The following is a 144,179-nucleotide window of genomic DNA, read 5'->3' as shown; positions in this document are numbered from 1 at the left end:
ATTAGTGTTTCAGCCGCATTGGGGGAAAATATTGATGTCCAGTAAAGATGCACAATAATAAAGCATTATTACCGCTTGAGTTCTCGTCATGTGAGATTTAAATGGGCCACCAGAGCAATTTTTTACCCTGAAATATGCATTGCATGTTTAAAGGTAAGTGTACCACAGCATAGAACGACAGAAAGCTGATCTAGTTGGTAAGGATTCATAACGCAAAAAGATAAGGCGTGCAGGCATGGACACAAGCGGTGGCAAGTGAACAGCGGCGTTTGTGTTGCCCACTTCTCTCCTGTTGTGTCTGTGTCTGCACGGCTTACCTTTTTGCATTATGTACCACAGCAAGCTGCCAATAGTGGAACGCATTGTGTACGGTACAAAATTTGTGTCTCAGTTTCTTTTTATCGTAGTTAAAGCATACAGCAGTCTGGCAATGGTAACGAGCAGTTTCCAGATCAAAGGCCCACCAACGGCTCCCTCGTACTAGCGAAAGGCGATATCAAAGCACCTAAAGCGAGTGCAGAAGCATGAAACATGTCCAGGGGTACATGTCACACACCATCACGTGTGTGGTTTCATTTTTGTATCTACGCCTCGACGTCATCTGGTTCGTGCTGTGTTTATCGCACAGAGTGAAAAAACAATGCATCTTTGAAAAAATCTGCTAGCTGTTGCTTGCTTCCTCGGTAACATATCGCCTACAATGGTTCCTGGTACAGAGCACAGGGTTTTGGTAGTCACTGGAAATTTTTCAGAGTACCGCAAAGGTACGCGGCATGCCAGCAACATTGTGTGGTGGCGGCCATATTCCTTCCAGACTGCCGACGCGCTGTAGCGGTGCTAACGTGCATTGAGTAGCGTTAACTGACGGATTTCCCCCCTAGATTTCGCGTTCCGCTTCGCGAAACTGGATTATTTTTGTGTTTTTCTTCAAGTGGATGTCACAAGTGACACCGAGATATCGACGGTAATGAACGTACCGCGCGGTAAGCGACGGAACATATAAAATGTGCGGCGATGGTTCCAATGCTCGCGAACCGATGCTCTACGTGTCGCTTTATGGACTTCGTCTTGCATCAAGTGCTATGTGCAGAGCTGCTGCAAACATACTTATATGCGCACAGTGAATTCGCTTGAAACGTCTTTTACGTGAAAACAGGGCCTTGAGGCTGTGTTTGCACTAAAAATGCAGCTTGACAGCCGATGGAATGTGCAGCGGGTGTTCAGGTTGCCTTCATAGTGCTCGTTCGCGTCCTTTCGAAGTATAAAAGCAAGCAAATGTAAACAGCTTACTGCTGCGCTGGTTTATCTGTATAATCGGAGCGAAGTGTGAGCAGTAATTTTTATGTAGATTTATAAAGTTGCCTGTCGTGTACCAGTGATAAAACGCCAGTAGCCGCTGCAAGCAAACTTCGCGTCTTGCGAATGCTTGCGTGCTTGTAATGTTCTCATCGATTTGTCAATTAAGCTCTTCGAAGGTAACGTTGTAAACGACTGGTTAACAGCTTTTAATCACGCGAAACTCTAGCAGGTATCCGCATATGGCTATAAAGAATGTGTACGAATGTTTTTTGTACCTTAGATAACGTGAACCTTTTAGTGCACTTATTTCCAATCTGTTACTGTGTTCTGGAGTATCGTGTTGACATTGCCAGTACTAAACAGTGGTGCGGTTTTCCTATATTTTCGACCGTGCTGCTTTTATTGTATACCCTTTATGTGAATCAGATCATTAACACAAAAAGATATTTTCCAAAGAAAAGTTGCGAAGACACGGTAAAAACTAGGTTTCTGAAACGAAATTGTAACATTGAGCACTTCTATTTTTTAATGATGCTCTTATCACTGCACTCACGGCATAAAAGGATATATGAGGCTGTTTATAGAGGTGGTGTACCTGTTGACAAGCATTCATAATCGTGCTGTAGCAGGTTTGCAATAAATTACTATTTTATAGCCTCCCTGTATAAGGGACACCATACCATTTGTCCCTGAATTGCTTCATGCTGTCAGCAAGATCTGCATTTTCAGAACAGCATGCAGTCGCAAAGTAAGATGTGGAGGCAAGCAACATATTTATTTCACAACAGTAATATACGCCACTGAAGAAACAGTCTTTATTGCAACACCAAGTTTTCACACAATAGCAGGCATTCGACAGTGAAACATCTAGCCCGACGGCTGCGTTTAACATAACACTACAGAGTTAATTGTGGACAAAGAAAGGAAGCCTCATCCTAGAGCCAATGTTTCTACAAGGGGACTTGGCCTTCGTCAGGGTCCCGACAAAAACACATGCTCTTGTCGAAATGTTTGCTCTGGGTTGAGGCTTCCATTATTCATCCATTGCTATGCAAGTCTCCATCTTTTGTTACCCTTTTCATCTTGCCTGAACTGCAGAATTATCCTTTTGAGAAGCACTGGCACAATAGGAATCTAGAGGCTCTATTAACACACTTATACACTAATTAAAGAACATGCTATTAAGATTTTGTACCATGAATATCACCCATGTTTCAGTGATCATGCACACTAACAAACATTGGACATGTGAAAAAATACTTTTTACATTTTGCACTCTGCCATGTAACAAGTAGGCACTAAATAACCTGGAGTTACACCCTCCAGGTTATTACTTACTTTACAGTATTGAAATAAAATTGCTAGGAAAGCTACTGCAACTAGGTAAAATACACATGTTTGAAAATGAGATTTTAAAATATCACAAACAGCAAGATATAAAGCTACTGTAACTAGGTAAAATACACGTTTGAAAATGAGATTTTGAAATATCACAAAGAGCAAGATATAGTGATCATGGACACACACAATAACAAACATTTGACATGTTAAAAACCTTATACATTTTGCACTCTGCCACGTCACAAGCAGGCACTTAATAACTTGGAGGTACACCCTCCAGGTTATTACTTGTACAATACTCGTAACCTCTTGATCCGCAGGCGAGTCGCACTTTTAATGACTCCTGTATTGTTTTGTCAGTCCACGTAGATCCCCTCATGGTCCGTTTTTGCAGATAATTAACGCAGTTGATCTGCAAAAATCTTGTTGAAGGACTGCCGCAGGTTTCTGCATTCTTCTTCAGCCTTGGCTCGTTTTTTCTGTTCCAAGTTGAGTTGCCGTTTTAACACTAGAAGCTCATCAGTTGGGTCATCTTCTGCTGCAAAATAATTTAATGCGTTGTTTAGCAAATAATCCCAACAATAAAATCTTCCGAGAATCTGAAATAAGGATTTAAAATGAATGTGTGGAACTATGATAATATCTGGTGTTTGAAGTAGCATTTAAGATAAGGTTGAAGCTATAGGCTATTTGGTCAATGCTTAAAATACACAATTTGGCTCTATAACACTGAAGGAAAAAGAGCATCAAGAAACATGTTGAGTTGGGCTTGTTGGTATGTTCTGGAACGTGACAGAAACACTGAAAATGGGACGATGTCAGGATAGATTGGCACAAGAAGCAAAGATTGTGTAAAGACAGGTTACAAGCGATTGTGCAAAATCTTGAAGTTGACAAGGTGAAGTGGGTAAATTAACGGCATAATTAAGAGCTCTGCTGAACGCAGTGATCCAGATAAAAAACATGACACACCTGCTAGAAGACATAAGTGAACACATGAATGTAAAGCACGTGTGAATTTTTTCATCTGGAAAGCCCAAAACTGATTTGTGGCTGATGGAAGTGGGGCCTTTCTGCATAAATGTGCAGTTTGCTGCTTTTGCTGTTACTAGTTGGGTGAGTCTATGCAACTACATTTACCATTGTGTTTTACTCATGCAGAATATTTATTGCGAGTAAATCACATAAAAATAGAAAACACTCAGATACGCACAAACCAATAACACTGAAAATGCCACCCAAAAAACCGCTATACACGATAGAATAACACTATAAACAAGAACGTTTTTCGATCTGGTATGCCTCCTCTATGATGTGGGCTTTTTCGTTTTTGTTCCTCTAAAGCAAATGTAACAAAAAACAGGTGTACATGAGCAATGTAAAACCACATTGGTTCTTCAACCTAGAAAAAATGTTCCCGCAATTTCTTTTTGATACATAAACCAGTCTAGCCGAAGTGCACAATTCGCATGACAGCGAAATTTCGCAAACATGGTCACCGCATGGCACTAATCTCTACCTGTGTCTGTTCTTGCAAGCACTGAGCACTACTGAACTTTGGTAAACATGTGACAGATTCACTAAGACCAATAATATTCCAGGCAATACCTGATAATTCTTCAAATTGCCCTGTTAAGCTATAGCCTCACTTGATAGGGTGCGCGTGTTGAACGTTGCCAGGTTCAGTTTCCATTGGCAGCCTGTCCGGACCCAGAGATTCTTAGCACCCTCTGCCGCGTCGCAGGTCAGACCGCCGCCTTGGTCAGGTGCTACGCAGCCGCTGGGGACTGAGGGCCGTGGGTAAGTTGCAGGAGTCATTTGGGAGGTAGCGGCCGAATACTGCACCAGGGAGACCAATTCCTGTTCTGGTGAGGGAGTGACTTAGTTGAAGCTTAGTGGGCCTTCCTAATTTGGTTGCACCTTGATTAGTATAGCCCCACTAGCTCTCAGCGATATTTTTTTTTTGCCGGTGTCAGGCACCACTCCATGCCTGGAAATGTAGTGGACTGCAGGAGGTTTCGGAGTTTCAGATTACTATGCTATATATAAAAAAGATCGAATATAACATAGCGATGTAATTTTTCAAACTATTAACTAAACAAGTTTCTCACAACTTGGTTAGTTCTGATCTACTTCTTAATCCTATTAACACAAGGTTTGCAGGAGAAGGAAATTCCCTGTTATCTTTATGTCATACTAATTACGGAAAGATGGCTTCCTCTTTTTGCGGACTTGAACTTTGGAACAGACTACCATACGCCATTAAGTTGTCATCTAACTTGTACTCACTAAATACCAACTTAAGAATTATTTGCAGTCTGATTAACTTTGTATAATGGTATTTTGCTAACTTGTAGCTGTGTAATCAGCTATGATTGTTCGTGTTTTTTTCTTTCTTTGCTTAAATATGTGTCCTCACTCAGTTTATTGCCTAATTTTTGCTTATTCCATTTTGTTGTTTCCCTGCTCTGTATCCCGCTTTATTCGTTGTATAACAATTAATCAAGGGTCCCGGTGCAGTCTTTGAATATGGGACCCCTGTCTGCATATCGTTTCTTGTAACTAATTGTATGAACGAATAATAAAACTGAAGCTGGTCTCGTATCATGAAATTTTTTTTTCAAATAATGTAATTGTCTTAACCCAAAAACTAACCTTACCTCAGAAGTAAGTACCATTTACATCGTCGCCTTGAAGTGTGTTAGCGTTTTCTATTGAGATCGTGCATTGATGTTTACTCGTCCATTATTGATCTGTGCGGTTAGGCGTGTTTTGCAAAGCACCTAAAGGTAATTATTTCACTGAAAATGTATGCAGTCAATTTTCTCCTTGCACATGAATAAAATAGATTTTTTGTATTCATATGTTGGAGGAAACAAAAGTGGTGCGTTATGTGCGTTACTGTAAGGGACAATCGTTACCGTTATGTGCGCATTGCTTACGAGCAACTGACACTCATGCTGTGGTTGCCGGTTGGATCTTTTATAATTAAAGACGTCATTAGTGCACCAAGATGAAGCGACATTTTAATACCGAGTTCTTTTCAAGCTCTCACTCTCGAACAGAATAACTCCAAAAAATGTGTCATGCTGTTAGGTCCGCATGTATAAAAAGTGCACACTTATTTAGTCCAATATTCTCATTGTAGACTTCGTTCCTAAGCCTCGCAAGAATGGCTGTTTTATGACTAAATATTGCGGCCACCCGAGGGAATCATACACGTTACAATGGCGAACAGTTGCGCAGGTCTGCCTCTTAAATGAAGGCTTCACTCAATGCACTATTAGAGAGCTAGGATAGTAACCCTGTGCTTCATTGTTTTGAGAACCGCACGCCTGTATTTACTTATATAAAACATTTTCTGCAGGAAACGGAACATCCATAATTCGACACTATTATGTAGCGGATGCACTTTAGATAAAACTTAATTTTTGTACTCACCTCAAGATAATCACTAGATGTTTCCTACAATATTGTAACGTGGTTGGAAGTTACAGGTGGAGCAGCACGAGATGACAAATGAAAACGCATAATCGATAGTTAAGGTTTCGTAATATGACCAAAAATGCAGACAACGCCCAATGGCTCAACACCCAACACGACCTCGGGAGTGATCACTCTATCATCGAAATTACTCTCCCACACCTAAAAGCTGTTACGATAAAAACAAGGGACTTCACTTGGACGGACTGCGATGCCTTCCGTAAATGCCGTGAACACATCGAGGCCAAAACATCCATCCTCTCAAGATGGAAGGGACAACGGCTCAATAGAAGACTCAGACGAAAGGTCGCACTTCTCAAAAAGGAAATTGAAGTACACTGCCGCGTTCTTAGTCGACAGAAATGGTCAGAGCTCTGTAACTCTCTAGAGAAGCAACTCCACCACTCCCGCTCATCAACAATCCTCAAACCACCCACTCATATCAACAAGATCTCCTCACCGAACTCTTATTCCAGAAAGCAAGACGTATGGCCAGGACCATGTTACGAAGACCTTGTGTCAAAAGTACATCCCATCTGGGCCCACTCAACCTCACGGGCCATACGCGGGGATCTCCAACCATACCCTTGATGAGGATTTCAGCGTGGCAGAGATTCATGCTGCCCTGCGCAAGCTGAACAGCCGTTCGTCCCCAGGCCAAGATTTCGCGAACCGTAGCGCGAAGATTCCGCTCTGCACCAGACATTTGTGCAATAATTATTTGTCATTTCTTCTGTAAACTTGCTTTTTCTAGAGCGCACCCAGGCGAGGCAGCTGCGGGGTACTTCATCTCTGCGTGGATGACTGAATAGTAGTTTATGCCGTCGGCGTGAGCAACTGCTGTGAGGTATCAGTACCTCCGAGACTCCCACTTCTTCGCCAGCCGCCGGACAGATGGCAGCACCTGTCTGGCGTTGTCTCCAGTTTTTCCTGCTTTTAGCGTGTGGAGAAGCAGAGGAGGAGAAGGAGTAGATTTTAATGAAGAGAAGGGAGGAGAGGTCGGCCTGGAGAGCGTGTCTCTAGCCTGCTACTCCTCACTGGGCTAAGGGGAAGTGGGAGATACAGGGAGAGGTAGGTGGCAGGTGATTATGATATCGTACAATGAGCTACTATTTACACACGTTGTCCAATACGCGGTTGTGCACTTTTCACACACTACACGCAGGAGTAGTGTTGTCCACACAAAACATCATCGCACAAACACATTTCGCACAATGCACACTGCACAGGTCCTAGAGACTACCGTCTAAGCCCGTCTCACGCATAAAGTTCAAAAGTGATCTTATGGTGCGCTGCACTGCACATGATCAATGCTTCTTCACGCGCCTAAAACCTTTGCTTCCGAAAAGGGCGGGAGTCCAAACAGTCAACACTACGCTTTAGTGTCCTTCGCTCGGCCGCATATTGAGGGCACACGCAAAGTATGTGGTCTATTGCCTCGGGAGTGTGACAGACGCCGCAATCAGGGTCCCGTTCTCGTCCAATCTTGTAAAGGTATTTGCGAGTGTACGCCACAGCAAGCCGTAATCGATGGATCAGTGTTTCCTGGCCTCTCCGCATCCGAAGTGGAAATCGGAATCGCAAACCGGCGTCAAATCTATGGAGGCGCTCTTGCCGATATTCGGGGTTGTCCCATTGTCGCGCCATAGACGTTTTGATGGAGTTGTGTAGCAAGGCGTTCATGTCATAACGGCAAAAGGGAAGTTTTATAATCTCCCCGTCAGTGTGCGCCATTTTTGCCTCCGCGTCAACCTGCTCATTTCCGGCTATTCCACAGTGGCTGGGAATCCACTGCAGCGCACTGGTGTGTCCGGATTGAGACGCCTCAGTAAGCAGAGCCATGATGTTGTAGATTAGAGGACCATATGCGCTTCTGTGATTCATATATTCGCTTATGAGTTGCAGTGCCGGTTTTGAGTCGCAGGACACTGTCCAGTTAGAGAGGTTTTGTTGCAGTATGCAGCGGACTGCTTCTCGAACGCTGGTCAACTCAGCTGCTGTAGACGATGTTTTGTGTCCTATCTTGAACCGCTGCGTAATCCCCATTGCAGGTACCGTGTAAGCTGCCGCGGAAGAGGTCTGTGTAACAGAACCATCTGCAAAAACATATTCGGTATACCCGTACTTGTAAGCAATGTAGGATAATGTGAAGTGTTTGAGACCCGCAAGCGGCATTTTCGACTTTTTCGCTATTCCGGGGATTGATATTTTCATCCTGGGCTTTGCCACGGTGAAAATTTCCAGAGTGGAGCTTGTGGTATGCCATGCGGTGCGAAGCCCGACGGCAGTAGATCCCGTTGCGACAAAACGGCTTCTGAGTAGGCGGCGTCAGGCCGTATACTTGTCACATTTGTCAGTGGATGATTACTATGCCTCAGGGGCGTAGCCAGAGGGGGGGTTCAACCCCCCCCCCCCCTCCCGAAATTTTTTCCGCAACCCCCCCCACTTACCCACCGTTTGTTCTCGTCGCTTCGCGCTGACACAATTCATGAAACCGGTGCTACTATCACAATTTCATTCCTGGGCGCTTCCGTTTGGGTTGGTAATTTACAGCGAATCATGTCTGCATATGGAAAAAACTGTCACGGTGTTCGTCAAGGCTTTGACACTCTGTGAAGTTTTGGGCGAGAATGTGGCGGCCGCATTCTGAAGCAACAAATGCGCAACAAATGAAGCAACAAATGCGGCAGCCGCATTTTAGATGATGGCGAAAGCGCTCGAGGCCCGTTTACTTAGATTTAGGTGCACGTTAAAGACCCCAGGTGGTCGAAATCTCCGGTATACATTTCAGCCGCTTCCCTTCAGGTGCCGGTTAGGCCGCGCTCGCGCAGGATCTTAGGCTACGTTCACACTTGGTCTCGAAGCTGTCGGAAGCGGCAAAATCTTGCAAAAATCCGCCCGCATAGGCGGCAAAACAGGCGGCAAAACAGGCAAAAAAACAGGCTGCGAGCCAAATCGGTCTCGGGCCGATTTTTTCGCCATGCCGAAGCGGAAACGCTGCGGAAAGTCGTTCTGCTTCACTGGAAGCTACACTAGCATGTAAACAACCGGTCGTATAATTGAATAAGGCACCAAAAGTGTAGGCAGTAATGCTGATCGACGCGATCAAGAACCCGCCCTTGCTCTACGACAAGAGTGGCACTAAAACGTGCTGTCAGCAATACTCGCGATAGTATTCAACGTCGCACGACCGGAGGTGAGGCAATGAAGCCTTGGCGTGACCCAACTTCTCGCGCTTTTGCAAAGCCAGGCGAACCCACCACCGCCGTTTCCGAGGTGTCCGCATCTTCCGTTTATTCATTGTCCATTTCTAGAAAACAATTAGGTAGAAGTATAAAAGCCATTTCTTCTTACACTTCCACGGCAGACATTAGTTAGGCAGATTCCTCGTTGGGGCTCCATAATTCTCCTCGCACGTGTACGGTATGTTGCAGAAGTCGCGGGGTGCTTTTCTCGTCGCGACGATAGATTGGGAGCGTATATATAGGTCTCACGTAGGACGCGCAGGCTTTGGCGAGCCCCAACATAAGGGCCAGCCCGGGTTTTAGCTGTGGTGTTCCCGTTGCCCCTTTGGTGTCCTGGGGGCGCCGACAATACAAAACGATGAAATGTTATTACAACTTGTAAATAAAAGCTATAAAGAAATATTATCACGCCTAGGCACCAACCTGTGATTCAGCGCTACCGCGCCCGTGTCAGGAGAATTACGGAACGCCAACGAGGAATTTACCGAAGGTCGCAGATGACACGCGAAGTTGCGTAAAATGATCACTTTTGATGACGGTACATGGGTCAAAGAATGAACATACCGCTCGAAATAATGCGATAATGAGCGCCACCACGCCGACAAACGTACGCAGACGAGATGGATCTGGACGAAAACGGCAGCGGCGGCTGCGGCGGTAGCAAAACAAATGTGAACAACTTGGACAGGCGCGGAAAAAATTTTCCGGCCGCTTTGGCCTTTCCGCCCGCTTGCCGCTTCCCAAGTGTGAACGTAGGAAGCGGCAAGTCTAGTCTGCGCGAGAAACGTCTTTTGTTTGCGATTGCGCCCCTACGGAAGGCTGGTAATTACTGTTGTGTTGTTGAATCCCAAACCAGCAACTACGGAAGGCTGGTAGTTGCTGTTTTGTTGTGGAATCCCAAACCAGCAATGTGCACACGAAGGGGTTGATGACAGCAGTGAAATTCCACCGAATCGCAACAGAATGCACGGAACAGACAGCCGACAAGCATGAATTACTGCTGTGCGCAGTACAGCGTATACATATAAGTAAACTCTTGTTGCAGGCGCTGACAGTTCTCGTCGGAGTTCACGCGTCCTCAGAAACTGATTATGTGCACTACGCACTGAACAAGACGGGAGTTCATTCCTGCATCATTAGTACACCAATCAGTCGAGATTCTTTGAGGTACAAGGCCGCTTCCTATTTGCACCGGCGTAAGTGAAGCAGAAATGAGTTGCCCGCACTACTTAAAATGCGTACACATGCCATATCTATATGCTGTGCGGTGAAATATTCTGTACAATTCTGAATCTGTTGACGTAAAGGGAAATGACGGCTGCACGCTCGCACACAGCGGCCCATGCACTTGCTGCAGGAAATGCAACCCTCTCGTATGAGGGAGCAGGGCGACGAAACCTTCGAAAAAAAAAAAGCCTTACGCGTTTTTGTGCATATTTAAGTTTTCTAGCGCAAAGACGCAGCGAACAAGCTATTGCTATGGAGTAGGTATAGCCTGGTCACACGTGCATTTTCACGCGTATAGCCGTCCTTGAGTTGTGAAACGCACTTCGCCCCGACGAGGACGACGCCATCTACGCTTAACGGAATTAACAATTAATGATGTCTTCTCCGATCGCACGGGTCGTCTCAATGATGCGTTTTCGAAGACTGGTCCATTCAGTGGCGCGATGAGAGACCGTTGGTCCAAACGCCCACTGTACCTGTCGTACTTACTGTATTTACTGAGCTTACTTTACTTTTTACTTAATTTTTCACAATTACAAACACATGAGAGGGGGGCGGGGGGCGGTCCCATGTCTTTGATATACATGTTTAGAGTCTGCTTAAACTACCGATATTTATTATCGATCACGTGACGTAGAGAAAAGCAGAAGCTTGCCCCCCCCCCCCCCCCCCAGTCGGGCCGGTGACCCCCCCCCCCCCCCCCGAAACAAATTTCTGGCTACGCCCCTGCTATGCCTAGTTAGTAGCCTTAAATGTACTCGCATTGGCTCATGTGGCAGATGAACTCGAGCTGGGCATGCGCGTGCCTCTGCAATAGTGCCCCATGTGGAAGTACATCGTGGTAATCCTAGGCAAATTCTTAGTGCGCGAGCCTTAGCTCCTTTAAGTGTGCGGACGGCAGATGAACTAATCCGAGAAAGTACAGGCGCGCTGTAGCGGAGTTATCCAACAAAAAGTGCCTGGTAGAGCTGCAGAAGAGATGATTGGGATGGCCCCCACGATTTTTCAGACATACGTTGAATGAAATACAAGGGCTAGCACGCGCCAGCGCGACTCAACACAACAGTCCTACATGGCAGCGGGGCAGAGACTCTCCGGTCTCCACTCCAAACTAAAGGCGGGAAAGCAGGGGAGAACGCCAGACTGGTGTTGCCATCTGTCGGGCGGCTGGCGAAGTGGACGTGGGAGTCTCGGAGGCACCTCACATCCGGCCCCACTTTTATGATCAAAGTCCTCTTTGATTACAATTGTGAAGTAAGGCTGGGCAAAGGGGAGAAAAGGCTAGACATGGTCAACAGGCAATGTATGGCAATACTAGGCATGAATAGGCGAGGCAGGAAAACAGAGGCATATGACAGGCAAAAAGCAACAGACGAGGCAAGGCAATAAATGTTCTACATGGATTAAAGTCAAAATTGTGATGACAAACTCTAAAGGCAAAGACAAACTCTGTAAAGAAATTGCAAGGGGCACAAGCACAGCACTTTCAAAAGTCCACTTCATAGTCTTGAAGACGGGTGGGCAGTCTGCGCTGTCTGACTGGGCGCTGAGCGTTCAGCGGCAAAGCAGATGCAGTTTCTGATCTAAGTAACGCCAGGCGAGAACTCTTCAAAGGTGGACGCAAACACAAGGATGTCATCCGAGCAGACTCTGATGCCCGACCTTATAGGAGGTTGAAGGTCTTGCAGGATGAGCTGAATGGCACGTTGAAATGTTGAAGGAGCATTCTTGAGTTCAAAGGGCATACGTGTCCACATGTATGAGATGAAGGCTGTCTTGACATAACCTGTAGGACGCAGGCTGACTTGCCAGTAGGCAGATTTCAGGTCCCGACATGCAAAATATGATGCTCCGGCGGCGTCTTGCATGATATCCTCAGCATGGGGCAAAGGATGTACAATATTGACGGTGACTTTGTTAAGTGGGACGTAGTTGACACACAGACGCTTTTTCTGTCCTCTGGACACAACAATCACTGGAAAGGCCCATGGCCCAATGGCAGGCAGGATGATGCCTTGATGCAAGAGCTTTGCTGTTTGTTTATCCAAGAACTGGCGGTCATCTGCACAGTATCGATATGGACTTCTGCTGTACGGCACGGCATCGGGCACTAAGTCTATGCAATGTTCCACACCTTTGAAATGGCCGATGTCATCCTCATCACGAGCAACTGTGAGATCATGATCTGAAAGGGCCGTAGCCAGAGCTACTTGCTGTCTCTCTGATAGGTCCTTTGCCACAAAAGCGGGTGGAAGGTCAGGATGAATGGTTATGGCTACTGTACCTTCTGGTGCAACAGTGGCTTGTTCTGGCTGGCTTTGCACAAAGGCTTCCAAAGGGGCTCCATTCCTGGGAGAGGTCCTTCTTGGAGACCGCCTGAACATGGCACTTCAGTACATTGAGCTAGGAAAGACTGCCGAAGGATTACTGCGCATGAGGCACGTGGATACAGCTTCTGGTGTGCATGAATGACTGTACCAGAGGCCAGATGGTGGATTTCAGCTGGATTTGGAGGCTCGAACACAAGTCTTGTATTGCTGGCACGAAACCAATCTTCACCCAGTATAACTGGCAAGACATTATTGCTGATCACAGCGGCTTCCACTAGAGCTGTTATGGGGCTCACTGTAATCTTCAGGCAGACTGTGCCTTCGGGATGCACACTTGATCCACCAACAACCGCTAAGGGCTCACGTGTCCAAGGCATCAATGGAATATTCTTGATTGCAGACTTGGTCACTATAGTTATCTTGGTCCCTGTGTCTGGGAAGGCATCGTAGGAGCCCAAGAGTGCAATGTCACCTGTAAAGAAGGAACACTCCAGATGGGAGCCATGGACGTCGTCCAAAGGGCTTGTGTGCAATGCAGGGGCTGCTGCATAAAGTGATGTTGAAGCTGTGGCTGGCTGCTGTGTGACAGTCTCTTGCTTTGTTGGGCACTTTGATGCTAGGTGGCCCTTTTCGTGACACTTGAAGCAAACAGCTTCGCTCACTGACTGTCCTGGGCGAAACGCAGGGACACCATAACGCTGTGACAGAGCCGAGTACCGAGCTTCCTGTTCAGCTGGCGGTAGATCTGCTATGCGACGGCTATGTGGAGGACTGGCAGGGCGAGACGGGGGCACACGGCTTTTCTTGAAACTACTGACTGTTGGAGGTGCCGTGGAAGGCATTAACCACGCAGAAGAGACTTGTCTGGAAGGCGTAGTCCTGTTATTTTGACTGCGAAGAGTCTGCTCAGGACGGTCAGCCCGGTTGCTTGCGATCTGCATATGTTGCATAGCCCTGTCAAGCTGGGTGCATATATCAATGAAGCTAGTTATTGACGATGGGTGTTGCGCTGCTATGCTTGTTGCGGTTCCCGCGCACTGAATGCCGTGCAGGAGATATTCCACCTTCTGAGGCTCCGTCAGTGGAGCTGGACATTTCTAGATTACTCGAAGCTTTGCATAGGCATAGTCTCGAAGTGGCTGAGAGCTGAACTGTACTTGGGACATAATTTGCTGCTGCCATTGCAGTAGAGTCAGCTCGTCGGCGAATGCGCCCAGGAAAGCTTTAGGCCACGTATCCCAAGTCGGGAACTGCGCGCCAAGAGTCAGGTGCCAGTTTTTCGCAGTGCCTCTCAACTTGCTTGCGGCGATGAGGCGTGTTGTTTCTGGCGACCACGAAGTGGGCTGCTGCGTTCGTTGAATCTCCTCAATCCATAAACGCGCACTTCGCTAGTGGCAGATCTCGAACAATGGCAGGGTAGACGATACGTCGGGCATGGTTGTCACTTGCAGCTGTGGCAAGGACGCGGCCTGGTTCTGCGGTGACATTGGCGAAAATGGCACTCGAAATGGCGGCTGGGGGTACCGTGGAGCCGTTACAAAGCTGGGTGTTGTTACAAAAGGCTGCGGTTCCTGTGGCGGCGAAAAAACTTGCGTTGGCACGGCTGCGGCGTCGCAAACGAGCGGCGGCGTGGGGTAAGACCACGGTGGCGGTAGGACGTACGAGGCGGGCGCATACACTTGCGAGGTTGCATCTGGAATTGCTTGATAAACCGTCGGAGTAAGGTGCGAGGCAGGGAACTGCACGCTGGTCGAGGAAACTGACGCTGAGGCCGGTCTCGGTGCTTTCGGAATCGCTGCACGAGCTTCCTCCAGGCACGCTGTCAAACGTTGAATCAGGTCGTGTCTTGAACCGGTAGCGTCGATTCCGCGGCGAATGAGCTCAGTTTGCAGAAACTCAGTGCTGAAGCATGCGACGGTGGCAGCGTCGACTTCGGCCCAATTCAATCCCGACATGGCGCTTACTTGGCGTGAGCAGGGAGGTAGACAATGGCGGCTACTAAGCGGGCTTGGCGGGAGCGGCGGCACGGCGTGAGCGAACGGCGAGGCGAGATTCTTAGTCGACTGCGCCAAATGTGAGGGCGAGGCTGGGGCGAGATGCTTGAGGCTTGACACGAAGGCAGTAACGTCGACACAGGTGGACGTCTTTATTAATGTTGGCTAGGCATACTCAACAATACAAGGGCTAGCACGCGCCAGCGCGACTCAACACAACAGTCCTACATGGCAGCGGGGCAGAGACTCTCCGGTCTCCACTCCAAACTAAAGGCGGGAAAGCAGGGGAAAACGCCAGACTGGTGTTGCCATCTGTCGGGCGGCTGGCGAAGTGGACGTGGGAGTCTCGGAGGCACCTCACAGTATAATCTTGCCATCAATCATGACGGGGTAGCAGGCCATGGACTTCCGCGTAAATGCCATGGCTACACTCTTTGTCGGTGAGAGCTGAAGTCCACGACTATTTAGGTATTGCGATGTTATTGACACTGCACGCTGTAGCTTCGTTTGTACTTGTAAGCGCATTTAGCTCGTGGTCCATATACAGATGTCATCTGCGTACACAGAGACCGAGACTGCGCCTATGAGTTCTTTGGCGAGTCCAACGAGAACAACATTAAATAAGGTTGGGCTCAGTACACCTCCTTGAGGCACCCCACTCTTGCTTGTCTATGGTTGTCATAAATATCATTCTCTCTCGAAGATAGCTGGCTATCCACTGATGCATACGGCGACCAATGCCATATTCTACAAGGGCATTTAAAATTGCATCATGTAGAACAATGTCAAATGCACCCTTGATATCCAGAAAGACAGCAGCCGTCAATCGTCGGCGACGTTTCTGATGTTCAACAGTTGTTACTAGGCCAATAACGCTGTCGATTGATGACCTACCCTTTCGGAAACCTGCCATCGCGTCTGGATATATATTACGCTTTTCCAAAAACCATTCTAGGCGCATCAAAACCATCCGTTCCATGGTTTTTCCTATACAACTGGCAAGCGCCACTGGTCTGTAGGAAAGCATATCGTGGGGTGACTTGCCTGGCTTCAATATAGCTACGGTCTTGCTTGTCTTCCAATGTGCAGGCACAGTTCCCGAGGCCCTAGAGAGATTATACAAAGCCAGAAGCTCTTCAGTCGCTCGAGGGCTCAGATGGCGTAGGGTAGAATGGGTAATACCATCAGGCCCCGGCGCACTTGAGTGTATTGAAGGGATCGCCGCACGTAGCTCTTGCAGTGTGAATGGAAAGTCGAGACGATCGTCCACTGTTGGTGGAGCGCACCTGAACAGTGTAGATACCACTGTTGTAGAGCCGGAGAGATGCAAACAGAAATCTTCCGCGATCTCCTTCTCACTGCGCATCTGATTTATAGCCAGAGCTCGGAAGGGACGTCGTTGTTGTGGCGTAGATGGCAAGGTTCGTACAACATGCCATATCGTGGATAATGATTTTCTTGGGTCCAGGCTGGTGCCAAAGGACCTCCAACGTTGTCTGTCGAGCTTTTCTAAGTGTCTTTGAATTTTGTTTTGCACACAGCGTGACGTCCTCAAGTCTGATATCAATTTAGTTCGCCTGTATTTCCTCTCGGCGCGACGACGGACTGCCCGCAGCTGTTCATATACAACGTCAAAGGATGTTCTGGCATTTGATGTTGCGACGATGCTTGTTGTTGCGTGCATTGCTGCTGTGATTCGCTCTTCGATCTCTTGCGGAGAAGTTATACAGCCGCAGGACTCTTCCAGTTTGTTTTGAAAAGCATCCCAGTAAGTGCGTTGCGCACGAGGATTAGGGAGTCTCGTAAACCATCTCAATTGTACATAAGTAGGTAGGTGATTACTGCCGTACGTTTCAGCATCTGTGCACCAGGCAGCCGAAAACGAAAGACATCGTGAAGCGATTGCTAAATCTAGACAACTGCTGTACGTTGTGCCACGCATATATGTCGGTGAGCCGTCGTTTAGCATGTCAAGACCATTGCTGTTTGTGAAGTCAAGAAGTTGTCTTCCTCGAATGTTTGTGACCCTGCTACCCCAAAGATGGTGGTGTGCGCTGAAGCCACCTACGATGACATGAGGTCCTTGGCTGGAGTCAAGAACAAGTTTCAGGTGTCCAGCGTCAAATCTTCCCCTGGGAGAAATATAGACACCGATGACCGAGATTGTGAGGCGCTTTAGCTTCAGTGTTATAGAAACGTACTGTTGTGCACCGGAATTTGGTTCAGCGAGTACGTGAGGTCACATCGCACGCATAGTAAGACTCTGCTAGGATTACCACTTGTCTCAGACGCGAATTGTTCGTAACCATACAGTCTAAATTTCGAAGTCATATTCGGCTCACATATCACAATAACTGGAAATCAATACTTGAGCAGTCTCTGTTTAAAATCTCCGAGGCGACCTCGTAGACCTAGTGCGTTCCATTGAAATATTACGGAACGGCTGATCCTTTCCGGCAGTGACAGCATTGCGGCTGATGATGCCATGGTTCTTGCTAGCTTTTATATAGCAGCAAGCACTGGTTCGAGTGCGTCGAGAATTTGGACCACCGCATTGGAAACGGGCGTCTTAACTCCCATAAGCAGAATTCGCAAGGAACGAACCAATTGTGTAAGCATTGCCTTGATTTGCCCATCCGACGACGAAGCGTCGCGTTCATGCTGGCGTTCTGGCTGCACTTCTGCACTCCGAGACGGCAGGGAAGGCCATATAGTAGTGTCCGTGGTGTTCAGAAGAGTAGACGTGGCTAGAGGTGGCCCTGACGATTGAGGAATAACAGGAGCGCGCGTCGACTTTTCATGAGGCACCGGTTGTCCTGTTGTCGATGCTAACCTCCTCCTGCGATTGCCTGAGCGCCTCTGGCGGCGGTGTACCTTGGTAGCCGCTTCTCTGTGTGCAGAGCGATCTCGCACCATTTTCCTCGTGCAAGACATTTCAGTCTTTAATTTTGGACACTCCTTCGACGTTGCGTTGTGCGGCCCATCGCAGTTAGTGCATTTCAAGTCAGACCCATCACACGTCGACTCATCATGATCACCACCACAGCTGGGACATGTCATCTTGTTTGCGCACACAGCACTTACGTGCCCGATTTTCTGACATTTACGGCACTGTAATGACCTTGGGACGCGTATGGACGGACAGGATGTCTCACATATCCCACTTTCACATGTGATGACAAGTTGTCTCCCTCAAAAATGAGCTTTATGCAGCTCGACCGTCCAAAACGGTGTATGTCTGTGATATGGACAGTTGAGGATATTAGCGTTGGGAGATCGCCATTATCAATATCTGCATCCACATCGTAGATCACACCGGCCGTGGTACTGCCTCCTTGTACGATGAATGAGCGGACAAGTATATTTCCTAGCTGAGTTACAGCCTTCAAAGTGTCAAGGATGGTTCGTGTAGAGACATCAACAGTAAGGATGTTTTTTCTTGGATTAATACGGACCTCTCTGATTTGCCCTGGAGCCAACCTCTCGAGATAGGCAGTGAGAGTTTGCCTATTGAGGGAATTGAGGTTGCCAGTAGCAGCGATGGGGATGTAGGCGATTGTATACGTTTGCTGTGAGGACGGCTTATTGAAGTTGAGCTCATTCACGCTTGAAGTCCTGGGACGTTTCCTCTTCAACTGGCCGTTTGTGGCCACGGTATATCCATCGTCGGATTCCATGTCGTCCACGTCAGAGCCGCTCGATGATCCTGGCAGAGCCATGTGCAGATGGTCGGGCGCAGCAGACCGACGTGCAGCTTGGAGGCCAGCCCCCAACCGTGGCGGCAGAGGAGGCGGGACGTCCGTTATTGCTTTCGATACTGTACCCGCCACGGAGGCGTCGGTACGCACAAAGTTAAATGAAGAACCAGAGCGAAGCAGGAACAGCAGCTGATCATGATGATGATGATGTCCTCAGCACATGGCTCATACCCACTTCGGGGGATTGGCCAAGAATTGAGCACCTGAACTTTTAGATATGCATTCTGAAACTACAGTTAATGTGCAATTTAGTAATCAGAACAACAGACAGATTAATTTTTCTGAACTGCATAATTTATAATACTAATGCCATGAATTAAAACTGAATATCTCTCAGAGAATTGTAAAAGTGGGAATTTAAAATTTTATTCGTTTTGTTGATTGAATGCAACCACAAACGGCATCAAATACGTCCCAGTGGCTAAAGCCCAATACCGAGGCACCGAAAGTGAGTACTGATTATGATGTTAAATTTAACCCTAATTTAGCAAGCGGTATTTCAAGTAGTCTTTTTCTTTGTAATTTATACCGACGACATATTAAAAAATAGTGTTCTAGGGTTTCTATTTCTAGGCAGAATTGGCACAGCGGTGATATCGCCAGACCAGCCCTGTGTAAATATAAATTTAATGGTGGGACACGGCAACGTAATTTTGTAAGGATGACTTCCGATTGTCTTGATGGACACCAATGAATTTTCCACGGAAATTTTAGGTGCTGAAATTCAGTCCATGATGTTATTGTTTCCATGATATCTCTACGAATTGTATATTTCCGATATCTGATCGCTGTTATTTTTGCCACCACTCAGGGGCGGATCCAGGTTTTTTCTGACGGGGTCAGCTTCTGTCAATGATGATGATGATGATAGTAACCTTTCTTATTTACCGAAATTTACCGTTTTTTTCTCACGATAACCCCGCATTTTATACGGCTGAAGCAACACCTGTAGCCCTCCGTGGTGGCTCAGTCAGCTGAGGCGTTGAGCAAGAGATCGCGGGATCAAATCCCGGCCGCGGCGGCCGCATTTCGATGGAGGCGAAATGCAAAAACGCCCGTGTTCTTGCGTTGTAGTGCAGATTAAAGAACCCCAGGTTGTCAAAATTAATCCGGAGCCTTCCACTAAGGCATGCCTCATAATCAGAACTGGTTTTAGCACGTAAAACCCCAGAAAGAGGAAGAAGACCTGGTGCGAAGCCAGGTATCGGTTTCTCCGAGCTTATAGGAAAAGGACGTCACCCAATACAGCCATGTGCTTGGCGGCTGCGCCTGATAATACAGGGTGTTCAAAACTAAGCTTTATGGTTTTCTTAAAGTTAGGCACTGGGAGGCACGCGAAGACCACCTGTGCAAATAAGTTATGTGGCTAGGGGGCACAAAGTGAGATGATAATTATCGCTGTGAGCAGCCCAATTAACTAAAATTCAACAATTATTTTTTGTTGACTGCAGTAAGTGGGTATGTTTGTATTGAAAACTTAGAGACAGTCGAGTTTCTACACAGTATCAGTCGGAAGAATTATTCTAGCGTGTCCGTGCTCCGAGATATGAGACTCCAAATTTCAATTGTCGTACTGCGCAGAATAATCGAGAGTAAAGACGCGAAAATTCTCATGAATTCCCGTGAATGATCATGAAGCTCAGTGACCACTTCTGTGGAGGGATGGCGGTGCCATCTTCTCTCTTGAGTCGTGGTGTTGTGTTGACTAGAGGAACGTTCTTGAATGCGGGCGTAACGCTCCGCTCCAACGCAGCAACCACTACGCTGGTTGTTTACGATATGCGAATCACCGCGTATGAAGACTCAAGACGCCACCTATAAGAATAACGATGTGGCGTAGTAGGCGAGAGCGCGAGCCAGCGTCTTCATGTTTTGTTTCCCACGCGACGTCATGCATCCTTTTACACAAGGCGCGCATCTGCTCCCATTTCTCTAACCACGCGACGTCATCCTAGGCCCGCGCGCTGGCGTTGGCCGCTGACGTCACGCTCCCCCACTTCGCAGCGGAGCGGCTCGAGGCTTCGCGCCGCTCCGCGAGAACGCCCACTCAGATAAACGGATCCGGTGGGCTTGAGCCTCCTATGCTTAATGTACGACAATAAAACTGCAAAGTTACAATGAAAAACTTGTAGCGTACGAACGGCACTGTGCTCGTACTGGATATTGTCAACGTGTAACTGTGATCACAATGAGTGCTACAGTTAAAAAAAAGTTGCCTATGCGTAGTTCTTAGTTTAGCTGTTAGTTGTTATTATTTATATATGAACACTTCAGCAAGAGATCTCTTTCATAAGCAGGTTGGTCACGGAACCGATGACAGCCAATGAGGCAACCGTTGACACCCCAAGGGGAAACTAAGTTAATCAGGCGCGAAGGTGCTCGAGCGGACCTCGGCGTGTTTGGCAAAAGGGACGTCCCCTCGTTCATTCGACGCCACCGACGGGACGAGTAAGGCACGGCAGGCACCAGGAGGTCCAAGGTGTTCATGAGAAAAAATAACTACGGCAACTTCGCGACACCACACTCCTACGGAATACAACTGAGCTTGTGAGCGAGCTAGCTTTACTTCTACATGACTGATACCACTGGCACACGCGAAAAATACTTTTGAAGAATGCTGGTGGCAATATTTTTTTTTTGCGACAGGGCAATTCCCTTGTCAGCCAGGGGGCGATGCAGAAATCTGAGGGGGGGGGGGGGTCAGGACATCCGGACATCCCCCCTGTATCCGCGCCTGCTGGCACCACTAGAAGGACCAATAGTATCGGTCCATTCAGGGATGCTCTCGCCATAGCCTCCTATGTGATCTATAGGAGGCTATGCTCTCGTTAATGAATCGGCCATCAAGAACTCGTCTTCTTCTTCGTCCGCGGAGAAGCAGAGCTGGGTGTGTGTCTGCCCCGCTGCCATGTAGGACTGATCTCGTGAGTCGCCCTCGCGCTCGCTAGCCTTGTATTGTTTTACTATGCTTTGCTAACAGTTCTAAAGACATTACCGCCTTCGTGCCCAGCCTCGGGCATCTCGCCTCAGCCTCGCCCTCACACTGCTCAAGAAGGCTGCAAGTGAACGGAAACAGTACCGACATCTTTTCGCCTCCTCTTTTCAAACGCGCCGCTGATCATTTCTGTTTTCCTTTTTCTTGAGAAGACCGGTGGCACAGAGTCAAGCTATAGGCGTTGCCTTTTGAACGGCATGCCGATGCTTTCCAGCACAGCCGGGCTGGTCAAATAATCATCGTCGACGAAGTGGTCCGCGCAAATGAAGTCATTCTTTAGAGGTCTCCGGGCTGGGCGTGATAGCTGACAGGCAGGTATCCGAAGTTCTCGCACCTTCTCGACTCTGGGAAACGTGTGCGACGGCACGCGTGTCATGACCGACGATGCTGTTATAACAGGCAGTGTCTGGGCATATCCTTCCGCCGCGACGAATGCGTCAATACCGAGCGACGGCCGCTGGTAGGCGCATGTAAGACGCACCGCCTGTTTGAGCGCCGACGGAAATAATGTTTCGGACGGACTCCGTGCGAAGATCGCCGAAAAGGGTTAAAGAAACGCTGCAAGGGACTGACACCCCCGGAAACACTGCGACGGCTGTGGCCGTCCTTGGTCGCGTGCGCGGGCGCGGGTTACACACTCCGTAGCACGGGAAGTAGTCAACCGTGCCGGAGAAGGGGCATGTACCCCTCCCTCACACGCTATCACATCATATACCCCGACATCTACCCAAGCAACACGTGCAGGTTCTCTAAAACTCAATCAGCACCATTCCCCCACATGCTTGGGAGTGCAAACATCAATACCCAGACCTTAATCCCGTGACCCTCTCATTGAGATGGCACGCCGCCCTGCGCAGCTCCCATCTCGACGACCAACTCTGAGCTACCCAGCAGGCCTACGAAACGGCGAAGAGGCAATACCTCGACGTCCCATCGTGGGAGGCCTAGGCCCAGCCGACTAAACTGCTGGTTTTCAATAAAGTTCACTCTCTATCTCTCAAAACCATACTAACCTAAAAAAATTTCCTTAACTTGAGCAGATTATTAAGCTTTTGTTAAGTATGTTAATGTGTTTGTAGTTTATTTATTTATTTATTTATTTATATTTTTATTCGGTAACATTTCTTTCTTCATTTATTTTGCTGTTTGTTTATTTACATACCTACATATCTCTCTAGTGGGCATTGGAGTAGAGGGGTAATGACAAAAACACTCAATCTGCACTATGGATAGTGGACAATACAAAACACAATGTGTATCATACCAATATATAGAAAAACGAGCTCACAGAGAACGCACGGAAAGTTGAACAACTGCGAGTGACCTGTCCAATCGGTTAACAAGAGCAGGTAAAACATCCACCATACAATAGCAAGAAGGTTTTGCGGGACAACATCGAGATTGCACGAAAAACCTTGATATAGGGAAAGTGAAACCATGTCAAAGCAATCGTACAACCAGAAATGTAGCATTAGAGCTCAGTGTAGTTCGTGGCTTTTTCAGATATGATGGTGCATGCTTGCTTACGTAACACAGAAAGGTAATCATTTACTTAGATGATATTATTTCCATTCTCACGTAGCAAACTGTTATTTATTTTTATTTTATTTATTTTTTGCTTTCATATGTTTCAAGAAATAATATACACTTATTTAAGTGACTGAAAATATGTGAGACTTGTTCTTGTTCTTTGCACATTGCGCCTATGACAAAGTGACATTCAAGCTGCATTTCTCCATGAGACCTTTCATAATTAAAGGTTGCATCATCGACGTGGCTGAAGTGGCCTCTTATTATTAGTTTCTATCCTTTCGAATGTCACTCCTGGACGAAAATAATGAAAAGAACAAAACCGGGTTTGCCGTGAACTCCCCTGTAATGAGGTCCAGCAAATTTATGCCCTCGTTTGCTTCTATGGTATCATGCTGTACCTATTTCCCGAGCCTGACAGAATGAGTGTTTTGTGACTAGACGTTTGAGGTGACCTGCGAGTGTTATTTAAACGTTGGAAGACTGAAAAGTCACGCAAGTTTCCCACATTCTGGTAGGGTTGCGCTGAACGTAACGTCAAGAAACTAAAATGGGAGCCGTGTGGTTCTTCGCTGTGACCGCAGCAAGTCTGCTTTCACTTCTGGAGTCTACTAAAGCAAACGGGGCATCCGAAATTCTACGTCGTGATCTACCAGATGCATTTGAGGTAAAACGATTTGTTCTCATACAAAACTATTGATATGCGCTGACGTGTTATGGCCAATTAAAAAAATAACTGTAGTTGATAGCGGTCACAGGTACGTCACCATGACGGGTTTTGATAAACAAAACTTGATAAAGGAATAGTTGGCGATTCAAAATACGTACCACTTACGGTTTTACAGACAGAAATCTCACATGATATTTGGCATATTGTCGCGAAGTGTGTGATTCTTTCTGATGGTCAGGGTGGCAATTACCACCGAAACAACGTCATTGGTTCCGTCGCTGCAAGCTGTTCCGCACTCGAGGGGCGAGTACTGCGTTAAATACATTTTATTGTTTAGTGATGACGGTCAACGTTGGTTAATCAACGTTCGTCAATGTATACCATGGCATGTCAAGAACACCCACCGCTGTGGTGTCTTACTCTGCCCTACAATGTTTCGCTACAAAGGGAATGCTTAAGATGAATGACTCGATGACAACGTGTTTAACAAATTTTAACAATCCGCCATCATCAGTCGTCTCGTAGCATACGTGCTACATCAATAGTATCATAGTACTCCAGAACAAATGATCGATCCTCTGCTCTGTCTCATTCCTCTAATTATATATGAGCATTGTTGGTTAAATAATGACCGCAATATTACCCGTATTTCCTATCCTAAAAGAATCGTGCCTGATAAAGAGCTCCCGAGTAAGGCTTAGCAACAGGGTCACAGCGGCTGGCTTACTTGAACAGGTAGGCCGGCACTCTCGCAGGACAAGCTTCAGGGTGGTGTTAGCTAATTACTAAAACTTTACTACTCATAATACACCGGGTCAGCAACCTAAACCTAGGTGAAAGGGTGTACAATTACATCTGAGACTTCCTAACGAATAGGAAGGCTACCCTCACAATGGGGGAACTCAAGTCAGAGGTGAGGGACATGGGCAGTTCGGGTACGCCTCAGGGCTCCGTGATATCGCCCATGCTCTTTAACCTCATTATGATAATTTGCCGGAAAAGCTCGAAGACATCGAAGGAATCGATCACTCCTTGTACGCGGATGACATTACCATATGGATCTCGCAAGACAGTAATGGAGAGATAGAACAGAAATTACAGGAAGCGGTAGGTAAAGTGGAGAAGCACCTTACAGGCACGGGGCTTGAATGCTCCCCATAGAAATCAAAGCTTCTCCTTTACAGATCCACCCTCAAGGGCAGGCCGCCCAAGGGATACATCAAAGAGAGAGAGTACGAAGAGATACAGATTCGTACGAAGAATGGTGGGGCCATCCCCATCAGTGAACAAATTAGGGTCCTGGGACTCAATATTGAATCGAAAGGAACTAACGGCGAAACGTTTAGAAAGCTCGTGACCAAGGTCACTAACTCTACTAGACTGATTAGGAGAATCACGAACAAGTATCAGGGAATGAAGGAGGCTAGCATTGTTAGGCTCATTGAATCTTTTGCTATAAGCCACATCATTTACGTAGCTGCGTACCTTAACTGGTACAAGGCAGAAAAGGACAAAATCAATACGCTCGTAAGGAAAGATTTTAAGCAGGCCCTAGGCTTGCCCGACAGCACCAGTGCAGAGAGATTAATGCAGCTGGGCATGCATAACACCTTAGAAGAATCGATTGAAGCTAAGCAGATAGCCCAGCAGCCGGACCGGCAGAAGTGTACTCGATAAATTACGAATAAATTACCATAGCCAGCGAGTACCCAAGAGATCAGGAGCAGGATTAAAACTCTCAATTTACCCCAAAATATGCAACCGGAATTCAATCAGGGCAGGAGAATGATCAGAGCTAAAACTCTACTCAAAGTCTATGGCAATGATGAGGAAGCGCTGTTCGTGGACGCCGCGGAATATTCAAATCACCAAGCATTTACAGCCGTAGCAATTAATACAAAGAAAGAAAGCGTAGGCACGTGCTCAATCAAAACCAGTGTCTCTGAGGTTGCGGGGGAGTTTGCCATCGCTCTGGCTATCGCTCCTGCCATATATAGACACATTATTGGCGACTCTCAATCGGCTATACGAAATTATGCCAGAGGACGGATGTCAATTGAAGCTGCAAAAATTCTAAACAGTAAAACCAAACTTATATCATCTGAGGAATGTTACTACAAGAAAATCATCGGGTTCCCAGCCCATACAGACTGCGAATCCACCGCCAACTCAAACCTTAACGAGTCTGCCCATCGTGTTGCGCGAGGACTCACTATCCGCGACCGATTAAGGGGGGCTCTGGCCAAGGAGGAGATGGAACTGGATGGATAGGGCTAGACTTTTCTCATTCAGTGACATTATCCGATTCTATAGGAAGTTGAGGTGTATATATCCACCTCCTAACCCAAAAGTAAAGAGGTCTTAGATGGTTGACTGGCGGCGACTTAAAACCAGAACTTACACGAACCCAGTACATCTTACCCGCATGTTTCTGGACTTATACACTGAGGCCAAATGTAAGTTATGTGATGATAGAGGAGCCACCCTAGAGCATATACTCTGGGATTGCGAAATAGTTCAGAGGAGAATTCAGTCACCCCGGATGAACTAAGGGTGCGGTGGAGAGTCGCACTGACTAGCTCTGATCTTCAGGACCAACTTTGGGCCATCCAGCAAGCCCGGGAAGCTACCGAGAGACAGGGTCTCACTGCTGCCCCCGGCGCGGCCTAGACCCAGGGCATGAATTTGCAGGATATTTATTAAAGTTGTCTCTCACACGCACAATACACCACGCAGTAAGCATGCAACAATGAAGAAATGTGCATTTAGCAGGAATGGCTTCAAGAAATATCAATGTTGAAATGCATTGACGGTATACTTAACACTTATAACTGGACCACTTTAATCAATGGTAATGAGCCACCCCGACCAGCCAGGCCCTCCGCGTGGCGCATAGTTGTTAGTGAACAAATTGAATTTCTCCAAGTTATATCTGGCGAAAAAATTGTAGAGTACGAGTTAACCACAACCAACAGGCATGATAGCTCGCACTGTAATTTGAATGTACGACAAAACATAATTCTGTTACGAAGAAACTCAAACACAAACCCATTTTCAAGCATTTATACCAAACAACAGCGGTGCGCCCGGGTAGATTACTTACAAAAACACCATCCAGATGGCGCTCGCCTCCTCGGTAGGTTAGAGTTACCGTACACACCACCAGCAGTAGCAGCATCGTGATCGCTTCGCAAAAGACGGACGTTGATGTCGAACTCTTGAAGTCGAAGAGCCCATCGGGCAAGGCGGCCACATGGGTCTTTCAAATTTGATAGCCAACAAAGGGCGTGATGATCTGTGACGACGTCAAACGGGCGGCCGTACAAGTAAGGGCGGAACTTGCTAAGGGCCCATACGATGGCTAAGCATTCTTTTTCAGTCACAGTATAGTTGGTCTCAGCTTTGGTGAGGGTACGGCTGGCATAAGCAACAACGTATTCAGGGTGTCCGGGTTTTCGTTGTGCTAGCACGGCGCCGAGACCTATTCCGCTGGCGTCTGTGTGTACCTCCGTCGAAGCTTCAGGATCGAAGTGACGCAGAATAGGAGGTGAAGCGAGAAGACGTCGTAAAGTAGTGAACGCCTCGTCGCAGGCTGGAGACCATGATGACAGGTCGCCGGAGCTACCCAGAAGCTGTGTCAGAGGGTGTATTATGGACGCGAAGTTGCGAATGAAACGTTGAAAGTATGAACATAAGCCGACGAAACTGCGAAGTTCTTTGAGATTCGTCGGCCTAGGAAAGTCAGTAACGGCATGCAATTTCGCGGGATCAGGTTGGACGCCGTGCTTAGACACGACGTGGCCAAGAATGGTTAGCTTTCGAGCGGCAAAGTGGCATTTTTTGAGATTAAGTTGGAGCCCAGCGTTGGTAAGACACGTCAGAACGCACTTGAGGCGGTGAAGATGTGTCGTAAAATCCGGAGCGAAGACGACAATATCGTCAAGGTAACACAGACACGTTTGCCATTTCAATCCACGCAATACAGTGTCCATCATTCGCTCGAACGTTGCGGGGGCATTACAGAGGCCGAAGGGCATCACGTTGAACTCATAAAGTCCATCAGGGGTAACAAATGCAGTTTTGGGCTTGTCAGCGGCGGCCATGGGAACTTGCCAATACCCTGAGCGCAAGTCGAGTGAGGAGAAGAATTCAGACCCCTGTAAACAGTCAAGGGCATCATCTATTCTCGGTAGAGGGTACACGTCCTTGCGGGTGATCTTATTTAGGCGGCGAAAGTCAACACAGAAGCGGACAGAGTCGTCCTTCTTCTTAACGAGAACGACCGGCGAGGCCTACGGACTGTGAGAGGGCTGAACGATGTTGCGGCGAAGCATGTCGTCGACATGCTCACTAATAAAACGGCGCTCCGTAGGAGACACACGGTATGGGCGTTGCCGCAGTGGTGAATCCCGTGTCGATGTGGTGCGTGACAGTTGACGTGCGTCCAAGGGAAGGCTGAATAGCGTCGAAAAAAGAACGAAAATGGTACAGGACGGCGATAAGCTCCGAACGCTGCTCTGGTGTAAGGCCCTCAGCGATGGATGGGCTAAAGATGTCGGTGCAGGACCCGTCGGAAGCAGAAAGAGTGCAGATATACATTAACTCTACGGCAGGTCGAACTGGGACAACAGCAAAGAAAATAATAAAAAAAGGTCTAGGGCCTTCACATTTTCATATAAGACGGCCTATATTGCCCCTGTAAAAATGTCTTCCTAAGCAATGCATTTATATTTAAAAGTGAAGCCACTTTACGGGGATCGGTGTAAGCTTGGTCTTTGTAAACTGGCTTTCCCACGTTTAATGTTGCAGTGAGGCCTACTCATACAGAAAAATGCGATGCGAATGAGGCTCGATAACGCTATCGCTTTCCACTCGTACAGGCGAAGCTTAAGCATCCTCCAATTTTAAGTGCGGAGCACTTTAGAGGCCCGGGCTGTCGGCGTCTGTGTCATGTTCTCACGCTCAGAAAAAACGAGTGCAAAACTGGGCCAAAACATGTTAATACCCGCGCAAAACCGGGTAAAATAAACTAGATTTAGAATAATATAAAATACAGGAATACTCATCAACTAATCGAATTAAGTAACAGAAGAAATTCATTAAAATCGCTTGTAACACGCCCGGATGATACCGGCGCAGCGCAAGAGAGGACGGCACCACCCCACATGTGGAAGGACTCCGCTCGCCGCGCTGCCGCTCCAGCATTCAATCAGCGCGCGACATCTGTCAGGAGAGCAGGAGCGCGCCTACTTTTTATTAGAATACTTTATGAGTACTTTTTTATTAGAATATGTTGCCAACAGCTGTCCATGTAATAGGGGTCAATGTCCTTGTGAAACTGTTTATGCGGCTTTTTTCCTTGGTCTACCCCACAGATTCCGTGGGAAATTTCAAGCTTCAAAGCAAATGCCAGGGCTTCAGAGTCGTATACGCTCCCCCATTCGCTTGAAACAAAACATAAAAAATAAATATGGCAGCTTCGCCGGAAGGGCTACGTATTGACAGCGACAGCAAAATTTAGCGTTGAGGTTATAACTATACGCGTGTGCGAAATGGTGGTGGAATGCCGCTCGCCAGAGTACCTGCTGCTGCTTTGCAGAAGGAATAGTGACTTGGCAGATTCCGGGTGAAGCAGAGCCAGGCGCTATGACGGCGCCAGTGGCATTCTAGGAGTCGCACTTTGATGGCACACGTACTGAGGCGCATACATTGTGGGACCACAGAACGCTAAATGCAACAGCGGAAGGTAGAAGGTTGCCTTTGCTCCCCCACCAAGGTGCTTGAGTGTAGCGTCGACGGCGTGTCCCCTTGGCTTCGTCAATTTCGCAGCCAACTCTCTAACCGTACGTCCGCAACCCACGCGTGCGTCGTCGATAGCAGAGCACCACGACAACAACGATGGCATTGAGCCTACAGCATTCGTATAACTACTATCGCAATAAAAATGTATTTGATTTATTATGTTGAAATTTTACCATATAATCTCACAATGTTCCACATTTATAGATATTCCGTCAACTGGATGACGTCCTAGCCATTTCTGACGCCGACAACGACGGAGTTTTCGAGTGCCTGGAGGCCATACGCACCGACTATCAAACAGAACCGAAAATGGCGACATACGTGTTCTTGTTCAAGGGGCACCACGGCACAGAGAAGTATTGAAATGGCAACTGGTTACCTTACTCTAATAACATCCTGTCGTCGCTTTCATAGCCAATAACTATGCATATTCTTTTCTAACTTCGCAACAAGAATGTATATATACTTTCGAAGTATATAAACTTACAAAATTTGTTTCTAGAGATTAGATAATGTTTTTGATAACTCCAGAAATAGCTGTAAAAAAGGTTGATAAGACTCTTGGGCGCTGCGTATATATTTGTGGCAGTAAATCACTCTACATTTTACGCCATTTCAGAAAAAATGTCACTTTCCACGTAACGCCGGGCGCAACTCCGGATAAAATCACCATGTATTTCGACAACCGTAAGTGAAATCTACTAGGAGAATGGAATTTCCTATGGACGTACAATTTTACTTTTTAGGTATAAGGCGGGCACCAATAGCACCCAAAGGAATTACTAACGTTACTAGCATCGGGGCAGAGAACGCGATTGCTTCTCCATTGTCAATTTTTCTACAAATGTTGGGCTGCGAAGTTGGAAGAGCGGCCCTTGCACGAGTCTATACGGTATCTGAAATATTATTTAATTTTTTTTTTCGGCCTAATCATCCATGATCCGTGTGTACACGGAATATCAGATGGAATGTTGTCGCAGTTTTCGTGGTGTCGCGTGACAGAGAGGCAAAGAGTGGAATTTTGGAATAGCTTTACCTTATCGCAACCATCATTTGTTACAATAATCATGTTCATACGACATGTACAAGTCTCCTAACTGACCATTTTTTTTTGATGACACGGTTACAAGATAGTGAGATCCTAGCTACGCAGACACCGGGTGAAGTCCGCAAAAAAGGCCTGGTCTACAAAAATCTTATAGGCGTGTTACTACATATGAGAACCTAAGTATCAACCTCAGTTTAATAAGAACACAGAGTAAATTATTACTATGAGTATTGTTTTCCAGAAGTCATGCGGCTAGTTAAAAAAAACACAACTCATGTTGCAGACAGATTGAGCAATTAAGCCACTGAGTGCCGAAGCTGGTAAACGACCGGGTTTAACAAAGGCGGACATATTGTCGTGCACGGCGATTTGCCGGATAAGTGGTATTGTTGGCCTAAAGAACTATTCCTTTATACGGTGGAAACGGCTATACATTGGGCGAGCTTAGATAAAGTCTTAAACAATCTCACTAGTGCGCTCACTTGAGGGATAGTTTTATTCTCATTTATATTACTATGTCGTTTGAAGAACATTTGTGCACCCGATTCGGCACTTATATGCCATGAAACAACGCAGTGGTCACATTTCGCACCTATTTCACCAAATACTGGCAAAAATAGCAGGGCAATATGTGCAGTTTAAAAACAAAAACACACACACGACAGCTGGTAAGAATAAAAACATAATGCTGCTCGCTAAGTGCTTTATGATTCAAGCTTCTCCACGCTAAAGATCATCCGTGGGTGGCAGTTAAAGCTCTTAACTAAAAAGTGCTGCTTTGCATTGAAAATACTACTGTCTTCGCATTTTGAAGCTTTCAATACAATGCGTCATTAAATAACCAACACAACAGTAGAAGTTATCGTAACCCGCATACGAGGCATAAATAAAGGCAAGCGAGGGACACGCGGCGTCCGTAATATTTGGCAAACAATGGGTGAAGCAAGACTGTTGCCATATATCACTTGAGTCTCACCAATATTTGGCGTACACCTACTCCTTATAGCACCTATGCTGAACAAGAAATCACGTATACCCTCCCAGCTAAATTCTTTTAGAAATAAGTTTGTAGGTGTGCACAGTTGTCACGAAAAGCAATGTGAAATTACCCTCTGTGAATTATGTCATATTTAAATGTTAATATCAGCTGTTCTTTGTATTTTGCAAAATGCTCATCTAACCCCATGAAATAATTCTGCTAAAAAGTTTGTAAAACCAGTTATGTGTCAATGGGGCAGCCACCCGGTGAAGCTGCCGATTTCAGTAGCTTTTTGCATCTAACTTTATTTGAATAGCACAAGGATATGGCGGCGATTCGGGCGGATATGCAACACTAAGCAGTGATCCTGGGAAAACACAGGGGAGGCGGCAGATGGAAATTCAAGACGATGAGCAGAACAAGAACAAGGTGAAAGCAGCAGCCCAAGTTCTACAAGTAGACTTGTCTCTTGCAAGGTGATATATCCTCTATGTCGCCTTGAAAAAGACAACTCCACTTGTCGGAACGCTGGCTCCTCCTATCACCTTGTCCTCGTTTTCTTCATCGACTAGGCAGTGATGCGTCATTAACGTTTGCTGAATTATCTGCTATCAAGCTCGATATTTAGCTGGGAAACATGCACCCACTAAGTTAGCTTTTATCGCATTGCGTACTTATCAAACAAAATTTATATATTTTTGCAGATACTGAAGAGAAACACGAAGCGCAATATTTATACACGGATTATAAGACCTGCGGTATTGTTAAAGGCTCCTACGAAGGAGAAAGTAAGCAAAAATGTTTCATTCCTGCTCCAAAAGACTTTTTTGGTTCAAACAACCCTTCTGGAGGACCGTGTGAGGTCATTTTATGACACTTGAATACCTGCAAATTCTTAAAATAATGAAGCCAAAATATAAGTAGCATTAGCTCGCCCGTAGGCATTTGTACACTTCCCTAGAATTTCAGTGTATTATCAGTGCAGGGGTTGATAATATTACTACAATATTTTTTAATATTCCATAATAGCAAGGTGCGCAATGAGTGCATTACAAGATAGTGATAACCCTTACTGGGTTCATTTGCAAAACATTGTTGTATGGTATTTATTAACATTAGGTTTATTGAGGCGTACAGTGCAGGGTGTGTGCCAATACGCTGATAAGAGCCTGTTGTACGTTTTCCATGTCCGCGCACTGGCTCCCTAAGCGCCCTTAAACCTCCTCACCTGGCCTCTTCGCATGTCATTCTGCGCTTAATAGCGCCCTCTCTGTCAAAGCGTCCGCGAGCCGCGTGCGGAACAATCGCTGACGTATCGTGTGCACGTTGATTAAAATGTGTAAAAATCTGTTTGCGCGGATAATGTAGCTGCTTGGGACAAAGGACACAATAATTATAAAGCAGCGGATGCTGAATGTGAAGTTGAATAGGGGCATTAGTCTGGCCTAGAAAAATAATTGTTGTGGTTTGCACTAAACTGACCATTAGTGCGCTTCCAAATGTAGAATAGGGTGGCGTGTAATATAACTACAATATGTAGCAAAAGCGCAAGGAAGCATCTTATGATAAATGCGAGCACTATGGTACGCTGGTTCGTGTCTCGTACACATTTTTTTTTTTCAATGGATGTTACTTACGGCAGGCTGTTTTGTTCAAGGTAGTACTGAAGGCGTCACTGAAGCTTGAATTCATTAGATAGAAATAGGTCCACAGATAAACGAGCTGCTCTATCGGACGCTACGCTACAGCATCGTATACTCTAACGATGATTATGGTGATAATGATGATTTATTTGAATCACATTTGAAATAGGATAGCGACCAACAGTCACTTAGCCTTCTTGAGGTAATCCGGAAATTTATAAATATTTAACACTCAACCATTTTGTTTATCTGTCCTTCATCGTTCCTCTCGTAATTGAAATATCTGAATCTACCTTGTAGAGTTACCCATTTCTCTAACGAATACGGTGCTATAAATTTCTTTCTTGATTTGTTCCCCCCAATACTCTGAATCTCTTTCGTATCCCAACTGCTGACCGTTTAATTCTTCCATCGGCTCTAAGTTCCAATGTTTCTGGAGGGAGAATGGTACCTACGGGTCTCGCTGGGCCAATAGCTTCGAATGCCATTACAACGTGCTGAGTTGTGTTCACGTGTTCACTGCACAGACACAGGCGTCATTATGTTGCGAATATTTCCACCGGTATGGTCCTTAGGCAGCTGGCTCACGCCTCAAATTCCAAGACTGCCCTTTTTGTTATCATTGTAAAGGGGTGTATGCAACTGTTAAGCAGGTAGCGTCAAGCGCAACCGAGAAGTCCGGCGACTCAGAGCAGGAATGGCTGGATGCCCGAGCCGCTCACACTCGTGCCAAGCACTGGCTATCTGGTTGGCTCAGTGGTTGCACTGCAGGCATCGAATATTGTTGTTGCCTATCTCGTTTGTCGGCATCGAATAGACGATTTGGCTGGCCTTGCTCGTGCGCTCTTCTTCTTCATTACATCATATACATTCTCATGTTTGCCTCTTTCTTGCGAATCTTGCAAGAAAGAGGTAATCTTGTAAGGAAGAAGAAGTGCCGGTTAGCCAGGTGCATCTCCGGTGTATGAAATACGACGAAGAAGTGCCGGTCAGTCAGGCGCATCACCAGCGCTTTTACGCACGGGGCTTGTCCTGACTGCTCGCAGGGTTCTGACTGCCGCACCGAGTTCGACCTCTCAATCCTGTCAATAAACACCTTGAAATTTGGTGGAGAGTGCTGGGTACGACTCCATCAACGCTAGAACTTCGAAGCCGAACCCTTCAATCATCTCGCCCATGCCGGACGATCCAGCCCAGTCTTCTCGAACCATGCCTGACGATCCAGCCCAAGAAGCTGCAGTCACGGCACCAATTGTCATCTGTCCTGGCGTGCAGCGTCAGCGGGATCCTGCGATTTTTGCGGGTACCGGTGATCAGGACGTCGAGGACTGGCTCGCCTCGTACGACAGAGTCAGCAGGCACAACCACTGGGACGATAGGGAAAAGCTCAACAACGTAATTTTCTACTTGAGCCACGTTGCGCACTTGTGGTATCGGAACCACGAATCCGACATCTCGACATGGTCGGCGTTCAAGACCAACTTCACGGAAATCTTTGGTCGTCCTGCTGTACGTAAACTTCAGGCCGAACAACGCTGCGCGGACGCGCCCAGCAACCAGGTGAGAATTTCATCAGCTATATCGAAGACGTCGTTAATCTGTGCAACAGAGTCGACGCAACGATGCCAGACGCCGATAAGATCCGGCATATCCTCAAGGGAATTGAGGACGACGCCTTCCAGATGTTGGTCGCCCGGAACCCGACCACAGTGTCTGTCGTCATTGCGCTGTGTCAAAGTTACGACTAACTTCGAAGGCAGCGAGTTGTCACACGACACCCGCCCTCAGAATACGCCCCTGTCTCAGGTCTGACGCTAGGTGTTGACGAGTCGCCTCTAATGCACCAGATAAAGGAGTTCGTGCGAGAAGAAGTTGCTCGGCAGCTTTCCCTGGTGCCCTTTACGAACGCGCAACCACACTCCTCACTGACACTGGGGTTACAGACCGTCATCAAGGAGCAAGTCGCTGAGTGCCTGCCAGCTGCTATTCCACCGCCTACAGTCGCGGCGCCCTTGACATACGCTGACGTCGCAGCAAGGCCGCCCTTCACTCCACGTCCACCTCTCCAAGCTGTTGCGCGACCGCCCCCTATTCCCTTCTCGCCACCTGCACCGCAGCTACCACGCCAGCCAAATCCTTGGCGCACAGCCGACAATCGCCCAATTTGCTACCATTGTGGTATTCCGGGACACGTTGCCCGCTTTTGTCGACGCCTTATGCAGCCTACTTATGATTACCGCCTACCCATGAACAGTTACGCCCCTCGACAGCTACAATCCCCTGTGCCGCCAGATGAAACCCCTGTTCCCTACACTACTCGTCGTTCGCCATCCCCACGCCGCCGTTCCATCTCACCGATGAGACGCCGGCCAAGCCCTCTGCCTCAGGGAAACTAAGTGTCGCAGTTCCCGAGGCGAGAACTGCGTCCCCTTCGCTTTACCCAAGGCCTCGAAATCACCCCTGCAACGTAATTGAGGTATACGTCGAAGGGATTCCAACATTCGCACTGGTCGATACGGGCGCAGTAATCTCGGTGTTACGCGCAGGACTTTGCCGACGGATAGGAAAAGTAATCACGTCGCTTTCCGGACTGTATTTGAGTACTGCGAGCGCACAGCCTGTCGAACCTTTGGGAGCCTGCACTGCTCGTGTTGTAATCGCGGAATCTCTTCATGTCATTGAGTTCGTTGTCCTGCCGTCCTGCTCCCACGATGCCATTCTAGGCTGGGATTTCCTTTCGTCTAACAATGCCATCATTGACTGCGCCCGCGCCGAGGTGGAGTTGTCGTTTCCTTCCGCTACAGCCATGGACCAAGATCCTGTGACGCCTACAAAAATGATTGTGGCCGAAGTTACCGATATCCCTCCTCAGTCCGCCGCCGTCGTCTCTGTGTCTTGCGTATCTGCACGTGACGCAACCGTCTTATTCACGCCATGTGACTTGTTCGCCCGTCACCGTTTCCTTCCGCTGCCCTTTGCCGTCATCGCCATCAGTGCTAGCCGTGGTGTGATGTGTGTATGCAACGTGTCTTTCCTGCCGGTTACATTGCATCGCGGAGAGTGCCTCGGTTACGCTGAAATTGTGGATTCTTCAATGCTCTTCGATGCTCCCGACACCGCGCATTCGACATCCCTCGCCGCGCTCGACAATGCGACTCGACCGCCGTTGGAGTGCTTCCAACCGTCAATCTCCGGTGATTTGACAACCGCACAACGCGCGCAACTTGTGAGCCTGCTACGCGAATTTGCCGCTTCCTTCGACTGCCATCAACATTCTCTCGGCCGCACCACCACAGTGTCGCACAGCATCGACACCGGTTCGCACGCCCCACTCCGGCAGCGTCCTTACCGTGTCTCAGCTTCTGAACGCCACGTCATCGACGAACGATATGCTTCGGCGTGGCGTGATTCAGCCGTCCCATAGCCCGTGGGCATCGCCTATTGTCCTCGTAAAAAAGAAAGATGGTTCTATTCGCTTCTGCGTTGTTTACAGACGTCTTAACAAAATTACGCGCAAAGACGTATATCCCCTACCGCGCATAGACAATGCTCTTGACTGTTTGCAAGGTGCCGAGTTCTTTTCCTCTTTGGACTTGCGGTCTGGATATTGGCAAGTCCCCATGGCAGAGGCTGACCGCTCCAAAACCGCCTTCGTTACACCGGACGGATTATACGAATTTAATGTCATGCCATTCGGCCTATGTAATGCGCCCGCTACGTTCGAACGTATGATGGACAGTATCTTGCGCGGTCTCAAGTGGCACACGTGTTTGTGCTACCTAGATGATGTCGTTGTCTTCTCACCTGATTTCTCGACTCACCTCCAACGACTAAGAGAGGTATTAAGCTGTCTGACTAAGGCTGGCCTGCAACTTAACATCAAAAAATGCTTCTTTGCTGCTCGTAAGCTTACCATCTTAGGCCACGTCGTATCCAAAGAAGGCGCGCTTCCGGATCCTGCAAAACTCCGTGCAGTTGCCGAGTTCCCCAAGCCCACTAATCTGAAGACACTACGCAGTTTCGTCGGTCTCTGCTCATATTTTCGCCGCTTTGTGAAGAACTTCGCCATGATCATCGCCCCTTTGACTCAACTGCTGGCTGGAGACAACGCCCTATCCGCCTGGTCGAAAGCATGCGATCACGCGTTCACGACCCTTCGCCATCTGCTCACCTCTCCTCCTATTCTGCGGCATTTTGACCCCGATGCCCCAACTGAAGTCCATACAGATGCTAGTGGAGTCGGCCTTGGGGCGGTTCTTGCCCAACGCAAAAGTGGTCTTGTGGAATACGTCGTTGCTTATGCTAGCCGCACGCTGACAAAGTCGGAGCTAAACTACTCTGTTACAGAAAAGGAGTTTTTAGCCATACTGTGGGCCCTTACGAAATTTCGACCTTATTTATACGGCCGCCAATTTGATGTAGTAACGGACCACCATGCGCTGTGCTGGCTCTCTCATTGAAAGACCCCTCTGGCCGCCTCGCACGCTGGGCACTCCGTTTGCAAGAGTACGACATCCGGGTTGTGTACCGCTCTGGACGCAAGCACACCGATGCCGACGCTCTCTCCCGCTCGCCAATATCACCTGACCCTGATCCTGACAGTCTTTGCACACTCTACTTTGTCCTCTCAGCACTTGCCATCGATGACATGCGCTCTGAGCAGAGCAAATACCCGTGGATTTCTTTGCTTTTGGAGTTTCTCTCTGATCCTACCACTGTTACGGCGTCTAGGACTCTACGGCGGCAGGCGCATCACTTTGTTATTCGCGACCACCTCCTATACCGTCGCAATTATCTCCCCGAGGGTCGGCAATGGCTCCTGGTAATACCGCGTCATCTTCGGGCTGATTTATGCGCATCGTTTCACACTGATCCCCAATGTGCACACGGTGGCGTGTTAAAGACCTACACCCGCCTTAGGCTCCGGTATTACTGGCCTGGCATGTACAAGTTCGTTCGGAAGTACGTCCGCTGCTGCCTCGACTGCCAGCGCCGAAAGTCGGCCCCTACTTCCACTGCCGCACCCTTGCAGCCGCTTCCTTGCCCATCCCGTCCTTTTGATCGGGTCGGAATCGACCTTTACGGCCCGCTTCCTTGTACTGGTGCTGGTAACCGCTGGATTATCGTTGCAGTGGATCACCTCACACGCTATGCAGAAACCGCTGCACTTCCATCTGCAACTGCCCAAGATGTTGCATCCTTCATACTGCGGCATTTTGTTTTTCGTCATGGAGCCCCTTGGGAACTTCTCAGTGATCGAGGCCGCGCATTTCTATCTGAAGTCGTGACGTCGCTTCTGAAGGAGTGTCACATCATCCACAGGACCACTAGCGCATACCATCTACAGACGAACGGGCTGACGGAGCATTTCAACCGTAATCTTGGTGACATGCTCGCCATGTACGTCGCGTCCGACCATTCCAACTGGGACGCTGTGCTTCCGTTCGTCACGTTCGCCTATAATACTGCCACTCAAGCTACCATTGGTTTTTCTCCGTTTTTCTTACTGTATGGCCGTGAACCTTCCTGCACCATCGATACCATGCTACCCTACCAGCCTGATTCATCGGAATGTGTTCCTGTGTCTCGAGCTGCGCAGCATGGTGAAGAATGCAGACAACTCGCCCGTTGTCTTACCACCGCAGATCAGACACAACAGAAGCTCCGTCGTGGTGGCTCTGTTCCCCCAAGCTTCCCTTCCGATTCGTTGGTTTGGCTGTGGGTTCCACCTGTAGCTCCCGGCCTTTCTTCTAAGCTGCTCCCAAGATATCATGGAGCTTACCGTGTAATTGCACAAACTTCCCCCGGGAATTATGTCGTCGAGCCTGTGTCACCGTCCTCTGATCAGCGCCGTCGCGGTCGCGAAACGGTTCACGTAGATCGGCTCAAGCCCTTCTACGATCCCTCTATGTTACCGTATGCTTAGATCGCCAGGATGGCGTCTTTTTCTCCGGGGGACAAATGTAAGGAAGAAGAAGTACCGGTTAGCCAGGTGCATCTCCGGTGTATGAAATACGACGAAGAAGTGCCGGTCAGTCAGGCGCATCACCAGCGCTTTTACGCACAGGGCTTGTCCTGACTGCTCGCAGGGTTCTGACTGCCGCACCGAGTTCGACCTCTTAATCCTGTCAATAAACACCTTGACAATCTTGCAAATCTTGCATCTCATATACTTTCTCTGTTTCCTTTTTTGATGAGTCATGGTTGCCTATTTACACTTTCAGAAACACTGTATCTGGCTGTCAAGTTCCTTGACCTCGTTCTTCTTTTCTGTGCCCCCTCTTCTGAAGCACAGATATTCGTGTACTTTACCCGCCCAATTATTGTTACCGCTTTTTCATCATCGTCAGCCTATTTATGTCCACTGCAGGACGAAGGCCTCTTCCTGCGACCTTCAATTATTCCTGTCTTGCGCTAGCTGGTTCCAACTTGCGCCAGCACATTTCCTAACTTCATCACCCACCTAGTTTTCTGCCTTCCTCGACTGCGCTTCCCTTCGCTTGGTACCCATTCTGTAACTCAAATGGTTCACCGGTTATCCATCCTACGCAGTACATGGCCTCCCAGCTCCATTTTTTTTCTCTTAATGTCCATTCGAATATTGGCTATGCCAGTTTGCTCCCTGATCCAGACCGCTCTCTTCCTGTCTCTTAACGTTAGGCTTAACATTTTTCGTTCAATCGTTTTTTGTGCGGTTCTTAACTTGTTCTCAAGCTTCTTTCTTGACCTCCAAGTTTCTCCCCCATATGTGAGCATCGGTATAATGCATTGATTGTACATGTCACCATGTTGCTGAGTCTTTATTCAAAACTAATTTTGCTTTGGGCTTCTCTGAGATCAAACAAGGCCCAACCCATGTCAACCTATGCCATCCACCTTTCACGTTTCACCGTGGGTCTCCAGAGCCAACGGGCATAACGATACTTTGTTAACTTCCAACCCTGACCAGATGTCCGATCTTAAGTACAACAAGGTATTTGTAAACGCTAGCGCTGGTACCGTTACTTCCTTTCCACATTTCTCGCACCACCTCATATTCATTACAGCCCCAAGTGCCCTCTTGCATTATTGCTTCATTCCGCTACCTTATTCATTCTTAGATTACCTTGGTGGGTGCTTGAGTAGGTTTCACTGTGTTGATGTGTACACGGCCGCTATTTATTTTACTTGACAATGGGTGTGACTTGCAGTTGAATTGATAGCACATCATTATGGTCCCTTCTTTAGAGATCATATTTGCTGATTTATATGCGCAAATCATAATACCTACATTTGTCACTGTATTGCCAGAAATATTGAAATATCTCTGTAAATATTTTTCGTTGACCGCTGGCAGCACTCTGTTACCCGCCTACGTCAGCCCTGGGTCCTTCTCTTGCACTATATGTCCATTACGGATGTGAGATAGCTAATGAATAGCTAATACGCTCATTTCCAATTTTTTTATGTCCTTGACATAAAGCTTGAACAACAATGGAGAAAAAGAAGGGACCATATCTCCTACAGTCCAGGGTGAATTTTGACAACTTACCTGCATTTCCGGCCTTCCTATATAAATTGTACTCGGTATAGCTCCATCAGCAGCTCCACGAAATAGTCATCTATGCCCTCTTGCTTGAAGATATCCTGCAGCAATTCCCTGTCTACATTGTCTTGACCCTTCTATTGTCGTTATTTATCGCCGATGTGCGGGAATAAAAGCACTTAAGAGGCTATGATCCTAGTTAGCTTGCGACACTGCGCGATCCCTCATTGGTTGTTGAATGCTCGCGAATGGCGTAGCAGTTAAAATGTCGTGCTGTTTAGAGTGAAGCTCGTGCAGCATTTAGTGTTACATAATCCCTGTTTATAAAGATATCCTGTCCTAAACGCATCTATCACATACTTAACCTAAGCCATCTTTTCTTTCAGGGTGCCTACTGTTCGTGTCCAGGGACATGGCAGAAGACGTACCAGAGCACTGCTTAACAAATTTTGCAGACATATGCAGGGTTGCAGTGAACATGTACAGCAAAGAGCTTTGTCCGGATGACGAATAATACATTTCAGTGCTGCAACTAAATTTTAGGGCTAAGTTTTGAAGTTCCAGTTTTTTTACGTGCGCCAAATTTCATTTAATCATTTCTAATGCTCCAACGTGTTTTCTTGCGACACACAGTTTAGCTGAACTGTGTTAACTGTGTAAGCAAGGTAGAAATTGCAAGCAATAAAGCAGATGTAGTTCAAAAATATTTCAAGTCATCAACGTCTAGTCGTACCACGGAATTTATTGTTCAAACTAAAGTTGAATGCAGATTGTGGAGTGGTTCAAACACTAACACTACAGCGCTTCCATAAAATTGACAGGCTTACGCCAAAGACGAAAGCCAACGTGAAGACGAAAGCCTGCGCGCTTAAGAGACATTCATTAAATTACTTGACATTCTAAGTCGAATGTGTTGTTACTTTTTATTACTTTTTTTTGACCGAAGGTCTTGGGTTCGAGTGCTTTGATTAACTGTATAATAACTAACTGTGACTTAATTAACTTCGCCTTAACGACAAAGGTGGTAGGTTCGCGCAGCAACAGAATTGCTGCGCGAGCGCTGCCAGCTTACTCAGTGAAAACGATGACGACGGTGACCCGCACACCATCAAATTGTTGCGTGAGCGTGTGCATATACGTAAGACACGATCCAGGGTCGGTGTAGTACGCGAGTTACTACACCGAGTCGGCATCGTTTACGATTTCGCATCGACGACATGGTTTTAGCTCAACGACGTATAAGGTCCATTGAAGGATGAGACATATAAGGCTTTCGCCTTAAACCATATTCCACGCCCGACGCAGTACCCCCGTGGCTATGACGCTGCACTGAGGTCACAGGTGGTCACGAGGTCACAAGTTCGACCTTAGCCGCTGCGGCCAGATTTCGATGAGGGCGAAATCCAAAAACGTTCATGTACCGTGCATTGGGTGCATTCTAAAGAACACCATCTGCTCAAAATAATGTCAATTCCCCCGTTATGGCGTAATACCCCACGTAATACCCCAAAATATATTTTCCGTAATTAAAATATTCGACTTGTCCCCTATGGCCCAGGTATTGCGAAGCCAGTACTTTTCTGTCTAAACACGTATGTTTTGGAATTTAAATATAGAGCATAATGACCCCTTTATTTAGATTCGAATTCTACTTCAGCGCTGCACTTACGAGTGAAGACCCTGTACATCCTGCTGACATGCAGCTGGACATCACAAATCCCGTGACTCAGAAAAGCAATATCTGCAAGGCTTTCGACATCAAAAAGAGTGTTTTGAACACTCTAGTACATTATATTTTATGTTCAGTCCACTATTGTTTCAAACAATAATGTAGCAATGGCGCTGACATAGGTGTTCCGGATTTTGTAGGGATTTGAGTTTTTATGCTGCCTTCTCTATTACAGAGACTGATTTCGGTTTGGAATATCTTATTTATTAGTCTAATCGGTGGTGGAAAGACCGAAGAGTAAGTGCAACAGGCGTACAGGGCTCTTGCGCTGCAGTTTTAGGTATAGTAGCGGTGCCTGGTGGCAGCAAAAAAAGCTGGCTGGGTAGTACCAGGTTGGGTGGTAGTGAGCCCTGGCTGTGGCGAAGCACGTTTCTAGCCTCAAGCCTGATTCACATGGCGCGATTTTCACACAGCGACACAGCGAATTCCGTCGCTCAGCTACCGCCGCGACGTCGCGGGTTATTCGTGACGGGATTCTTACATGTTGATCGCTCCGTTGCTGAGTCGCAGTGATCGGGGCAATGTGGGCGTAGCAACGTGACGTAACAGCAAGCGCCGTCTAAATAGGCGCTTTCATGTTTTACCGCGCATTGGAAGCTCAGCGGAGCAATGTCACGCACCAGTTTGAATGACGTTTTAGCAGATAGTACCCACCAGCGCCTGCGGCTCAGGAGCTTCATGAACAATTCATTCGAAGGGACGCTGGCATCAAGAAGCACTACCAACGCCACCTAGGTGGCGTTCACCGTACTCAGCACAGCGGAGCGTGGCCTCCGCAATTAGCTCTGAAAATGTTTCTGAAGTTGATCGCGGAGGCTGCAATTACGACGCGCTGTACGCGCTGATTTGACTCGGTGACGATTCAGTTACGTGCTTTGTCTTGCGCGTTGTATTAGTGTGTCAGTTACGTGCTTCGTCTTTCGCGTTGTGCTAGCGTGTGCAGCGTAGTGCAGCTTCCATATGCACGACGGTTGCTCATGGTCATCGACGTTGGTAGTCGTGATGGAGGAGACGTGCCACCAGGCGTCAGCGTGGGTGCATCAACGCCTAAGGGCGCTTTAGCCACAAAACACCAATAGACATTATATATCAATGTGCAATAAACATTACACTACTTCTGTGAAGACACGTTTCACTTTCGTGTTCTATACCGATTCCTATATAAGAGGGATCAACCACATTTTTTTGTTTTCTCCAGCTCACATGATCCGTTTAAAAGGAGACACTGCACGCTATCCAGGTCGGGGACGGAACGCCGCGTGCCGCAGAGTGGACGCATATCACGTCGGCTCTGCGAATTTTGTGAATTTTGACCCGGACCACCTCCTCTCGCCGCCGACAGCCTGTGGGATATGGAAGTGCTCATCGGAGGGTCCATACGGACCCAAACTTCAAATTGGTCGAATTTTTCGCCACTTATTGACTTGTAACGAGACGAAGTGAGCGTCGGCCCGCTAAGCCTACCGGCAAGCCTGGCTCGCCTCGGCGAGTGACGGGTTGCCAGGCCTCACGGCGGGGCCCGTAACTCCACGATGAATCCTACTGACCCATCATCGAGCTCGTGCACGGACCGCGACATGGACTCGCGGCCGGACGACGACCAATACGACACCCCACTCCCGGCCGACGGCGATGATCTTGACGAACTTGCATCGGCGAGTGATGACAACGACCGTGGCACAACCACTCAGCCCCGGGGGACCGAGGAATCCGCTGATGACCAGGATGCAAACTGGACATTGGCGTTGTCACGTCGCTCCCGACAGAAGCCAACTCGATGCGAACGCGAGCGGGCAGCAACGCAGCAGCAAACCGGGCAAGCTGCGACCCCGAACGCCACCGGGAACGCTCCAACAATAACGGACTCCACGGCGCCGCGCCAGCTGTGACCAAAGCTGCCGCCATTGACAAGAAGCGACATTAAAATCGTAATGCGACCGAAGAAAGGCCTAGCCATCAAGTAATACTCCACACATCAAATCTCTCGCGCCATACTGGCCGCTTGCAAATCCCACCCCCACTGCACGGGCAACGACTTCATTGTACGAACCCGACCCGGATCTAACATCATCGAGAGTACACCGCACGAAGAGACAGCGCGTGTACTCCGTCGAGTGGACACGCTGGCCATGGGCGGTAAAGACTACGCGTTCAACACATATGTGGCTGCCCCAGAAGGCACGCTGCGTGGTGTCATTCATGGCGTCGATCCGAAAACACCACCAGAGGAGCTCTTGGCAAATCTACGTGTACGCACGCAAGGCGTTACTGTGCACAGTGCCCGAATGCTAGGAGATTTCAACACAGCAGTCATCACCTTCGAGTGTCCTATGATTCCTCGATACGTACTCTACTACGGAGGTGAAGTGGCATGCCACCCTTACAGACCTACCCAACAAGTCTGCCAGGTATGCCTGCAGCAAGGGCACAGATCCGACGTATGCCCAACCCCAAGAGCTCCCACGTGCCGCAACTGCGGCCGGCCTTCTCAATCCGCCAACGGAGCACCCCTGCCAACATGCTGAGTGACCTCACACACCAGATCACACAACAACTCACGCAGCAGCTTACACAGCAGCTTAATCAAGCCCTCCTGCACCAAAACACACAACTTAGTGCTCGACTAGACGCCATTGAAAATCGCCTTGATGCGCACATCAGCGAACAAAGCAGCATAGCGCGTAAAAAGTGAGGCACTACAGGCACATCACCTGCCGCGACACAACCACCCCTAGCCCCCAGCCGCTTAATGCTGGCTCTCCAAATCCCTCATCCCACGTCTCAGCAATAGCACGGGCAGCGCAGCTTCCCCAAATCAAAAATCCTTAAAAATCTCGCAATGGAACTGCCGGGGCTACCGCCGCAAACGGGGTCTATTACAACAATTTATTCACAAACAACTGGTGCCGCCGGATATCATCGCACTGCAAGAGACAGGGACACTCCCCGCACTTACAAGATACGAGGTTTTTGGTGGCCCGGAAGAAAGAAAGGTGGCCGTTCTTGTAAACAAGACTCTAACAGTCATTGACTATGACACTATACCTAATACCAATGTTGACCATGTTATTCTCGAACTGCTCCAGCAAGGAAACAAGGAAAAAACCCCACCAAACAGAACATGTTCGTGCTGAATGTCTATAGCCGGCCTAGGCAATCGAACACGGATCTTCGGACTCTCATTAGCGAAGCCTGCCGTATCGCACAAGACAAAGAAATCGTCATACTAGGCGACTTGAACGCACACCACCACAAGTGGGGCTACAGCTAGGAAAACATGCCAAAAGCAGGCAATTAGATGTGGCTATAGACGATTTTAAGTTAGACTTGCTTAATGACCCGGGTGCACCCGCACCCACGCGACTCGGAAACAGCATATGCCAAGACACCAGTCCCGACCTCCCTCTAGTTCGGGGCAAGGCGACGTACAGTTGGGAAAACACACAAGAGACACTGGGCAGCGACCACTACATCATCAGAACGCAACTCACGGAGTGCGCCAAATGTCATCCCATGGGGCATGCAGGGATCACAGACTGGAACGCCTTTCGCAAAGAAAGCACCTTGACTCTCGAACGACTTACAAATCTCAGTGATTGGACTGCACAGCTACACAACTGAGAGACAAGTGCACCAAGAGCATAGCCAGAAAATTACAGAACCCAGAACTTGACGGCCATCTTTTCCACCTTTGGGAGGCACGTCGAAGCCTCATCAAGAGGTGGAAGACCCATAAGCACAATCGCAAGTTAAAGCTTAAAATCGCCGGTATCACAATCGAGGCGGAAAACTATGCGGCGCACTTTAACCGCCTTAATTGGGCTCAATTTAGCGACACTACAAAAATCGCTGGGCACGGCCCGGACCTGGCATATCCTAAAGTCACTCATCGACCCCACAAGAACGAAAAATGTAACGAACACAGCAGTAGCAAGACTCATCCACACCTACCCAGGCACTGAAGATGAGCTACTGGAGCCAATTCGATGCAAATGCTTTGGCTCCACCACCCCTCCTCCCTATCAGGGTTCGTACCAGGGGGGCCCAAATCACACCCTCGACAGCCCTATTACGGTTGGTGAGGTCTATGCCGCTATCCGCAGCTGCACTCGCAACGCGGCCACCGGTGCTGATCATGTCAACTATGGCCTCATAAGGAACCTCAGCGATGCAGCAGTGCAGGACCTCACAACGTTCCTCAACGCACACTGGGCACAAGGTACAGTTCCGCGCGAATGGAAGCATGCAGACATTATTCTGATCCCGAAATCAGGCAAGGCGCTTCAGATCGAGAATCTTCGACCTATCTTTCGGACCTCGTGCCTTGGCAAAATTTATGAGAGAGTGATTACCACCCGCCTCCAGAACTACTTAGAAGACCATTCACTCCTTCCTAATGCCATGTTTGGTTTCCGAGCGCGCTTATTAACCCAAGATGTTCTTCTCCAAATCAAAGAGAAAGTCATCGAGACAGCACCCCAACACGGGGCACACATCCTCTTGACCCTGGACATAAAAGGCGCTTTTGACAATGTTAGCCATCAGGCTGTCCTGCACGGACTAGCTGAACTCAACTGCGGCCATCAAACCTACGAATACGTCAAGACCTTCCCTTCCTTTCCAATCGCACTGCGACACTTCGATCTGCCTCACTAAGCGTCTCCAACAAAGGAACTCCACAGGGGTCTGTCATCTCCCCGCTGCTTTTCAATGTAGCTATGATAGGCCTCGCACGGAAACTCCAAAAAATTTAGGGAGTCCACCATGCACTTTATGCGGATGACATCACGCTATGGACCACACAGGGCTCCCTCGGAGAAAAAAGAAGCCAAGCTGCAACAAGCTGCCACCTGCGTGGAGGACTACGTACGTGAATGTGGCCTGGCCTGCTCCACAGAGAAGTCGGAGCTCACCCGCATCTGGCCCGGAAAGAGCAACAAACCCCACATCGAAGATCCCGGCCATCGACTACGCATTATACTGGCCGGACAAGAAATACCGGAGAAAGCTCTCGTTCGCATCCTGGGCATGCGGGTGCAGTCGAACCGTCAAAACAACCACACCCTCACCACCCTTCGCACCACCACTCTACAGGTCGCTCGTATGATTGCGCGCGTCACCACCCGTCGCCACGGCATGCGAGAGGAGGATACGCTGAAACTCGTCCGCAGCCTCATTGTCAGCAGAGTGACTTACAGCCTCCCCTATCAGCATGTCACAAAAGGGGAACAAGACCAGGTAGACGCCTTGCTACGACGGGCGTACAAGGCGGCCCTTAAGCTCCCTCTAGGAACCTCCGACAACAAACTCTTAAGCCTTGGCGTCCATAACACGTTTGAAGAGTTACGGGAAGCACAACTAGCCACTAAACTTTCCAGACTTACCCAGACTACCACCGGGAGGGACCTGCTGCGACGCCTTGGGCATGTGGGCCCCCTTCGAGACATCGCTGAACAACAATGTATTCCACCCAACCTCCGGGCCAATTACAAAGTAGGCCCCATACTCCGTAATACGGACCCGCAACTTCATCATGGGCGACGGGAGGCCCGAGTTGAAGCTCTTCGTAAAGACTATTCAAATAGGATCAACACAACATATGTAGAGGCAACGGTGTATGGAAATCGCAATAGGGCTGTAGCCACAGTTGTCGACCATTATCTTCGCGAAATCGGCAGTGCATCCATTCACTGCACCTCCATCACGGAGGCTGAACAAACGGCCATCGCATTAGCCATTGCCCACGGCAACAACCAGAGGCGGTCGCTTAACATCTTTACGGATTCCCAGGCAGCCTGCCGAAATTCCGTGCATGGGAGAGTCGGCAGAATAGCAATGAGTATTCTCCTAGGCACTCCAGATCTTATCGACCCCTTAGATACACGAAATCCTCCCATCCGGCATAGCATAATATGGACGCCGGTTCACATGGGACTAGAAGAGAACCGGGAGACAGACTGGGTGGCTCGAGGATACAGAATAGACCGAGCACTCCATGATCTGGCCCCGGAGGAGCCTACCCCGGTACCATGCGACTATGCAGCCATTTTGAATTACGACAAGGGAGTCAGGCGGATATATTCCCCTCCCCATAAAAACCTAACAAAGGAGGAGGCTATCAGTTGGCGCTTAATCCAGACTGGCACGTACCCCAACTTACGCATTCTTAACAAAATGAACGCAACGGTATACTCCGCGCGTTGTCCATGGTGCTCTGAGAAGCCAACGCTTTTACACACCACCTGGACATGCCGGGCCATCCCCAAACTGGCCCCTATAGACAAAGCGAGTGGGGAGCGGTGGGAGGAGCTGCTGGCCAGCGACAGCCTTGACGATCAACTCGGCTTGATCGACAGCGCGCGCAGAGCGGCAACTGCCTGTGGCGCCCTGGACTGAGGGCAGCCACCTCCGCTTGAATGGGTCCCATGAACTAAGTGGGCCCCACACCACAAACTCCATATATTCCGTCAAATAAATGTTTTTCTCCTCCTCCTCCTCTAGGTCGGGAGCAGACGCCGCCTTCAACATACGGCACGTACCCACTGGATTACCACCGTCGTGAACCTCTTCATCGCTACAAATTGTGCCACGTGCGTGCACATTCAATGGTCCCCTCTTCTGCAGAAGCAAATACTCCTCCAGGAGAAGCGTTGTGGCTTCGCTATATTACCGCAACAACGGGGTACTAAACAAAACCACCCCACCGACGCCGCACTAGCCGCGCGCTTATACTTGCGGTGTTGTGCATCGTTTCACTCGCAGAGGTTGCAGACTAAGCGATCGTAAAGTCTCAACACTTTCAAAGATAAAAAAATGGCGTACTCATACTATTTTCAAACAAGAAAATTTTAATATTTGGCTAGTTTCCACATTGTTTTTATTTAGCGATACAGGCTTGGATGCTTCGTGATCAGGGAATGATCTTCGGCGCCGCTGCGACGGAAATCGCGCTGTCGCAGACGCATGTGAAAGCTGTCAGCAAAAATTTCTCTACGACGTGCGCGGCAGAACGATTTGTTTTCAACCCAATCGCGCCATGTGAAACAGCCTCGAGTTTTGCGTCGATTCGCATGTTTTTCTGCCCTGTTGAGAGTGCGAAATGGCTCATCGCTTGTCACAGACCACGCTGCGAGCTGGGCGTAGCCTAGATTTACGAAAATGGATGCTCCGTATGCCGTGAGACGTAATCCTGGAAGCAGATCGAATTGGCGCCGCCGATCTGACTGAGAGACCCGGCTCCACCTCGAATAAGCGTCACTGTCATATACTGCCGCGTCGTGGGCTGCCACGAGCAAGAAGGCCTGAATCCCAACATAAGATTCGACCGTTTTCCTCCAAGGCCTCACGCAGCGGAACGTCGGGCGCGCTGGATAACTTCCCTACCTCATTACGAGTAGCAAAGGTTCGAGAGTTAAATGTGCTCATCCTTGACCTTAAGCCAGCACGTTAAGGCAGCGCAGCAAGGCGGTATTGATTACAGCACATCGATGTTCGAGCGCTTTCATTAAGGGCTCTATCAAGCGAGCAGCGCACGAGCTCGCGCTGCAGCGCGATTCGCACGTAGGTTACTGCGAGCTCATATGCATTGTATTACTTATTTATCAGTCACTAAAGGGAAAGATGGTCGCTGCTACAGCGCAGACGTGACTACTTGTTTAGCGGCACGCAGTCAACAAAGATTGCAGGAGACCCGCCGTTTCGCGTCGTGCTGTAAGACCACTGCCGTCGCGGCGCGTACAGTCATGCGCTCGAACAGATCTGTACACATAATATCTGCGTATTGCTGCTGTGAATTCATTTATTGGAAGCATTTCCTCATGTTTGTGTGCCTGAATCTAGCAGCGTGCAAACCTTACCCATGTTCAACTTCATACGCGACTCGCTTCACTTGCGATTGACACCGCGCTGAAACTTCACTGCTTATTTCTTTAACTGCGTACACGTACTTGGCGTTGCATAATTTCTTGCCTTTACGCAGCGTGCCATCCCTGAAAAAATCTCCGGCGCGCGATATTCGATGCAGGCCGTGGCACAACACAAGCTAAAGTGGCGGGTCCATGTTATAAACGTGCTTTCCGAAGCAGACGACCGAGCTTGGTACTACCCAGAGGGCGCTCTTTAGCCCCATTTTCGCAGCGCCCCCTGGGTAAAGCAGGAGCTCTGTTGTGCTTCACATTTCACGAAGCAGAGAAATCAACGTGGTCTCTGACTGTGAAGCTTTGTTAAAGGTGTAAGATACATTTTACACACGCCAAAACTCTGAGGAGTAAGCCAAAGTAGAAGTTTCCTGTGAATTGGCGTCGCCATTTCCAAAAGTTAAAATACGCCTCCAAGGCACATTGTTTCAACAGAAATCTCAGATGAATTTCTGAGAGATTGAGAAATTATAAATTAGAATTTATTGTTATCACCGCCTTAAATGCCAGTAGTGCAATGGCCTGTATTAACAAGTACCGTTACGCTTTTGGAACATTGTGACGTTTTTTTCTGTTCTGCAATACCAGTTTCCATGAGGAATTTGCAATCATTTGCTTTAGGAATGAGAATTCTCGCATGGTCACTTGGTCATATCTAGGGCTATTTTTTGACAGCGCTGTTACACTTTCCCTTAAGAAAATATTGGCGACCCTTTCTGAACAGACTACAATTTTGTTTCCTAGCTCGTATTTTTCCCGAGATCTTGTAATAATATTCATCTACGATATCAAATAAAGGGACGCTCGTGGTGCACTTCCACCATCATCACCACAGTGATGACGCGGGCAGCATCGACAGCAGATGCCCGGCTGACCATTTATAGCCGCGAAGTAGAGTCCATCATTCGCTCAAAGGTTGCTGGGGCATTAAAAAAATGTCACAGTTTCGCCCTAAGGGCGAAGCAATGAATGCGATAGCAACACAGCAATGTCATACGAAGTAAGGTGAGCGGCTTTGGTAGCAATATGAATTGTAGTAAACATGAGCTGATTAAGTAAGCAGGTGTGCTGCGGCGTAAGTAGACCGACATGAAGAGAGACTCGATGACCACGAGAAGGCGCATGTGAAACGGTGGTGTTGATGAGAAGCGCTGCCCGTGGGCAGCGCGTGCGAAGGGACACACCTGTAGGGCTGCACTGCCGACCCGGGCAGCATTGCATGTGTAGCGTGCGTTGGAAAATGTGGCCCGACTATTACTAACTGATTGAACAAGCGTGGTGTGAGCGCGCACAAACAAACATGAATAGATCACACTGAATGACTGCAGACAACGACTGTCAAAACGCTGGCAGCAAGCGCATACGCCGCACCAACGGGCGAAGGTACGTGCGGTCTATCGCTTCAACGGAAACTGAGCGGCGAATGCACGGCGCATAAAGGTCAGAACCGTGTGGAGATAAGCGACGGTGCGAGCGAGCGACGAGCGCGGTTGTTGGCAGAGTGGAAGTGCGCCCCCCCCCCCCTCCGCTCCCTCCGGCGGTGGCTTCCCGCTTCCTTGCTTGCGCGTGGGAGATTGAGTGCGTTCGCTCTCCGTGATAGGGCGCGTCCCCGCACGCTTCGGCTCGGGCATACGGCGCGCGGCGAAGATTTTATCTATAGGGAACCTCACGGCGACGGCGACGGCAGAAATCCGGTTGAAGTGTCCATATAATTGCTATCGCAATAAAAGGTCGAACGGCATAACCTTGAATTGATAAATCCCATCCGGTTTACGAAAACGGTCTTTTCGTGGTCCATATCATCTACATATATCGGCGAATAGCCAGAGCGAAGGTCTATGGACGAGCTGTACTTCGCTTCATGCGGGCAGTACAAGGCGCTATCAATACCTGGCAGCGGGTAGACGTCTTTGCGCGTGATCTTCTTCAAATGTCGGTAATCGACGCAAAAGGGCCAGCTGTCATCCTTCTTTTTAGCAAGGACAACTGGGGAAGCCAAGGAACTAGACGAATGCTCGATGACACCTTTCGTCAGCATTTTGTCCACCTCGTTCTTTGACGTTTCGGCATGTGAAACGAGGTTCGGACGTCGGTGGATGGGATTGGTGGCTCTGGTATATATCCGGTGAGTGCCACTGACGTCTGGCGATAAGCCTCCAAGACGCGGCGTGTATCAGCAGTCTGCGTAGGTAGGTCAGTTGCGATCATCTGGCTTAGTTCGTCTGATGCAGGGATGGACTGATCGAGCTTGCCTGTCGAAGATGGTGGACTTTCTGCGTCTAATACGGAGATCTCGCAATCATCGATAGGGGAAATATCAGCCAGCGATATGCCTCTCAGGATAAGCGGTGCAAAGTAGTGAAAGTTTAGCAGAGGAAGTGTGATCTGGTTGTCTTCTACATTGAGTAGGGTATGCGGAAGGGCGACATTCCTTTCAAGCATTACGTGAGCACGTGGACATTCCACATACACACCGTCAGGAACAGGTGGAAATGAGGTCAGACTAACGTACTTGGTGGCTTGCGGTGGCAGGCGCATGTCATCAAGGAAACATAAGCGCGGTGTAGTCTCCTGTGGAATGTCGCAGATCTGGGGCAGTTGAAGCTGTATCGCACTGGACGTGCTGTCAAACAGGGCGCAATGAGATGACAAGAAGTCTAATCCTAGTACATGTCGTGAGGGCACAGTTCCAAAACTGCCAACAAAACAGTGGTAAGGTGCCCTGAGATGCTGACGCGAGCAGTGCATATTCCGAGCACGGTGGGCGTTCTTCCATTGGCGACGTGGAGGGTTCGAGATGCGGGAGGTGTGAGGACTTTTCTCAGGCGGTGGTGCAATTGGGCACTCATCCCAGAAGGCACTAGCTGTCCATAAACGCCGAAATTTGTACGCCATCGACTATAACATCAATCAGGCTTTGTCGGGTCGGTAAAGTCAGCAGAGGATTTTTAGGTCCAGTCGTCAGTGCGGCATCACCTCTGGGAGCTGCAGCAGTTAATTTTCTGGGGAAGAGAGTCGGAGGTTCATTGGTAACGGCGGGCGACGAGCCTGAGGCGATAGAGACGACGGCCGACGAGCTGGTGGCAAACGGGACTGGTGACGGAGGAATGACGGTGAGGAAGTGATCCATGTAGCAGTAGCGTCGGTGTTAGGCGGTTGCTGGTCAAATCGAGGCCGGAAACGGCCTGGGCTCAGTCCGGAACGGTAATAGGTCGGTCGAGGAAGTGAGGAGCCGACACGGCTGCGGCAATGGCGGGCAATCTGACCGATACGACGGCAGGCAAAGCGGATCGGTAGATCATCTGCAGTTCGCTACTCGGCCGGGTTTCTATAGCCTGGAGGGTACCGCTGGCTAGGCGAAGGATAAGGTCCATCAGAGAGCCGTGAGGTTGCAACAGAACAGACATAGTGAACTCCGAGATTTCGGAGTTCTTGGCGGACTATTTCTTGGACAAATGGTAGCGTGGGTAAGCCGTTGGGATCACTGATGCAAGGAAAGAGGATGGCAGGGCCCATGGCTTTCATTTCGCGCCGCACAATTCGAGTCACGTCTTCCGAAGTCGATGGTCCCTGCATTCTGCTGTCCTCGCATTCGCACGAGGAAGTCGCAGCTGTGTTCGGCAAGCGGGAGAACCACGTTGCAATGCGGTGGCTCTTTGCCTGCTCAAAGCATTGGCACTCCTTGATAATTATCGCCGACTGTCTCACAATTCTCACACATTAATAGGTTCAAAGCATCGTCAGCGATGCCCTTCAAAACATGCCCGACGTTGTCCGACTCACACTTCTCACTGTAAGCTTTGTGGCAAAGAGCAAGCACGTCCTGGATGTAAGCGACGTACGATTCTGTCGACGTTTGTGCACGAGTCGCTAGGTCTTAGGAGCGTTCTTTCACCCAGAAAACAAGTCATTCAGCTTCTGTGTTACACGTATCCCAGTCCGTAAGCTCATCTCCGTGGTTGTCAAACCACAGCCTCGCCGTGCCTTGCAAGTAGAAAATCAGGTTGGCCAACATTACGGTAGCATACCATCTGTTGGGGGTACACACTCATACATGGTAATCCAATCTTCCAAGTTGACGCTATCGGTGCCACAGAACGATGGATCTATTGTATATGACAGGACAACGATTGAGGATGTCACCGCTGGCGCAGGATCCGCCTTCCCCATCATGATGTTAATACCTGAGGCGACAACCGCTGCGAAGCTCCGTGGTGTCTTGGGGATACCCAGCAACTCCATCAAAATGCCATGAGGCAGAATTAGCGAAGCGTAGGTGCATTTACAAGTATATACAAGTTGCTGCGACACTGCGTACATAAGATGGCTGCCCAAACCAGCCGCGCGATCTTGCTTGCTTGCTTGCCTTTAAAAGTGGCTCGTACCCACTATGGGGGATTGGCCAAGAATCGGGTGATTGAAGGAAAACAGTTATCGGAGTCTAATCAGGAACACTTTTGAAAATTTTTGAATGACGAAAGGAATTTATTCATATATAATTTAGGAATTTAGCAAGGAAATCGTCCTGATTCAATTATGTACCCCAAAACAGCTGCACCAACATACCTATGACAGTGTCCGAGAGAAGAGGCACCAAAAGATAGAATATTGGGTATCGTTAAATTTAATCCAGCACTGTTAAATTTTTCATCTAAAGCATGTTTTCTTAATGAGGAAAAACGGCGACATGACAGGAAGAAGTGTTCTATTGTTTCGTCTTCACCACAGTATGAGCACAAGGAGGAGGGCGCCAGACCAGATCGATGCAGATAAAGGTTTAATGTAGGAATGCGACATCTGAATTTGGTAAAGAGGACTTCAAGTTTTCTATTATGGCAGAATTTTCTGTTCGAAGGAAATAGGAGGTGTCGATAATCAGTTAGATTTGTTAATGGCAGGTTCCAGGAGTCTTCCATGACTGCCCGTCTCCTGAACCTAGCCGCGGTTATGTAAGCTGATACAGGAAGAATCGGAACTATCGGACCACTAAGGGCAGCTCTCGCTAAGCTGTCAGCTAATTCATTAATAACTAATCCTTTGTGACCAGGCACCCATACCAATCTAGTTAGCTTTAAGTTTGAAGGAATAAGAGATTGGAATGTACGCGAAACTTGTGAGCCACTATTTGCAGTGAGAGCTGAACATAATGACAAAGAATCCGTTACGATTACATTTCCGAGATTGATGAGTGCACTTTTCGTAGAGCTAATGTAACCGCAAGAAACTCAGCTAGAAATACTGGTATAAGTCAGGTAAGTCTTAAGGAGAACGACCAGTAGAAAGCGGAAGAGAAAATTCCAATTCCAGATTTTTCTTCTGATTGCGAGGCATCTGTCCCTATGACAGCCTTTATTTTTAACTCCAATAAGTGATTTTCTAATAGCCCATTTAATATACTGTAAGAAAGTAATTTGGCGTTGTTCGGATATATATCGTCGAAAATAATTTGGAGATTCTCTGTCTCACTGCAAATTGGAGGGATCTCACATAATCGTACATCTAAGGGACCAACCAGTGCCTGCACGAAAACGACCTGAGGAGTGTGGAACCGGGGCCAGGAAGATTGAAAAAAATATTGCAGGCTGGGAAATGAAAATTACTTGTAATTTTATAGGGAATTCATACATATTTAAGAATGTTTGGACCGTTAATAACCGAAATCTGCATAAAAGAGAAGGTAAATGTGTTTCTAGGTATAATACATTGTTGGCAACGAACTTTGGCAATCCAAGGCACAGGCGTAAAGCTTCCCGGTCCAGAAGAACAAGGGGATGTAATTTGTATATAGAACACATCCGAATTCCAAAATTGGCCGTATGTACATTTTATAAATAATCACAAGAGAGTCTCTCCGCATTCCTGATCGACTGTTGCAAAGCCTTCTTAGCATTCCAATAGCTCGCACTCCTTTTTTATTTATGTATTCAATGTGCGTGCGCCAATTTAGCCGGTCATCGTATATTATGCCCAGGTATTTTACCGAGTCCACCTGAGGTATGTTCTGTAGGCAGTAAGTTAAGTTTATATGTATTGGATCTAATAAAGGAAAAACTATTATTGCGCAGTTACTGACATTTAGGGAGAGGCGAATATTCAGTAACCAGTTTTCTATGTCGCACAGGTATGTTGGCAAACGATTATATAAGGAGTGGATGTCAATGTCAGATGCAAAAAAAAGCAATGTCATCTGCGTAGACATGTGTATATGTCATTATGACAATTAAGGAATAGAGCTTAGTAATATTGTCACGAGCAATGGCAAATACAAAGACATTGTAGTGGGGCTGGGTCAGAGGCTCTCTTGTCGTACTGAAAACCTGCTGGAACCTGTGCGGTCTGTGCAGTCTTGACTAGGCAAGCGCTAGCCGTTCACGGTTAATCAAATACTCCCCGTAACATCTTTTTGGCGGAAGTTGCGGGCTCTCTTCCACCCGGCCCTGGATCTTCGGAGCGGACGCCACGTTTCTCCCGCCTCCATGGCCGAAGACAGTACGCAGTCATCGCAGCCCGCGCCCGCGGCGCCGGCAACCGTGGTCCTTTCGCAGCCCCTCGACCCCGGCACGTTTTGCGGCACGGACAACAAAGACGTCGACGATTGCCTCCTATTGTACGAGCGCGTCAGCAAGCACCACAAGTGAGATGAAACTCTAATGCTTGCCAACGTAATTTTCTACCTACGGTGCACGACTCGGGTGTGGTTAAACACGCACGAAGAAGAACTTACAAGTTGGGACCTATGCAAGGAGAAGATGCGTGCACTGTTTGGCCGATCGGCCGCGCGCCAAATGACAGCCCGGCACGAGCTGGCGGCCAGAGCTCAGACGTCCACGGAGTCGTACGTCGCATACATTCAAGACGTACTAGCCTTGTGCCGTACCATTGACAAAGACATGCCAGAGACGGACAAGGTTGGCCACGTGTTGAAAGGCATAGCTGACGATGCCTTCAACATCCTCATGTGTAAGAACTGCACCATGGTTGACTCCATTATCACAGAATGCCGGCGGTTTCAACAAGCAAAAAGCAGGCGGATTACTCAGCGCTTTAACAGACTCCCAAATACAGCTGCGACCTCCTCGTGCGATGATCCCGTGACGCCCCCTCCGTTCTCGCCGCCTAACAACTTGGCCAGCATTGTTCGCCAAGAGCTCGAAGCCATGGCTCCAGCCTCTTATCAGGCACCTGCTCACGACAATTTGGCGACAATATCTCTCATTCAGGCCAGTCGTACGTCAGGAGGTTGCAAATATGGGCGTCGTTTTTCCACAAGCCCCAGTTACGCCCCTCCGCCCATGTGCGCTTCCGGTCCTCCCACTGAACACCACACCGCCCCAATTGTTGCTGCTGCCGCTTCCGCTCCCCGGTTCACACCCCGCTACCGCAACCCTTCTGAGTGGAGGACGCCTGACGATCGACCAATCTGTTTTTCTTGCTCTCGCGTCGGCCACATTTCACACCACTGCCGCAATCGTCGGAATTACCGACCAAGTTTCCCCGGTGACCGCCGCCACGATCGTGGCCCGTACTACAGCACATCTTTTCTTGACGACCAACTCCCGGCCCGTGATCCTCACCGTCTTTCTTCGCGCTCAGAATCGACCTACGCTGATATTGCCGCACAAGGACACTGGTCCAGCCGATCGCCGTCACCTCAGACTCACCAGTCGCGCTCCCCTCACCACCGTCGCTCTCCTTCTCCGGCTTCCTCTGGACACCACCCAGGAAACTAGCCAGTGCAGCTCCGGGAGGTGAGGCTGCATTGACGACAATGACCGCAAAACCTCTATCGACCCCTACTTCAAGACGCAATTTGCTCGGTGTTCTCGTCGACGGCGTGCCCGTTACTGCTCTCATCGATAGTGGCGCCCACATATCTGTTATGAGTTCTACGCTCCGACGCCGCCTACGCAAAGTGCTGGCACCTGCCGTCTCTCCTACTGTGCGAGTAGCTGACGGCACCCGAACACCTGTTCTTGGGATGTGCACTGCCCGCGTTACTGTTGCCAGCCACGACACTTCAGTTCTCTTCGCCGTTCTCGACGCTTGCCCACATGATGTCATTCTTGGCATTGACTTCTTGAGCGCCCACTCTGCCCTCATCGATTGTTCTTCTGGCATTTTGCGGCTCGAACTGCCATTGTGTCCTGATGACACCGCATCAAGTAACGCTCGCCTACGTTTCTACGACTACCCGCGCAGGCGGGTAGTCGACTACCTACGCCCTTATATCACCGTTTCCCCCAGTCCCTGATGGTGAATATGTGGTCGCTCCCTTCACAGATCTGATCCTCTCGCGCAACATCGCACTTCCCCATACCGTAGTGCTTATTGCCAACAACAAAACGTTGCTTCCAGTCCTCAACTTTTCTACTTCGACCCATGTTCTTCCTCAAGGAATTTCGCTAGCCGAACTGTCACCTTTGGAAGAATGTATTGTTTCTGCATTCGCTGCTGACGCTGAGACCGCGACGCAACCTGCCATACCGGCGCCAACCCAGGCACCTCTGGACAAAATGATATCTCCCGACCTCCTACCTTCCCAAAGTGAAGCACTCCGTGGTGTCCTATTTTCGTACCTTGACGTATTTGATGTTGCGAACAGTCCACTAGGACGTACACATGTAGTGGCCCACCGCATCGACACTGGAGACGCCAGCCCCCTTCACAAGCACCCTTACCGAGTATCTCACTCTGAGCGCGAAGTCATCCAAAAGGAGGTAGAGAAAATGCTTGATAAAGATGTTATAGAGCCTTTCTCTAGCCCTTGGGCATCCCCTGTAGTGCTTGTGAAAAAGAAAGACAACAGATGGCAGTTTTGCGTCGATTATCGCCATCTAAATCGGGTAACGAAGAAGGATGTGTATCCTCTCCCACGAATTGATGATGCGCTCGACTGCCTCCATGGTGCCAAATATTTCTCGTCGCTAGATCTCCGCTCGGGATACTGGCAAATTGCTGTCGATGACCGCGACCGCGAAAAGACCGCATTCATCACACCCGACGGCCTCTACCAATTCAAGGTTATGCCTTTTGGGTTGTGTAATGCTCCTGCAACTTTTGAATGCATGATGGACACTCTTCTACGCGGTCTGAAATGGTCGACATGTCTTTGTTATCTGGACGACGCCATCGTTTTCAAGCGCAGCTTTGACAGCCACCTCCCTCTTCTGTCCGCCATTATCGACATCTTTCGCAGGGCTGGCCTCCAGCTCAATTCGTCTAAGTGTACCTTTGGGCGCCGCCAGATCAAATTACTTGGACACTTAGTCGACGCTACTGGTGTCCAACCAGACCCTGACAAGGTCCGTGCCGTCCGCGAGTTCCCAGTTCCACGGTCCACGCAAGAAGTACGCAGCTTTCTTGGGCTCTGCTCCTACTTTCACCGCTTTGTTCTCAACTTCGCGGACATTCCTCGACCCCTCATGGACCTACTCAAAAAGGATGCGGCCTTTTCTTAGGGCGCGGACCAAGCGTCTTCCTTTGCGTCGTTGCTTTCTGCCCTCACTACACCACCTATGCTGGCTCATTTTGACCCGGCTGCTAGCACAGAACTTCGCACTGACGCAAACGGCCATGGCATTGGTGCTATCCTCGCCCAAACACAGAACGGAGCCAACCGTGTGATAGCGTATGCTAGTCGTCTTCTGTCACAGTCGGAGAAGAATTACGCCATTACTCAGCGGGAGTGCTTAGCTGTCGTCTGGGCGGTCGCGAAATTCCGTCCATACCTATATGGACGGCCGTTCGTGGTCATAACAGCATCATGCGCTCTGCTGGCTCTCAACACTCAAAGACCCCACAGGGAGGCTCGGCCGTTGGGCATTACGATTACAGGAGTACACGTTCTCGGTAGTGTACAAATCTGGCAAGTTACACAATGACGCCGATTGCCTCTCCCGCCATCCCGTTGAACCATCCGACTCCACTGAAACGGACCCCGACACCTATGTCTTGGCGATAACAGACTTCACCCATGTGGCCGACGAACAACGTCGAGATCCATCTTTGCTCTCTCTTATTGACCGTCTGCAATCCGGCACCCTCGACCCTTCCCTCAACATGTTCTTGCTTCAGGATAACGTTCTTTACCGCCGCAACATGCACCCCGACGGCGCAGAACTCCTGCTCGTTGTCCCGCATCATCTGCGCAGGGATGTCCTCATCCAGTTTCATGACGCCCCCACTTCCGGGCACTTAGGCGTCTCCAGAACTTATGATCGCATACGACGACGCTTTTTCTGGAAGGGTCTTTATCGGACCGTTCGCCGCTACGTAACATCTTGTGACCTGTGTCAGCGTCGGAAGAAACCTGCGACTCTACCCGCTGGTCTCCTTCAGCCAATTGACGTTCCAGCCGAGCCATTTTATCGAGTGGGCCTGGACTTGCTGGGTCCCTTTCCAATTTCCACGAAAGGAAACAAATGGATTGCAGTCGCTATGGATTATACTACTCGATTTGCAATTACTCGAGCGTTGCTAACCAGCTGCGCCACAGACGTAGCCGACTTCCTACTGTACGACGTCATCCTCCAACATGGTGCTCCACGTCACCTACTCACAGATCGCGGTCGCTGCTTCCTGTCTCGTGTGGTTGACGATCTACTTCGATCATGTGCTACTCATCACAACTTCACGACCTCATATCACCCTCAAACTAATGGACTCACCGAACGCTTAAATCTTACACTGACCGACATGCTTTCCATGTACGTTTCCGATGACCACCATGATTGGGACGCTGCGCTCCCGTTCGTCACATTTGCATACAACTCAGCGCGTCATGAAACTGCCGGCTACTCACCCTTCTATCTTCTCTTTGGACGCCATCTCTTACTACCCTTTGACACCTTGCTCCCTTCTGATCCGGCCTCCACGTCCACGACTTCCTATGAGCAAGATGTCATCACGCGTGCGCTCGTCGCGCGCACAGTAGCCCGCGCTCGGCTCTCGTCATCGCAGACCGCACAAAAGGCCATCTACGATCGTCGACACCGGGATACTGATTTTCCACCGGGCACTCTCGTCCTTCTCTGGCTCCCATCTCGTCGTGTCGGCCTGTGTGAAAAGTTAATGTCGCGGTTCGTCGGACCCTACCGCGTGCTGCGCCAGGTGACTCCTGTCACCTATGAGATATCTCCCATGGCATCCACCTCATCGCCTGCCGCACCGCGAAGTGCATCGTACATGTTTACCGCCTCAAACTTTACAACTGTGATAATCCATTTTGATCACAACAAGCACCGGGACGGTGCTTCATCAGCAGGGGATAATGTCACGAGCAATGGCAAAGACAAAGACATTGTAGTGGGGCTGGGTCAGAGGCTCTCTTGTCGTACTGAAAACCTGCTGGAACCTGTGCGCTCTGTGCAGTCTTGACTAGGCAAGCGCTAGCCGTTCACGGTTAATTAAATACTCCCCGTAACAATATATTAAAGAATAAAGGGGACGTGACAGCTCCTTGTGGAACTCCACGCGATTGTCGACGACTATTTGAAGAATATCCTTTCAATGAACAATAAAATTTTCGGTCAGTCAGAAACTCGCTAAACCATTTTGTTATGTATTTCGGGAAATCAAGGTTAATGAATCGATTCAATAAAACTTCGTGAGCTACACTATCGTAAGCTTTTGATATATCTAAAATTACTAGAGCTGCAATTTGTCTCTGGCGACGTGCTAGTTTTATACGGCTTTCCAGGTCCACATGAGCGTACCAGATGGAACAGCCAGATTTAAAGCCTTTTTGGAAAGGGCTGAGCACTTCTTTGTCCTCTACTAATTTTATAAGACGAAAATTTAGAATTCGTTCTATTAATATCACTAAATTGGAGGTTAGAGCAATTGGTCGGATATTATCAAGCGTGTATCCGTCACCATTATTTTTAAGAATCGGAATAATTTTAGCGAGTTTCCAACTGGAAGGTATCCACGAAAATTGGATAGAATAATTCACTGTATGTTAAAGATCATCTGGGGACTCCTTGAATAAAATTTTTATCATTTTTGAGGTTATTCTGTCAACACCAGGGGCAGCATGTGGCATACTTTCCACTGCTGTGGCCAGTTCTAACATTGTGATCTCCGTAAAATCATCCGCGCGATCTTCTTGCCAAATCCTCCTCTTTGTTTAAAGACACACCACTCCCCCTGCTCTGTAACAATATTATAATAAGCCAAAAAACAATGACACCAAGGGCAACATAGCGGAAATTACTTGTGCTTACTAATTGAATTAAAGAATTGATATATTAATGGGAACGGAAGTGCATGAAAAACAACTTGCCGCAGCTGGGGAACGATCGCGCGTCTTCGCATTACACGTGGGGGGACTCTTACCAATTGATCTACCGGGGCGCCGTTTTCCCATCCAATTCCTGGGGTGTTTATTTTTTCTGCTAGAACTAACTCTGGGAGTGTTAGCCAGCGGCCACCACTCATAAACCTTGGCGGCGGATGCGGAACATCCTTTCTGCCACAGGCGCCACGAGTACATGATCTTTTTTGGGTGAAATGGAAGTATTAAGTTGAGGTAATTCGATAGCTTATATGTCTGGAAGCCTATCATTCGTTTTCTGGACACCAATATACGACTTTGTTGCGTAGAAAGCTGTCACGCAACGTCCTGCTGGCGCTCCTGAATTTGAATCGCCTGGGCCAATACTGACGCAATGACGTAATTTGCACGCCACCACCCCCACCGTAGCTACTAACTTCAAATAAGCCACGCCTCTCTGAACTTCGCGCGGGTGGCGTTCCTCAAACCACTCACCTTTCACCTCGGCTCCGTCTCCCCGTACACCGACGTCGCACAACGCGTCATACAGGAGAGACATCAAACTCCACGAGAGGTGGCGCCACTATGGTTTTGCACTGTTACGATTTTCTCGCTTACAAAAGCTCTATTCCTGCTACCAGTGACGATTTGGTTAATACAGTAGCTAAATCTCAATCTAGCTCGAACGAATATTTTCTTTCAATGTCCGTTTAACATTACACTGCGCTCATTATCACAGTTTATTCGACGTTGTTGCATTAAAATAATGATTTTAAACTATACTAACCACAAAAATATCCCTAACATGAGGACATTATCGAGATTTTGTAAGTATTTTAATGTGTTTGTATTTTTTATTTATTCACCTAATTATAAACTTAATCTGTAACTTGTTATCTATTTTTAAGTTGTTTGTTTATTCGCATACCTACATATCGCTCTAGTGGGAATTACGGTATAGAGCAGTAATAAGGACAAAAACACTAAAGGACGACAAAAACACAATGTGTATCATACCAAAATAGAAAGCAAAAAAAAAAGAGCTCACAGCGCACGCACACATAGTTGAACAACCGAGATTCACCTGTCCAATGGATTAACGAGAGGAGCCCATAGAACATCAACAGCAGCACGAAGGTTTCACGGGACAGCATTGAGATTTACGGGACAGCATGATTTACATTCTTCCGTTGACGCTGGCATACAAACTGAGGTAATTTTTCTTGATTTTTCCAAAGCTTTTGACTGTGTGCCTCATCACAGGTTGCTAATCAAATTAACACAGGTTAATATTCATCCGCTTGTACTCGCATGGATTAAAGATTTCCTTTCCAGAAGAGTCCAATTCACATCCGTCAATAACAGTTCCTCATCCCTTGGGAAAGTGTACTCAGGCGTTCCTCAGGGCAGCGTCCTGGGCCCCTTGCTTTTTTTATTTCTATTAATGATTTGCCCCCCCTAACACAGTTTAATTCCAAATCTGGCGCTTCGCGGATGATAGCGCGAACTATCGCAAAATTTCATGTAAAGATGATGAACGGGCACTCCAGGCTGACCTGGACTGCGTAACCTCTTGGTGCTCTAATTGGCTAATGTGCCTTAATACTTCTAAAACTAAGCTTATGTCCTTCACTAAACGCCCTAATCGCATTTCCACCTCGTACTCTTTAAATAATACTGCAGTTGAATTTACTACTACTTACAAATACCTTGGTGTTTACCTTAGTTCAGACTTATCCTGGAATCATCACATCAACGTCATACTCGCATCTGCTAACCGCTCATTAGGTCTCTTAAAACATAACTTGAAGCATGCTCCATCGCACTTACGTAAACTTGCTTACATCACCCTAATACGGCCTAAAATCGAGTATGCAATGTGCTATTTGGGAACCTTACCAAGCTTACTTAATTAACAACATTGAATCACTTCAAAACCGCGCAGTTCACTTCATCTTTTCAGACTACTCCCGTCATTCTAGTGTCTCAGCATTAAAAATTCGTGCAGAACTGCCAGACTTGTTTCAACGACGCACAGCTTCACGGTTATCACTGTTTCACAAACTTTATCATCAACCATTGCTTCATGACGACTTCTTTTCTTCACCAGTTGCCATCCTTCCCAGACGTGACCATCCTTTCAAAGTGAAGAGTTTTGCGTGTCATAACTTGAACTATTCACAATCATTCATTCCACGTACAGTCGTTGACCGGAACGCACTGCCATCACACATAGCCACCGTCATTGATTCTGTTAAATTTCCTGAACTAATAATGGCGGAAGTTGTGAAGTAAAAATAAAACTATCGCAATTTTTATTATGTAACTTCGGACACATTGTTCTCTCTTTGTTGTTGTTGCTGCGTCCACGTCTATCTTTGTGTTAATTGGAGCTAATATTATTTTGTGATATTTGTCTTCGCTCATGCGTTGTTCTTTCCACGTTTCACTAATCCCACTGTATAACATTTTTTTGTTGTTTTGAACACCCCCTACACTTAAAAAAAAGGAGTGACCCTTGCTCCTTTAAAGGAGGAACGGCGATGTCCCGTATGTTCGTCTTTAAATGGAGGAACTTTCCTCTCTCATGGCTGGGAGCAACTGTTACTCCCTTTCCAAAACCAACATGGCCGACTCCAGGCAAGTGAAGCCAGCAACGAGACTATAGGCTTAACAACTAGGATTGAAGCTACTAGGGGCGCCAATACAAGGCTTCGAGATTCCCACGCACTGAGCATTGGTCTCGGAGGCTACAGGCAATAAAATATTTTAAAAAATTGTATGTACAAAAAGATTTTTCCCACACGCGAAAAATGTGTGAACGTATTATTGTAATATTATTATAACACACATTTTTATATACCATTCTATTAGTTCTCAGATTTTTATAATATAACACTTCATTAATAGAGCTCACACAATGGTCACATACACTTAGAGCAGCATTCAACTGTACACATACGCATTCAATTCATAGAGCACTTGTGAATCAACAACACACGCACATAGTCACACTGTTCGGTTTATATAATACACATGGTCACATTAACAAGCATACATAGACATTTTACACACAGACGTAATCATGAACAGATTCATTGACACAATAATTCATAGAGCACTGACAGAACCAACACGCACACGTTCGCGTATAACGACACTGTTCGCCTTTTTTTTACATACTGCATGAACTTGCGTACGATCTTATATAGGCACGAAATGCGACCCTCAATTGTGCCGAAGTGCAAATCAGTTTTCTGCCAAGTTAACATTTGCTGGTAAGGACAAACCTAAACGTATTAGGTGGTATGACAGGTGCAGGCAATGCACACAGACCTTTTAATATAAAGATGCATAATTTTGAACGGTTTAATTACAGTGTTTTAACGTAGTCCCGTGGCTACGGCGTTGCGACGCTAGCCACCCTACCGCTGGGCTCGAGGACGTGACGGCCGCTTTTAGGCAGAACGTAAAAACGCTCGTATAGTGCATTGGATGCACGTTTAAGAACCTCGAAAATACATTACATAATTTATTTCTACGCTAAACCTTTTTGTCTCGCAACATAGTTGGGCGCAACACGGCTAGTTAATATTTTATGTATCACGGCGGCCACCACAGCCTCACTAGTGTGCAGGACTGCAGGTGGCGCCGTTGTCATTCCTCCGTCTAGATCAGAAGAAAGGGGAGGCAATGGTTGTCAGAAGTAAACAAAAAGGATAGAAAAGCAGCGAAGAAATTTTGGAAACATCTCAACTCCTTGAGTAATAAGACTAGCCTAGAGCAGAGGTTTATAGTTACAGCTCAAGGTGTTCGACTAGAAGGAGATGAGGCAATGAAACATATAAGAACAATGATGACAGAAAAATTTAAAGAACGAAACATAGCATGTGCTCAATCAGGTGAGGATAGACTAGTCAGTGCAGTGGCTCCTCTGGCACAAAGCGAGTGGGAAAGGGCAGAGAAGAGGGTTCCTAGTAGCACGTTGACAGGTCCTGATGGCATCCCAATTATGTTGATAAAGACATTGGGCCCAAAATCTAAGAAAGCAATAAGAGAGGCAGTGAGCAAAATGATAATGGACGGTAAAGCCCCCGACGGGTGGAGACTGAGCAGGATAACCATGATATATAAGGGAAAGGGGGACAAAGCCGACATAAACAACTACCGTCCCATAACAGTGACGTCAGTGGTTTACAGGATGGTGATGCAGATTATAAAGGATAGACTGCAGGCATGGGTGGAGAGCGAGGGGGTGCTGGGGGAACTACAAAATGGGTTCCGGAAACAAAGAAGGTTAGAAGATAATCTGTTCTCATTGACACAGTGTATTGAAATAGCATAAAAGGAACACAGGCACCTCTGGCTTGCATTTCTGGATATCAAGGGAGCCTATGACAGTGTAATCCAAAATGATTTGTGGGACATACTGGGCACTCTAGATGTGGAAGATAGAGTAAGAAATCTTGTAAAAGATATCTATAAAAGTAACAAGGTGCTTATAAAATGGTAAAACAAGGTATCTGGGCCTCTAGAGATACAGCAGGGGCTTAGGCAGGGGTGCCCTCTGTCACCTCTGTTGTTCATGCTGTATTTACAAGGATTAGAGAAAAAAATTAGAGAGGAGCGGACTTGGCTTCAACCTTTCCTATTTCAAGCAAGGAGAATGGATTAAACAGTCATTACCAGGACTGATGTATGCGGATGACATTGTACTTATGGCTGACAGCAAGGAAGACTTACAGAGATTAATGGACATCTGTGGTAAAGAGGGTGATAGCTTAGGTTTGAAGTTTAGTAAATAAAAATCGGCAGTCATGACTTTTAATGATAATCAGGGCAGCGAGCATAGGATGCAGGATGTTACGCTGGAGGTGGTGGATAAGTACAAATATCTTGGAGTGTGGATAAACAATGGGGCTGAGTACCTAACGGAACATGAAAAATATGTGACAGCTAAAGGTAGCAGAAATGCAGCTGTGCTGAAAAATAGGGCACTGTGGAATTACAATAGGTACGAAGTGGTGAGAGGGATTTGGAAAGGGGTGACGGTCCCTAGTTTGACTTTCGGCAATGCGGTCCTGTGCATGAGATCAGAGGTTCGAGCAAGGTTGGAAGTTAAGCAGCGAGGGGTAGGTAGACTGGCTCTGGGAGCACACGGAAATACACCAAATCAGGGGGTACAGGGTGACATAGGATGGACGTAATTCGAGGGCAGGGAAGCCAGCAGCAAGATAGAATTTGAGGAGCGATTGAGAGAAATGGCAGAAAAGCGGTTGGCAAGGAGAGTTTTCAGTTATTTGTACATGAGGAATGTTGATACAAAATGGAGGAAACTGACCAGAAAACTGTCAATCAAATATTTGGACTGCAGGAGGGGTGCAAACTAGGAAACAGCGGTTAAGAAAAAGGTTAAGGAAACAGAGAGGGAAAACAGGGATGCAGACGAAATCAGCACTGGGAACATACCGAACTTTCAAGCAAGAAATTGCCAAAGAAAATATCTACGATAATTCTAGGGGAAGCTCTTTGTTGTTTGAAGCCAGGACGGGAGTATTGCGGACTAAGATGTACCGAGTCAAGTACCAAGGTATAGACACGTTGTGCTGTGCTTGTGGAGAAGAAGAGGAAACGGCTGAACACCTCATACTTTTCTATAAAGGGCTTAACCCTACAGTGCAAAGCAACGGGACTGATTTTTTCAAAGCATTGGGGTTTAGGGACAGTGAAGGTAAAATAGACTTTAAGCGGGTAAAAATAACCAAACAGAGGTTATCTGATTGGTGGATAAAATCAAGGCAGGGGTGAAATTTCACCCACCACAAAGTACAAAATATGTTAATAGTCATGGCTAGGTGGCGTATGCCACCGCCCGGTTTAAAGGGTTCAGCCTCATCCATCCATCCATCCATCGCCTACAACGTGCTTGTTGGATGTGCGAGCTGCTTCGCTGCTCCTACGACGCGTTTGATCGTGTGTTTTTGTGTTTGCGGTAATGAAATGTGACGTAGTTAGCTTCAATAATAGTGCGAGAAGATAGCTTGTGTCTTGCTGCAAACTCGCCTTATGGGTGGCGCGCCAGGCAAATGTGGACCGAACGATTTTCGTGCCGGGTAGTGCGTTGGCTTTGTGTCTGGTTGTGGAAAGTTGGGTGCACGTCGCAAAAAAAGCATGCGAATTATTAGCGTGCCTGAGCTCATCCACTACGCAGCGGCATGTATGCTGCGACAGCGCCTCCTTATTTTTAGAAAAACAGAAGAGGCGCTGGCTGGGAGTAACATCGTCGATGCAGCACCGGCAACTTGGAGAGCGCTTTTCGACTGCGTCGTACCGTTCGAAAGGTAAGTAATCGTGCTTGCTAACTACACGCGTATTGTGCGTGCTCCTTATGCGTGCACACAATGCGTGAACGTAGGAAATGGTACTCCCACGACAACAGTAATACCTGTGCTGATGCTTGCTGAGCGTCGGTTGGCAGAATTCAGTTATGCAAGTTTATTGCCTCAATGCGAAATTGAAAATCTTGATAAGCGTCTTCTTCCGATCAGAAATATTACGTTCGGAAATATTCATGATCATCATGTGCGCCTGTGCGTGAGCTCCCCCTTTTCTGCTGAAGTTGCATAATAGCGACCCATGTGCTTCTTCACCGATTCTTACTGCAATCCCGTTTCCTCGTTTATAAATGCTTCGACGTCGTAAATAATCTCTGCTTATGAGGTTTTCGGTTTACGAGCAGTTTATGAGAAAAAAATCACAGCTTGCTACTAGTACAGCTTACTTTTTAAGACAAGGTGTGTTGACATAACTTAACAGCAACTAAACATGACGGGAAAGTTGCTTATGAAAGAAAAAAGAAATGAATTGTTATGTAAAAAAACATTTTTGTGATGTGGTGCTCCTTCGTGTGTTGAAAATTTTACTGAGATGAAGGGGCCCTATTATCATGTGCACTGTTGCCACCCTGCACTAGTGCAAACATTGTCTTCGTGACTATTTCTAGGTGCTTCTCGCATGTGTTCACCATGTGACAGCTTTAGTGGGCTACTGCTATAAGTCAATACATTATTTATTTTGTAGTGGCGAGGTTGTGAACACATAACGGAGGGGACTCCTTGGCTATGGCCGCTGTGGTGCAACGTGTAATCTGGATGGTCGAGTCAGGTATGTATGAAGTGTACGTGTTCCAAATAGTAGGATCTCGGTATCATTCGTCGATAAGTTAGTCGACGTATTACTCAACACAGCTTACTAAATTGACTAAATATTTATGCAACTTGCTGCTTATTTGTGTTCATAACTGTTTTGCGCACATTATCACGTTCTATAAGAAAACTAGACCCAACATGTTGTGATGAGTATTTTTTCTTTCAACAATCACTTGGCTGCGATTAACATTTAATTTTTGCATAGTACACAGTGTGTTCATTACTTTTTATTTTGGTTTCATTGTTATGAAACTGTTTTTCATGCTGTAGCTTTTATTTCCGATTTTCATCTGTTTATGCTACACGCTCGTGCAGTCTCTGCGTATGTAAGAATTCAAAGTGTAGTGGGCCAAATTTGTCACAGGTCTAAGCGCACGGCGTGCTTAGCATTGTTTAACATTTACAATTATTTGTCTTGTTCCCAGAATAAATGCCACTGGTAAATATACATTCGACGAGCTTGGAACTTCTTCAAATGATACATGAAGGCCAGTATTCACTGTGCGTAGCTACTACACCAGTAAGGTGTTTTCTAGTAAGCTTGCTATTTTATTTTATATTCATGGCAAGCTATTCCGATGCATGCAAGTAGGCATTGTAGCAGTTGCGAGTCTGTCCAGTTACATTGTTTTTCACTTTACGTCAATACAGCATAGACCACAGAGTTAGCTGGTAGATAGTTCAATGTATTGATACTGTCTCATTAAAGAAGCACACTACTTCGCACATAGTGCTTAAATGTCTGCTTGCTCTTGTGGCATTTGCTGGTTATTGCAATGTTGCTCATCAAATGCATTTGATTTCAGCCTGACCACACAGAACATCCTGATTGACACTAGTGTAATTTAAATAGTGATAATCAACCAACCAAGGCTTAATTCTACAGCTCTCAAGAATTATTTCTAATACTTTGGGTCCCTTTCCATGTGTTCTGTTTCATCCTGTGTTTCATCAGCACAGTGGGCAGTGCTTTAAAATTATTCATTCTACTTGGCGCTGTTCAGGAAGAAAATGTTAACCAGCAAGTCCAAATTATAATGCTATCGGTAAGACTTCTATTACTGGGTGGATGAATACAAAGTGCGATATGCAATTGTAAAAGTATTTTTGACAAAAATATCGGTGTCTAGAACAAGCACCATATGCACTGATACTCTTATAGTGATAAGTTGGGTAGGCAAGTATCTATGCTAAATATACTTGCGCATATACTTTCTACATATTAGCTAGTATTTTAGCTACATGAAAGAGCGTATGTTGTGACTGCTGAAGTCAAATTTATGATTGATGTGCCTGCCTGTTTTTGTTGTGCACTTACACTTACTGCTGTGGTGTCTTAAGCATTGTAGCCATGTGACAACTGAAGTATTGCAACAATGTGTAAGCTAGCTTGCACCTACTATTGCTACAGTATGCCAACAGATACCTATGACCATATTTGTGCATTTTCTGAGAACCAGCTGTGTTGACTAGGTGCAATTTGTAGTATCGTTATGAGTTTGCCGGTCAGTTCACGTAACTTTTGATGACAGAATTTACAGAGAGGGAAGGGAAACCGCACAACATGAATGCTGCTAAAAAGGGACTTTTTATTTTGATGGAAGGATTCAAAATAGCAATAAAACTGGATGTGTGCTTATATCTTGCGCAAGTCCTATCAGAGGGAAGGCGGAAGTTGCAATACAAAGGCATAAAATCATGATAAACAGTATTTGCATTAAAAAAGGTGGATAAGCACAGACTAATTTCGTTCCCTTGTCATCAAGAAAGGGTGCTTTTTCATGCATTGATAACAGGGCTGGCTCACACGTCTCGTTTGTGTGGTATGCCTCACTGATTTCTCTTGGCACTCTTTCCCCGTTTGTGAAAACAGATGAACAATCTAATCCGGCCTGAAGCCCTATCATGACCATGCACGGCCATGTGGAGCGAGTATACTGGCCTTTAGAGTGAAATGTGATGATTAACGTGTTCTTCTGGATGCATGTTGAGGCACCAGCCGGCCAGTCTGCCCCATGTACATTTGACCAAATATACAGATGATCAAAGGAATAGACCACACTAGCCCTGACGGACACAAGACAAATTTGGTGGTATCTCTAAATAAGCAAGCCTCCCTTGCCTGGGTGCCTTTCTCACTTCGCCTGTGGGCTGCTATGCACAACAGTCCACAAGTGAATTGAGAAAGGGGAGCAGGCAAGCGAGGTTTGCTTGGTTAAGGATACCACCAAATTTGTCTAGTGTGCGTGACAGTGTGCTGTATTCCTTTCAGAGATGGTCAAATGTATACAGGACAGACTGGCTGTTTTCTAAATACGTGCCAAATAAATCATCACATTTCACTCGAAAGGCCAGTATGCTCGCTCCACATGGCCGTGCATGGTCCTGATAGGGCTTCAGGCCGGATTAGATTGTTCATCTGTTTTCACAAACGGGGAAAGAGTGCCAAGAGAAATCAGTGAGGCATACCACACAAACGAGACGTGTGAGCCAGCCCTGTTATCAATGCATGAAAAAGCACCCTTTCTTGATGACAAGGGAACAAAATTAGTCTGTGCTAATCCACCTTTTTAATGCAAATACTGTTTATCGTGATTTTATGCCTTTGTATTAAAACTTCTGCCTTCCCTCTGATAAGACCTACGCAAGATATAAGCACACATCCAGTTTTATTGTTATTTTGAATCCTTCCATCAAAATAAAAAGTCCCTTTTTTACAGCATTCATGTTGTACGGTTTCCCTTCCCTCTCTGCAATTTCTGTCATCAGAAGTTCCATGAACTGACCGGCAAACTCATAAGGATACTACAAATTGCACCTAGCCAACACAGCTGGTTCTCAGAAAATGCACAAATATGGTGATAGGTATCTTTTGGCATCCTGTAGCAATAGTAGGTGCAAGCTAGATTACACATTGTTGCAATACTTCAGTTCTCACAGGGCTACAATGCTTAAGACACCACAGCAGTCAGTGTAAGTGCACAACAAAAACAGGCAGGCACATCAATCATAAATTTGACTTCAGCAGTCACAACATACGCTGTTTCATGTAGCTAAAATACTAGCTAATATGTAGAAAGTATATGCACAAGTATACTTAGCATAGATACTTGCCTACCCAACTTAACACTATAAGAGTTGAAGTGCATATGATGCTTGTTCTAGACACCGGTATTCTTGTCAAAAATACTTTTACAATTACATATAGCACTTTGTATTCATCTACCCAGTAATAGAAATCTTACCGATAGCATTATAATTTGGACTTGCTGGTTAACATTTTCTACCTGAACAGCGCCAAGTAGAATGAATAATTTTAAAGGACTGCCGACTGTGCTGAGGAAACACAGGATGAAACAGAACACATGGAAAGGGACCCAAAGTATTAGAAATAATTCTTGATAGCTGTAAAACTAAGCCTTGGTTGGTTGATTATCACTATTAAAATTACACCAGTGTCAATGAGAATGTTCTGTGTGGTCATGTTGAAATCAAATGCATTTGATGAGCAACATTGCAATAACCAGCAAATGCCATAAGAGCAAGCAGACATTTAAGCACTATGTGCGAACTAGTGTGCTTCTTTAATGAGACAGTATCAATACACTGAACTATCTACCAGCTAACTCTGTGGTCTATGGTGTATTGACTTAAAGTGAAAAACAATGTAACTGGACATACTCGCAACTGCTACAATGCCTACTTGCATGCATCGGAATAGCTTGCCATGAATATAAAATAAAATAGCAAGCTTACTAGAAAACACCTCACTGATGTAGTAGCTGCAGCACAGTGAATACTGGCCTTCACGTATCATTTCAAGTTCCAAGCTCGTCAAATGTGCATTTACCAGTGGCATTTATTCTGGTAACAAGACAAATAATTGTGAATATGTTAAACAATGCTAAGCACGCCGTGCGCTTAGACCTGTGACAAATTTGGCCCACTACAATTTGAATTCTTACATACGCAGATACTGCACGAGCGTGTAGCAAAAACAGATGAAAATCGGAAATAAAAGCTACAGCATGAAAATCAGTTTCATAACAATGAAACCAAAATAAAAAGTAATGAATACAGTGTGTACTTAGCAAAAATGAAATGTTATTCGCAGCCAAGCGATTGTAGATAGAAAAAATACTCATCACAACATGTTGGGTCTAGTTTTCTTATAGAACGTGATAATGTGTGCAAAACAGCTATGAACACAATAAGCAGCAAGTTGCATAAATATTTAGTCAATTTAGTAAGCTGTGTTGAGTAATACGTCGACTAACTTATCGATGAATGATACCGATATCATACTATTTGGAACACGTACACTTCATACATACCTGACTCGACCATCCAGATTACACGTTGCACCACAGCGGCCATAGCCAAGGAGTCCCCTCCGTTATGTGGTCACAACCTCGCCGCTACAAAATAAATTATGTGTTGACTTATAGCAGTAGCCCACTAAAGCTGTCACATGGTGAACACATGCGAGGAGCACCTAAAAATAGTCACGAAGACAATGTTTGCACTAGTGCAGGGTGGCAACAGTGCACATAATAGGGCCCCTTTATCTCAGTAAAATTTTCAACACACGCAGGAGCAGCACATCACAAACAAATGTTTCTTTACATAACAATGCATTTCTTTTTTCTTTCATAAGCAACTTTCCTGTCATGTTTAGTTGCGTATAAGTTATGTCAACACGCCTTGTCTTAAAAAGTAAGCTGTACTAGTAGCAAGCTGTGATTTTTTTTCATAAACTGCTCGTAAACCTAAAACCTCATAAGCAGAGATTATTTACGACGTCGAAGCATTTATAAGCGAGGAAACGGGATTGCAGTAAGAATCGGTGAAGAAGCACATGGGTCACTATTATGCAACTTCAGCAGAAAAGGGGGAGCTCACGCACAGGCGCACATGATCACGATTATTTCCGAACGTAATATTTCTCATCGGAAGAAGACGCTTATCAAGATTTTCAATTTTGCATTGAGGCAACAAACTTGCATAACTAAATTCTGCCAACCGGCACTCAGCAAGCATCAGCACAGGTATTACTGTTGTCGTGGGAGTACCATTTCCTACGTTCACGCACTCTGTGCACACACGAGGAGCACGCACAATGCGAGTGTAGTTAGCAAGCACGATTACTTGCCTTTCGAATGGTACGACCCAGTTGAAAAGCGCTTTCCTAGTTGCCGGTGCTGCGTCGACGATGTCACTCCCAGCCAGCGCCTCCTCTATTTTTCTTAAAATAAAAGAGGCGCTGTCCCAGCATACATGCGTATAGATGTTGTGAGACAAAAAGAACCAATGAACAATCTATATCGTACATTATAGTTTAGCATAGAAAGAAATTCTATAATGTATTTTCGAGGTTCTTAAACGTGCATCCAATGCACTATACGAGCGTTTTTACTTTCCGCCTAAATGCGGCCGTCACGTCCTCAGTGCCTGAAGGCGAGAAGCGAAATATCACTGAAGTGGAACGTTTCAGAAGACGTCCCTAGTTGTTAGCCGTTTTTCCGCGTATTATGTGGAATAGAGAATTGCGCGGCATCATTTCGCCGTTACTTCGCCTACAAGAAGCACGTGTATCGCTTTCACACAAAGGCCGCTTGCATTAGCGCCGATGAGCATACACCTGACTTCGGCTGTGGGGAAGCAACTGGAGAAAATGCATCGGAACTGATGCCTCAACTTCATCAGATACAAACAGTGATGACACTGCTTCGAACTTTGACTTCATTGCGACAATCAGGGAAGCAGATAGCGATGTTCTACGTCAGAATCATGGAAAAGTTGAAGCTACCGTTGAGCACCACAGATAAAATTTTCACCGTTGTGAAAGCCCTCATTTATGATGTCATAGAAGGGATGTTGAAAAAAAACTGCAAAGCTCCTAGAGGAAAAAATGTGGCACCATGCACAATAGAAAACCTGGCATGCCAACTGGATGCTGCGGATATTGTCAATATAGTTTCCGACTTGACAAGTACTCACATTAGGAAAAAATACATTTTGGAGCACTTAATTTACACTGAAGCTACTCAGATGCCACTGCAGACTGGCAGTTACAAAGACTTTACAAGTTATATTTCTATCTCTAAACTGTTAACAAATTTCCTGAAATGCGAGGACTCGCTAGAATGCATTTCACAGTCCGTGTCAAAATCGCAAGATGTGCTCTATGACTTTGCTGATGACAATGCATTCAGTCAGTACCGTCAGCTTGCACAGGATGCCAGTCATGGCACTATATTTCTGCTTTTGTACACTGATGAGCTGGAGCTTTTAAACCCTCTTGGTGGTGCTGCTGGACGGCACAAAATTTTACCAGTTAACTTTTCTATTTTGAATTTACATCCTCGGCATCGGTCAAAACTCAGTGCCATTCACTTGCTTCTAGTTGTGGAATACCGTGTCATGCTACGACATGGCCTGGCCTAAGTGCTACTGCCACTCGTGCAGGACCTAAATTTAATACAAAAGAATGGAGGGGGCACTGGCAGTCTGCACTTTAATGTTGTGACTGGCATTCTCAGGAGATAACCTCTCAATGCACCGCTTGGCAGGTCTCCAGTGCTGCTTTAGCAGCGGCACAGTCTGCCATTACTGCTTAGCTCAGCACAGACGGATGCTGCATAATTTGGATGACTGTATCGAGAGGACAAGTGCAGCACACAAGAGCCACCTTAAAGCATTCACACTTGACCCAGCTATAAATGGGGCCTTGTACGGCATTAGAAATGTATCGCCATTGCAAGGCCTTGAAGAGTTTGATGTCACTGAACAATTACCTGCTGATGCCATGCATGACATACTTGAAGGCGGTATTGACTGTGTTCTTCGCCATGTTTTGGAAGGTTTAGTTGCTGACGGAGTGATCCGCAAGCAGGACCTTGGAAAAACATTGTCCTTCAAGTATGGCTTTCATGACAAAAAGGCCATACCTTCTGCCATTAGGGACGCATTTCGTAGTGGCAAAGCCAGCCTTAGGGGATCAGCAAGCCAAGAATGGTGCCTCTTTCGGCTGCTTCCCCAAATATATGCAGAGTACATTCTGAAGGCAACCGTCATTGGATGGTGTACTTGGCATTCAGGCCTCCCAAAGCCACTGAGAAACCAGCACTCTTCGAAGTTCACTTTCATGTAGGCACAAAAAGGCACTTAAAAGCGGATCCTAACGACATATACTTCTGTTGGCATTTATATGTCACGGGCACCTTCCCTTCAGGATGCTCAATGGCTGGCTTTCGCATCGTTTCTGCACATTGAAAAAAATGTCTATTTCACCCCTGTTTTGCTTATTTGTCAAGATATAACTTCTGAACAATGCTTTGATGCACACATGCCGAAACCCATCTTTTCTTATGGCTGCTGGTGACATTGAACCCGGGTTGACGTGGTGGAACGCATAGAAATAAATCCATGTGGTAAGCTGTTGAAGGCTGTGGTTTGCATGACCCCTTTAGGTGCCGCATGGTTTCTATTTATGTGCCATATTGCCTGGATCTTCCAGTGTTACAGATGGATAATGGTCACCACGGTCGATTTTATTTGTAAGGCAAGTTACAATAAAGAATTACTATGTATTGATTAGCAGACATCAACTGTGCCACTGTACATATTACTAGTTGGCTGTGCATACAATGTTGTAGAAGTGTACTTTTTTGTTTTTTTGGTTCTGGAAGAACCATAATGTATTTGATCAGACTATTGTGATGCCTTATTGAAACTGTGGCAGACACCTGCTCATTTCTTCCACACAGTCTTAAAACAGTTTCTTGCTCAGGTAGTGTGTTTTTCTTCATCATTGTATATTTGTTTTTACTTTTGTTATATGTTAATTACATTACTTTCGCTTTTAATCATTGTAGTGCGATTATTTAATATCATTGGATGGCAATACTTTTGAATTGTGCAGATTTATTATGTTATTAGCTAGTAAAAGGTGACAGACTCTTAAATGGCAATTTGGGCTCGATGATAATTTATTACAAGCAGTAGATGTATAGCACAACTATGTATAGGCTTTTAAGGACTGGCACGGCAAAGTAAGGCTGATAATTATGTGGACTGGTGGGAAAGAGGGATTTCATGGAGTAGCTAAAAACTAATTCACGACAACAACGATTCGAAAGCATTTTTGATGCATAACACCTAATGCTCGTGACATCTCAGCATGCAACATCTCACCTGTAAAGCTTACCAGTTTGGCTGACAACAGGTTAAGTTTGCTTTCGTTTGAAAGCAATTTTAAATTAAGATAGTGAAGGAACAAGAGTAAATAAATGCACACTTTATTACAGCATGGCAAGATTGCTTTATTATCACACACCTTTGCCAGAAATCCCGGTAATTTTTAAGCAATCAAGATTGGTGGCATTCAACAACATTGATGGAAATTCATGAAACAAGTAATTATTGCAAGACATCGCAACAAAGCAGCAAACACAACAAAATCGGCAGTTGTGTCATTTACGGTTGGCTCTGGCGTCTGTATTTCTTTTCAGAAGCCATGCAGGTTATAGAAGCAATTATAGAAGTCGGTTATAGAAGTCGCGTCTTTTGATGTGCTGAACTTCCACTTCGATGATGTACATATAAAGGTCCAGTGCTTGTTCCAGTTAGCCATGTATTCTAAAAGGAATAAAAAATTCAATTGTGAAAACGTCATTCTCAAATGCAGTAACGCTTGACACTGAAAAAAGTGGGCAAAGTTTTTTTCAAACCGAATATGATGTAGCATGGTGCATGAAAAACAAATCAGATCACTTGGCCTTGTTTATTTTGAACCACGTAAACAACATAGTTAAAATAGCTGTAGAATAATATGTTACGATTTGCATAAAAGCTTGACAAGAGACTACAGTTGCTTTCAAATTCCGCCCCCACCGCAATCGGCCACTGGAACCGGAGTCGAAGCCGTGACCATAAGGAAATAAAGCACCATAGCCACTGCGGCCATAAATTTCAGTGGCAATTGATTTCAGGATACTATCGGTCACTTCTGCACCGCTCTCATTACACGTACGCGTTTTCACATATTTGTTTTTTGTTAACGCAACTTAATAGGCACTTTCGCACTAATAATAATCGCACGACAGCCGCATGTACCGCGAGAATAAAGGAAAGAAATATCCTTAAGCATTATCCCCTACATGAGTAAGAAGATCTAGATTACCAATACATTTTAAGGTCTTGTTTGCATCTCGGTGCAGTAAACACTGTCTAAAAGGACTGCGTCTAAAACGTATAGCCTATTGCTGAGAGCGATTCGTAAGCGCATACCAATGATCGAGAATAAAATAACTTGCCTGTTTTGCGATTAACCTTCCTCCACCGACGTTCATGATATCGCATGCGCATCGTCGCGCGATGAAGTATCCACATTGAAGGCGCTCAAACACAGTCAGTGGGTGAAGTAATCGCCTATGGCGCTCGTAGAGATGGAACCGATCGGTCGCAGCCGATGAAATCGCAATGCGCTACATGGGATCACGGCGCAACTCATTTTCAGGTCCCGGGGTGCTCGCGCTAAGGGAGGAAAGTTCCTCCATTTACGATTGCCGCAAAAGGGCGCAGCGCGTGAACCTTGCTCGAAGGAGGAACTCGCTGGCCTGAAGGAGGAACAGAGCCCGTTGCTCCATTCTCACTCCCTTTTTTTTAGAGTATGTAATACCCTCCTGCGCGAGGGACTTTAGGGGTATTTTGAATAAATAAATAAATAATAAATAGAGGAAAGTGTCACCCTGTCAAAGTAATCGTATAACTGGAAAAAGCAATTATTTCACCTAAATGATATGCTTTCCATTCTATCGTAGAAAACCGTTATTTTTTTGCGTTCTATATGTTCGAAGAATCATGGGGATGATACTTATGTGAGTGACTGAAGATATGTGAGACTTGCTTTTGTTCTATGCAAGCTGCGCCTGTCAGAAAGAGACATTCATGCTGCATTTCCCCATGAGGATCGTTCATAATTAAATATTGCATCATCCACATGGCTGAAATGGCATGTTATTAGCATTGTTTTTTTTTCGAATGTCACTCCTGAAAGAAAATAATGGACAAACGTGATTTCTAGTTAACTGCCTGCAATGAGGTCTAGCAAACTTATCCCCTCATTTGCTCCAATGATATCATGCCTTGCCTTTTTCCTGAGTCTGAAAGAATGAGTGCTTTGTAACTAGACGTTTTAGTAGACCTCCGAGTGCTATAAACGTTGGAAGACTAAGAAGCCACGCAAGTGTCCCCCATTCGCGAAGGGCTACGCTGAACGTATCATCAAGAAACAAGAATGGGATTCGTATGGATCTTCGCTGTGATCGCTGTAGCTCTGCTTTCCATTCTGCAATCTACTAAAGCAAACGGGGCATTAGAAATTCTGCGTCGTGATCTACCGGATGCATTTGAGGTAAAACACTTTCTTCTAATATAAAACTATTGATATGCCTTAACGTGTTGTTCCCAATTTAAAACAAAATAAGCCTAGTGGTTAGCGATCACAGGTGCACCAGCAGGACGTAATTAAAAAAAAAGCAAAATGTAGGGCGTGCTCCACTGCCCTACATTTTTTCGCCTCCCAAAGCGAATGCTTAAACATAAGAATGACCCGATGACAACATATTTAAAAATGTTTAACAATCTGCTATCGTTAGTCATCTCTTAGCATGCGTGATATATCCATAGTACCATAGTGCAACAGTAACAAGTAATCAGTCCTCTGTCTCACTCCTATAACAAGCAACGCATGTTAAATAGTTTTCGCTGATGACCGCAATATCACCCGATTTATCCATCTTGAAAGTATCGTATTTCACAAAGATCTCCTCAGTTAGACGTAGCAATAGTGGCACAGCGGCTGGCTTCCCTGAACAGGCAGACATTACAAGCAAGGCAAACTTGAGATTGGTGTTATCTAATTACCAAAATCTTACTACTTGCAATAAACCACGCAGTAAGCGCGCAGAATTGAAGAAATTTGCATTTAGCAGGAGTCATGTGCTAAGGAATGCTTTCGAAAAATAGCAATACCGAAATGCATTCACGTTATACATAACTCTTATCAGCGCACCATTTTAATCAGTGGTGATGAGGTGTAATTGAAACATCAGTGCATTTTTCCACATAAATGTGTCTTCTAATGCAAAAATGGTATTTTTGAGTTTTTTCTAGAACAGTACGTGCCTGGACTGTATTACACAGCGTTGTGCATTCAGAGAAAAATACAGAATTCCTCCGCACACTCAGCGCCATGTTTACTCGTGGCACGCTAGAATAATGCAACGATACCTGCAGTATCGTTACAGTATCATGCAGACCCTGACCATGAGAGAGAAATTTGCAAAAGAATAAAATCGGGTAGGAGTGCCTACGGCAAGCATTACCAAAATCGTTGAAGAGAAAAGTGTACAATCATTGCATTCTACCGGTGCTAACATATGGGGCAGAAACTTGGAGGTTAACAAAGAAGCCCGAGAACAAGTTAAGGACCGCACAAAGAGCGGTGGAACGAAAAATGTTAGGCCAAACGTTAAGAGACAGGAAGAGAGCGCTGTGGATCAGAGAGCAAATAGGGATAGCTGGTATTCTAGATCACATTAAGAGGAAAAAAATGGAGCTGGGTAGGTCTTGTAATGCGTAGGATAGGCCTCTTGCGCTGGAGTTTAAGGTATAGTAGCGGCGCCTGGTGGCGGCAAGAAACGTTGCCTGGGTAGTACCAAGCTGGGTAGTAGTGAGCCCTGGCTGGGGCGAAGCACGCTTCTAGCCTGAGTTTTGCGTCCATTCTCATTTTTTTCTGCCCTGTTGTGAGTGCGAAAAGGCTCGTAGGTTGTCACAGACCACGCTGCGAGCTGGCCGTAGCCTAGTTTTACGAAAACGGACGCTGCGCATGCCGTGGGACGTAATGCTGGAAGCAGAAGGAATTGGCGACGCCGATCCGGAGAGACCTAGCTCAGCCTCGAAGAAGCGTCGTTGTCGTTACTTCTGCGTCGTGGGCTTCCACGAGCAAGAAGGTCTGAATCCCAACATCAGATTCTACCGTTTTCTTCAAGGCATCACGCAGCGGAGCGTCAGGTGCGCTGGAAAACTTCACCACCCCACTTTGAGAAGCACAAGTTTGAGAGTTATATTTTCTCATCCTTGACCTCAAGCCAGCACGTTGAGGCAGCGCAGCAAGGCAGTATTGATTACAACACAGCGATGTTCGAGCGCTGTCATTAAAAGCTACATCAAGCCAGCAGCACACGAGCTCGCGCAGCAGCGCGATTCGTACGTACACATTACTGGGAGCTCATATGCATTGCATCAGTTACTTATCAGTTGCTAAAGGGAAAGATGGTCGCTACTACAGCGCGGACATGACTACTTGTTTAGTGTCATGCAGTCAACAAAGATTGCAGGAGCCCCGCCATTTCGCGGCATTCTGAAACACCTCTGCCGGCGCCGCGCGTACCATCGTGCGCTCGAGTAGTTCCGTACACATGATGTCTGCTTATCGCTGCTGTGAATTCATTTATTGGAAGTATTTCCTCGTGTTTGTGTGCCTGAATCTAGCAGCGTGCAAACCTTACCTGAACTTCAACTTCGTACGCGACTCGCCTCACATGCGATTGGCACCGCGCTGAAACTTCGCAGCTTATTTCCTTAACTGCGTACACGTACTTAGCGTTGCATAATTTCTTGCCTTTACGCAGCGTGACATCCCCTGAAAAAATCTCCGGCGCGCGATATTCGATGCAGGCCGTGGCACAACACAAGCTAAAGTGGCGGGTCCATATTGTAAACGTGCTTTCTGAAGCAGACGCCCGAGCTTGGTACTACCCAGCCTAGGGCAGAGGGCGCTCTTTAACACCATTTTCGCAGCGCCCCCTGGACAAAGCAGGAGCTCTATGAATAAAGGGTGGACCATTATAGTTACAGAATGGATACCAAGAGAAGGAAAGCGCAGTCAAGGACGGCAGAAAACTATGATGAAGTTAGAAATTTGCAGGCGCAAGTTGGAATCAGCTAGCGCAAGGTAGCAGTAATTGGAGATCGCAGTGAGAGGCCTTCGTTCTGCAGTGGACATAAATACAGGCTGATGATGATGACCTGCAGTAGACATATGCCTTATAAACTCATTACGCACAATTTAGCTTGCTTTTCGACTCAATGTTGAACGGTCAAATGGAGGCCTCGTTCAGAGGCATACATAGTTACAACAAACAGCCTTGATGGCTTTACTAAAATCTAATATTTCCAGCGTGTTTCTTCCAATTTAATATGCGTAAACATCTCATAATGTTAGGAGTTATTCAAGCGTTTCATATCAACACCATAAGTGCATGACCAGTGCAAAACTGCACCACAGCTTTTCGAGCGTGAACAGCTCATGGAATGCAGTTTAATTAATGGAATTTTGAAATGCCACGTATTATGTACTTACGGATAACAAGGAAAATATACAAACCTACGTTGTTCAGTAAGTTATCTTCTCCTGGAGGCATCGTGTTGAATTTGGGCGAATACAAAGACAAATAAATTAGGATGCGCGAAATCTGCAACGTCCGCAAATTAGATTTGCTGTCTGCGACAGCAGTTACGGGACGACCTAAAATGACTCCCCCGTCGCGCCATTGACATGCGTGTTGGTGCTGCTCACCGTATAGGTTATTTATTTAGTGGCGCCACCTTCCTGTTTACAACGCTTGCCATAGTCAACACAATGCTAGTCTATTCAAGTCCAGCAATCTGGGACATCGACTACTGCGGCGAAGCCGACCCTGGGGCGATGCGGTTGGCGTAACTCTATGGGAAGCATTTTTTAAAAATTCATTACTGAGCAATGGCTCGTTTTTCGCGATTTGCACTTTAGGGACTAAATCCCGACAACGTTCTCACGGTATATGTCGAGTGTAGTCTAATTCCACTGGCTGGATTTTTTTCCTGGGGCACTTTTGCAGACCCATTGAAAGTGCATGGGGTGATTTTTAAAATGTAGTTTGCAGCACAGTAAAACCTCATCCGCTAATTGCACTCTAGGGGCACATACTTTAGGTCTCTCTATATATGTAGGTCCAGTTTGGTTTTAATCCGCTGGTTGAATTTTTTTCCTGGGGCGCTTTTGTTTGGCTACTATGCGGCAAAGCATCTCTACAGGGGCAAAAGATTCGTCCGCCGTGGAATTGATGGGAAAGAGCTTGCGGACCATATCAAAAATGGACACGAATGTGCAGCTGTGATGTATATTTGCGCCGTGACGTATAAGAAAAGATGATGGTATTAGATTCTGCAAGAAGGAGCGGGCCAAATGGCTTTATGGAGTGCCATTGAAGCGCGAAGCCTGGTTGCGCGCCCCCCTTTTTCTCAAGTTTCGGTGCATGGTAAAGTGCTTCATTTGCTATTTAGAAAGATAAGGTGCTTAGACAGATTTAGTATTAGTCAAATTTTTGACACAAAAGGACATCGTCAAATAGAGCACTTGTTACGTGTGTTTACGTGTTACTTGTTAGGTGTTTACTTAATGTGTGTTTAGTGCAATGTGCCGACAATGCGAAGGTTTGAATATTATCAGTGTAAAAACAAATTGAAAGGAAAAACTCATGATCTATAGTGCGCGTGACGGAACGAAATAAAGAGGAAAAGATAGTCCCCGTGTTACAGCGAAAATCAGCAGCTTCGTCTCGTTTAATAAACCATCCCGCTTTAGTTTTAAATGCATAAGCATTTCTATGCCTACCAAATGAGAAATTTGTCCGTCCGTCACGTAAGACGAATGCAATGGCTCATAACCACGTAAGGCAGAGGCTACAAGCGCTCAGCGAAGTGAAGCGAACAGCGCATACATTCATTCACATCACCCATACAATACACAGAACAGCACACGTTTCAATAAAGAACAAGTGCAAAACAAGCATCCGAACCATGAATAAACATTGCATGCTTCCTCAGCAATTGTAGTGGTGGTTTTGTAACAGCTTAGCTGGACATCCAGGTTGATAAGGACCGATAATAGTTCGTAAGGGTCGGATCGTGTTCGATAAGGTTGATAACGACCGATGAGGGTTTATAAGGGTTTATGCTGGTCGAATCAAGTTTCATAACATTGATGATGACACCGGGCAGCGTGGGTATTAGCAAGCGGCACAATGCTTGTGCATACTTAGGCAACTCCCAGAGGAGTTTCTACGTGATTTCTTTTATCAGTTCGGAAGTATAGCTAAAATCATGCGTGCCTGTTCAGTGTACACAAATCTCGCACGTTATACGCGAAGGTAAGGTCGTGAAGGTTTGAGAAAGTGGAGCCGCAACCGCTGAACTACACCGGGTCAATTGTTGTAGGGCCTGCTGTGAGCCACACGATTGCTTAGCTGAGCAAATTGGTAATCTCTTGAGAATACTTCTCGGAGCCCCGCTTTGTCGGGAATATTTCCTCTCGTAAGGTGACTCTTACAATGTCCTCGTAGCGCAACAAAACACTGGTCTAACGATCGTTCGGACATGACTAACCTGATTCCGGGCTTTTAAATGCAGTCGCACCAAATCGCTTGGAAATACGAAGAAAACATACAATGCGTTTGTTTCTCCACAAACTCAGTCGTAGTGTGGGGAAACAAGCTTCTAGTTTATGGCAGCGGTATTTCCCGTACACAACTTTTTTTATTATTGTGAAAGCAGTTATATCTACACTCCAGGCGCATTTACGCCGACGTCATCCGCGTCGCCTTCGCTGTCACCACGACGTTCCGTGTGAAGTCCGACTGCGATAACATCGCGGCCGGATGCCGTATGTTGCCGGTGCGAGTGGAAGCGTGCCAGATTCATCTGAGAAGCCTGGTGGCTCAATTTCGAAGGTTATGAAAAACGGCGCACAACAATGCCTCAAGCAAGCACGTATCGCTGTGTATTGTGTGTATTACACGGACAAACAGGTGCACGCAGAACATCAACTCACCACTCTCCCGTTGCACTAAATGCTGAAGAAATTAAACATTCACTGTTAAGATCACCGCGTACTATCGTCAGTCAAAGCAAACAGCAGAGAAAGCCTCGCTTACTCTGCTTACCACACTGAGTCGGATCCACATAATTTTATTGCGATTGCAAATATATGGACACTCCAGGCACATTTCCGCCGTCGTCGTCTACGTGATGTTTCGTATAATGTCCAAGTGCGATAACATCGTGGCTGCGCGCCGTATGGTATGGGTAAAGTGAAAGCGGGAGAGGGTGAGCAAAGAATGGTTGCTCAGTCTCGCGTGCGTAAGGGAGGAAGGCGGGGAAAAAGCGCTCCGTCTTCCATCGCGCACAAGGCCGCAGGGAAAGTGGAGGACGTTTTACTCCCGTGGCGGCTATGTATGGCGCGGCTGAGCGCGGCCGCGCGGCCCCGATCTAGAAAGCGATCTGCGCTGGGTACAAAGTCTAGGCGGGCCGATGGCTGGGACCCTATAACGTAAAACTATTCCGATCTGTTTTCCTTCTAATCACATGATGTCCAAGTTACGTAACCGCCAACGCAAGCATCGGGCGGTGACTCGCAGCGTTGTTTGAGAAGGCTATTGAAACGCTCTCCTATTTTATAGGAGGTCACTGCATGTTGTTTGTTTTCAAAAGGAATAGCATTCTTAACATATATTTCTTACCTGATTGGCTGACCAAGGGCGATGAGCACGCAGAAGTGGAGGGGGTAACGTGGGGCCGGGCTAGCGCAGTGAAAGTAGATAACCTGATGACAAGGGTGTTGCCGGCGTCTGCGTTTGCCCTGCTTCTTCTTACTTAGCTTTCGGTGTCTGCTATAAAATCACGTCGGCGTGCAGCGGAAACGTAACAATGCAGCTAAAACGAATCTTCAGTGAAGAACATTTGACATAGCGATGTCGTTTTCGTGCGGAAAGGTCTCGACAACCATATAATGTCACGCAAAATTTTTAATATAGGCAAATAAATCCATTCTCCACGGCAGCTCCGACTAGCCAGTGCCAAAGTGATCGGCGGGTACCCACCTTCTATTGATGTCGGAACGGGGCAGTGTCCGGCTACTAAAAAGAAAATTAGGTTTTGATCGGCGTAATAATGCATCTTTAATGCGTACAAGCCACCTTGACGCAGTGATTTTTCACGGTTTTTGGACGTCAGGTGACAGACAGGCGAAGTGGACGCAGCCCGAAAACTTTTGACCAATTGCGGATGGCTGATGGTAAAAAGGCACAGAATCGAAAAATAATGTTTTTCTGTTGTTCGGTCTCACATGCATAATTAGTGTGCACACGTCATATAAGAGTGAGTAGCTCTCGCGGTTCTTTAACAGCGGAGCTGTTTAAGCCGAACGTTAGTCCGTAACCTGCGGACAGAAATTGTGGGCCGATCCTGGCGGTAGTGCAGAAAGGGTCCAAGCGCAATGACACATACCTCTGTGAACTGGCGAAGCTGAGCCTGGTTAAGTCTAGCTAAGCATGGTTGGGACTACTTAAGCTTAGTCTCATCGATAGACAATCGATAGTCTACCAGCAGCTAATCGATAATCGATAAATGATCAATAAATTCCGGAAAATGCTGGAAATGACTTGGTAGTGCTTAGCCTAGTCCAAAAGCCATGCCAAGCTAGGTGCCCATCAGCTCCGCTTTCTCTGTAGCATTGAGCCTCCCGTGCAAGCTACGCTAATATTTTTCCTTTACGTTGCGTGAAAGACAAGTGAAGTTGGGCAATCATGGAGGCCTGATTGCAAAAATAGAATAGAAGCAGTTTGGAATAGCTTTTCGTTAAAGTGCCCCTGATGCCTTCGTGTGCGGTGTATTCTCGGCGCAATTAGTTAGTGTTGAAGCTAGAAGTAGCACGATGGACAATTCGCTCGCTGTTGCTGTCACTCTCCCCCACGCCAGCGTTTTGACAGCGAGTGTCCGCGCTTATCGAGAGATTTGTGCTCGTTTGTGATTGTGCGCGCGTGACAACGTGGAGGTTAATTTAGTTAGTAAGCGAATGTTTACAGCCGTTTATGCAGCTGATAAAACGACTAACCTTAGTTTGTACAGCTGTCTAATAAATTTCTGTCGCAATCATTGATTCGCCTGTCGGGCGAAATTGACCTTATTGTTAATATTATTGTAGTTAATATTATTATTACTTATTACGCTCAAGCCAGGCGCAATACACATACAAGTTTCGAATACAGGCGCAGTTCTGTCTTCTTGCGACTGAGTGCCGATAATTTTTTTCGAGCAAATGGGGCACAGCGTGTCGTTTACAAAAAGCAGCTTGGCGTCTGCCACTGCGGATACGGTGGCATAGACATGTTGTAAATCCGGTTTTCTATTGGATGGCGCATATCAGCACGCAGAAAGAGAATTTCGGGTGGTGGGTCGATTCCTTGTTGGAAAAATGGATATATTCTCTCGCGCAAGCCGTTGCTTTAAAAGTGAATCCAAAGTACAAGTGCCCAAAAAATGGTGGTATTAGGTAGTGTGCGCTCTTTCCCGTCTCATGTTGTTTTCTTCCTGTTTGTTTTGGGCAGCGTCTCCATACATTAAGATAAGGTCACTGTCTCGTTCGACGGAAACACCTAAACATTTTTGCAGTAGGTATAGTCATCTGCGTTCGGCGTTCTTGGAAGTAGTCCCCTTCCGAGGTGATCAAAAAGCACAGTGCTACTTCATCTTTCTTTTCCTTTTATTAAACGTGCGACATTTAACGGTAGTGCGCGAAGGCGAGTATTACAAGCTTTTGCGCTGTAGTCGTTTTTTATTGAAAGTTGCACACGTGGCTCCACTCTCGTGCGGCCGAGACGTGGACTGTCAGAGTATGGTCATTCATCGGACAATGCCAGGGCTACACTTTCGTTTTCTCGCCAAAAAACTGTCCCACCCCCCTAGTCAGTCAAATAACAGTCATAACCTTACCACAAACAAGACAAATTGGCTTTGTGCTTTTGAAAGCGGATAGTGACAGTCTATCAACTCTTTGTCTTTGGATCTTAGCACTTGCTTTCTTTCAAGCCCATGCTGCCCTAGAAAAAAGTCGGTAGAATTTTTTTTCTGATTACAATAAGCATTCTCAATAGGAAGGTAACATTTTCGACAGTATTCGTCTTCTCCCGCAGTGCGACGTGTGTGGCGGCGTTGTGTAGAGATTCGGGGGAAAAAAACGGTCAAATACGATTTTGAGCAGCTGATTGCTGCACTCTCGTTAAATGCTAAATGCTTTTTGGGTGGCATGACACCATTTACACACCCTTACGTTGTCATTTTCTTGGCACATGAAAAATTTGTGCTCTTCAAATGTATGTTCTATGGTGTAAGTGCTGCATTGTTTTGCTTCTTTTATTTAATGTACTAAGCTTGAAAATGCCGCTAGTCAGACATAATAGAGCACAGGGAAAAGGCCCAACTGCACGCGGCGTGGTCTTATCCTTACAATAAATTCGCTAACGAGACAGATGATGAATCCAACTACAAAATGATATCTCGCACCAAAGGAATGTGGGAAAAACCACTAGGACACACTAAGTTCGACAATCTTATTGTTAACAGGTGATTGAAGGGTGACGCAAGGCGACAACTGTTGCATATGACGGCGTGCATACGACTAGACCATCAATAGAATAACATGACTTTAGTGAACCAAGAACCAATATGCAGGCCATGCGGTAAAACTTTATTATAGGAACACATTTTCAGCATTGTTCGTACAACTCAACGCTTGAAGCCTGTGTATATTTGCGGCGGTACGTGTATGTTTTATTGCTGCATGGCCCACTTTGGTTATTAGCCTGCGTAACACCTTGACTAAATTTCGCTTCATCGCACGCACACTTAAGCCTTCTTGAAAACAGAACCAGGACGATTCAGTCACTGGAACAGCCTTTGATTTATTTATCACACAGTCCCATATTCGCTCGAGGAGGATTATAGCAGGGAGCATGTATACACGCATTAAAACTTTTTTCAAGGTAACATTATAAGGAGTGATACCCAAACCAAACAAGATCTAAAACAGAGTAACAAAGCACCAGGGGCCGAATTCACAAAGCTTTTCGATCGTAAGTGCGGCACCACGATTGGCTGACACCTGCTTCTGCGAACAGTTTTAGCGTGAGAACGTTTTTGTGAATCCGGCCCCAGTATGTAGCATACAGTAGTTACCATGAGCCTAAAAGAAAAAGATTTTGAAATTAAAGGCGTGTAAAATTGTTATACATTATCAGGAATTTGGGACATCGCCGAACAGCGCCTCTAGCGGCCGCCTCTGAAAACATACGCGTTTTCTACGGGAGAGCGTCGTTTTTTTCCAAATAACTAATCATAGAAGCCATGTTTTAAAATATTCCCGCGGAAATAGGCTCTTGGCGCTTAGCCCGAAATAACATGCAAGTGGTACCATTACTTACGGCAGAAAACTCGTTCCAAATTGCGGGCGAAGATTCAATTATGGGAGTCTATTGAAAGCCAAAATTTTGGAGGCTTTTTTGGCCAGTAAAAAGCAATTTGCGATGAACCTATTGTATTGACTGACGTATTCCTGGGGATTTATCAACTTCAATGATTTATCAACTACAATGAATCAGCTTTCAGCTAGTTGCAGCAGCAGCTCTTGAAATGACAAAGAAGTCGTTCCAAAATCGCAGTTTGCATAACAAGGTCGCGGGATTTATTGTGGTACATATATAAACATAGTTTTCGCCAACAGCAACGCTTCGAAGCGGTAGCCGAGCGTGTTGAACGACCACAGATCAAGATCACTGATAACCATGATCGTGAGTTCGCTGGTTCGAAGCCAGCTGTGCCGCGCTTCTTCTTATCACTTTGTCGCTGCTTAGTTTGGCAGTTTTCTACCCGATGGCATATTCCGAATTGCAGGACATTTGGTTACGGTTCTTGTTTAGTCTCTTAGAAATACTGTACCAACGTCTTCCTAAAAAAATAGCTGGCTGGTTTCGAGAACATTCGAACGTGTTTCCAAACATCTTTTGCACTTTAGGTATATTGTATTTTGGAAAATAAACGCAGGTAACGTGTTTTGAAAGTACATTTCTTTCTTAAGGTGAATATTTATGAAGACATTACTAAGAAATATTTTGCCTTTTCAGCTACGTCTTGGGAAAGGCGTGTTTTGTGCAACTCTTGTGCGGCTTGAAACGTGCCACAAAAATAAATAGCGCCCAGTGCGTGCAAAAGACACAGAAGTAGAAAAGTTGGCTGCAGCCCCAGACGTAGTATTTTTACAAAGGAATACAGTTGAAGCTATTTGACTGAGTGTATTTGCATTATATCAAAGCAGAATTTTTGCGTATACCTGACCTTCAGTGCAAATGACGGATATCCGAATTATTGCACAAGCGTGTTTGCTTAGTACAAACCAGTACCTCGAAACATAAACATTCTACCCTCAATATGCAGCGCACGTGTCCTATCATTTGAACCATTCCCATATACCTTCACAAAATTCCAGAAATACTAAAAGTCTTCATATCCTTTTATCCTTTTACCACAACTTACGCAGAGAAGTATTGGAAATTATGCGAAAAGATTCTGGGAAATGTTAATGTAGCCTGTCGTGTAAAAATAGAGAACGACTCCAATCACAGACCACACCCTTTTTGAATTATGCCCACAAAGTTGTGCAAGAAGACACTGTTTTCGGCTACAATTACCGAAGTTGCCATATAGCATTCTGCTGTTCTGTTCTTGACTAACTCTATTGCTGAATCAGGTCACAGCACCATGATATGATTACTGGTGCAATTCTTTAGTAATTATGTGCGAATATTCTCCTACCCTAAATTTAACATGTTTGAATAATTGAAGAAACAAGAGAAAGGACCGTGACGGTTTGCAGAAATGTTCCTTTATTATAATCGTTTATGACCCATATCGGTACAGTCGTTTTGTCATGATCACGCCAGCGTGCACTGAGCATCATTTATCATTTTGTCTACTGCCTATAAATAAAATACAAAAGTGTCGTTCCTTGTGTGTGAGTAGCACAATGGCAGCTGAACCTTTCACATGGTCCTACTAAGCCAAACCTTCCCTTTTCTGCCATGGTGCCACAGGACATGTCAATATCACACTTGATTTTCGCCCTTTCAGTTTCCTAGAAAGCATAGGGAGGTACACAAGACGAACAGGCGAAATTTTAAAGTAGTCCTGAGATTTGAGTAAAATTTCATAGGCAATGTTATTATCCTTTATTTGTTTACAAATTTATTACACCTCATTGGTGATATTAATGACGTACTACATAGTAGTTCAGTTCTTATACCTAATACATCATGTCTGAGATGGCTGTCCTGAAAATTAACCAGGTGTAAGCATTGCCTGACATTGCCTGGAAGGCCATTCATTAAAAAATGTGTGCAGAATAAAGAAAATACAGTTGTTCAGTGGCACAGTCACCGTCAAAAGTTTACGCGGCACTTGAAACTTGAAAAGTTCATTTTCAACGCAGCTACGCCCACAGCCAGTAAAAGTATGCAAAACTTTTGTTTACTCTAGACCAGTATACGCTGTAAATCCGAATACCACGATGCGTGCCTAAGGCGTAGAAATATAAATATTTTTTCACCTTCCGGGGTACGAAAGCTGTTGACGCTGACTATACGTTCTGAAGGCCAGGCTGCTTTCTAGCTTATACGTGATGACAAGCGCCGAGCTCTTGATGATGGAATATTAGAGCGTAGAATTGTAGAACTTGTGCAAGGTCAGGTGACTTCACGACGCAAACCTAGCGATAGAAGCTCAGCATGCTTTTTGTTTATTAACACTGATGATAAATGAATAGTCAGAGTAAATTAATGTTACTGCCCGTTTCTGGACAGACTCGAGAGTATTGCATACGTTCTATATCACTGAAGGTTCCATGCTAATTCCATACAGGGCATTCATATTCTAATTTTGGCCTGTCTTACGCCTACCGAATTTTTAGCAATGAGAAGAGGTAGGCAATTGCTTCTTGGGATGTAGCCGAGGCCATGGTAGATGTGATTAGTAATGCGGTATATGTGAGTAGGCTGACGGGGATTATTACATGAAGTACGCCAACGTACCTAGGTTAAGTCACGGTGGAAATTACTGAGCCCTTTATTGTATATATGTTGAAGTCATGTGAGAGTGTCTCTGCTAAAAAGTTATAAGTTTAATATCACGACTGAATAGCCTTCTGTTAAGCTGTTGGTAAAAATACTGTGTACGAAGTTCAATTGTGGTTTAAACTGCAACGTTATCAGCGTTTCCAAAACAAAGCGACTACAAGTCCATCTTTCTCGGGCGTTCATTTCACCTAGGGTACCACTGCCTGACTCGTGACTTTTATATTTTTAAATCTGCCCCGATGACGTTAGTTACGTTGCGGAAAAAATAAATACCCTTTCTAAAGATGGAACCATCACAGCTTCCCGACAAAGCGCGGTACGTTGGCGCAAGTCGACAAGTGTGATCACGATAAGAACGACCACCCGTCGTTAAAAATGACTTGTCACTACCCGGTTTTTCTTTTTTTTTGTCAAGGACGCGACTAACCCGTAGAAGGGTAATCCCGAGTTTGGCATGATGCTTGCGACTTTTCTGGTTCCGGACGAGCACGTTCTTTGTGTATAATTCAGGCGCCTCGCATCGAAAGGCTTACACCTTTAAACAGCGAAAGGCTTTCACAGTCACTTCGGTAGCTTTACGGAAAACGCGGAAAATCAGTCCACTTTCAGCATAAGCACTCTGACCCAAGACACATATTTGTGAGAAAGGAGCTCCTATATTACCCATAGCGAGAAATGTATCCACAAATTACACCTCATTATACCGATGTGTTTATGAGCCGCACTCCGGTGCCTGTATTCTGCATTATGACAAAAAATATAGTTTGTGCAGTGTCAGTAGCCTAAACGTAAAACAGAAAATTGAAGTCACCACAAAGGCTGTCATACATCATAAATTGCAAGAAAAAAAAACTAAAACTGTACTTCATAATACTCGCAACGCAAACTTTGATGCATGTGATTCACTTCAATTTCCTATCTGTTCCGACCCGCCGTGGTTTCTGAGTGGCTATGGTGTTGGGTTGCTGAGCACGAGGTCGCGGGATCGAATCCCGGCCACGGCGGCCGCATTTTGATGGGGGCGAAATGTGAAAACACCCGTGTACTTAGATTTAGGTGCACGGTAAAGAACCCCAGGTGGTCCAAATTATTCCGGAGTCCCTAACTACGGCGTGCCTGATAATCAGATCGTGGTTTTGGCACGTAAAAGCCGATAATTTAATTAAAATTTTAAAACCTAGATGTTGCTAATCGTAGTGTTTAAGGGGGAATAAACATGCACTCTTAGCGCGCGCAGAAACTTCGCCGGTTTCTAGCGAGGGGAGCTTCGCGTCGTGACGCACCAGACCCCTTCAAGCATTGACAGTGCAGCATGCTGCCGGCCGAAATATACGGGCGGTGGGGTGAAACTCGGATGTGGCAGGGGCTGCCGTTGCAAATAATTGGATGTGACGGACGTTCGCGCCGAAGATTAAAAAGATTGTTGATATTAAAGCGACAGCTGTGCACTATGATGTAGCCAAACATGGCGGGTTTTATTGGTGGATCATGAACGCTATCACAGAGAAGGTTTACGGCAAAGCGTTATATGGCGGGCAGAGGCGCGGTGGGGTTTAAAGCGATAGCCCTGTGGCGGCCCATGGGCAAAAAAAATTGTACCTTAAGTATCCTTAGGTGATTTGGATGCGAAAGCATTATGACTTCTCTTAGTCATTACCAATAAAGACTTCTTAAGTATTGCAACCTGTTTGCGATCCTTCCTTCGCTTTCTTTTCTCTGCGTTCATTAATCACCAGACCACAACCATTCAGAACTCATCGCCAAGTAGCTTCGAGTTGATATGATGATCCACTTTAATCCACCTTAACCAAATTTAATTCATTGTAATTTAGTTTACTTCACCTTAATTCACTTGACACCACCTTAAGTCACCCTACTCTAACTTGTTGTAACTTTAATTCACTTCACTGTAATTCACCTTAATTCACAATAACTACCCATAATTACTACTTATTAACGTTGTCATACCATTTACTTATCTTCTCTATTACTACTGATTTCATTCAAGACGCTGATGACGTCACATTGACTTTTGAAACCACTCGTTGTGGACGACGCCGGCTTTTCTGCCTAATGGCTCATGCAATGCTTTCGTATTAATGACTACTGTAGACGACAACGGTCCGTCTGCACGGCACAGAGTAAACAGCCTTCCCACTTTCATTGCGATTTGCGCAGCCCCGGTGCGCGGCGTCCCGTCATGCTCAGAGTTGCTGCAGATAGTTCTTGCGCGGCGATGAGGGCGAGCGTGCATACTGCTCGAGTGCACGCGATAGGAGTGAGACCGCTGCTCCGGCCTAAGCGGCCAGAAGTGCTTCCTGACGCCGTGATGGGAACGCGCCTTTGCCGATACGGATGGCACAAGAGCTGAAGCAAGTGGTATACCGGCGTTGTTTCCTCCATGTTCTCTGCTCTGTGCCGAGTAGAACGACTTATCACGGCGTGACGACGCTCGGCCAACGGCGGTGCCGGTGGCGCGAGGAAAAGAGAGGCCCTGCGTATACAGGGGCACTATCTCTCACCAGTACACGGGAGCCCAAGCCCAGAGTCCACTAAAGTTTGCTTAAGAGATATAATGGTGGATATGTGGTTTATGGTAAATGAAAAAAAATAATAATCACGATAAGTAAGCCCGAGAATGTTGATTCCACTGTCAATCTATCAAATCGACAGATTTAACACATGACAACTTTTCTATAATCGCAATGGAACATTCGCATCACTTATGCTAAAACACTGCGTTGGATCTCATGTAAAGCTCTAATTGTTGTTGTACTTCCTCTATATTAATTAATTAATAATAATGTAATAGTAGTAGCAGTAGGGGTAGTAGTAACTGTAGTAGAAGTAGTAATTTTTAACGTTATCTTCGCTTTTACAAGCTCGTGGAAATGGTCAGTGGTTGTTGCTCAGCAAAAACGACAGGCAAGAGTTGACATGGAAGAAGTAGAAGAAACGAAACGGACGCAAGTTTGAAATGGAGACACTGGAGCACCAAAATCAATAACTAGCTATGATTACTTCACTGTTTCTTGATCGGCTGCTATGGCGCCACGGCTTCTTTTAGCGATGACTGGCAGGAAAGTAATGCAGTTCTGGGAGTGCAACGCTTTAGCGTTACAAATGTTTATGCTACCTCAATTTTCAACAGATGGAACACGGAATTAAAGGGCGGCAGCACAGGTTGTAGAAGTCACATAAACGCTCAACGAGCGTACCAACGACCCCTTACTCCTACCGTTAAGAGTATCAGATGCGTTTTATGAACTAGAAAAGCGAATTCGCCGTCACATGTTGGAAAAAATGGAAACTCGGAAAGCGCCAGTGCGACATGGTCAGCAACATTAGCCACACCCGTATTAAGTACCTAATCATGCTGTGGAGTCCCCAGGCTGTGAGACGGATAAAAAAACGTCTTCTTCTTTCTGGGGTTTTACGGGCCAAAACCAGTTCTGATTGTAAGGCACGCCGTGGTGGAGGGCTCCGGATTAATTTTGAGCACTTGGGGTTCTTTAACGTGCACTACAACGCAAGCAGACGGGCGTTTGCGCATTTCGCCTCCATCTAAATGCGGCCGCCGCAGACACCACGAGAAACAATTGCTTGACTTGTTTGCCCAGCGTAAAATACCGGTAGTTTTCGCTGACTGATTTTAACGACCCGAATCTGAACAGAGGGCAATGGGGGATGCCGTAGTCAAGAGTACGGAATAATCTTGACACACGAAACAACTAAATATGAACGTGACTGCCAGTTGGCAGCTGATAATTTTCTCCAAACATATTCAGGAAGGGCGCCCGATGTGATCAATCAGCTGGACCAGGGCAGGCAAAGTAAAATAAGAGAAAACAGAAGAAAGTTAACAACCTATTATTGAGGCGGTTCTTTTTTGCGGACGACAAGGTCTGGCTCTCCGTGGCCATAGGGACAGTGGTCCTATGGATTTAAGCAAATCCCCCCTGAAAATATTGGTATTTTCAGAGTGCTTCTTCATCTGCGAGCTGATTGTGGAGATACATATCTGAAGAACCATTTGGATGTTGCTCCAGTAATACGTCGCGTTTAAGCCCGGGTGTACAAAACCAAATTATAGAAATTTGTGGTGAAATTATCAAAGAAAGCCTAGATGCAAAAGTAAATGGTGCAGGCTGCTTCTCCATATTTGCTGACGAAACAACGGATATTGCCGGTATCCAACAGTTTACTGTTTGTGCAAGGTACCTAAACAAGGATCTCTCATTGCGACTGCAGGTTCTATGCAAATGTGTAGAAACGGCTTCAGATTCTAGTCACCCTTCCAGTGACCACTTCAAGCGCAGATAGCATATATGTAACATGAGATTACTAAAAAACTACTTGCGCTCTACAATGTCTGAGGAACACATGGTTAGGCAGGCGCTTATATACGTCCAGAGAGACGTCGGCATGAACGTGTCCGAAGTCATTGACCGCTTCACTAAACTTCGCCGCCGAGTGAAGTTTGTCCTTTAGATAGCGAAGCGGCAAAAATCAATGCAAGTAAAAGTTCTGTTCCTTCAGGTTCATAAACTCGTAATTATGAAAACGTATGACTGTTCATTAGCTTCTAAAACCGCAGAAATTTTCGCCGTTTATTCAAGCAGTTAGCATCATGATCAAAATTATCGTGTGAAAACGAAAATTACGAGGACATCAATAACCAATTTTTACCGACCTTGTTTATTGAAAGCGCGGCCCTCGCGGCGTTTCCCAACAAACGCACTCGGATATCGGGTAGTTTAACTTGCCGCATCATCTGTGGCTTTCGTTTGGTCTTTTTCCTTTTTAGCTACCCGCTTTTAGTTCTTTTTTTGAACCGAAGCAATACCCTTCCTTAATTTTGGGTGCAGAAAATTTGTCGCCGCTCTGCAGGCAGTTAAATTACACATTTTAGTACTGATTTCTGCATTATTCCTCTATTATCTACCCATATGGCGCTGTCGCGACCACCGCATGGCCTAAGTACATATCACGAGTTACTTTCAGATATAGCGCAAAAAAGTACGCACAACACACACGAAGACACGACAGACGCGGACGAGCGCTACTACCAACCGTATATTTCAGTCAACAAACCCTCCGATTTATAAGGTGAACCACGTACACCAGTGTCACGCCCCTTTCCCATGCGAGGTGATAAAAAGAAATCTAAAAAAGTTAACAGTACTATCTGCCTCAGGCAACAGAGTTCAAATAGTTCAGTTCGGCAACGTGCAAAAGAATTGACGCTTCGCTTATACAAATATCTGAGTTCTTGTGGATGTAGAATGCTTCTAGAGCCACTCGAGCCGTGTAGTTTGTTGATTTGCCTAAGTTAGTGGTCTCATAAAATCGTGCCTCGCAACCACACGTAATGATGTGGGCAACCAAATGTGCATTCCTGTCCTCTTTTGTCTTAACGCATGCTCCCTGAGCCGGTCGTTTATGCACCGTTCGGTTTGGCCGATGTACACCTTCCCGCACAACAAGGGGACGGAGTATACCACTCCTGTCGCACGCCCTACGAAGCGGCTATCATGGCTGGTTTGGCAACCTCCTTTCCTGTCACCGCAAATTCGAGGGCAGAGCCTGGATAGCTTATTAGGAGCCGTGAAGACCACAGGAATACGATGTCTGTTCGCGACTTTCTTCAGGTGTTGTGCGAGACCTGATGCATATATGGCATGGCTACGGGTCTCGCCATCCATCGCTGGGTCTCAGCCCTTTCCGCTCCAGCTCTGTTCTTTACCCTCTGCAGGATAGACTCGGCCACCGCAACAACAAGCAACTCAGGGAATCCCGCTGCTAGTAGGCGACCAATCTGATTGTCAAAGCTATGCTGCATCCAGACATTGTAATGCGATGCCCATTTTTACTACTTTAGAGTGGACAGAGTCAAAAGGCAGGAGACACTTCTTAAACCGTGGGTGGTACTCTCAGCAAACCTGGGCTACACTAAATTTTAGCCTGAGATCCAGGAATTGTAACCCCTCAGTTCCAAGCAATTCATGAGTGAAACTCAAACCCTGCCCAGCTTGAATAAAAACATCTAAAATACTCCCAGTGGCAGTGAAACCGTCCTCTTTGTTTAAAACAATTAAAAAGTCATCAACGTACCGAAACACTTTGAATACCTTCCCTCCATTAAAAGAAGTCAAATCAAGCACACTGTCAATATCAGCTAAAAATATGTCGCATAAAATCGAAGCCACGCAAGACCCAATACGCACTCCTCTACGTTGCAGAAAAGGCTGCTCGTTAAAAACAATAAATGTTACACCAAGTAAAATTCTAAAAGCGTTCAATTATGAACCGACAAGCAAGCGGAGTTTTGGAAATCGCATTCGCCACTCTGTTCAATGCACTTCCTAACAGCAACTAAAAGCTTATCTTGAGGTACTGAATAAACCAAGTCCTCAACGTCGACAGACAAGCCATAATCTATACTCTCGTTGTGTTTCACATATTCAGTGAATTCTTCAGATTTCCTCACGCGGAAAGGATAAACAACCGTGAGTCACTTAAGGCTCTTCAGTAAAAACTGACTAACATTCTTTTGCCAAGCCCCCCCTTCGCTAACAATGGTTCTGAAAGGGACATATACTTTATGCGTTTTGGTAGAAAAGAAAACCTTCATACTGTTCCCCTTACTATTTCTAATAGCACTAGCAAGAGCATTCAATTCCAAGTCCTTAAAAAATTTGATGAACTTCGTCTTAACCCTCACTGCACTTTTTTAAACAGCTGCGAAGTTCTTGTCCACTGCCGCTTGGGCTTTTTTATTGAACATGCCTTTGGGCATAACAACAAATCCACCTTCCTTGTCAGCTTCTAGGAGAACCAAGCTGTTCTGCCAAACTGAGAGTAACTATGTTAGACCAGCTAGCCCAACAGGCGGTTCTTCCGGAACATATCACGATTTCTGCGATCATAGTTTTGTTCTTGCCTGGATCGTCTGTCTTTCTATGCGTAGAGCTACTATGTGTGACTGCACAACATGTCTATTTGTCTTGTTTGACGCATTACATAAAGTGACGTATGCTTAAATACGTAGATTTATTGGAAACTTATACATATATTTAAACATCTTGTTGCGAGGCTTTGTGTATGCAAACAGTGCATTTTGTTTCCAGTGACACCATTGTGCCCTTTATAAACTTGTATCTTCGCATTTGTATATTCCATTCTATTTTCGCATTTCTAATATACATCTTGCAGAACTCCTCCTTCTTATATGTACTCACTGTTGCAACTATATTATCGGTGTAATTACAATACACGACCGGTAACAACTGCTCATGCGCAATCTATTTCAACGAAGGATAGCGTCATCGAGGTTTTTTTGCATATGTACAGTCATGAGCAAAAGTTTGTGGACCAAAGGTATGGTATGATGGTATGATAAAACTTTATTATGGTCCCTCGGAACGCGCGTCAGCACGTAGCGGGCCGCTCCCACGTCGGTACAGAAAGGCCGAGCCTCTCTGCTGCCACGATTTTATTTTTTTTCCTATCGCAGCCTGGGCATTCCGGCTGAAATCAAGAGCGCAAGCCTAGGTGCGCGTGTTCGGGGCCGCGCAGCTGCGCTTTAATATATTTAAATTTTTGCTGATGCCATGGTCTCCAACCTTCTGCTCGCGACTCTACAAAAAAGTAAACAAGGTTCCTGAATGACAATGATTTATCAAAATATTTGTGCTCAACTTGTTCTTTTCATGGCCTTTACGTTTTTCACACCAGCTGTATGCACTGCTTTGCTGGTTTGGAACTGATATAGTTCTAAAGTTCGTGTGATATTTTCATTACTTATTAAATAGACAAAAAAAACGCGAAAGCATTGATATCAGTTATTTTTGCCACAATTTTTGGGATATACGAATATATTCTTTTATGAAAAAAGACATTTTACTTGACAGTGGGTAGCATTCGGTAGTTTGTTTGCAGCCTCTAATATACAATGACATTGGCAATGACAATGCAGTTATTATTGGTGTATTTGATCCCTCGACAAATTCTATAAGGAGGAGGCCGCGCTGCAACATGAGCCGCCCCCCCCCCCCCCTCTCCGAACAAAATTTCTGGCTATGCCATTGTGCAGTGAAGCAGGTCTTTGAACACTGACCAGTTACAGATGATTTTTGCATTTACACCCGTCGCTCTCCAAGAGCTTAGAAAAGGTGTTCGGCTGAAATGTACCAAATTTTCTTTACAAAGCCACTAATTTACTTTGTTCACAGGAACCTCCCTGAGAAAACTGACGTCAATCCGAGCATTTGTTGACGTGATTTTACTCTTTGCGGCGTCGGCCATTTTCGTTACGGCGCGGTTTCACCAAGGTCACCGCCAATGGCACCGAAAATATAGCCATGCACCTAAGGCTTTCGTCTTCGGAAAACGGAAATTCCGTGGCAGTGAACATAACTCAGTCAGGCACATGGACGCAAATGCGCAAATGAACTCGTAAACTGAGGCCAACCGAGATTAAGGGCGTCAATCATGCGACTGCATATCCTGAAACATGCGCCCATCGCCACCATTTAGCAAGCTTGCATTATTATTTTAGAATCAGCTTTCGAGAAATGAAGCGCCAAAATGGCATTTTTGCTTTTTTGATTCGATCGGTCAAAAAGTTGGACGAGGAAAAGATGGACGGAAAAGGGGGGGGGGGGGGTCGGAGGCCGCTCTTTCAAGATTCTGCATCCACTTTCTCGAAGCAGGGCTGAGCCTCTGAACGCCTATCAATAGCAGCAAAACTGCTGATTCACAGTAGACTAGCTGGCCGCTCGTCTTATACGCGCGGCGGTTATCAGATCAGCCATTCCTGATTCGCGCTCGTGCATGCTCGACGGTGTCAGCGGTCCTTTTTTCTTTCTTTGTTTCATTGTTAAAACGTGTGTTCTGTTATCGTCCAGTACACTTCGTGCGTCATCGCGCGAATTTCGAATCTTAAAGGTCCGTACGCCACGTGGTGTAAAAGCTGTGAACTAAAGGCGATGTCCGGAATTGCTGGGGTTGATTGTGGCGATCGCATATAACATGATACCTGGCCTTTTATTCACAGAACAATTAGATTTGTTTAACAATGTGGCACGTTCATTTATTTACCTTGTGCTGTCTTTTCATGGCAAGCGCATGAACATTTCAATTATGGGGTTTTACGTGCCAATACCACGATCTGATTATGAGGCACGCCGTAATGCCTGTAGTTTGGACCACCTGGGGTTTTTTAACGTGCACCTAAATCTAAGTACACGGGTGTTTTCGCATTTCGCCCCCATCGAAATGCGGCCGCCGTGGCCGGGATTCGATCCCGCGACCTCGTGCTCAGCAGCCCAACACCATAGCCACTGAGGAACCACGGCGGGTGCGCATGACTATTTCAACACGACGTTCTTGCTAGAGGTAACATTGCGCATAAAGTCATTTTAGTTGTTTTTATTACTACAACGTTCAATGGATAGAAATTTAAAACTAGTGATTGAAGTTGCCGTTCCCCCGAGAAAACTGATTGCGAGGTCAATCAACAAAGGATCATTACCGGAAGACGGGAAAATTGCTAGAATTAAACCTTTACATAAATCGGAGGATAAATCTTGCATCAAAAATTACAGACCGATTTCATTAACTTCAACATCTTGTAAGCTCTTAGAAAATATCATTCATGAACATATAACTGGTTTTCTAGACGAACATAACGTTTTTAGAAACATGCAGCGTGGTTTTAGAAGTGGCCTTTCGATGACTACTCAACTAGTTGAAATCATACATGACTTTGCTAGCACTGTAAACAAAGGAAAACAAACAGACACGATATTCATGAATTTCAGCAAGGCGTTTGATAGGGTGTCTCATGTTAAATTGCTTCATAAGCTAGGAGCTGTGTTTAAAAATGGTAAAATAGTAGCATGGATTAAAGCCTACCTTAAAAACCGCCGTCAGTTTGTTACTGTAAATAAACCAACCTCTGATAGTTTGCTGCTGTCAGTTCTGGCGTCCCACAGGGATCTGCTCTTGGCCTCCTTTTCTTTTTGTAATATATAAATGATATTGTCACTGACCTCTCTTTTAAAATCAGGCTTTGCGCTGACGACTGCGTTCTGTACAATAAAATAACAACGGAAGAAGACCAACTCAGGTTAAACAGGGACTTCAATAAGGTAGTTCAGTGGTGTAAACAATGGCAAATGTGCAATAATTTCGATAAGACAGTATATATGCCGATAACTTAAAAAAAATAAGGCGCTGCTATATCGCTATGGCACAGAAAACGTTTTTTTTTTGTCAGAAGCAATGCAATATAAGTACCTTGGCTGGTACATAACAAAGGATCTTTCCTGGTCAAAACACCTTGACACAGTAATAGCAAACTGTCGCCGGAAGTTGTTTTTTTTAAGACGCGTATTAAAATCCTCCACACCAGTACGTCTATTGCCATAGAAAACACTCGTCCGCCCCGTTTTAGAATATGCTGTAGTTATATGGGACCCGTTCACTAAAAATGATATTGGAAAGCTAGAAAGCTTACAGAAAAAAAAGCAGTCCGATTCATCTACAATACATATGGGCGTAGTTCTATTACTAACCTTTTATCTCGGAGCGGCTCGCCTTCTATAGTGATATAAATCGTGTATGTCGTCTAAAATTCTTTTTTACAACTAATAAATGGTCACTACAACATCGACAGGTCTCACATTATCACCTATACAACAGGTTACGCTACGAGACAGCGACACTCACGAGCTGTAACTCCATTTACAACACGTGTCAACTGCTTCAAGTATTCTTTTTTCCTAGAACTATAGTAGATTGGAATAAGCTGGCCGATAAAACTGTAACACAGGACTCATTAACACTTTTCGAGACATATCTTTAATAAAAAGTTGGCGCAGTTTCACCTGAAAGGCGAAGCATCAATTGCGATAGCAAATTTGTAGAGAGCTATACGGAGTAATGATAGTACGTAGCTTTATCAGCTGTATAAACTTGGACATGCAGTAGCACCGGCAACACGCAGAACTGTTGTCGACGCCGTCGGCGTTTTGCCCGCGTTCGCACAAAATCCGTGCGGCGTTGGTGACTGTTGCCGGAGCCTCTGATATAATTAGGCACTTGGTGCCGCAGCTAAACGTCGCCTCCCTTCCCTCCCCCTCCCCCATGGCCTTTCGCGCGTCGGAAGAAGGCGCGTTTGCTCTACATATATGGTGATTGTAAAGGAGGAAAGAGACGCCTACTTCTGCAGCCCTTAAGGGAGCACGGCGCAGAACGCGCGTTTGTTCTCCGCTGTGGGTTCACTCCCCGTGAAAGCGCGCGTCCCTCGCGCCCTTTCACTCGCACATGCAGCGTTCGGCGGCGCGCGGCGACGATTTCATCTCCATTGACGTCATACGGAACCTCACGGCGACGGCGACGACGACGGCGATGCCGACGGCAGAAATCTGCTTTGGAGTGTCCATATTATTGCTATCGCAATAAAACTATTTTGCACTTGCTGAGATTGTTAGTGATAGCACTGTACGATTGGAAAATCGCTGAAGTAACGATTTTTTTTTTCTGCTCGCTTGTGTGAAGCGCTTGTGTGAAGAAACTTTTGAGTGCAGTTCCCAAATTTTGTATTTATTGTGTTTTGTAAACTTACTCGTGTAACACGCTGCTAAGATCTTGTTTAAGATCGCAGTATTTATAAATGAAAATAAATAAAAACTGTCACTCTCTTTTATACACTTTAATGCTTTATTTGCCGAGAAGGTCCACGAGAACATACTTATCTTTGAGTGTTAATAATTTATTTTTACCTGAAACAGGCCATTACTGGCGAGCATCTTAAGTGCGAATACATTTGACCGTGTTCACAAGTTTATAGCCTCAGGAGGCAGCTTATTCAGCGCTTCCAAAAGTGTCAGGCGGATCGGAGGTTAGATAAGGGGGAATGTTGCTTCATCTGTAAAGGTAATCAAAATAAGCAATGGCAATGTCCACGTGTGCTTTGAAATTGGAAATTATTGTGTGTAATAAGGGTATGCTTGCTAAATTACCTTGCTGCATGTTCCTTTTTTGGCCGTAAACCAACCGTAATCAAGTAATTTTGCGTTGATTTTAGCCTTCTTACTTTCCCTACACAAATAAGTGCGACTTTGGAAGTAGTTTGTTTTTTACGTGTTTGTTATCCAGAGTGGCGGACAATAATTTCTGAAGGACATTTTGTTATTGGGATATGTGTGCTTGTGAAACTTTTTATGCGCCTTTTTTTCTCGGTCTACCCCACAGATTTAGTGGGTAATTTGAAAGTTGAAATAAAATGACAGGGCTATAGAGTCAAAAACAATTCCGCATTTAGTTGAAACAAGTAAGTTGTCGACGCCATCGGCGTTTTGCCCGCGTTCGCTCAAAATGCGTGCGGCGTTGGTGACTGTTGCCGGAGCCTTTGATATAAATAGGCACTTGGTGCCGCAGCTAAACGTCGCCTCCCTTCCCTCCCCCTCCCCCACGGCTTCTCGCGCGTCGGAAGAAGGTGCGTTTGCTCTACATATATGGTGATTGTAAAGGAGAAAAGAGACGCCTACTTCTGCAGCCCTTAAGCGAGCACGGCGCAGAACGCGCGTTTGTTCTCCGCCGTGCGTTCACTCCCCGTGAAAGACGCGCCCCTCGCGCCCTTTCACTCGCACATACAGCGTTCGGCGCGCGGCGACGATTTCATCTCCATTGACGTCATACGGAACCTCACGGCGACGGCGACGGCGACGGCGACGGCTACGGCGACGGCGACGGCGACGGCGACGGCGACGGCGACGGCGACGGCGACGCCGACGGCAGAAATCTGCTTTTGAGTGTCCATATAATTGCTATCGCAATAAAAATAAATGTGGCAGCTCCGCCTGAAACAGCGACAGCAAAATTTAGCCTTGCAGTCAGACTAATTGAAAGGTGTTCTAACTGCACGCGTGTGCAAAATGGTGGTAGAATGCAGCACGCCAGACTACTTACTGCTGCTTTGCAGAAGGAATAGTTACCTGGCAGCTTCCGGGTGACGCAGAACGCTGGCGATTTGACGGTGTCAGTGGCGTTGTAGGCGTTGCACTTCGATGGCACACCAAAGGAGGCAGAGGGAAAACCATCGGCATTATTCTGCGCCAATTGATATATATATATATATATATATATATATATATATATTAGATGACTTTAGCTTGAAGTTTAGTGCACAGGCCCGAGCAAGTACGCAGTAACTCAGCAGGAACGCTACTGCGCATACATTGTGGGGGCGCGCAACGCTCAATCCAGCACCGGGAGGCAGGAGGCTGCCTTTGCTCCACCACCAAGGCGCTTGAACTTAGATTTGACCGTGCGTGCACTTGGCTTCGTCAATTTCACAGCGAACTCTCTAACCGTGCGTCCGCAACCCACACATGCGACGTCGATAGCAGAGCAGCACAGCAATAAAGACGGCGTTGAGCCTCCGGCATTCGTATAACTTCTATCGCAATAAACATGAATTTTATTGAGTATCTTGAAATTTTACCACATAATCTCACAATGCTCCTCATTTATAGATATATCGTTATCTGGATGACGTCCTAGCCATTTCTGACGCCGACAACGATGGAGTTTTCGAGTGCCTGGCGGCGATACGCACCGACTATCAAACAGAACCGAAAATGGCCACATACCTGTTCTTGTTCAAGGGGCACCACGGCGCAGAGAAGTATGGAAATGGCAACTTTTACCTAACCCTAATATCATCCTTTCGTCGCTTGCATAGCCAATAACTATGCATATTCATTTCTAACTTCGTAACAAGAGCATATATATATATATACGTTCGAAATATATAAACTTACAAAATTTGTTTCTAGAGATTAGATAAAATTTTTGATAGCTGAAAGAAAGCTTTACATTGTGAAGTAGTAGTGACGGTGAAAAACACAGTCGTAAGATTCTGAATGACGAAACCGATTATTTATTGGGCCGACCTGTTCCCAGAAAAGCAAGTCACACTCGAAGCACAACGATAGCGGTGAGTCAAGGGTGTCGGTTTATACATGAGTCATCGAAGGTTCCAGAGTGATCGCTGGTGCCTGCGTGTCTTCTAGAAAGTATTACACAATTCGCGTCGCGCATACATGCAATTAGATTACATAAGGTTCGGTGACAGCAGACAGTGGACAGAACCATCGATAATGTTCGAGAAACTTCCGATACATGCAGACGCGTCCTGCGCTGAGCGACAACATTTGTTAGACAGTGAAACGTGGTCACACGAGAAAGATAAACAAGTACACGTGTCAATATGTGTTTAGTGCACTGAGTAAATATCTGTGGCAGTAAATCCCTCTACATTTCACGCCATTTCAGAAAAAATGTCTCTTTCCACATAACGCCGGGCACAACTCCAGACAAAATCACCATCTATTTAGACAATGGTAAGTAAAATCTAATAGGTCTATGGCACTTGCTATGAACCTAGGATTTTTCTGTTTATATATAAGTGGTTGACCAATAGCTCGGGGATGTCCATGTTTTAATTAATCATATGCAGTTTTCCGACGCAAGACAGGGGCAATTGGAGATCGCAGGAACAAGCCTTCGTGCGGGAGTGGACATAAATATAGGCTGATGATGCTGATGAATAGTGCACGAAAGAATGAATGACGTCGGAGGTAACAGAAAAGTTATTTAGGTCCTTTATGGTCTGATGTCAAAGCGCCGTTTCATATTTCTTTGTTAGATAATAGCGAACATTCGCGAACACCTATTCACGTGTCTCATGGGACATATTTTTGTTTGATATGTTGGGAAACCTACTTGGAGGGCATTTTGGCTCAAGCGTAAAGGGATAAGAGTGGTGTCTACGTATTTCTGTTGTCTCGGTGTGCTTGCGCTAAAATGTTTTCGAAACTCTATTTTAGTTGACGCTATCCAAGCTAGGCATTGTTCTTTGGTTTAAGACAATGATTTATTTTCATCTATCCGAGATTGATGGTCACGCAGCTCGCCTGCATAGGGCTGACAGTATCACAGAGACGTACCATAGTGGGTGCTGTTGGCATAAACGGCCGTTTTGCTACCATATCGTTCGCTCTCACAATTAACCGCCTGCCAGCTCTTATGAACTGCAGTTTCGCAGGAGGTTGGCTATGAAGTGGGGCACATAATTTGTGTATGTAGAGTTCGCGTATGGTTTAAACCACACAATACTTTCTAGAATGTCTCGCTATTTCCAGCCTTACTACAATAGGTGAGTCATTTCTCTAGATAAACTAACATTTTATTTGGGTATCAGCCCTATTTGGTGTGTTAGGATATTTTTATACATAGAAATACCGCTGTCCCAAAATAGGAGTATTCGCCCCTTGTACATATTACGTGACGCAGTTTCGGGTGCAGTGCCCTGGAAAAATTACATAGGACAGATAGATGCTACCTACCTGTGGAAATCGGTTGACGCGAAGCTCCTTTTGATGGTTGCATACATTATGCTATTATGAATGCGTTATAAAATACCTGCACATACATTTTAAGAAACTATCTTTTATTTAGGCCTATACACTTAATTAGGGCAGTACATCTGAATGGGTTTTGCTTGCTTGTCATGCCCAAAGCGATGTTCTACATCTTATAGCTAAGAGAGAGCACTGGCATCACCTCATCCATGTTATTGGGCGTAGTTCAACGAGGTCTTGCAAAATGATTCCATGATCTAGGGCGGCGCATGAAGAATTGAAAGTAAATCTTTGTGTGCACAGAAATACAAGTCCTAAGGCAGTGAGTTAAACGCCTCTACACGCCTCACAAAAACCTGATCAATTGCTCCTCCTAATATGTGTGTTGGCAAGTGTCGCTGTGGATCAGAAGGAACTATGTGGACGCCGTAGAGGCTTGCATGAAGTCTGGTAGCCACCTACTGTCGGGTTTGCACCGGTCCACGTTGAAGTAACTGATTCCGGACCAGGACGAATGTTTCCTCAACTGCGAAGCTTGATTTTTGATAAACCTGCATGGCTTTCCTTTGTAGCTACATGCTACATTCGGGATTATGCCAGTTTTTTTATTCTTGAAGGTGCCAACGTCACCGTTTACGAATGCGTCGGGGATGTGAATGTTTGAATTAGTCATATACGGTTTTCCGACGCATAACCTTATTTCATTGGGAGTGGAGCAAAAATTGGCCACCATCATCTTGGACACTTCCCGTTCTGCCTTTTACGCACTGTGTTCGTCTTTGCACCTAGATTTTCATCTAGATTTGTGTCACCGGTAAATACATGATGTCGTTGGCACCTCCGAGGCAGGAACTGTTATAGCGGCAAACCTCGATGTAGGAGAGCGCACCGCTTTCGGACAGACGTGAGTAGCATTGTCTGTAGTCACGAACCTACGGTTAATCATTTCATAGAACATATCATCCTTGTGTTCACGAAATACTGATTCGAAACTGATCAATTGTCTATTTTGATTACTGGCTTTCTTTTCTTTTCTCACTGCGCTTCTTCTTTTGATTGGGACACAAGAGTTCTGTACTTGACATATGTTACAGCGCATGCTGTTATGGGCACATTACAAGAGCCGTTTCGGTCGCCGATGTTCGCTGCTGCCACCGCCGGTGTCTGCCGCAGCTATCTCCAGGCTCCCAAGCACTATGGGGGATTGGTAAAAAATGGTTGGATAGTTTTGAGAATTGTCTTCTCCATATGCATATTAAGAGATGTATAAAAATGCTAATATGAAAAATATGATGGCGTACCTGATTAAGTGAAGCAGGCTAGGTGACTGTTTGTCGACACCCCGTTTCAAAGGTGATCGTAATAAACAACTATATTAATGGCGTACCTGATTAAGTGAAGCAGGCTAGGTGACTGTTTGTCGACACCCCGTTTCAAAGGTGATCGTAATAAATAACTATATTAATAATTAGCATCATAATTAGCGTCGTATCATCCCACGTGTCAAGGGGTGTGACATGTGCGCCTCGTAGCCTCGACACCTGTGCTTACTCCTCGGCATACTTTATGGCACCTCGCAAAGTACGAACCGCTGCATAAGAAGCGAATCGTAGAGTGCGCGCGCGTCTACCACCAGTCAACGTCGGGCTCAGCAGGCCGCTGAGCAGAGAGCAGCACAAGCCGTAGCTCGCCTTCGAAGCCGGGCGGCCAGTTCAGTTCGTTCTCGTGAAAACGGCGCAAGGAGACTTCGCCGCGAAGACCTTGTATTGCATGCTGCTGAAAATGAAACTTCTACAGAGTCGCTCTTGCACCTTACGCTGTGAGTGTTGTTGTGAAGTCCGAGCGGCCATAAAGGTTCCATGTCTGGTGACGTGCCAGGTACCGCGAGAAGGAAAGGCCCAGAGAGATCAGAAAAGTGTTTTATATACAACTGTACATGGTATTTTACACAAAGGGTTCCATGATTCTTGGAGCCATCCACAAACTAACGTCTTTGCAGGTCCTAGCATTTACATCTCCGAGCGTCCACACGACACTCAAGCCCCGCTTTTTAACAGTTCATTTCCCCCGTTCTCTCGTCGAGAGGATTCAATGTATTTCATCGTGGCCAATTGGACTGTCACACCGTCTACAACATCCCGCCCCTGGTGACGCACCACACCGCCGGTCTCCGCCTCTGGTGTTCAAGCTTCGACACGCCCTCTATGCAATGCAATTTCATGAGAAGCTTTGGTCAGCGCTGTTCCCACGAAGTCGTCAGCGTAGGCACTTTGCAGCAATTAGCCGGTGATACAATGCCGAAGACCCCTTCACAGTTTGGGGTCCTTCACAGAACCTCACTTGTTCATCAGCTCAGACGAACACGCGACGTAGAGCCACTTATCAATCATCTAGATGTGACGTATGCTTCGTCACCAGCTCTTTGGTGTTGAAAAGACGATGCCACATGAATGGCCTTTCATATCTGCACGCTCGCCGGTATGCATAGTTCGTTCAGAAAGCTTGACATGTTCAACAGTATTTCATAGATGCAGGTTACCGGTGAAGCCTCCTTAACCGCCTTGCACAACAGCACCCCCGACGCCAGATGGTGCACCGGGAGGTCGAGTTGTTTGACGCAACTCGGCCGGGTTGATGCCTGCGTTGCTGAAAGCCATGGGGCCACAGATTCGAAGAAGGAGGATCTTCTGGACAAAGGTCTCTTGATAGCAGGGCTCTGACTGGACTGCAGAAATGCAAGATGACAAGCTCCAAGGAGCGACCTTTGTCAGCCACACACAATGCCGCGAGCGCAACCTGCAAGCCACTCTCAACGCCAGACTTTACCAATTCAAACAATCTGACCACAGCCTATCTAAAAGAAAACCTTGAAACGCAAGGTGCACGTTGATCCGGACAGGTACCAAGGAAGTTCCGATGATGTTTCCTCGCAAATAGACACCAACTGCGTTTATGTAATGAATCTTAATAGTCTTGAATTAGAGCTTCCCCAGATCAGGAAGTCGAAGAGAGAACTGGCCTTCAGTAATTCATAATTCGTAATACATAGCACAGGAGAGCTATATAATCATTACATAATGCCGGAACAGCCAAATAAATAAAAGGGAAAACATCTGCAACCTTATCACGTGCCCAAATTTGCTCAGAAGGCCTAAATACTGCCTTAGCTCTAGCGCACTTCTAATTACGCTACTTTATTCCTATGCTCCATATGAGCAGCTGGCCGTACTTATGTGAGATACATTTACATAATACGTTGAAAATAAAAGAAACCTGCAGAGTATGCCATCCCTAAACGTGATCAGCGCAACAATTTTCTAAGGTGCGCTCTGCTTCACGTGCGTGCGGCAACAACTATCCGACGCTTCTTAAGATCAGCGGAACTAGACTGCAGAATAATCAATATCCACACTGATACAGCGTGATTACCAGAAATCTGATAGGAAAGCCTTATGCTGACGAAAACTCATGTGAACTATCTAAAACTAGTCGCAACCAAAACTACACTCAGGCTTTTTATCTTCCGCCTACGTCTCCGCGAAAAAAGAAGAAAACTGACGATGTCCTTTCTCGAGCGTTCAGCTGTCACGTGTCTATGAAAGCAAACACCAAATTAACTGAAAATTCAAAGAGACCAACAACGCCCTCTTCTTAACCAATGGTTCTCAAAACTCAAAAGTTGTTCAAAACTATCCTGAAAGAAATTAATAATAATGAACGCAACTTACAAAACGTGCCTCGAAAAAAAAAGCACTCCTGTAAAATAAAACACGACTTGTTATCAACTCGCACAAAAGCGTAGCTCATCAACTTGCGCAAATTGCGCGTGCCATTCAAAGCTATATGCAACCCTGATACTGTTTGGTTTCCAAGTCTATACCTGTCGTCGCGTAAACACTCCACTTGAAATCGTGGGTCTAACCTGAGCCGAAAAGGCCAACAACCTAAGAAAAAAAACTGTGGTATTCCTTACGCCTGTCAAACATTCAAGACGCAAATAATCTCCCGCAGAATGAATACAAAAGACAAGGCTATTTGCAACCTGTCTTCCTGATTTCTCTATTGCCGGGCCCCAAACGCACCAGTTTCTTTCAGGCGCGCTCGAGGGGGTCGCGCATTCCGGGTTTTCTTAAGGTGCAGTCGCGAAGAAGGCAAAGACCGCTAATTTGCCTGACGCACCTCGTAGCTGCGACTTGAGGACAGCAGCCTCCAAGTGCTAGGAGGGGGTGCATTCACCTACCCACGCGAGGACTGTCGTGTTATCTGCGAGGCAGTCGCCTTTCATTGCCTCCGCGAGTGATCGGCTATTGTAGCGGCATACCGGACGCCTCGCTTTGTCCCTCTGCTTACAATGTGCCGTCAGCGATGCTGTTAGGAGACGGTTATCACGCCTGAATCCTAGCGAAACTCTGCTTTTCGCGACGTGCGCCACGCCGATCCCCGATCTCAGCAAACGCCTAAGGTTATAATTAACCATCCGCGTTTTTGCAGTCTCTGGCTGGAACTTGACCTTCGCGCACTTGCCCATGTGGTCCTGGCGCTTCACACGTTTGATTATAGACGCCTTCAACCACATCCGCCATTCTCATCCTGCGCCTACGCCTTTTCTGTTTGGTATGCTTTGTAGAGTCTGCAACATCGGCACACGCACGTGACATTTCGTTGCCTTCTCGGGTTTCAGCACGGTCCAATTCAATTGGGCAATCTCGAAATTCTCCTGTATTTTGGTACAACGGATAGAATATATGACCATTATCAACAGCTGTTTCTTCGCATGTCTGTCCAGAGTACGTCATTATTTTGTCTATGGTGTGTCGTGGTTTTCCTAGGCCCCAAAGTAATCTTAAAATATTCCACACTCGCAGTATGTAGGAGGCCGTTGAGCTTGTCACATGTCTCTAACCAGTTTTCGGTGAAAATTTCTTGCGCGTATTCTTGTGCTTCTAATTTTATTTCCTCAATAAGCTTGCGAAGGCCATGGTTTTGTTTGTTTCTTCCAATTTTTCACTAGCCTGTGTCCTTTATTCCATAGGTTAAGTGGATGAGAGTCTATGTGTGGGTTTTCAGGAGTGCGCGCGATCTTTCTGGTATACGTTTTCCTCCATTCGATAATATTCTTCACCCAGGACTGCAGGTCCAGCTGTTCGTCTGCCTTGTCTCGGTCTAATCGGAATCTGTGCCAGTCGGTAAGTTGTGTATGGGAAGCAGCGTTAGCAAGGCGAATCTTGGAGCAAGGTATGCTGAGAGTAACTTCATTTATATTGTCACGACTAACGAAGCTAACAGCCACAGAAGACAACCAAGTGAGGGACACGAGAGCAAGTATGTCTCTCTCCGAAGAGGATAAAGTTGGCGCGGCCAATTATTTATGAGGCTCTGAATATAGAACTTGTGTTAGTTGTCGCACCGTCGTCCTGTGTGCTGCTCTTCGCGTCTTGCGACACTGGTGGAGGTGCGGGGTACTCCCTGATGCCCGGAGCTCCTGTGGTGAGTGTAACGTCCAGTTCAAACCCGCAACCAGTTCCTACAGTGGACGCTCCTATTCACCACTACAGTCGCCGACTGCGGGGCCTCAGCCCGTAGGTAATCCTCTTGGAAAAACCCCCACCAACCGGACCACCACCTAACGAGATGGCAACCGCAGGACCTCCTCAGGTGACTCTGCAGCATCCTAAGACTCCCGAGACATTCTATGGTGATGCTTACGAGGACGTCGCAGATTGGCTCGCGCAATACGAACGAGTCGCCAAGGCCAATCGGTGGACTGCAGAAGAAAACCTCGCACGTGTTGACCTCGCCCTGGCGGAGAGCGCTTGTACGTGGTACGAGAACCGGGAAGCCACATTGACTTCCTGGAATGAATTTCGGCAACAGCTTTTAACCACCTTCGCAAACAACGATCGTCGTGACTCTGCTCAACAACTAATCGAGTCGCGCGTCCACAACCGAATGAGAGCGTCGCCATGTTTGCGGAGGACATGACCCGCCTGTTCCACCGCGCTCACCCAGAGATGCCGGAAGCAAAGAAAATACGCCATTTGATGCGACGTGTCAAGGAACAACTCCTCGCCGGTCTTCTTCGCAACCCGCCGACAACCGTTGCGGAATTCATCTCTGAAGCTACTTCGATCCAATGAGCACTGAAAAAACGTTGCCGACCCTACGATCTCCTAAACAACGCCTAGAGCAACGTTTCTGCTCTGGCTGCCGGCAATGAGTATTCGCTTCGTGAGCTCATCCGGGAGGTTGTTCGTGAAGAGATTCGCAACTTCCTTGTGACTCCACAGGAGTCAGTCAGGGCTTCTGTAGCAGAAGTTGTGCGACAAGAAATCAGGCAAGCATTCTCGTTGCCCGAATCTCTACCGGACCAACCGAACATTTGTTGCACCTTTCGTTATTTTTCTGGAGTGCTGCAGAGACGTGATATTGGGAATGGATTTCCTGCACGAATACGGCGAATAAACATTCCGGACAGGTAGGTCACGTTTTCGATCGGCGCAGATTTGGTCGTACCCTGTGACGATCAGTGACGTGAGCATTTACGTATCTTCGATGACGATGTGATCATCCCTCCGCACTCAAGCACGCTTGTGACTGTAACATGCGATATGGCAAGCAGCTCCAACATGATCGCCGAAGAAATGCCTGCTCGGCTGTTTAGTCATGGCGTATCAGTTGCAAGAGGCGAAGTTGACATTGCTCGCGGACAGACGGACGTCCTACTAACGAACTTTCGCCCTGAACGCCGGCATCTTACAAGAGGTGTGGCAGTCGCGTACGTGGAAGAGCTCAATGAGGCTACCGACTGCATGACTGATGAACAAGACGATTCCGCCGGCCTACCGACCGTGCCTCTATCCATTGATGTCTGTCCAAGTTTGCTACCTACACAGAAAGAAAGGCTCCTTGAGCTTATTGATAAATTTCGGAACTGTTTCTCGTCGACTACCAAAGTTGGCCAAACGCCGCTGACCAAAACACCGAATTATTACAGACGAAGCGGCTAGACCTATACGGCAAAACCCGTACCGGGTGGCAGCGCCAGAACGTGAAGCGATAGAAAACCAGTTGCAGAAAATGCTTCAAGATGACGTTATACAGCCGTCGAAGAGCCCTCGGGCATCGTCGGTAGTGTTATTTCAAAAAAAAAAAAAGGATGGCACCTTGCGTTTCTGCGTCAACTACCACAAGCTCAACCAGGTCACTAAGCAGGACGTTTACCCCGCATAGACCATGCTCTCGATAGACTACGGCATGCACGTTGTTTTCCATCAGTGCATATAAGAAGCGGGTATTGGAAAATAGTAGTAGACGAAAGAGACCACGAGAAAACAGCGTTCGTGACACCTGATGGCCTCTATGAATTTAGAGTGCTTCCCTTCAGCTTGTGCTCCGCGCCGGCAACATTTCAGCGGCTAATGGAGACCGTTATATCCGGACTCAAGTGGAAAACGTGCTTAGTATATCTAGACGATGTGATTGTATTCTCTGCGACATTTGACGAGCACTTCAGGTGACTACGTGCTGTTTTTCAAGCTTTACGGTCCGGTGGTCTCACGCTTAAGCCGGAAAAATGGCATTTTGGCTTCGAAGAGCTTCTTTTCCTAGGCCACGTTGGCAGTAATGAGAGGGACGGCCTGACCCGGAAAAGATAGCTGCCATTGAAAATTTTCCTATGCCATTCGACAAAAAGGCACTGAGACGATTTTTAGGCTTATGCGCATAATACCGGCGTTTTATTCAGAACTTTTCACACATTGCGTCGCCATTGACACGCCTCATCAGAGAAGACTTAGCATTCGTATGAGAGGAAGATTAGCAGAAAGCATTCGACGAGCTACGTCAACGCCTTCAAAGTCCACCGGCCCTGGGACACTTCGATGAAGACGCCCCGACAGCGGCTCACACTGATGCCAGCAATATCGGCTTAGGAGCTGTACTTGTACAGTGGCAAGACGGCGCTGAAAAAGTAATAGCTAGCTTATGCAAGTAGAAGCCTTTGCCGCACAGACGAAAATTATTCTACCACAGAAAAAGGGTTCCTTGCGGTGGTTTGTGTGGTGACCAAATTTCGCCCATATTTGCACGGCCGCTTGTTTGATGTTGTCAGTGACCACCACTCACTTTGTTGGCTGACGAAATTAAAAAAAAAACCATCAGGATGATTGGCGCGCTGAAGTTTTAAACTTCAAGCATTAGACATGTCTATTGTGTACAAGTCGGGAAAGCGGCATACGGACGCCGACTGCCTTTCTCGCGCCACATTCGAACTTGCAAGTACAGAAGATGACGACGCTACAGCGTTTGTTGCAGTTGTCAACACGACTACGCTTACACAGCAGCCACGCGAAGACCCAGAATTGGAGCCCATTATTAGCTTCCTGGAGGGTTGCACTTCTACTGTGCAAAACGTTTTGGAAGAGGACTTCCATCTTTTTGCTTACGCAACGACGTCCTCTATAAGGTGAACTTTTCTCCGAACGGAAGCACTTGCTTGCTCGTCGTCCCACCATCTCTCAGGAATGAAATATTGCTGACATGCCATGATGAAGCAACATCCGGCCATTTGGGCTTCACACGAACGCTCTGCAGAGGGAAGCAAAGGTATTACTGACCAAGATTGACGGCGACCGTTCAACAGTACATCCGGACATGCCTTGATTGCCAGGCGGCAGAAAGTGCCGGCTGTCAAACCAGTAGGCTTCCTCCATCCTATCGAAGTACCGAGAACTCCATTTGCACAAGTCGGAATGAATCTGCGAGGCCCATTTCCAACTTCTGCTGCGGGACACCGATGGATTATCGTAGCCACGGACTATCTCACTCGCAACACCGAAACCAAAGCTCTACCGCGGGGAACGGCCAGTGAAGCAGCTCGATTGTTTATAGAGAATGTCGTACTAAAACATGGCGCCCCCACAGTAATAATAACTGACAGATGAACTGCATTCACAGCCAAGCTATTGGGCACACTTTCAAGACTACGTGGCACATCTCACCGGCAAGCAACGGCGTACCATCCGCAAACGAATAGACTCACGGAACGCCTTAATAAGACACTTGCGGATATGCTTTGCATGTATGTTGATGGGGAGCATAACAACTGGGACGAGATAATGCCATATGTCACCTTTGCATACAATACGTCTCAGCAAGAGACAGCGAGCATGGCATCGTTCCGCCTTCTCCACGGTCGCGATATCACAACCATGCTGGACGCAATGTTGCAGCAGTAACGTGTATGAGATGGCGTCGAAACTGATGCTGACTACAATTCTCAGCGTGCTGAAGAAGCCCGACAACTTGCACGCATACGTATTCGTCGACAGCAGGAGTACGATGCCCGGCGCTATAACTTTCGCCGCCGAAAAGTCTCCTACAAGCCTGGAAAGAGAGTTTGGGTCTGGACTCCTGTTCACCGTCGTGGCCTTTTAGAGGAGCTATTGAGGCGGTACTTCGGCTCGTATAAAGTCATCCGACGTTTCTCTGACGTAAAACTATGAAGTCGTTTCCGATAGCCCACATTCCTCAAGGCGTCGACGGCATACACCAGAGATTGCTCGTCGTCCGTACGAAGCCTTATTTCTCCGAATGAAATCACTGCAGCATGCGCGCGGACAGATCCTGGCGTCTTCACGATAAAGCATCGGGACGATGCTTTCTTGGAAAGGAGGCTGTCACGACTATAGAAGCTAACAGCCACAGAAGACAACGAAGTAAGCGACACGAGAGCAAGCATGTCTCCTTCCAAAAAGTTTCCGCCGCCAATTATTCTTGAGCCTCTGATTATATAGCGGGTGTTTGTTGTCGCACCGTCGTCCTGCGTGCTGTTCTTCGCGTCTCGCGACAATATGATGGTCACTTCCAAGATTTTCATGAAGATTCGCCCGAGTTGCATTCCCAATTCTGCGGTTCCAGCTTAAGTCGTAGTTAGAGTCCCGTTCGACACCGTTTTCTTGGAGCGTGGGGTTGGTTGTATCATTAAGGAACGTATACTTGTTATCTTGCGTTTTTCGTTCGAGGCGCTGCCCTGCTTCCGTTGTGCGCTGGCAGCCCCATGATGTGTTATCTGTATTGAAATGTAGCTTTGTGCACGTGTCCAACCATTTCCGAGAAGGACTGTCGAGCCTTGTGACCCAGTATGCATTTATAATTAGAGCATCACGGCTGCCGAAGCGGCACTGTACAGTAACCTGCTCTTGAGTCGAACCGTTTATGGAATCAGTATCGATTTGGATAGCTGGAATATGTTTGGCCACATATGTGACGGTGCTGATTGGAATGGTCATACCCTGTGGAGCTCTTTTGTCTCGTTTAGTAGTTTTTCATGTTGCTCTACAGTTTTCTCGTTGATATTTTTTATATAATTATAAAATTTCAGAAGTTGATAAATAATTAAGAGTAATTATGTAATTAAGCGGAGGAGGAGGAATAAACATTTATTGCGGAACCAGCGCTTTAAGATGGCCGGGCCTAAGCCTGCCATGAGGGGACGTCGAGGGCTTGCCTCGCCGCCGCCTCACGGGCGTACTGGGTCGCCCAGGTTTGGTCGTCGAGGGCGGAGCTCCGCAGAGCCTCACGCAACCTCGACGAGAGGGTCGTGGTCGTGGTGCACTGTGCTGGGCACTCCCACAGCATATGCGGAAGCGTAGCCGGGTGAGTGCCACAGCACCGGCAGTTGGGGGTATTGTAAACTTCAGGGAATATAAGGTGGAGGCGGGCGGGTGAAGGGTACGTATTTGTTTGTAGCAGACGCAGGGTGGTAGCCTGCGCCCAGCTGAACTTGGGGTGAGGTGGGGGGAAGGTTCGTCGACTAAGGTAAAATGCCTTAACGAGATCGCTATAAGTAGTCAGATTGGCGGAAATAGTAATAATAGTAATAGTAATAGTAGTAGTAATTAGGCCGAATGGAAAAATATTCTGAGTATCGCCAAGCGACGGCACACAAAATTACCTGGGTTCTGCCCAGCTACGTGGCATTTGCATATTTTTAAATCTTGGTGCGTGATAGTTGGGACACCCTGTATAACGAATGCGACAGTAGAAGTTAGCATACCCCGCATACGGGGCCTATATAAAGAGAAGCGAGGGCCATGCGGCGTGCATAATATTTGGCAGACAATGGGTTAAGCAAGAATGTTGGTATATATCACGCGAATCACCCCAATATTTGGGCCTTTGCTAAAAAAGAATAACGTGTACCCTCCCAGCTAAATTCTTTCACAAATAAGTGTGTAGGTAGGTGTATCATAGTTGTCAAGAAAACCAATGTTGAACTACTTTCTGTGAATTCTGTCATATTTAAATTTTGATCTCAGCTGTTCTTTCTATTTTGCAAAATGCTTATTTAACCTCACGAATTAATTCTCCTAAAAAGTATGTGAAAGCAGCTATTTGCAAAGGGGCAGCCACCCGGTGAAGCTGCTCATTGCAGTAGCGTTTTCTGGTTAACTTTATGTCAAGGAAACAAGAATATGGCAGCAATTCGGATGGATATGCAGCAGTAAGCAGTAATGCGTCATGAGCGTTTGCTATAAAGTGCGATATTTAGCAAGGAAACATGCACTCGTTAAGTCAGCTTTAATCACCTTGTGTGCTCATCTAATAAAATTGACTTATTTTTGCAGATACTGAACAGAAATTCGAAGCCCAATATTTATACACGGATTATAAGACCTGCACTATTGTTAAGGGACCCTACGAAGGAGAAAGTGAGAAAAAACTTTTCATTTGCACTTCAAATACTGTTTTTTGTTCAAATAACCCTTCTGAAGGACCATACAGAGTTTGTCCGAAAAGTAATGTCAGTGATTATATTGTGAAACGACTGTACGCCGCAGGTGCGCTAGGACCGGTTGGGATTGGTAGAGGGGGAAGTTGGCTTAGGCAAGCGCGGTAGCTTTATTGTCTGCTACCATATGGAGAGTAAGGACAGGCTTTTTCATGCAACTCGTTTTCATTTCCCGTGCAAGCCGCAATGCAGCGCTCGTTGCAACAAAGCATTGCCTTCAAGATTTATGTGAAACTCAGCAAGTCCGCAGTGGAAATATTTTCTATGATAAAGACGGCCTTCGGTGATAATTGTTTGGCGGAACGTCAAGTCTACCAGTGGTACTTGAAAACTCCCATGAAAAGACATCACTTCGGGACATTTAACAAAGTCAAAGAGGCTTGCACCAAGGCTCTAAAGGACATTCCGGAAGAGGCCTACCGTGATGCCTTCGATGTCTGGAAATCTTGCTGGAAGCGATGTATCGACGCAAGAGGAGCCTATTTTGAAACCTTTTAATGTGTTATACTGATCTGATCAATAACGTTTTTTTATTCTAATCACTGACATTACTTTTCGGGCATACCCTGTATGAGGCCATTTTACCATACTTAATGCTTGCTAATTCTTAAAATATTAAGGCAAAATATTGGCAGCATTAGCTGTCACACATATACTCGTAAACTGCTGCGGAATTTAAGTTTGTTGTCGGTGCAGGGGTTGATAACAATGCTACAATGTTTTCAATATTCCAGAATAGCATGTTGCGCAATTAGTGCATTAGGAAATACTGAGTACCGTTGCTGGGTTCATTTGCAAAACTGTTGTTGGGAGGTTTACCTGCGTTAGGCTTATTTAGGCGTAGAGTGTAGGGCGTGGCAATTAATACCCTGATCAGGGCCTCTCGTACGTGTCTGTGTCTATGTCTTTCTGTGTCTATGCAATCGCTCCGGCCGCGCCATTCAGCCTCCTCGCCTGGGCTCTTCGGATCGGATGCTGCGCTTATACCGCCCTCTCCGACATGACGTGCCCTCTCTGACAATCGCCCTCTCTGAAAATCGCTGACATGCCGCGGATAACGTAGCCGCTTATGATAAAGGAGACAATAATTATAAAGCATCGGTTGCTGTCTCTGACGTAAAATAGGCGCATATTCTTGCAATGATTGTACAGATTAGCCTGGCCTGGAAAAATCATTGTTGTGGTTCGCACTAAACTAACTACTAGTGCGCCTCCAAACGTAGTGCAGGCTTCCGTCTAATATAGCTTCAAGATGTAACAATAGCGCAAGCAAGCGCCTTGAGATAAATGCGAATAATATGGTATGCTCGCTCGTGTCTAGTACAAACTTTTAAAGCGAAGCTTTGTACCTCTACCAGCCAAGGGTTCTGTCGTGTCCGTCGTTGTAAGCAAAAAACGATCCCGACGAACCGCTAACAATTGCAGGTATAGCAGTATAGCTTACTTGAATTCAGGCATTCAGCGTACAACTAAGCACTCGTTTTCGCAAGAAAAACTACAAAAACAAGCTTCAAAGTGATGAGCCAACATGATGGATGATAAGGGCTGCGGGCAAACAACGGAAACAGGCTCGGCGCGGTCCGTAAGATTATATTGTAGCTGTTGCAAAGCTTATGCAGCTGCTTGAAAGAGGGTTGACGTCATTCGAAACCCTTCCAGCCTAGTAACTGCTTCGGTTCATTTTCTAGACTAACCCACTACGGGTAGACCACGGAAAGTAAAGACGGCAGAACGTGCATTCGCGGAACGTGCAATGATTTAACCTTGGCAAAGAATGTAACTACAGTGAAAACTGAAAATTTGAGTGTATATCAGACCGATCATAAAGCAGTAGTGAACATTGTTGTGAAGTAAATAATAATAAAGGCCGTGGTTAAAGTTACATTGTAGTGTGTGAAATATCAAGTGCGCCGCAGTCACCGTGAGGGTGGCGTAAAAAGCTTCGCTTTCCAACCACCTTCACAGGGTGGATTGGCGGGCAATTTTCTTTCTTTTTTTTTTTTGCGGCGGACGAAACTTACGCCAGGCTGTTTTGTTCAAGCTAGCATTCTAGGTGTTATTGATGTATAAATGTATTAGACTGAAAAGCCTGCACAGATAAACGACCATCTCTATCGGACTCCATGCTACAGCGTTATGGTCATTATGGTCTCTTCTTTGGAAATATTAATTGCTGAGTTATGTGCGCTAGTCGTTATGGCTACATTTGTCACTGCATTGCCACAAATTTTGAGAAATCCCTGCAGATATTTTTTGTTGTCCGCTGGTAGCGTTTTGTCACCCGCCTACATCAGCCCAGGTCCCTTCTCTTGCACTATAACCCCATTACGGTTGCGAGATAGATAGAAGACCTCATGAATTAATTCTCATTACAAGTGTTCAAAATCATCTATGTGCAAAGGGGCAGCCCTTCGCACATGGTCCTTGATTGCAACATTGTTGCAATCAAGGACAACTCATAGTTTCGTTCGGCCATATCAGACATCATCCCTCTCGGATACAATTAACTAATCAATTTTGCTGTAATAAATAACCACTTTTGCTGCTTTTACTCCCCTCTATAATACGTCGGTCGTGAGGGTACAATAAAATAAAGGAAAATAATAACATAAAAGACCTAATAAACTGTTTTAAAATTGCTTTTCTATGTTCTTGAAATAAAGCCGGAACAACATTGGAGACAAAGGGATCATCTCCTACAATCCAGGGTGAATTTTCACAACTACCCTGCATTTTCGGCCTTCCCATATAATTTGTACTCGGTATAGCTCCATCAGCAGCTCCACGAAATAGTCATCTATGCCCTCTTGCTTGACGATATCCTGCAGCAATGCCCTGTCTACGTTGTGCTAACCCTTCTATTCTTGGTATTCATCGCCGATGCGCGGGAATGAACGTACTTAAGAGGCTATGATCCGAGTTAGCTTGCGACACTGCGCGATCCTTCATTGGTTGTTGTTGAATGCTCGCGAATGGTGTAGCAGCTAAAATGTCGTACTGTTTGGAGTGAAGCTCGTGCACCACTTAGTCTATCATAATCCCTTGTTATAAAGATATTATGGAGGAGAAAGCTTGCGGCCCTTTATACGCAATGCCTCACGACTTCAAGTGTACCAGAGAGCTGGAAGAACGCCAGCATTATAGTAATACAATAGAATGGAGACGTTGAAGAATTGAAGAATTATAGACCGATTAGCTTGCTTTCAGTATTGTATAAAATATTCACCAAGACAATTTCGAATAGAAACAGGGCAATACTTGACTTCAGCCAACCAAGAGAACAGGCTGGCTTCAGGAATGGATATTCTACGAAGGATCGTATTCATGCCATCAATCAGGTAATCGAGAAATCTGCGGAGTACAATAAACCTCTCTATATGGCTTTAATAGATAATGAAAAGGCATTTGATTCAGTAGAGATACCGGCAGTCATAGAGGCATTGCGTAATCAAGGAGTACAGGAGGCATACGTGAATATCTTGGGAAATATCTGCAAGGATTCCACAGCTACCTTGGTTTTCCGCAAAAAAGTAGAATGGTACCTCACAAGAAAGGGCTCAGGCAGGGGGGCACAATCTCTCCAATGTTATTCACTGCATGCTTAGAAGAAGTATTCAAGCTCTTAGACTGGGAAGGGATATGAGTGAGGATCAACGGCGAATATCTTAGCAACTTTCGGTATGCAGATGACATTGTCCTCTTCAGTAACAATGGGAACGAATTACAACAAATGATTGAGGACCTTACCGGAGAAAGTGTAAGGGGGGGTTGAAGATTAACATGCAGAAGACAAAGATAATGCTCAATAGCCTGGCAAGGCAACAAGAATTAAATGCGCCAGTCTGTAGAGTCTGTAAGGACTAGAGTCTGTAAAAGAGTACGTTTATCTAGGTAAGGAACTCACAGGGGACCCTGATAATGATAATGAAATTTACAGTAGAATAACATTGGGTTGGAGTGCATACGGCAGACATTGCCAAATCCTGACTGGGAGCTTACCACTGTCGTTGAAAACAAAAGTACAATCATTGCATTCTACCGGAGCTAACATAGGGGGAAGAAACTTGGAGGTTAACAAAGTAGCTTGGGAACAAGTTAAGGACCGCACAAAGAGCGATGGAACGAAAAATGTTAGGCCTAACGTTAAGAGAGAGGAAGAGAGTGGTGTGGATCAGAAAGCAAACGGGGATAGTCGATATTCTAGTTGACATTCGGAGGAAAAAATTGAGCTGGGCAGGCCATGTAATGCGTAGGATGGATAACCGGTGGACTATTAGAGTTACAGAATGGATACCAAGGGCAGTGCAGTCGAGGACGGCAGAAAACTAGGTGGGGTGATGGAGTTAAGGAATTTGCAGGAGCAAGTTGGCATCAGCTAGCGCAAGACAGGGGTAATTGGAGATCGCAGGGAGGGGCCTTCGCCCCTGAAGTGGACATAAATATAGGCTGATGGTGATTTTATAGATATCTTCTCCTAAACTAACCTATCGCCTACTTAACCTAAGTCATTGGTGTACTTTTTCTTTCAGGGTGCCTACTACTCGTGTCCAGGGACATGGCAGAAGATGTACCAGAACACTGCGTTGCAAATTTTGCAGACATATGTGGTGTCGCAGTCAACTTGTACAGCAAAGAGCTGTGTCCGGATGACGAATAATACATTTCGAGTGCTGCAGCTCAGTTTGGAAGGCTCAGCTCTGAAGTTCGGTTGTTTTAGTTGCACCCTAGTTTCATTTAATCACTTCAATGCAATTCAATTCAATTTTATTAAATTTTTTTCACATAAAAAACTGGAGGAGGCCCGAACAAAAAGTGAAACTTTGTTCATTTGACGAGCATACGGGCCCTCCTTACAAGGCAACAGCAGTTTATTACAGGTTACTTTTCTGATAAAGAAACACTCAATATCCGTAATCATAAATTCACAGAAAAAGCACTATAAGAGCACATCAAAATTAACAAATAAGAAATACAATTGTTCATGGATATACACTACTGAAGGCACACGTAAAACTTTCTTAGTGCTTCCTTACTCGTATACACAATATCTATTCCATGTTTGAACTGATTCTTCAGAAGTTTCGGAAGCCTGTAGCATAGCATGTGCTCACCAATAAATTAGCCTGTGTATGGTGTAATCCAGGTGTCGGTATTTAGGGATGGGTAGTGGTGCGTTTTTATTTTAAGCTCCACTAATGAACGTAGTGTTCCACCAGAAAATTTAATGCTTTGTTTATATTTGAGGGCTAAATTGTATACATAGACACTGTGAACGAAAACTGTGAAAAAAACGTGTGAAAAGTGGTGCGGTGTGTGCTTTGTAGTGTTCGCCAGCTACATGACGGATGGCTTTCTTTTGTAGAACGTGCAATATATTTATATTGCACGTTCTACAAACGTGCAATATAAAGGTGAGTGGCTATGCTACTCTGACAGTTTTGGTTCTTATGACTGTACATTTTGGCTGAATTTCTCTGAAGCAAACTGGGTTCTGATTAAAAAGTTTCAATAATCGTGAATTAAAACTCAGCTTGGCATCTTGTAGCATAAAAAGTGCTCAAACATGTGTAAATAATGTGAAATGTGTTTTGAGACCATGATGGGATGGGGACCCACTTGCAGGATAAACTGAAACTGAGTTTAACGAGAGTTATAGAATAGGCAATTCATTGTTGCTGAAGACATACAGTTTTGCAACGGTAAACACCGGGCTGGCGTAGCACTTGTGTTGTTTTAACCCTTTATTGCTGAGCGCTGCCTACAGCATACCAAAAATATTTTTTGCTTGCTGATTTTCTGCGTTGAGTATGAAGTTCCAGGCTAAATGTCTTTAGCCAACCCTGAATGATAGGCAGCAAGTGTCATTTGTTGGTTTAGAGCAAAAACACAGGATTTCAAAAAATTTGGCAAGCGACTCACTTTCTTTTTAAAGCACGCTCAGAGGAGACGGTGCGAGATCTCTGGCTGTACGAATGTCATACACGTGATGCAAAAAAATGGAGTGTACACCTATGGTACACATATGTAAAGAACTGTCTGTACAAATTCCAAACGAAGCCATATGTGGCTTGGGTGAAGCCCACTTCCAGTTTTCTGCTTGGTTTTCCCCCATATTGCTAAAAGAGTTTCTGCAAAATACTTTTTTGTTGATTATGCTTATTCTCGGTGTCTATTGCACATTTAGATACAAAGTATTTTTTATTTGTATTTATATGTGCCATCATTAATTGAATTGAACAACTTTATTGAGGGTTCTGCGAAGTTAAGTCGGGGCGGGCCTTAGCCCCGGCCTAGGCTTCGGCCGCGAGCCCTTGCGCTCGGGCGGTTTCCTAGGCTCGCTGGACAGCCCAGAGTTGATCTTCTAACGCGGAGCTGAGCAGAGCCGCCTCCCAGCGCATACTGCGGTTAGAGACTGCCTCCTCGTGGTTCTTGTGTGTTTCGTCGTTTAAACTCGAGCATTCCCATAGCATGTGTCCCGGGGTGGCCCTGGCATCGCACGCCCTACATTTATCCGTCGAATAAAGATCTGGGTAACATAGACGAAAGATCACTGGATTTGGACACGTGTGTTTGCAGTTGTCTCCACGCAACTGCCTGTTTCTTACTTAATTTGTTATGTGGTGGTGGGTATTTGCGTCTACTGAGCTTGTAGTGCTGCGTTATTTCATTATAGCTAGTCATACGTTCCTCCCACTCCCACTCCCCCATGCCTGAGGCATCGGCCAAGGCTTCCGCAACGGCTCGGTTCGTGTGTGCCGCCGCGTGTGCCGCCTCGTTGCCGGCCAGTGGGGTGCGGGTGTGTGCGGGCGTCCATATGATGAACGTGTCGTTTTTGTTTCGGATTTTGCCTTCGTTATTCCTTAGTACTCGCAGTGCGTCTCGGGAGACCCGGCCGTTACCATAGTTAAGTATCGCAGTTTGCGAGTCGCTGATGACTATTTCGGCCTCGGTGGTGGCCACTGAGAGGACAATGGCCACCTCCTCGGCTGTCTCGACATGTGGGGTTTGCACCGTAACGCTCGTCTTTCATTTGCCTTCGCAATCGACTGCCGCGGCCACGTAGCCGCGCCTGCGCGCATGTCGGGCCGCGTCCACGAAGACTGCTTCTTTGCAGTAGCCGAATTTCCTTTGCAGGTCCTGCGCTGTCTTGTTTCTTCTATCGACGTGATGTTCCGGATGCATGTTTTTGGGTAACGGCGGAACTACTATTCTGTCTCTCACCGTCGCGGGTACGTCTGCCTTTTCTCCATGCTGCGTGTGATAAATTATGCCTAGTTTTTCGAGAATGCACCGACCCGTTTTTGTCCTTGAAAGTCTTTCGCATTAAGCTATGTCGTGCGCTTCTATTAATTCGTCGAGCGTGTTGTGCAAGCCTAGTTCTAACAATTTCCCTGTGCTCGTGTTCCTTCGTAACCCTAAGGCTTGCTTATACACTTTCCTGATTAAGCGTTCTAATTTCGCTTTCTCGGCGACCTGCCACTTTAAGTAAGAGGCAACGTACGTGATTCTACTGAAGACGAAGGCTTGCACGAGCCGAATTTTGTAGCCTTCTTTCATACCGCTGTGTCTGTTTGTAATGCGTTTTAGCAGTCTGATAGTCTGATGTACCGCATTTTCCAACTTGCGAATGGTTTCGCCGTTGTGTCCGTTGGCTGCGAGATGCAAGCCTAAAACTCGTATGCTCTCTACTTTGGGAATGACATGGCCTTCCGAGGTCGTGAGCCGTATCTGTCCCTCCGCGTTCCTTCCGCTCTGTTCGCCGTCTTTTGGTTTGCGACCTCGGCGAGTAGGTTTGTAGACTAGTAGCTCCGATTTCTCAGCAGAGCAGGTAAGGCCCGTGCCCTCTAAGAAACTTTGAACCGTGTCGATGCCTCTCTGTAGAGTTTGTTCCACTTGGCCGTCGCATCCCTGCGTTACCCACATGGTGATGTCGTCGGCATACAGGCTGTGACATAGCCCGTCAATCTCCTCCAATTTAGCCGGTAATCCTACGAGTGCGAGATTAAAGAGCATGGGCGATATCACCGAGCCCTGTGGGGTGCCGGCGTTGCCCATCCCTACCTCTCCGAACTCGATCTCTCCTAGCGTGATCCTCGCTGTCCTGTCCGTGAGAAAATCGCGCACGTAGTCGTACGTCCGTTTACCGAGTCCTAATTCTTTTATTCGGGTAAGTATCGTTGAATGCTTGACGTTGTCAAACACTTTCTTTAAATCTAGGCCTAACACCGCTTTGGTGGATCTGGTCGTGCTCTCGATTACCTGGTGCTTGATTTGTAACATGGCGTCCTGCGTGGAAAGGTTCCTCCTGAAACCCAGCATGGTGTGAGAGGATCAGGTCGCGGTACTCGAGATAATTGGTTAGTCTCGCGAGGACCGCGTGCTCCATGACCTTGCCCACGCAGGACGTCAGCGATATCGGTCTTAGATTTTCCAGCTCTAGGCGTTTTCCGGGTTTGGGTATCGTGACTATGCCATCATTAAACGGTTAAAGAAATTAATTGGTTGCAGTTAATGTTAATGCAGCACTTTACCGACTCTCTCACAGTGTGCTGAACATTCCACAATATTTGTGATAACACGAAAAAGGAATGAGGCAGCATAAAAATCACTCAGCAGTACCAAAAAGAAACTTTCAATACTTATACGGTACCGCGGAATAGACTTCACCTATGCTGTGGCTGGGCTGGGGTGTCCTTTTTATCATGTGGTTTCGATCCCACTACGGAGAAGTAATTCTCTTTGCAAGTGCATTGCAGCACTTCAGTACTTTATTTGCATGCTGCAAAAGCAAAGTGTAAATAGAGTATTGCGCGAAGATCTTGTGCTATGAGGCAGTCGCTAGACGTGGCATGTTATAACACTGGGTTGCCGGCGGCTATATTAACTGGTCATATTGTGTGGTATTGTTAACTTGACAGAATATAGTGGGCATTATTTGATCAAATAAAGAATACAACATAATTCTGGCCCTCATTTGGAACTTCGTCCCATCTCTGTCATGCACGCTTTTAATCTTAATGAGATGAGGTGACCCTTGCAGAGCAACAGGGTAATCCTGCTAATGATGCTGTGACTCGCACTGACGCAGATTTTAGTTGGCAATAGCTTAGTGTCATTCCGCCGTCGAATCACAGCTTGCATTTTATTCATGTATAATAGAAACATTTTTCAAATTTCATGTAAAAATGTGATATTGAAGGGCATTATGCTTTTATTTCACAGCAGTGAGCGCCTTTATTGGCGGACAGTTGTATCAAATTACTCACAGCAAAAAGAAACTATGTGTATTTAAATGTGTTCTGTTTACTGCGTATCCACACTAGCACAGTGTTGGTGTTGTGAGCTGTTGCTTGATCTAAGGTGAATACGCTGTTTCTTAATTTTAATTTTTATTGCTTTTTTCATAAATGATTGCAAGTCACTTACCCATCCTCTCTGTAACAACCATACAGCCCTGAGGGTGTGAAAAATAAATAAGTTCTTTGAACAACTTCTAGGTTTCCTGTGTTTCCTGTTTTTTATTTCACTTGTGCAATTGCAGTAGCACTACGAAGTGACTGGGTGCACGTTACTCATGTTATAGAAGTGTAGGAAAGCCTTCTAAACAATAACATGAAGTGTATGTGTTACTGATGCATAAGCATGAGACTTTTTTTCATTCTTGCCTTTAATTTTTGCAATGTTATGGACCCAAACTTTGTTATACTATCTCTGTTATGTATAGACTGCTCTGATGCCAGTACTTCAAGTCGACGCTGTCTTCATCATAGAAATAACAAATTTTATGAAAGCAAATGAAAAAAAGGAAATCCTGACATCGAGAAAATCGAAGAGGCGATAAACAGGACAACAGCAGCAAGGTGAGCCAGCGTTGATCTAGAAGGCATGAGTCTTGCTGACATTATAGAACTCTATCCAGCCTTAAAACTTGAAAAAGAGGTGAGTGTCTCTATAAGTTCAGTACTTTATAGTTTGTATTGTGAAACTTGTTTCCTTTTCTTCGTAACTTCTGTCTTGCTTCATTATCATAGCTGGTAAGGTCTACTGCATTACTAATAGATCTAGTCCTACTGAGGAACAATCAAGTGAGCACTCTCTAAGCAAAAGTTGTCAACACCACACAACATATATATCCAAACATGTTCCTTAGCCTTAGGCTATCTGTCTAAATATAATTAATTCTACTGCAGTACAGAAAGCTTCTTCGCACTCTACCATAATGATAAAGCACATTGAGAAATGTAAAAGTGTAATTTAGGAAGCTGCTAACTCAAACAGACTCTCCCTCCGTTCTTTGCTAAGTTAGTGTGTGACCATGGTTCCACCCGAAAAATTGTCACCATTGCTGGCTACTGTGCGAATTTTTTGTTCTTGTAGCAGCTTAAATCTCGCATTTTGTCTACGCTGCACTATTGTTCCCACTTGCTGCTACGTAGCAGTCAACTGCCTCAGAGCTGCTCTTGTAAAATTTTGTGAGCACTAGGTATCCTGCCTTGCGGATCAGGCAAACCATTTGCGTAGCGCTGGCTATCCGGAAGACACTTTACTGTCTGTTACTGAGAGCCCGTAAAAGAGGTAAAGGTGGCCGCACAAAAAAAAAAAAAAAACATGCCACCCACTTTCTGGATTGCAAGGTTGTTGAGGTGGTTTACAAGATACCACTTTGATGTGGAAAATGCTATATGGACTAGACAGTGATACACCTGGAGAACTTCATAAGGGAGTACCGTACCACTGGCAGCACTCTAGCTAGCGACTATGCTGATCAGTTCTACAAGGCACAAATGCTCTCCATGCTTTGTGTTCGAAGCTTTTTTTTGCATACTAAAATCAGGTGATAGATGCATGAGCACACTGTCTTGAGCATTCACAAGGAAATTAGTCATGTGTCTGAATAAGAACATTTGGGTCAATGATTCGTATTGCCTTATCATCTCTGATTTTCTTTTCTTAATTGACTTGCTTGCTCATTTTTCACGCATTGGTCTGCATGTTTGTGCATACATACAGACATACTTGCTGGTCCTTGATTCAGTAAAATTGGTCAGTAAAAGCCCAGTGCACTGTCCTGTCTTCCCTCTTTTTTATAGGAAATGTTTTCGTGCTTATAATTATGTCGCCCAACTAGCCCAACTCTCTGCTCTAGTTTGTTTCGCATTTGCTGTGTATGCCGTAACCTTCAAGCAGTAAATACGGTGAGGTATTAGGGTTACAAGCATGCCTGAATTGCGTTAACTTACAAACCACAAGGTAAAAGCAAATTACTGCATTCTTCTGCTAAGCTATTTCTGTCGGAATAATAAGCTTTGTGGCATGAACTATTCCAACGGTTGTGTCACCACTCACAGCTCACAGCATTTTTTTAGAATCCTCATAGAAAGCCAAGTTATCAGAGTTAGATTTCTTGATGTGCAGCTTTCAATGATTTGTTATTCAGAGGAGCAAGCAGAAGCCTCACATTTCTCGACAACTGTTCTTTATGGTGCTACAAGGCTGTGCTTTCCTCATTGTAACCATAAGTAATCACACTTTTTTATCACTCATGTTTCCAAACTGACAGCACCTTGGTCGACAGCTCACTCATTCCACTTACTCTGAACTATGCTTCACATTGTTTCCATGAACAGGCTTCAAGCTATGTTTTAATTCTTACAGATCAGCAATCAATGTCAGCACCTGACAGGTGTACCCCTGATAAAGTACTTCTAATGGCGCCCAAAGATTACAGTGAACACATCCTGAATGCATCAATACTGAAGAGAGCAGCACTGTCCACTCTGTGTACTGTGCAGGCGGAAATGGCGGTGGACAGTACAATTGCGAGAAACTGTGTCTGAATCGTTCAACCTCGTGGGTTTTTCTAGGGGGCCAAGCACATGAATTCTTTTCCTGCAGTGTATTTCAGTTAGTGCATTACCAGGCTTACAAGTAGTATTGAAAAAAATCGAACTTTTATTTGTTCAGTAATATTTGTGCCACATTAAAATTTTCCTGCATCAGCACACCCCATATTGTAGGTACATTGTCAAATTGTGCATATTTTGCTTCCTATTACACTGATAGCTTCTATGCCGTTCTATGCAGGTGCGAGGACAGGCGGGTGCGAGACAGAAGTGATGGTGTGCCTAAATAAACGCATCACTGTCTTGATGATTCAAATATATTCTCACTATCATGGCGGGAGCAGTCTACCTGACTAGAGCAGTATTTTCGCGTCTGCGCCCGGCACCGCGGCGGAAGCCGCGGTGCCGGGTAAGTCAAGGCGACAACAAAAAATACCTAGGTTCTGTCCAGCTACGTGGCATTTGCATAGTTTTAAATCTTGGTGCATAGTTTTTGGGACACCCCGTATAACCAGAGACTATATGCATGTAATCGATGGGAAGGAAATACGCATTCCTCGCGGAAGTCATCCGCCAATACTAGGAGTAAGGACACGCTGAAGTGGTACCTAAGAACGTTCCTATTGATCGGGTCAACTATTGTATGCCACACCGGGAAGTTATAAGAGAGGAATCGCTTACCATAAAGCTCCGGGTCGTGTTGGACGCATCGTCACGTGCTCAAGGCTTCCCATCGCTCAACGATTGCCTCGATAAGGGGTTCAACCTCAACCCAGAGCTTCTTCAAATACGGCGCTCATCGTGCGATTCAACGCATTTTCCCTGCGTCATGTGGACAGACTCAACGATCACACTGAGCTGGATCCGGGGTGACCGTAAAAAGTTGGGTCAGTTTGTAAAGCACAGAGTGCATGAAATAGCAGCAATTGCTGACCCACTGCTATGGCCTTACTGTCCAGGAGAAGACAACCCGTCAGATTTATTGACTAGGGGCGTATCTTTAAAGGTTCTACGTACATGTCGCAGCTGGTGGAGGGGACCTGAATGGCTATCCCAGGCCAAGATCAACCTGGTCTATAGACTCAGACATGAGCACACCGATCTACGAAGAATCAGTATGTGACACGCAACGTATACTTCTTCAAGCACCGGAAAAAGTGGACACCCTGATGGACGTAAGGGAGTTAAGCAAGCTGCAGAAGCTCCTGCCCGTCACCGCCTGGGTATTTCGGTTTGCGGATCGAAGCCGTCGTACTCAAACGTCACTCGGAGGAACGATTTAGACAGAGGAGCTAAACTTGGCTGAAATGTTCTGGATCTGTCGTGTTCAGCTCGAAGTATTCGCGAATGGTATTGAAAACCTTCGGCTTAGAGACACTGTCCCGAAACACTCTGTACTGCGTGATCTCCACCCTTAGCTGGATCAAAGCGGGCATCTTCGACTTAGTGGCCGACTTGAAAATACGGACGCTATATATAGAAAGCCCTTTCCAATATGTCCAACACATTTTCTTGTCGGACATTCATTTTCTGCCTCCTCAGAGCCAACGAACAGCGGCTAGGCAGCCCTAAGTGCTCAGGCTACGTGACGTGACCTCATCGAGGAGCCTCTAGAAGTATTTGGCCTCTGGGACGAGTCGTGTATGCCTTCCCTGGCCAAGATGGAACAACCTGAGCCTGCCGTGTGAAAGCTCAAGATGGGAAGTTTATAAGCAGGCCAGTGCAGAATTCGTACAAGCGCGAATTGGACAACGCTACTGGGGGGGCGGGAGTATGTGGAAAAACGCGCAGGCGGGCATTGCGATGAGAAGAAGAAGTTGGAACGATGAGTCCTCTGTCTGGTTTCTTCGCGTTTCGTTAGTTTCCTACACCCTTTCCTCGGAGCTTTTCCTTTTATGCATAGCTAGCACACTGACGGGGGGGGGGGTGACTACTTGCAGACTTGCCCGTTCTTGTCAGCGCACTGCTTTCGGGAAAAAAAATGCTCGCTTGCGGTCTTCATTCCTACCGCAAAGTCCACATTTTAAAATACGCAGCAATGTTGCCACGGTGTTTTGGGAGCGTTAGAAATAACTATAGGCAACGGCAAGAAATAAAAAGAAAAGTCGGCTCGCGGCAACCATCTTCGATTTGTTAGGAACTCGGTAACACAGGAACGTGGATCTTACAACGGTGAGTGCATTCGTTTTGCGCATGTTGTAAATTTTCTAAGGAGCTAGATGGAGTGAATTGGGAAACGGCGCATTGCGCTTTGTGCTTTACAAGAAACATTTTTTTCAATGCAATAAATTTCAGGATACTACATGTTGCCTTAGAAATTATGTCCAGCTACTCAAGCGCTTTTTATTGTCGCTTTAATTCCAATATTTGTGTGCATATTACTGTTGAAGTTATGCCAGATGCTTCCTTAACGTTGCAATTCTTTTTTCATTCACGTTGCTTTGCACTGCATCGATTTGTTGATCTTGGACAGCCTAGACCACGGTGTCTCTTGGCGACTGCAATGTTAGGTTGCGTTTGCCTGCTATAATCTTGGTGCAGTGATGTGCGGATTATAAATTTAGGTTGACTAGAAATGTAAAAGAGCTATTTATGTGTAGGGATTACATTTCAAATTGTGATAACATATATTTTTCTTTGCCATATATTTACACGAATACATTTTCATATAACCGCTAGTCGTTGTCGAGTTCACCATAGTGGGGGAACGTAATTATTTTAGGAAAAATCTAGCAATTTAAAGTAAAATGGTGGTCTTCATTGCAGCAAAATGCTGCTATCGCTGTAAGTGAGCGCAGAGCCGAAAGAATCATTGAAATCTGCTATCTTACTTTATTTCTTTTTTGCTCGCATGAATTATAGGTGCTGATGCATTTCTGGTGCATATCCATCAATGTTTACAGAACAGAAACGCTGTGAGCTGGATTGAAAATTCTTTTATACTGTATTTGAATGAATGCTATAAACTGTTGCCAACCCAAGCGTTATCGCGCGGTATATATGCTACTGAAACAGCCCTGGCTAAGGTAGAGTGCCTGTAATCCCTAACGTTTTTTATTAGCAGCATTTAAATAGTGACCAGCGTAGAACAAATGTAAATCCCTGTTTGTGAATTTCACCCAAATTTCAGGACTTTGATTTTATCATGCCATGCTAGTCCTGCTAGTCATTCCGAGGAACCGGGCTTGTTCGTACTGTTCTAGGTCAAGTATCATTTCCCAAAAGCGCACGCGGTAGTATTTTCTTCTTTCCGTGTTATAAATGCCTATTTTTGCTAGTGCTTTCCGACGGAATTTTCGGATTTCATATGTAAAACTTTGCACGAAGGCTGCATTGTACCTGCACTATTTGAAACTTGGGATTTTATGCTGTACTAAGCTTTGCTGCATTTTTTTTAAACTTAAAGTGCTACGCTGACTAGGGGGGGGGGGGGAGGTAAACAAGACGGACGGAACCTATGCATTTTTTATTTTGTGTTTATTGCAAATGTACTCTGTAACACCTTCTAAGGGAGATGCCATAGATGTTGAAATATTGAATAATGTTGCCTCACAAGTTTCTTGCAGCTAAATTTGTGGATTAACCCCCTCGAACTCTCTGCTCCAACGTCTATTCCCCTCCGCTCCCGACCCTCTCCCTTCAACAGCACTCCCGCGGGACAAGCGCCCCCAGCATCAGTCACCCCAGCCGACCAGCAACGCCGCCACCCTTTCTCCTTTTCCGTCTGTCAAGAAAAGGTGCCCTGATCAAGTGTCTCCCCACCTTCCGCTCTCACCCACTTCTTTTTTTACGAAGGACCTTTTTTAAAGCGGCAAGCCGCCACCTCCCAAGACTACTCCCGGAAGAAGGAGCCGAAGGGGCTCTGAAACGTCAGGCTAATAAATTATCCTATTTAGTTGAAGTCACTGTCAAAGTCCTACTTATTTTCCTAATCAAACAGGTAATTCTGTCGAAACGTTTAGCTTGAATTCTATTCTTGCAGTATGGTAATTTGTCAACATGGAAAGATGGCCACACACATGTGTCATTCCATCATCTCTGATAATATTTCTTTCTATTTTCCAGCGCAAGTATCTCCTCCAAATAAGGGGTAAGTTGCTGTGGGAGGTGGCAGAAAATGCAATGAAGCCACTGCGTTATCGCTGTCCTCAGGGCCCTGACCAGCCCACCGTCATCCGAGTGCTGACCAATCAGTCTAACCACGTCAGCTCCCTGCCCTGAAAGCCCTGGCCAGCCCACCGTCCTCGGCACCTTGCCTAATTCCTATACTTAGGGCCCTGCCTAATCCACCTAGATTCACGAGAGTTGGCTCTTCGGCACTTGCTTGCAAATAAACTGTTTTAACATAATCCAGCGTCGCCCATTTAGGTCCACGGAACATGCCTGTTCGTGCTTATTCAGTTATAACCCAGGTAGCACAAACCCATCTAGAAGACGTCTACATTTGGGCTTGTTCAAGCCAGGAGGTCGTCTACAATCGGGCTTGTACAAGCTGAGTAATAGCCTTAGAACTCCAGAAGCACTCCTGAAGCCAAGCTAATGCTCCCTCCGTATTCGTCTTGGGGAAGTCTTTGGCAAGCTGTTCGTTAGACTTTCGTTAGACTATCTGTAGAACTTGCGTATGAAGGCTTATTTTGCTTGCAGGAGAATCTATGCAATCCACCTTGCAAAAAAAGGTTAACTAATGCATATGTTAACGGTGCGCTAATGCAGATCGCTGGTACTGATATGCTTTTCTTCTAACCAGTCTTGTGATTCAGGATTTCTCGGAAATGTAGATACATTGAATACGACTGGCTTTAACTTCAAAACTAAAACACACCAAAGCTACTAAGCTGAAAAAGTTCAGTATAATGTTCTAAATGCATGCTTTTGCAAAGGCATAAATATTAAAAGCAGCCACATAGATTCCAGTTTGTAATAAAATCTGCGAAGGTATGATGTTGAAAGGCTGTGTGCAACATGCAATTTCTAAAGTGCTGTTCACTTGTAAAGTGTATTAATGCTCTTGCGAGTCTATTCATTTCTGAAGAATGTTATTTCTGTGCATAAATGACATTGTTGCCATATGTATGTATACATGTTTGCATGTCACAGATGGGCTCTCACTATTATACCTTGACAGATTTCATTACCAAACTATGGAATCTATGCAGGTTTCAATATTTATTCCTTTGCAAAAGCATGCATTTAGCACATAATACTGAACTTTTTTCAGCTTAGTAGCTTTGATTGTTTTTATTTTGAAGTTAAATCCAGTCGCAGTCAATATATGTACATTTCCTAGAAATCCTGAATCGCACCACTGGTTCCAAGAAAACAATACCAGTACCAGTGATCTGCATTAGCGCACGATTAATTTGGGTTACTGCTAACACAAGCAAAATTCACGCAGCACACAAGGGTGTTGAATGAGGCACATTGAAAAGACATCTTGTAAAATGCCTCTTCTATAGCCAGCATTTCATAATAACAATGGTTAAGAGGCAGCAAAATCAGCAAAATGCAAAGTTTTATTCTTGCAAATTATTCTTGCCTTGCTTTGATTCTGACATAGGAATGATACATAGGAAATGAATGGCATGTACAGCCTTGCACTGATTGACTAGACTGCATATATTATGGATTGCATGTCTAGAAAAACTGACCCCACATCTTAACAGGACTAAGGTAAAGGACTAAGGAGGAAGAAAGGCATGTCAGCTGGCGGTAGGTCCAGTATCCTTTGAAGAATCTGCGCCAGTCAAAAAAAAAGGAAAAAAGACCAGACTCACTTATAGTAAAGCCAGTAAAAGCCAAATGCTTAGCATAAACATGACTAAGAAAACACATGACTTGTAATTACTGTTGCCCCCCCTTACTCAATGCCCTTCAATGTGCCTGTAAGGTATTTTGAATAAATAAATAAATAAATAAAAATAATCTCTACATATTAGAAAAATTAGCGAAGACACTCTGTTTTCACTCGGTGGCTACTGTTAAGAGCATGTAATGCGCACACCACTTTCAAACATTATAGGGCTGATGCACTCATGATGTATAGTTACTTGTTTTAAGCCTGGCCTTTCAGTGGCTGTCCTCCTAAGACTGAACAATGGCATACAAGAAACAAATACAACACATAAAAAACGGCTTAAAATCTGCGGGCCAGAAGACAGGTATAATTAATTCTATAATTTAAAATGCCTTCTCACGTTCACCTAAAGCATCGCCCATGTCCTCTTGCTGCCTGTAAGCAAATATTTATTATAGCTTTCTTTTACATTGCATCTTGTAAGCAAGTGGCCCTGAACGCCAACTCTACTTGGGGTTCCCAGAATTTATTGTCTAAAGTAAAACTCTTCAAAATGTATACAAGTTTCCCTATGGCCACAGTAAAGCATGATGTCACAACAGCATGCATAGATGGTCCTTGGAAGTTATCTGGCCATCGTGAACAGACTGATGTAAGTAGAGTTTAGAACCCCAACACAAAATGTTAATCCCATACCATGCACTTCTGATATAGAACCAACAGTCGATTTTAATAAGATGTAAACATGCTACATGATGCTGACTCAGTCAAAAACATAAGTATATGTTAAATTTCTATATAAAACTACCTCAACAGTAAGCTTAACGTACCATGCTGACCTTTCACCCACTCGAAAACTGCAATTCTTCAACCAGGCAGTTGCTGCTTGGCAAATGGCATGGGTCATCACATTTTCCCACGTGGTTTTGCTATGAATAGCTTCTGGAATACCAAACCATCTAATCAAACAGTGCAAGTAGCACGTGTACACGGTGTCAGCAGTTAAGGCTTATATGCGAACCATTGGTACATACGAACAGATCTGCTACTCATAAATAAAATTTGTGGAACATCAGTTCTATGGAACTGCAAGGGGAAGGAAGGCTTATAAAAGAAAGATATCCACCCGACTTAGCTACACTAGATGGATGATAATTTTTTTTCAAATATGTTCATCTATTTTTACTTATTTCTCCATTCAAAACAGCATAAACAGTAAGAGTCACTGCACTTATGCCCAGTAAAGCAGCAGCCCTCTAAGCTTACCTTCCATGACACTGTAGACATGCACGTCCCTGAAGCTCTTTTTCCGCCGCTGGCCTAGAGTCTAGCTTAAGTTTCCACCCAAGCTGTCTGAAAATAGTGGGTACGATGCCCGCAGTAAAGCTTCTTAAGTACCGGCCCCCCATAACAAAGAGCCGTTGTGTCTGAAAAAAAAAAAACATTTTGGAAGAGAACAAAAGGGATCCAAAACCGAAAACGCCAAATATACACAATGTGGATATTACAGTGGCTGCATGAAGGCAGGTATGAAATCCCCAGAAAAGGTAAAGCAGAACAGCAAATGACACTAGATGATTATGCATTCCAGAGAAATTATTACTGCAGCAATATGTACACACAAAAACTGCCAAGATGTAAACAGCCGTAGCATAAAAAAGTATTAACTGAAACTACTGAGTATACAACTCAAAAGCATGAAGCCACACAATTTCAATAAAACAATGAAGTCAGTTTAACACGCATATAAAAGGCATTAGTTACACCTGGCACGAGTTAGTTTTTAAAATGCGCTCATGTAGTCAATTCATAAAGCTTTTACTTATAAGGTGTCATCAGAAAGCAGGATTGGAGCTCTGCTCGGATTCTAATGTGGTCACGGTTTCTTTGTTCTCCAAAGGCAGCTTGTAATGAGCCACTGTAATTCTGCCAGTTTCGTTGGGAACACTGAGAGCTGCTAGGAGCCTTTCATCTTGACGTCTTATAGTCTTCCCATGTCTGTCATTAGTACATGAATGTCTGAAAGCACCTAAAAAAGATAGACAAGAGTCATGCACACTTTGACATCTTGGACGGTAGCTAATAACATGTTGCACGATGCAACTTCTACATGCATAACTATGCTCCTATATAGCTGCACATGTTCGATCCTGCTCTGCTTGTTGTAAGTATTTAAGTCCCATCCAAGCTTATGGGAACTAGTGCCATCATTCCCCATCTGAGGTGCAACCTGGCTCAAGATTATGTCACTGTGGTTGGTACTCTTCACTGAAATCATGGCCTCACTGCACTACGGGTAGCATTCATCCGTAGAAGTGCTTGCATTGGGCAGGCTGTCATACTTTTGCTGTTCAAGGCCTTGGATACTACAATAAATGAATCAAAGCGTATCCTATACAACGGGCAACAAGGGAGTTCACACAAAGTCTCATTTTATTTTTGTGCGCCGCTTTGCTTTTGGATAACGTAGGTACCGCACAACAATTTTTGGAAGGAAACAATGAGACAGGAAAGAACGCTGGTACAGCATACTACATAAAGCAGGTACAGCATTCTTTACTGTCTCCGTTTTCTTACAAAAGTTGTTGTGCTGTACCTACGTTTTTCAGCATGAACCAACTCGCCCAAATCAAGCTGTTGCTTTGCATTTGTTCTTCACAAAATGAATGCAGCAGACGTATATAAAATGCACATGCTTACGTCTCGATGCAATCAGTCGGGGAAGCAGATATATTCGCATAGCGGTGAAGTTCTAAGGACCATCAAGGAAGCAATATAAGTCAATAAGCTGCATAGCTCGCGTTTATATAATTACAGCACCAGCTTAAAAAGTTCGCAACTGTCGACCACGAAGAAACTAGGCTGCGACACCGCGAGAAGCAGTTCCCGATGTAACAATTTCAGCACGGACAGTCGATGCTAACGGAAGTGAATTATCCCACACCAACCAAAATGTAATCCAAACCTGATGAGCTTATATATTGTGTCCGTTACATCGGACGTGCCGCTAGGAAATTCTAAACAACAGCCGTTGCATGTGAAACAATCAACCGAGAGGGTAATGGTGCTACAATCATGCGACAGAGCTTTAAAAAGAGAGAAAAACTTTAACCACTTATCAAAATGAAGCTGAGCCATCAACGCAGAAACACGCAGAGAATGCGATGTGCGCACGAAACCGACCCGTTAAAATCCTTTGCAAAGCGCGGGCGCGCGGCCATGTGGGCCACGGCAAGTGCCAACGGAGACAATGCACAGGAGGCGCGGGAGAGCTAGCGTTGGAAGCGGCCAAGCCATAGTAGCGCACCAACTGTTGCGCCGCGCCATGTTATACTAGCCTGTGAAACTTCGTTCAAAATGTTTTTATTAAAGCTTTTACGAATTTCGTAATAACGGCACACGTTTTTATTGAAAGGTTTTGTTGTATTGTCATCACGGGCACACGAAACTATGGCCCGGCTTTCAGTTCGAGCTGACGCGGTAGGTTTGAATTGGCCATGGAGGAAGGAAAAGTTCCTTCCTCCATGGAATTGGCTGATACTTCGCACGCGCGTTGTAACCGTCTAACTAGCGGTATATGCGAAATCGTCTCGAGCATAAACCTTGCAGTACGCTGGTAATACACTGTATTGTGCGGAGCGCTGTTTTATGACGATAACATAACGATGTAATCATTCCCCTGATGGTGCTGTCGAAGGAATCGTTGCGAGCTGGTAGTAAAAATGTGCGGAAGTTTTGCTTGCAGGACTTGGAGATTGACTTCAAAAACGTGTACCAGAGCCTGTACGTCTCCACCAGGTCTAACAGCAGAAGTCTTCGAGACATATAATATAGGCTGTACAGAAGACGTCGAATTTGGAGCTTAACTTAGCACTAGTCGTGTCAAGCTGGGTCAAGCCGAGTCAGGAACGCTTGTAGCCGACTTTTGCTTCCTGGGAAATTACCTGTTGTAAAATTGTATTTCCGTATTCCTTTAATACTATTGGCATGTGTAGAGCTGGTTGCCTGACTGCAGAAGAAAGTGGCCGCCGCGACGCACCTCGTGCGGCGGGTCGCGAACAAGACGAAAGGAATGAAAAAACACAACCTGACGAGGCTGATACAGGCGTACGCGCTGAGCCATATATCGTACGTCGCCGCGTATGCCGACTGGAACAGGAGCGAAACCGACAAGCTGAACGTGGCGATCCGCAGGGCGTTCAAGACCGCCCTGGGGTACCCCAGTACACGCCAACCCACAGGCTCCTCGAGCTGGGCGTACACAACACGCTCGAGGAGGTCGCCGAGGCGCAGAGAATACCGCAGCTGGAGAGGCTGTCGGGCACCAAAACGGAAGACGAATCTTCGACCTGCTCGGGATTCGATATCATGAGGCGCGGGGACTGAAGGAAACACTGCTACCGGAAGTCAGGGACACCATACAGACGGAAAACATGCCGAAGAACATGCACCCGGCGCATGACGTGCAAAGACTTAAACGAAGGGCGGTAGCAATCCTCGAGGAACACGGAAGACGAGAAGGCGTCCTCTTCGTCGATGCAGCCAGGTACCCGCTGCCCGCAGGTAACGTTGATGGTGACGAGGGACGACGACCACCACCGCCACTACAACCAAATGTGCGAGACGAACCGGGGATGCCAACACCACCATCGCTACTAGTACTACGACAAAAACGGCAGCAGCAACAGCGGCAACATCAATGACACGGCCGGCCGACGGCGGCGGAGCACGCCTTCTTCATGGCGGTCGTAGATACGAAGGGAAGGATTCGAGTCCCGTCATCAGCGAGGCTGCCGTCGACCGACGCAGCGGAAGAGATGGCCATAGCCTTCGCGGTACTCCACGGAGGTACGGAGGATAGCCTGATCATAAGCGACTCCAAATCAGCGATCCGGAACTACACCAAAGGTTGGGTGTCCGCGGATGTGGCGCGCATGCTCAACGCCAGAGCCGGGGACTTCGTGTCCGGCACGATTACGAACAAGTCCTTCAAATGGTTCCCCGCGCACGTCGGGGAGCGTGGCACTAAAAAAGACAACAGCCGCGACAACAACAATACTAACGGCCGAAAACACACCGGCATCCCGCCCAACCACAACGAGCGTGCCCATCTCGTCGCGAGGCAGCTTACCCGCCGCGACGCGGTCACCCAGAGGGCAGCCGCCGTTGTTGTGTGGGACCCCAGCGGAGGAGTTACCAACACAACCCAAATCGCGGCGGACGGAGCTGGGGGCCACGGGGACGCCTACCGCGATATCGAGGAGTTTCCGGCCTCGTACCGAGAGGTTCTTGAACACTACAGGAAAGACCGTATGAAATATCCACAACCCCACGGGCGGCTGGACAAGTCCCAGGCAGTCGACCTGAGGCGGTTGCAGACGGGCAATTTCACCAACCCCTACCACCTGCGCCACCTGTGGCCCGCGCTGCGCCCGTCGCCCGGCTGCCCGTGGTGCGAGCACGAACGGGCTGATATGGTCCATATACCTTGGGAATGCCAACGCCATGAGGAAGAAGGACCAAGAGGAAGGGGGAAGACAACAGCAGGACCCTCTGAAGCGGGACGCCTCGCTGAGAGATGGCAAGCCGCCCTCCTCAGCGAGGCACCCGAGGACCAGGAGTGGGCCGTCCAGCGGGCCAGGGCCATTGCCGAGGATCTCGAAAGATTTTTCTCCGGCGATGGACCCCTGGCAGCCTAGCCCCGGGCACCAACAGCCATAACCGTTGGACTAATAAAGATTATTCTTATCCTATCCTAGCTACAATCAATATAGCCAGTATAGGGACAATTTCTATCAAAAATGCCACTTGCAAAAGGTTCGCGGTAATACAGGCTGCAATGTCTAGAGCCAGCACATTTATGATATTCGTCATGCAAGGGGCATTGACCGAGAGCTGGCATTAATAATAGCAGCGATATGGCTCAATGCTGGTACTATGCTAGCAACACAATGGCTGCTGCATTGACATAATATTCGGCCTGTCTCGGTTACAACTCAGGGCCAGCATTGAATTGGGTGTCACTATGCCAATATGCTAGCGTTGGTTAAGAATTGGTACCAATTTCTGCCAGAATTGGGCCATGATTGGACCATTGCTGGTGTGCTGCTTGGGATAGTTGTGCGTGTGTTTATATATGTGTGTGCGTGAGGAATAGATTATCTGCCGAAGACTGCCCAATTTAAAATATACAGGGTGGTCAACGTTAAGTCGACAGTTTTTTGTTTTAATTAGGTGCTTAGATGTACGTGAAGA

At 46.1% G+C, this 144,179-nt stretch overlaps 1 protein-coding gene across 3 annotated transcripts; it reads left to right on the top strand.

Moving 5' to 3' along the window:
• The first annotated feature begins 29,882 nt into the window (after positions 1 to 29,882).
• LOC125947382 (uncharacterized) lies at positions 29,883 to 125,664 on the top strand. 3 transcript variants are annotated; one of them, XM_049672015.1, is made up of 5 exons: positions 80,221 to 80,413; positions 106,607 to 106,758; positions 107,409 to 107,476; positions 120,124 to 120,207; positions 124,817 to 125,664. In XM_049672015.1, exons 1-5 carry the CDS (start codon positions 80,297 to 80,299, stop codon positions 124,942 to 124,944), a joined length of 549 nt encoding a protein of 182 aa, XP_049527972.1. In that variant the 5' UTR covers positions 80,221 to 80,296; the 3' UTR covers positions 124,945 to 125,664. The 3 variants fall into 3 exon arrangements, with proteins under 3 accessions (XP_049527974.1, XP_049527973.1, XP_049527972.1); XM_049672017.1 differs by lacking the exons at positions 80,221 to 80,413; positions 106,607 to 106,758 and adding an exon at positions 29,883 to 30,030; XM_049672016.1 differs by lacking the exons at positions 80,221 to 80,413; positions 106,607 to 106,758; positions 107,409 to 107,476 and adding exons at positions 29,883 to 30,030; positions 30,294 to 30,361.
• The last annotated feature ends 18,515 nt before the right edge of the window (positions 125,665 to 144,179 follow it).

This window comes from Dermacentor silvarum, chromosome 8 (genome assembly GCF_013339745.2).
Source record: "Dermacentor silvarum isolate Dsil-2018 chromosome 8, BIME_Dsil_1.4, whole genome shotgun sequence".
Lineage (NCBI taxonomy): Eukaryota > Metazoa > Arthropoda > Arachnida > Ixodida > Ixodidae > Dermacentor > Dermacentor silvarum.
Note: the sequence above shows the minus strand (reverse complement) of the source record. Positions and strands in the feature narration are given on the sequence as shown.

Bases quoted from the DNA above. Each gene is read 5' to 3' on its own strand.
- LOC125947382 (XM_049672015.1), top strand. From the start codon at position 80,297: ATGGGATTCGTATGGATCTTCGCTGTGATCGCTGTAGCTCTGCTTTCC. The intron at 106,759-107,408 runs GTATGGAAATGG...ACGCCATTTCAG, and splicing joins GGGCACCACGGCGCAGAGAA to AAAAAATGTCTCTTTCCACA. The intron at 107,477-120,123 runs GTAAGTAAAATC...TTATTTTTGCAG, and splicing joins CACCATCTATTTAGACAATG to ATACTGAACAGAAATTCGAA.